The sequence below is a fragment of the Mustelus asterias genome, chromosome 26, assembly GCF_964213995.1.
Source record: "Mustelus asterias chromosome 26, sMusAst1.hap1.1, whole genome shotgun sequence".
Lineage (NCBI taxonomy): Eukaryota > Metazoa > Chordata > Chondrichthyes > Carcharhiniformes > Triakidae > Mustelus > Mustelus asterias.
This window is the reverse complement of record NC_135826.1, coordinates 17,291,913-17,436,091: the sequence shown is the minus strand read 5'-3', so window position 1 is coordinate 17,436,091 and position 144,179 is coordinate 17,291,913. Positions and strand designations below refer to the sequence as shown.

General features: G+C 47.5%; 2 protein-coding genes and 1 pseudogene across 2 annotated transcripts in view; 1 reads left to right on the top strand and 2 right to left on the bottom strand.

Annotated features, from left to right (window-relative positions):
- The window catches only part of LOC144479730 (interleukin-27 subunit beta-like), a 23,185-nt gene extending 23,167 nt beyond the window's left edge, over positions 1–18 (bottom strand). The window contains 1 exon segment of the mRNA XM_078198761.1: positions 1–18. This exon segment is cut by the window's left edge and continues 70 nt beyond it. Coding sequence (XP_078054887.1) covers positions 1–18 — 18 coding nt within the window.
- A 24,096-nt stretch (positions 19–24,114) lies between these two features.
- On the bottom strand, positions 24,115–142,258 carry ankrd24 (ankyrin repeat domain 24). The gene is made up of 20 exons (XM_078198010.1): positions 142,210–142,258; positions 108,690–108,820; positions 103,079–103,167; positions 101,513–101,577; positions 95,472–95,529; positions 89,311–89,381; positions 84,043–84,149; positions 80,601–80,788; positions 75,345–75,478; positions 69,351–69,425; positions 64,091–64,198; positions 59,320–59,367; positions 54,035–54,133; positions 50,110–50,176; positions 43,148–43,269; positions 38,824–40,332; positions 36,217–36,381; positions 33,753–33,803; positions 25,353–25,418; positions 24,115–24,192 (listed from the first exon to the last, which is right to left on the bottom strand). The coding sequence occupies exons 1-20, from the start codon at positions 142,243–142,245 to the stop codon at positions 24,115–24,117; spliced, it is 3,267 nt and encodes a 1,088-aa protein (XP_078054136.1). The 5' UTR covers positions 142,246–142,258.
- LOC144479729 (dynamin-like GTPase OPA1, mitochondrial pseudogene) lies at positions 104,971–106,664 on the top strand (annotated as a pseudogene).
- Positions 142,259–144,179: the final 1,921 nt, after the last annotated feature.

The following is a 144,179-nucleotide window of genomic DNA, read 5'->3' as shown; positions in this document are numbered from 1 at the left end:
ACTCAGTTTCAGGTTCATCTTGGATACCAGTGAACTGAAAATTAGACTAAAGCAAGTCAGAAATAGATTAAGGCAAAAGGATGCATAGGAACATATTGAAACAGACATATCTAATTAACGTGTCGAGATGATATCAGAAATAAAGCAGCATGCTAGACATCGGAACTCCAGCATTCTTATCTATGTGGCACAATGTGTCAGTGCACGAGTGTGGGGTGAGTGGGGGGGGGGGGGCGCTGTGTGTTAGTGCACGAGTGTGGGGTGAGTGGGGGGGGGCGCAGTGTGTCAGTGCACGAGTGCGGAGGGATTGAATGGCACAGTGTGTAAATCACTAGTGCGGAGGGATTGTGTGTAAGGATCCTACAGAAAATGAGTTGAATGATCTCAGTTAAGATCTACCACATATCCAAATCATAACACCGTAATGATGCAGAGAATCCATTACTCAACCAAATCATCCTGTAACAATTAAATAGGATTGTGATGAAGTATAGCCTGAGGGCGGCACGATGGCACAGTTGTTAGCACTGCTCCCTCACAGCACCAGGGACCTGGGTTCGATTCCTGGCTTGGGTCACTGTCTGTGCGGAGTCTGCACATTCTCCCCGTGTCTGCATGGGTTTCCTCCGGGTGCTCTGGTTTCCTCCCACAGTCCGAAAGACGTGCTGGTTAGGTGTATTGACCATGCTAAATTCTTCCCTCAGTGTACACGAACACGCTACGGAGTGTGGCGACTCGTGGATTTTCACAATAACTTCATTACAGTGTTAATATAAAGCCTATTTGTGACTCTTATAAATAAAGTTTAAACCTAGAACAGACCATCCACACTGTGCTGGTGTTTACTCTCCACAGGAATCTGGATAACACCTGAGAATCTGTTACAGATTCAATTCATGGCATTACACTATGGGATTTCATTATAAATTCAAAGTTTAATTCCAACTCACCTATACATTCTAAAATGAGCATATCATTCACATTATCTAGAAGGAGAAATAAATCTTCTTGACTATAAAACGGAATTGTAACTAGCTGTTTTTGAAGACTAACTGATGAGGCTACATAGTATTATTCATGCCTTAGCATGTATTGAATCTCTTCAAATCTTGCCCAAGTTCAACACTTTTTATCACTCTTTAAAACTACATAACAAGTCCATTGCAGTAAAGACAATTATCAGAATCATAAAACTTACCCCTTTGAAAGAGGATACAGGGATGAGAAAGCTTTGCCCCGATACCCTCTATAAACCGTAGATTACAGTATTCAGAGACTGATGAAGCCAATTGTCCTCAGTAAACGCTCATAAATTGCTGAAAATGGACAACAGATTAACGTTGCTTATTTAAGTTGAGGCTCACCACGCTCACGCGATTTGTCTCTGTGTGGAAGTTACTAGAAGCTCGCATGAGATTAATCTCTAGTTTTCCATAAACAGATGCCAATCACTTCCTTGTGAAATGAAGTCCTGTTTATGTTTTGTATACTGAGGAAATATTGCCAACAACAAGCCCATTTTAGTATGTTTTGATTTGATTTGATTTGATTTATTATTGTCGCATGTATTAACACACAGTGAAAAATATTGTTTCTTGCACGCTATACAGACAAAACATACATGTGGCATGTTAAAGAAGACTTTATACCTCGAGGTGAGCTTCTGACCAGCCAGAATGATCTTGCTGAATGTCACACAGACATCAAAGGGGGAATTTTCCCATCCGGCCCGCCACAGAATTGTCACGGGCAGGGACAGACTATGCAAAGGTCTGTTGACTTTGGATGGGATTTCCTGGCTTTGGGGCAAGCATGGCTGGAAAATCCCGCCTCAAATATCTATCAACTGGATAAACATCCAGTGAAGACCACATTACGTCAAGGCCAAAGCACCATGAAGACTGGTTGACCCCAATCATACCTACCATCATTACAATGGGAATTGATTATACAGCTGTTAGGCACTCAAGCAAGTTCATCTGAAGGCTGGAACTTAGCAATCTATTGGTATCAATTCATTCATTTAAACGGAACAATTTTGAAAAGAACAGAGAGAACTGGGGGTTTATGCGCACGAATAATTTCAAGTGAGAGGACAAGTTGATAAGGCTACATTAAAAATGTGGGCTCTTTGACTTTTCAAATAGAGGAAGAGAATATAAAAGCAAGGTTAGCACTGCTGCCTCACAGCTCCAGGGACCCAAGTTCGATTCCCGGCTTGGGTCGCTGTCTGTGTGGAGTTTGCACGTTCTCCCCATGTCTGTGTGGATTTCCTCCGGGTTCTCCAGTTTCCTCCCACAGTCTGAAAGTTGTGCTGGTTAGGTGCATTGGCCGTGCTAAATTCTCCCTCAGTGTACCCGAACAGGCGCCGGAGTGTGGCGACTAGGGGATTTTCACAGTAACTTCATTGCAGTGTTAATGTAAGCCTACTTGTGACACTGAAGGAGGGAAATAAAATGAGTGGAGCCTTGGAGACTGTGTCGAACTTCAAGAAAAGTTTTTATTCCACATGCATGAGGGAGAGATGGACTCGGGCCTGGAATCTCAGGTTGCTGCGAGTCCTCTCTGACCCTGGTAGATTTGTACAGGTTATTATACTTTTTTGAGTCACAAAGGTTTACATGAGCATATTAATTCCTCGAGTTGGATACAAGATGGTTCTTCTAATCTCATTATGCAGACTGCATTGTTCAGTACATCTTCATTAATCAGTTCTCTGGACAGTTCCGTTTACCCGATTATAATGTCAAAGCGTTGTATTTGCCCAACCGATTTACAATGATGTGTTAATCATTCCCCCCCTCTGCTAGGTGATCATGTTTCACAGAAGACTATGCCCTCCCTAGATTATATGGAGCCTGGCTGTCTTAATGCCGGTTCTCCCATTGTCGTGATAATTCGAGCGATCTCCTGCACATCAGAAGTTGATAGTGTGCGTTAATCATTATCTGTTGGCAGAGCAGGCCTCTAGCTGTCTGCATTAACCCTTTCCTTCCCTCTGGTGAGGCCTGGCTCTCTGGGCTTGCTCTATGTACCCCTGCATGTATTACACTGAAATTAAATAAGATATGAACGGATATGTAAATTAAAATAAAAAAGACACGATCCCTGATATTCCCTACAACAGACACTAATAAATAAAGTTTAAGAAAATCATGATAAAGTTGGGGGAAGATGGTGGCATCATGGGAATATCATGGAACTAGTAATCCAGAGGCCCAGGCAAACGTTGTAAGGACATGGGGTCAAATCCCAACGAGGGAATGAAAAACCGAGGCATGATGACCACGACAAACCCATCAGGTTCACGAATGCCCTGTAGGGAAGGAAATCTGCCATGACTCAAGACCCACAACAGTGTGGTTGACTCGTAACTGTAATGGCCTCAAAGCGACTCACTTCAAGAGTGACGGACAAAGAATGTGGTCTTGTCCCAGGAAACAATATATCTTTTTTAAAACCTTAAATCACTGATGAGGTGATTATATGCAGGTCTGAGCAGTTAACATGAGGGAGAATGTCAAGACCGACAAGGGTGCAAAGATTTGCCAGAATGATACGGGGACTTTGGTTACATGGAAAGACTTGAGAAGCTTGGATTGTTCTCCTTGGAGTTTAATTGTAAATTTGATAGATCTATGTAACACCTTGAGGTTTAGACAGGTCGAAACTTTCCTATTGCGAAGGATTATTAACCAGCAAGTACAGCTAGTAGACATGCTGGTTAGATGCATTGACCTGAACAGGCGCCGGACTGTGGCGACTAGGGGAATTTCACAGTACCTTCATTGCAGTGTTAATGTAAGCCTTACTTGTAACTAATAACTAAACATTAAAAACTTTAGGCAAAAACTCCAGGGGGGAATGAATACAAATTGCCTGGAATACAACACCTGTAGCAAGGGTGGATGCAGATTCAACAATAATCTGTTTTCCTCTCCCTTCAGGTAATCCTAATTCCACTTTACTTGCCAATTCAGTAAACTGGCTAATGGTTACTTTCTGTAAACCAGTTAGAGTTACATCTTCCATTTTTAGGAAAGATTTAGCAATTCCCAAAGCCATTTTGGATTCGAACCTATACAACCTGTCTAGCCACTGGAACAGGTTATGTACAACCTGTCTACCTGGTACACAGCATAGAACCATATCGCCACAACAATGCAGAAGGAGACCATTCGGGCCATCAAGTCTGTACCGACACTCCGAAAGAGCATTGAAAGGGTTAATAAATTTTTTAAAGTTTATTTATTAGTGCCACAAGTAGGCTTACATTAACACTGCAATGAAGTTACTGTGAAAATCCTCTAATTGCCATACTCCGGCGCCTGTTCGGGTACACTGAGGGAGAATTTAGCATGGCACTCGCACCTAACCTGCACGTCCTTCGGGCTGTGAGAGGAAACTGGAGCACCCGGAGGAAACCCATGCAGACATGGGGAGAACGTGCAGACTCCGCACAGACAGTGACCCAAGCCAGGAATCGAACCCAGGTCCCTGATGCTGTGAGGGAGCAGTGCTAACCACTGTGCCATCATGCCACCCTAATAATCATATCAGTTTAAAAATCACATAAAATCACACAGGGAAAACCATGAGAAAACCCTGGGCCTTTAAGCAGAGTAAGAAGTCTCACAACACCAGGTTAAAGTCCAACAGGTTTATTTGGTAGCAAATACCATAAGCTTTCGGAGCTTGCTGCTCCTTCGTCAGATGGAGTGGTCTCTGTTCTCCAACAGTGCACAGACTCAGAAATCAAGTTACAGAATACTAATTAGAATGCAAATCTCTACAGCCAGCCGGGCCCAGATAAGAGTCAAGAAGGAATGATATTCCTCTACCTCACCTAAAAACATTGTAAATTAATCGACAAAATGCAAAAACAGGGGTGGATTCCGACAGACATCCACTGTGCAGTAAAAAGTGCTGGAAGGATCAAATATGCGATAACAGTTGAGCCAGACACTGTGGCTTATCCAGTGCTGTGTTCACTGTGGAAACCCACGCAGACACGGGGAGAATGTGCAGACAGTGAGCCGAGGCTGGAATCGAACCTGGGTCCCTGACGCTGTGGGTGGGATTTTACAGCCTCGCTCAAGCAAGACCAGAAATTCCTGCCTGAGGTCAACGGACATTTCTGTTGCCGGCCCCTCACCCGTTCCGATTCCGTGGAAGGCAAGGCGGTAGAGTTCCGGCATGTGAGGCAGCAGTGCTAATCATTCTGCCGCTGTGCCGCCCGCCCCTTGCTGGATACCCAGAGGCTCAGTAAAAGCTGAAATCATTCATTTTTTGGAAATGAACAGGAACGGATAAAAATGTGAACCACAAGCTAATATTCATTGTGAAAGATGCTGTAAGATTTCCATTGTTTATCCAAGTGTTAAAATGTGCAGTTTCCATTCAATTACTGTCGTTCGATGTGGAAAGTCAAATTGCATTAGATTCAACAATACCTGTCTTGTTATTAAATCTATAATCTTTGAACAAGATTTGGGAGTCTGAAACAAAAACAGAAAATGCTGGAAAATCTCAGCGAATGTTTCAAGTCTACAAAGGGTCACCCAGACTTGAAACATTGGCTCAATTCTCTCTCCACAGATACTGTCAGACCTGCTGAGATTTTCCAGCATTTTCTGTTTATAGAGTCATAGAGGTTTACAGCTCGGAAACAGCCCTTCAACCCAACTTGTCCATACCGCCCAGTTCTTACCACTAAGCTAGTCCCAATTCCGCGCATCCCTGGCGCACGGTAGCACGGTGGTTAGCACTGCTGCTTCACAGCTCCAGGGACCTGGGTTCGATTCCCGGCTTGGGGGTCACTGTCTGTGTGGAGTTTGCACATTCTCCTCGTGTCTGCGTGGGTTTCCTCCGGGTGCTCCGGTTTCCTCCCACAGTCCAAAGATGTGCGGGTTAGGTTGATTGGCCATGCTAAAATTGCCCTTAGTGTCCTGGGATGTGTAGGTTAGAGGGATTAGTGGGTAAAATATGTAGGGATATGGGGGTAGGGCCTGGGTGGGATTGTGGTCGGTGCAGACTCGATGGGCCGAATGGCCTCTTTCTGTGCTGTAGGGTTTCTAAGATTCTAAGATTTGGTCCATATCCCTCTATGCCCATCTTACCCATGTAAATGTCGAAATGCTTTTTTAAAAAAAAAATTGTACCCCCCTCTACTACTACCTCTGGCAGCTTGTTCCAGACACTCACCACCCTCTGTGTGAAAACATTGCTCCTCTGGACCCTTTTGTATCTCTCCCCCTCTCACCTTAAACCTATGCCCTCTAGTTTTAGACTCCCCTACCTTTGGGAAAAGATATTGACTATCTAGCTGATCTATGCCCCTCATTATTTTATAGACCCCTATAAGATCACCCCTCAGCCTCCTACACTCCAGAGAAAAATGTCCCAGTCTATCCAACCTCTCCCTATAAATCAAACCATCAAGTCCCGGTAGCATCCTAGTAAATCTCTTCTGCACTCTTTCTAGTTTAATAATATCCTTTCTATTATAGGGTGACCAGAACTATACACAATATTCCAAGTGTGGCCTTATCAATGTCTTGTACAACTTCAACAAGACGTCTCAACTCCTGTATCCAATGTTCTGACCGATGAAACCAAGCATTCTGAATGCCTTCTTCACCACTCTGTCCACCTGTGACTCCACTTTCAAAGAGCTATGATCCTGTACCCCTAGATTGCTTTGTTCTATTACTCTCCCCAACCTCCTACCATTAATTGAGTTGATCCTGCCCCAATTCAATCTACCAAAATGCATCAACTCATATTTATCTAAATTAAACTCCATCTGCAACTCATTGGCCCACTGGCCCAATTGATCAAGATCACATTGCAATCCTAGATAACTTTCTTCTTTGTTCACTATGCCACCAATCTTGCTGTCATCTCCAAACTTACTAACCATGCCCCATAAATTCTCATCCAAATCATTAATATAAATGACAAATAACAGTGGACCCAGCACCAATCCCTGAGGCACACCGCTGGTCACAGGCCTCCAGTCTGAAAACCAACCCTCCACAACCACCCTCTGGCTTCTGTCGAGAAGCTAATTTTGTATCCAATTGGCTACCTCAACTTGGATCCCATGAGATTTAACTTTATGCAACAACCTACCATGCGGTACCTTGTCAAAGGCCTTGCTAAAGTCCATGAAGGCAACATCAACTGCACTGCGCTCATCTACCTTCTTGGTTACCCCTTCAAAAAACTCAATCAAATTTATGAGACATGATTTTCCACTCAGAAAGCCATGCTGACTGTCCTTAATCAGTCCCTGCCTCTCTAAATAATAATAATAGAAAAATAATAGGTCTGAGGATTGGGAGCAGTTTAGAACTCAGCAAAGAAAGACCAAGGGATTGAAGAAGAAGGAGAAAATATAGTATAAAAGTAAGCTTGCAGGGAACATAAAGACTGACATCATAGGCCCTATTTTACCATTTTGATTCTAAGTGCTGGGCGGACTTGAATCTGGGAGTGTTTCAGATCCGACTTTTAGATCCGTTCTCCGGCGCCCCCATCCGCACTCTGCCTGAAACAATACCAGTGAGTCTGAATCGCGCTGCACAAGCCTGTGGACGGGGCTTAATGTGCGCAAAACCCTGCAGCTCCGATCGGTGCCTCCAACTGCTCATGCTCAGAAAAAAATGATAGCATGCTGCTCCCCTGCCACATCCCTCCCAGGCAGGATAATGCCTCCTCCTGGTTCCCACAGACATTGCCCCACCCCACAAAACATTACTGACTGCCTCATCCTGCTCCTGCCACCCAGACTGATCGCGGGGTCCTCCCCCTTCCCCCTTCTCCCCCACTAATCTCAGGCAGAGTGGCAGCGGACCCACATCAATCTCAGGCAGAGAGATCCACCCTCCCCCCTCCACCCTGCAGATATCAGGCAAGTTGATCCCCTTCACCCCCACTCTGGACCCTCCTGCACAAAGTCCCCATCTCCTCCGGACACTGATGGCTGTGTGACACCTCCCTCTCTCTCCCCATCCACCACCCGCCCCCCCTCCCCATCAGCACACCTGCAAGTGTTCACTTGCCTTCCCCTCAATGCTAACAAGCAAACTGCATGGAACTTGCTGGAATGCTCTGACAAACTGCCTGCAGCTGATCTGCCCTAACGAGGGGCAGCTCCATTAAAAACTCAAGAATGGACAGGCAGGCAGGCATTCCTACACAAAATGTGCGCACGACCAGCCCCCGATTTACTGCGGACGACCCTGGGGAGGCTGCTGGATGCAGCAGAGGTGAGGCGGGACACCCTCTTCCCCCCAGGAGCATGCAGACCAAGGGGGGCTGATGGAAATGCGGCCTGGGAGGAAGTCGCTGCCTCGGTCAGTGCCAGGGCACTGGCCCCCCCGAACCGGGAAGGGGTGGCGGAAAAATTTCAAAGATTTCATCCGTGCAGCAAGGGTGAGTGCTGAACCCCATTTTGCATCTTCCCCCAGATCCCCCCATCTCCAGCACCCTGCATGTTTCCAGCTCCTGACCCTTGAGCAGCTCCTTCCTTTCCCTCCAATGAACCCCATTGTGCTTGCCCTCTAAAGGCCACCACCTGATGCTCTGCAGGCGTCATGTCACCATTTCTTTCATGGCTCCTTCAGTCTCCACAGGAGAAGGGCGACCATAACACTCGTTAGAGAGTGAAGACAGAGGGTGGTGACCCAGACCTCCGGGTCATCATCCACTTTGAGGAGCGGGTGCTGGAGCTGTCAGGGGAAGGGGAGATGCGGGCTGTCAGTGACAGCATGGTTGGGCTGCCGTCCAGACGTGAGCACCTGTCATTCCTTCAATCACTTTGAGGCAACTTCTCGGGGGCACGGGTTTTGGGTGTGAGGAGCAAGGTTTAAAGGAGATGTACGAGGCATGTTTATTTGCACAGAGAGTGTAGTGGGTGCCTGGAACTTGCTGCCGGGGAAGGTCGCGGAGGCAATATGATAGTGACCTTTAAGGGGCGTCTTTACAGCTGTGTGAATGGGATGGGAATAGAGGCAGATGGCCTCGGAAGGGTGGGGGACTAAAATCAGATGGGCAGCCTGGTCGCTACAGGCTTGGAGGGCCGAAGGACCTGTTCCTGTGATGTAATTTTTTTGGTGCTTTGTTCTTTGTTCAATGGTGAAATTTGAGTCACGTGTTTGGCATCCTGGATTCCTCTCCCTCCCCGCATTTAACATTGTGTCCTGTGTTGCAGGGACAGATCCGGACGACCCAGGGCCTTCTGGACTACAGGCTGCAGCTACAGCTCCCGCCACTCCTGGGCCAGACAGTTTGGGCGAGTCCTCGGAGGATGTGGGTGAAGGGATTTTCGAGGATGGCACCGTTTTGGCATCAGCATCCACCTCACAAGTCACCATCCCAGATACTGACACGTCGGTGGGTCCAGTTAGTGGTGAGGCTTCTGGGTCACTCTCTGGTGAGCACGACACATCTGATAATGTACATCGGGTGGAGGAGGGAACGCTTGAGGCCTCTGGCCTGCCGGAGGTGAGGTCTCAGCTGGTCCCAGGCTACATGCTGGACGTCTGAGAGCATTTCTCCCTCAGCTGCTGGAGATGCAGCAACAGAGCCAGGGAATGCAGGAGGGGCTGACGGCCACACTGGGCCAACAGCGAGGCTGTTGGGAGGAGTCCCAAAGCTTTCAGGTGGACCAGCTATTGCCTATCTTGCATGTTCCCAGGTCAACACTGCAAGGGTGGCGTCTGCAGTGGAAAGCCTGGGACAGGGGATCCTCGCCATGAGTGGCAGGCTCCAAGCGATGGCTGAGTCACAGCAGGCCACAGCAGAGTCCCAGAGGGCCACGGCCGAGTCACAGTGGGCCAAAGCTGAGGGACTGAACAGGCTTCTCGAGATTCTGTGGCCCATGGCTGAGAGGCTCGAGAGCTTGCAGGAGACCCAGCAAGACAGCGCTGAGACACAGCGGCTATGGCATCAGCCCTGGAGAACGTGGCCCAGTCTCAGAGGGCCATGGCTGAGGGCTTGCAGAGCACGGCCCAGTCTCAGAGGGCACTTGCTGCGGCCATTGAGAAGTGGCCCCCGACTCAAGTGGCCATCGCAGAGGGCTCGACCACCATGGGTAAGAGCTTCTGGAGCTCACTGCAGAAGCACAGCCATCCCACAGAGTGACCCAGGGGCCCACAGCAACCTCCATGTCCTCCTCCTCCTCCAATATTTCACCTCTCTGCAGAGCCACAGGCACAGCACACGACCACCATGCGGGAACAGATCACTGGGCTGTATTGGAGGGCCCCACCAGAGCGGTCCAGGCAGCGGAATCGCATCTTGAGGAGCCCAATGAACCTCTCCACCATCGCGCGGGTGGCTACATGGGCCTCATTATAGCGGGTCTCTGCCTCAGACACAGGCCTCCGCACAGGTGTCATCAGCCATGTCTGAAGCGGGTAACCCATATCTCCCACGAGCCACTCCTGCAGCCTCGGCTCCTCCTCAAATGCCTCCGGGATGTCCGAGCTCCTGACATTGAAGCTGTCGTGCACGCTGTCTGGACGTCTTGCGCAGACATGCATAATGTTCATGTTATGGTCGCACACGACTTGAAAATTCAGGGATTGGAACCTCTTTCTGTTGATGAATCTCCGCGGATTCTGTAGGGGGGCTTGAGGGCGACGTGTGTGCAGTCGATGGTCCCCTGTAAGTTAGGCAATGGCTGCGAGTCCTGCAGCCTGGGCACCCTGATGGGCCTGGTCCAGATTAAATTTGATGTACTGCCCAGCCCGGGCATACAGGACTTCTGTGACCTGCTTGACACAGGTGTGCATAGTTGACTGGGAAATGCCACATACATCTCCGCTAGGCGTCTGGAAGGAGCCAGTCGCATTAACGTTCAGGGCGGCCGTCAATTTAACAACCACCAAGAGTGGGTGCCTCCCCCGCCTCTAGTTGCCAGGTCCTGCAGCAGGTTGGACAGTTGTTGCACTGCCTCCTTTCGGAGGTGTCCAACATCTGTTCAAATGACACCCGTGCACGGAACTGCTGGGGTCTCTGCTCCCTCCAATGCCCCCCTCTGGGTGAATGGCGGCCACCTCCTGCCTCTGGTAGCCGTCTCCCTCTGGTCCTGGAAGTGGAAGGGCCCGGGCCTCCTGTGCACGCAATTCTTCCTCCAGCTCCTCCTCCTCAGCTGCAGCAGCAACCAATAGGACAGCTAGATCTATTGGTTGCATCGCAAAAGTCATCTCGTCACTCTGAAGGAGGGGATGGTTGGAGATGAAGAGGAGCACATGTCAAGGTTATGGAACGCTGCTTGCCTCTAGCCCATCAACAGTCACTGTCTATATCCCCCAATTCCCCCAGCCACATGCTCCCCACAATCACAGCACCCCAAATCCCCCAGCCACATCCTCCCCACAATCACAGCTCCCCCCAATTCCCCCAGCCACATCCTCCCCACAATCACAGACCCCCAATTCCCCCAGCCACATGCTCCCCACAATCACAGCGCCCCAATTCCCTCAGCCACATGCTCCCCACAATCACAGGTCCTTGCAAAGTTGAGAGGCTGCAGCAGTGCAATTTGCAAGGGCTTTGCGCATATCCTTCAGCTGGAAGTGAGCTGAGTGCACTAGGACCCAGCAGCACCGCTGAGACCCCAGGTCAGTTCTGAGACCCAGGTCCGTGCTGCAAGTCGGACATCGGAGACCCTGCTGAGCAACCACCCCCCACCCCCCCACACACTCACAGAGCCGCCACCGACTGAGAAAGAAAGTGGCACCAACAACAGGACACGCGTGAGCAGCAGAGAGCCATCGGACGCTATGCACTTACCCCTCACTAATCCACACCAATGGAGCGCCCGAGTCGGACATTTATTGAGCATGTCTGTTTCGCGCCGATTCTGGATCTGCAAACGCGGTGGTAAAGGGGGAACGTGCCGGTAAAGTTGGGCGAGCAGCCCATTGAGTCAATTTAAATGCTTGCAAATGCACTTAAATGGCCGTCGCACCCATTTCGGGTGCGGTCCCAATCGCGTCCATTTTCAGACCTTGGTAAAGGGAGAACCGGCACGGAGATGGGCACAGATCGCACTATTCGCCTCACGCCCAACTTTACCAAGTTTTCACGCCCAAAAACATGATGGTAAAATCGGGCCCTAAGAGTTTCTATAGTTACGTGAAGAGAAAGAGGTTGGTGAAGACAAATGTAGGTCCCCTACAGACAGAAAAGGGGGAATGTATAATAGGGGACAAAAAAATGGCCAAGCAACTGAATACATACTTTGATTCTGTCTTCACAAAAGAGGACACAAATCAGATGTCAGAAACGTTGGAGAATGCAAAATTTAGTGAGAGGGAAGAACTGAGGGAGATCAATGTTAGTCGAGAAATGGTGCTGGGAAAATTGATGAGATTGAAGGCGGATAAATCTCCAGGGCCTGATAATCTACATCCCAGAGTACTGAAGGAAGTGGCTCTAGAAATAGTGAATGCATTGGTGGTCATCTTCCAGGATTCTATAGACTCTGGAACAGTCCCTGCAGATTGGAGGATAGCTAATGTCACTCCAATATTCAGAAAGGGAGGTAGAGAGAAAACAGGGAATTATAGACCAGTCAGCTTAACATCAGTAGTGGGGAAAATTCTCGAATCCATTATCAAGGACTTTATAGCGGAGCATTTAGAAAGCAGTGGCAGGATCAGACAGAGTCAACATGGATTTATGAAGGGTAAATCATGCTTGACAAATCTGTTGGAATTCTTTGAAGATGTAACTAGCAGGGTTGACAAGGGGGAACCAGTCGATGTGGTATATTTGGACTTTCAGAAAGCGTTTGACGAAGTCCCACATAAGAGATTATCATGCAAGATTAAAGGGTATGGGATTGGGGGAAGTGTATTGAGATGGATAGAAAACTGATTGGCAGAGAGAAAACAAAGAGTAGGAATTAATGGGTGCTTTTCAAATTGGCAGGCAGTAACTAGTGGGGTGCCACAGGGATCGGTGCTGGGACCCCGGCTATTCACAATATATATTAATGATTTGGATGAGGGAACAAAATGTAACATCTCAAAGTTTGCAGATGAAACCAAGTTGGGTGGGAGGGTGAACCGTGACGAGGATGCAGAGATCCTTCAGTATGATCTGGACAGGTTGGGTGAGTGGGCAAATCAATGGCAGATGCAGTATAATTTGGATAAATGTGAGGTTATTCACTTTGGAAGCAAAAACAAAAAGGTAGATTACTACCTGAATGGCTGTAAATTGGGAGAGGAGAGTGTGCAGTGGGACCTGGGTGTCCTTGTGCACCAGTCATTGAAGGTAAGCATGCAGCAGGCGGTAAAGAAGGCAAATGGTATGTTGGCCTTCATTGTGAGAGGTTTCGAGTACAGGAGCAGGGATGTGTTGTTGCAATTATACAGGGCCTTGGTGAGGCCACACCTAGAGTATTGTGTGCAGTTTTGGTCCCCTTTTCTGAGGAAGAATGTTCTTGCTCTTGAGGGAGTGCAGCAAAGGTTTACCAGGCTGATTCTGAAGATGGTGGTTCTGATGTATGAGGAGAGATTGACGAGGTTAGGATTGTTTTCACTGGAGTTCAGACGAATGAGGAGGGATCTCAGAGAGACTTATAAAATTCTAACTAGACAGGGGAGATGCAGGGAGGATGTCCCCGATGGTGGGGGAGTCCAGAACTAGGGGTCACAGTCTGAGGATTCAGGGTAGACCATTTAGGACAGAGATGAGGAGACATTTCTTCACCCAAAGAGTGGTGAGCCTGTGGAATTCATTACCACAGGAAGTAGTTGATGCCAAAGCATTGAATGTATTCAAGAGGCGGCCGGATATAGCACTTGAATCAAAGGTTTTGAGGAAAAAGCAGGATTAGGCTATTGAGTTGGATGATCAGCCATGATCATAATGTATGGCGGAGCAGGCTCGAAGCGCCAAATGGCCTCCTCCTGCTCCTATCTCCTATGTTTCTATGTTAATCCCTGTAGATCCTGTCTCTGAGGACCTTTTAACAACTTACCCACCACAGAAGTGAGGCTCACTGGCCTGTAGTTCCCAGGCGTTTCCCTGCAGCCCTTCTTTAAAAAAGTGCAACATTTGTTACCCTCCAATCTTCCGGCACCTCACCCGTGACTATCGATGATCCAAATATCTCTGCTCGGGGACCTGCAATTTCCTCCCTCGCCTCCCACAATGTCCTGGGATATACTTCATCAGGTCCCGGGGATTTATCTACCTTGATGCGCTTTAAGACTTCCAGCACCTCCTTCTCTGTAATATGTACACTCAAAGAACAAAGAACAAAGAACAGTACAGCACAGGAAACAGGCCCTTCGGCCCTCCAAGCCTGTGCCGCTCCTTGGTCCAACTAGACCAATCGTTTGTATCCCTCCATTCCCAGGCTGCTCATATGACTATCCAGGTAAGTCTTAAACGATGTCAGCGTGCCTGCCTCCACCACCCTACTTGGCAGCGCATTCCAGGCCCCCACCACCCTCTGTGTAAAAAACGTCCCTCTGATGTCTGAGTTATACTTCGCCCCTCTCAGCTTGAGCCCGTGACCCCTCGTGATCGTCACCTCCGACCTGGGAAAAAGCTTCCCACTGTTCACCCTATCTATACCCTTCATAATCTTGTATACCTCTATTAGATCTCCCCTCATTCTCCGTCTTTCCAAGGAGAACAACCCCAGTCTACCCAATCTCTCCTCATAGCTAAGACCCTCCATACCAGGCAACATCCTGGTAAACCTTCTCTGCACTCTCTCCAATGCCTCCACGTCCTTCTGGTAGTGCGGCGACCAGAACTGGACGCAGTACTCCAAATGCGGCCTAACCAGCATTCTATACAGCTGCATCATCAGACTCCAGCTTTTATACTCTATACCCCGTCCTATAAAGGCAAGCATACCATATGCCTTCTTCACCACCTTCTCCACCTGTGTTGCCACCTTCAAGGATTTGTGGACTTGCACACCTAGGTCCCTCTGTGTTTCTATACTCCTGATGACTCTGCCATTTATTGTATAACTCCTCCCTACATTATTCCTTCCAAAATGCATCACTTCGCATTTATCCGGATTAAATTCCATCTGCCACCTCTCCGCCCAATTTTCCAGCCTATCTATATCCTGCTGTATTGCCCGACAATGCTCTTCGCTATCCGCAATTCCAGCCATCTTCGTGTCATCAGCAAACTTGCTGATTACACCAGTTACACCTTCTTCCAAATCATTTATATATATCACAAATAGCAGAGGTCCTAGTACAGAGCCCTGCGGAACACCACTGGTCACAGACCTCCAGCCGGAAAAAGACCCTTCGACCACTACCCTCTGTCTCCTATGGCCAAGCCAGTTCTCCACCCATCGAGCCACTTCTCCTTGTATCCCATGAGCCTTAACCTTCTTAACCAACCTGCCATGTGGGACTTTGTCAAATGCCTTACTGAAATCCATATAGACGACATCCACGGCCCTTCCTTCATCAACCGTTTTTGTCACTTCCTCAAAAAACTCCACCAAATTTGTAAGGCACGACCTCCCTCTTACAAAACCATGCTGTCTGTCACTAATGAGATTGTTCCGTTCTAAATGCGCATACATCCTGTCTCTAAGAATCCTCTCCAACAACTTCCCTACCACGGATGTCAAGCTCACCGGCCTATAATTTCCTGGGTTATCCCTGCTACCCTTCTTAAACAACGGGACCACATTCGCTATCCTCCAATCCTCAGGGACCTCACCCGTGTCCAAAGAAGCGACAAAGATTTCCGTCAGAGGCCCAGCAATTTCACCTCTCGTCTCCCTGAGCAGTCGAGGATAGATGCCATCAGGCCCTGGGGCTTTGTCAGTTTTAATGTTCCCTAAAAAACCTAACTCAAGACATCACTATTTATTTCCCCAAGTTCCCTAACACCCATGCTTTTCTCAACAGTAAATACCGATAAGAAATATTCATTTAGGATCTCACCCATCTCTTGTCGATCCACACATAGATGACCGTGTTGATCCTTAAGAGGCCCTCCTCTCTCCCTAGTTACTCTTTTGCCCTTTATGTATTTGTAGAAACTCTTTGGATTCTCCTCTGCCTTATCTGCCGAAGCAATCTTATGTCCCCTTTTGCCGTCCTGATTTCTCTCTTAACTCTACTCCTACACCCCCTACACCCTTCAAGGGATCCACTTGATCCCAGCTGCCTCTGCATGTCATGTGCCTCCTTCTTCTTCTTGACCAGGGCCTCAATATCCTGAGTCACCCAGGGTTCCCTACTTCTACCAGCCTTGCCCTTCACTCTAAAAGGAATGTGCTTACCCTGAACCCTGGTTAACACACTTTTGAAAGCCTCCCACTTACCAGATGTCCCTTTGCCTTCCCACAGACTCCCCCAATTAACTTTTGGAAGTTCCTGCCTGATGCCATCAAAATTGACCTTGCCCCAATTTAGAATTTTAACTTTTGGGACAGACCTATCATTCTCCATAGCTATCTTAAAACTAATAGAATTATGGTCACTGGTCCCAAAGTGATCCCTCACTAACACTTCTGTCACCTGCCCTTCCTTATTTCCCAAGAGTAGGTCAAGTTTTGCCCCCTCTCTAGTCAGGCCATCCACATACTGAATGAGAAATTCCTCCTGAATACACTCAACAAATTTCTCTCCATCCAACCCTCTAATACTATGGCTGTCCCAGTCAATGTTGGGAAAGTTAAAATCCCCTACTATTACCACCCTATTTTTCTTAGAGCTATCTATAATCTCCTTACATATTTGCTCCTCAATTTCCTGCTGACTATTTGTGACCTGGAGTACAATCCTATCAAAGTGATTTCCCCCTTCTTATTTTTCAGTTCTACCCATATAGACTCAGTGGCCGAACTCTCGGATATATCCCCTCTCAGTACTGCCGTGATGTTTTCCCTAATCAAAAAAAAAACAACTCCCCCTCCTCTCTTACCTCCTGTTCTATCTTTCCTGTAGCATCTGTACCCTGGAACATTGAGCTGCCAGTCCTGTCCCTCTCTTCGTCATGCTTCAGTAATTGCTATAATATCCCAGTCCCACGTACCCATCCATGCCCTGAGTTCATCTGCCTTGCCCATCAGACCCCTTGCATTGAAATAAATGCATGGGGTTCCTCCCACACTGTGAAAGACGTGCTGGTTAGGTGCATTGACCCGAACAGGCACCGGAGTGTGGCGACTAGGGGAATTTCACAGTAACTTCATTGCAATGTCAATGTAAGCCTTACTTGTGACAAATAAATAAATAAAATGCAGTTTAATCTAGACTTTCGTTGCTCTCTGCCCTGCTTTCTCAGACCATCTATCCTGTCATGTTTTGTACACTCTCCCTGTGTTTTATTTCTCTTAGCCTTACTGGACCCATTCACTGAGTTCTCCACAGTCTCTGTACTCTGTACTGTGGCCCTTTTTGATTTTTGACCTTCTGCCTTCCACTTTTCCCCTTACTGCCTTTTGTTTCTGTCCCCACTTTACTTCCCTCTGACTTCCTGCATTGGTTCCCATCCCCCTGCCACATCAGTTTAAACTCTCCAACAGCACTAGCAAACATTCCTCCTCGGATATTGGTTCCAGTCCTGCCCAGGTGCAGACTGTCCGAATTATACTGGTCCCACCTCCCCCAGAACCAGTTCCAATATCCCAGGAATTTGAATCCCTCCTCTTGCACCATCTCGCAAGCCACGTATTCATCTTAGCTATCCTGGCATTCCTATTCTGACTAGCACGTGGCACTGGTGGCAATCCTGACATTACTATCATAGAGGTCCTACTTTTTACTTTAACTCCTATCTCCCTAAATACGGCTTGTCGGACCTCATCCCATTTTTTACCGATATCATTGGCTGTTCACCCTCCCCCTCCAGAATGCCCCACAGCTGCTCCGAGACATCCTTGACCCTTGCACCAGGGAGGCAACATACCACCCTGGAGTGTCGTTTGTGTCAACAGAATTGAGTCCCCTATCACTATAGCTCTGCCACTCTTTTTCCTGCCCTCCTGGGCAGCAGAGCCAGCCATGGTGCCATGAACCTGGCTGCCGCCACCTTCCCCTGGTGAGCCACCTCCCCCAAAAGTATCCAAAATGGTATGTCTGATTTGGAGGGAGATGATCGCAGGGGACCCTGCACTGCCTTCCTACTCTTCCTCTGTCCGGTGGCCACCCATTCCCCATCTTCTTCAGTAATGTTTATCTGCGGTGTGACCAACTCACTGAATGTACTATTCACGACTTCCTCAGCATCACGGATGCTCCAAAGGAAATCCATCCACAGCTCCAGAGTGTAAAGCGGTCGAACAGGAGCTGCAGTTGGTCACACTTCCTGCACGTGAAGGAGGGGACATCGGAAGGATCCCTGAATTCCCACATCGCACAGGAGGAGCATGACACGGGTCTGGGATCTCCTGCCATGACTTAACCCTAAAGTTAGCTTACAACAACGACTATAATGCCAAGAGAACAAAAGAGAAAAAAGGAAAGAAAAACTACTTACCAGTCACCAGCCAATCACTTACTCACCTGCTGGCTGTGACAAAGAACAAAGAAAATCACAGCACAGGAACAGGCCCTTCGGCCCTCCAAGCCTGCATCGACCATGCTGCCCGACTGAACTAAAACCCCCTACCCTTTTGGGGACCACATCCCTTGATTACCATCCTATTCATTTATTTGTCAAGACGCCCCTTAAAAGCCACTACCGTATCCGCTTCCACTACCTCCCCCGGCAACGAGTTCCCAGGCACCCTCCACCCACTGTGTAAAAAAAATCTGCCTCATACATCTCCTTTAAACCTTGCCTCTCGCACCTTAAACCTGTGCATGAATCATATCTATCTGAAACAGTGATTGTTTCCTTAGAGAAACTGTGCGGTTTGTCAGGAGAAAGGAATGTTCACAAACTAATCAACGGAACCTTCCAGAATTTTGATGTCACAGTTCGATTTCTTTCCACCTCTCACTTGCTCTTGAGTCTCCCTCGCATGTCTGCCTCTCCTGAAGATGAGCACCTTGTCCCCCTCAGCAGCGAATTCCCACTCAGCTTCAATTCCCGATACCCTCACTCTGGCTGAAATCTCACTCTGGCTCACTGGTCCTGCTTCCAGCATCCATGGTATTTTGCTTTGATCTTAAGATTTGGGAGTTTCTGGATTTGACATCAGTGCAAACAACACAAGCTAGAAACACTCCCTGTACAGTCAAACATCACCAAACCAGCCTTGAAACAGAAGATAGGTCGAGATGAAGTTTTCCTTTGCATTTGGCTTTACCAAAATCAAAAATCTGAATCTCACAATGCAGCATGAATCAGATTTATCTGAAACAGTGATTGTTTCCTTATAGAAACTGTGTGGTTTGTCAGGAGAAAGGAATGTTCACAAACTAATCAACAGAACCTTCCAGCATTTTGCTTTTGTTGACATAACTAATTCCTGTTTTTCAGGATGTAATTGGGAAATAGAATTCCCAGATTCCATAATCATTCCAGGAACCAGTAAAGCCCTTCAAACTGAACAAAATTACATCCTTGTTTTTTTGCATTAACCATTTATGTTTAAAAAAAACATTTTTAGTCCAGACTGTTCATGTCAAAGGTGGTTTCACACCTTGTTTAGACTGGACTAGTAAAGATTTGCAATAACGCAGCCCAGAAGGAAGAATCAGATCAGACCAGTTTTCTTATTTCCCTGTTTTATTGTTTTTGCCTTCATGTTTTGTGCTGTGGGTGTTTGGAGTTTTGACAGCACTGGCCCCAGTGAACTAATCACCTATCTTGAACTGGCAATAAGAGTCAACCACACAAACATGGACTGGAGTCACGTGTATGCCAGGCTGGGTAGGGATGACAAATCCCCTTCCCAGAAGGCCATTTAATGAACTGGTTGGGTTTTTTTAAGGCAGTGATTTTTATTCTGGGGCCAACCTCAAAAGTGCCAAATGTGGTGGCCGAAATCTTCCGGTCTTCAGACCACATGAGGGCAGACGTCGGAAATGTGCGTCAGGACCCTGTGGAAGTCCTGGCATCTCGACCGATGTAGAAATTACCTATGAAGTTGCAACATCCGATGGACAATTCCCCTGCATCCCAGGACCCTCTGTGAATTTCTCCGACCCCAAGTTAGTTAAAGACTTTGGTTCGATTCACGGTCATTACCTAGGTAGTTACTAGGAAATGGTAGACAGGTTAAAACCTTTTCTAACTCCTGGATAACTAAAGAGCTGACTCCCCCCTCCCCACCAATCACACACACTGACCCTCAACTACTCCCCGACAACCCGACTACCACCCTCCTAGCCCCCCCCCCCTCTAGCCAGACCTGACTACCATCCCTACCACCTAACTACCCCGACTGCTCGAATGCCCCGACCACACAGCTACACCCGACTACCCCCAAACCTGAATTTCCCCCAGCCACCCATCTACCCACAGACCCAACACCACCTCAACCTGCCATCTCATTCACCCTACCCCGAACCATTCCCTCATTTATCCACTCACCCAGTCACTAACATTCAAACCGGACATTTAAACATGCCATACGCCCGTCCACGCCATCGCTACTCTACTATGACAGAGCTTGCTGAGGGACGCTGCGCTCCACATTTATAGAATACCTACGGCGTAGAACGAGGCCATTCGCCCATCGTGTCTGTGCCAACTCTCCGACATAGCATCCCTCCCAGGCCCTCTCCCCAAAACTCCACAAATACCTCAGGGTATTTGCCCTGTTAATCCTCCAAACCTACATATCTTGGCACACTAAGGCGCAATTTAGCATGGCCAATCCACCTGACCTGCACATCTTTAGACTGTGGGAGGAAACAGGAGCACCCGGAGGAAACCCACGCTGACACGGGGAGAACGTGCAAATGCCACACAGGCAGTGACCCAAGGTGGGAATGGAACCCAGGCACTAACCACTGTGCCACTGTGCCATGCCTTCTGGGAAAGCCGGGCTCGGAAGGTCTCAGAAGAAATGCGGACCAGCATCGAGTTGGGGGGATCTTCGAACAGAGCAGCCATCCGATGATGACTGCTGCTCCCTGGGAGATCTGGGCCATTATATTCAACTCTACAACTTGCGATGGTGAGATTTGTACTGGCAGCTTTAATAGTCCAGCACCATTAGCACTCAGTTATCAGACCCCCATCCCAATTTGATGCACTGACATGAACATGGTAACAAGATGGTGCAATGCATCACTATGACTGTCGTGTGTTTGACAGGAGGTTTATATAAGACTGAGGCTTGAATTTTTCAGCTGTCGGGAGCACATACTCAGTGGTCCTGGAACCAAGCGTGAAACATGTTCCCAGCTGTGGTGGGCCCCAGTTAATACTGATTGGCCAATTAACAGACAGACAGCATGAAACATGCTGTGTGAAAGCACAGCCGCAGAGGTCAGGAAGAGGGCGGCTGTCAAGAAAAGGGAAGGTGCGGCCTGGCGATTGTGAACTCCCTCACAACGTGTTCCCTCACAACGTGTTCCCTCACAACGTGCTTCCTCACAATGTGCTTCCTCACAACGTGCTTCCTCATGGACAGCCAGTGTGGAGCTGCCTCAGGGAGCTGTTGGCCTGTGGGAGATAAATTGCAATGGAAACAATGGCAAAGAGTGTTTAGGCAGCACATTCAAACACAAACCTCAGTCTCCAGACACTTTATTCAATTTCATTTCAGACTGCACAGTTCATCCCACTACGGCCGAAGCTAAAAGATGAAGTCCACTTGGCCAATTAGCCTACCCGGCATCTGTAAAAGCAGATGGGCCATGCAGAAATTGATTTAATTGGCCCCTGAATGGGTTAAATTGTCGTCTTGATTGCCAGAAGTTATGCAGATGAGCCAGATGAGAGTCTGCCGACCAAAATATTATGCAAGTGCGCGATGATGGTGGGACGTGTAACCAACATCTTTTCACACAATTTCATGTCTTCTGGCCAAGGCGCACGCCTGGCCGAGCAACGTAAAACTCAATTTAAGTTGATCGGTAATCAGCTCTTTCCAGACAGACTTGGGGTGACTCCAAGAAACACTCTGGATGAGAGCCATAGAATCATGGGATACAAGGAGAGGTGGCTAGATGGGTAGAGAACTGGCTTGGCCACAGGAGACAGAGGGTAGCAGTCGAAGGGTCTTTTTCCGGCTGGAGGTCTGTGACCAGTAGTGTTCCGCAGGGCTCTGTACTGGGACCTCTGCTATTTGTGATATATATATAAATGATTTCGAAGAAGGTGTAACTGGTGTTATCAGCAAGTTTGCGGATAGCGATGAACATTGTCGGACAATACAGCAGGATATAGATAGGCTGGAAAATTGGACGGAGAAATGGCAGATGGAATTTAATCCAGATAAATGCGAAGTGATGCATTTTGGAAGAACTAATGTAGGGGGGAGTTATACAATAAATGGCAGAGCCATCAAGAGTATAGAAACACAGAGGGACCTAGGTGTGCAAGTCCACAAATCCTTGAAGGTGGCAGCACAGGTGGAGAAGGTGGTGAAGAAGGCATATGGTATGCTTGCCTTTATAGGACGGGGTATAGAGTATAAAAGCTGGAGTCTGATGTTGCATCTGTATAGAATGCTGGTTAGGCCACATTTGGAGTACTGCGTCCAGTTCTGGTTGCCGCACTACCAGAAGGACGTGGAGGCTTTAGAGAGGGTTCAGAGAAGGTTTACCAGGATGTTGCCTGGTATGGAGGGTCTTAGCTATGAGGAGAGATTGGGTAAACTGGGGTTGTTCTCCCTGGAAAGATGGAGAATGAGGGGAGATCTAATAGAGGTGTACAAGATTATGAAGGGGATAGATAGGGTGAACGGTGGGAAGCTTTTTCCCGGATCAGAAGTGACGTTCACAAGGGGTCACGGGCTCAAGGTGAGAGGGGCGAGGTATAACTCAGATATCAGAGGGATGTTTTTTACACAGAGAGTGGTGGGGGCCTGGAATGCGCTGCCAAGTAGGGTGGTGGAGGCAGACACGCTGGCATCGTTTAAGACTTACCTGGATAGTCACATGAGCATTCTGGGAATGGAGGGATACAAACGAATGGTCTAGTTGGACCAATGAGCGGCACAGGCTTGGAGGGCCGAAGAGCCTGTTTCCTGTGCTGTACTGTTCTTTGTTTTAGAATTCCTACAGCGCAGAAGGAAACCATTCGGCCCATCGAACCTGCACCGACCACAATCCCACCCAGGCCCTATCCCCATAACCCCATGTATTTACCCTGCTAATCCTCCTGACACTAAGGGGCAATTTTAGCATGGCCAATTAACCTAACCAGCACATTTTTGGAGTGTGGGAGGAAACCGGAGCATCCGGAGGAAACCCACGCAGACACGGGGAGAACGTGCAAACTCCACACAGACAGTGACCCAAGACTGGAATTGAACCTGGGTCTCTGGTGCTTTGAGGCAACTGTGCTAACTGCCTCTAAACACTAACTCTGTTTCTCTCACCACAGAAGCTGCAAGGGCAGCTAAATCTTACCAGAATTTCCTGTTTTTATTCGAGGAGAGGCTGTGGGTTCAGGGGTTTGCGCTTTGCTCGGTCTCTTTCTCTTCATTTCCTGGCGCTGCTCTCTTAGCTTTTGCTGCTTTCACTCTGGACCTGACTCGAGGGACTGATCAACAGAGACGTTCAGGAGCACTGACATGTTACAGTCACCCTCAAACAACTGAAAAGGCGTCTTATTCCCCAGCACCCCCCAGAATGGTCAGGGAGGTGGTGAAAAAGCAAACCTTCTTGGTTGCAGAAGTTTCAAAGTCTCCACAAAAGATCAACACAATTTGGGTGTGTTTTGTTTAAGCATTTATTTCCACTGTATTAGTTCAGAGTGTACACCAGTCCACACTAGTTCACAACAATCCACACCAGTCCACACCAGGACACGCAGTGTAGACCTGTAGCAATAATTGCCTCAGCCATCACACCTCAACCTTCACAATTTATCTATCTGATACAATTAGCATTAATTCCACAGAGTCCTATTTCTCTGCGTTTCTTCATGAGTCTTGAAAAAGTAAAGAAAAGAATGCACTAAGTATTTTAAAACTGGATGTGAGAACTAACACCTCATCATTGAAATACTATTGCCATCTTAAAAGTGTCACATGGCCTGCTTGTGATGTTTGTGCATTTTTAAGATCTGAAGCAAAACATTCTGGACCTCTTCATCCATTTGGCCCTGCAACAACAAAACAAGATGGTCACCTTCCCAGTGATGAGAGCAAGCTCTGGTTTTCTTTGTGTTCAAAGTTTTGAGTTGAATTATAGATTGCAGATCAGCAAAGTAATTAGTCGGGGATTGTCTCCTTCTTAACTACAGGATTTCCTCTTATCCACACATTCTCAACTTTAAAACTAAAGGACCGCACGCACAAAGCAAAATGATTGCCTCACTCCCAGTAATTTCAGAGCATTGACAAGCCCATAGCTACAAACCATGGTTAACATTCTAACCACCGATTTAGAAGGTTGTAGCTTCAAATCTCAGTTTAGAGACTTGAGCCCATAATCTCGGCTCAGTTAGGATTATATTCACTGGAGTTTGGAAGAGTGAGAGGGGATCTCATAGAAACTTATAAAATTCTAACAGGGTTAGACAGGGTAGATTCAGAAAAAATGTTCCCGATGGTGGGGAAGTCCAGAACTAGGGGTCATGAATTGAGGATAAGGGATAAACCTTTCAGAACTGAGGTGAAGAGATTTTCTTCACCCAGAGGGTGGTGAATGTGTGGAATTCACCACCACAAAAAGTAGTTGAGGCCAAAACGTTGTCTGATTTCAAGAAAAAATTAGATGTAGCTCTTGGGGCTAAAGGGATCAAGGGATAGGGGGAGGATCAGGATATTGAATTCAATGATCAGCCATGATCAAAATGAATAACAGAACGGGCTCAAAGGGCTGAATAGCCTACTCCTACTTCTAATTTCTATGACACTTCAGTGTGGGAGTGCTACAGTGTTGGATGTGATGTGAAACCAAAGTCCCCATCAACCCAAGCTCCAGGTCCAATTGATGTATGGCGAGTGGAGATCACAATTCACATAGCGGGGGAGGTCCAAGTTGGAACTATGGATAGTGATGGTAGAGGTTCCAACATCCTGTCCATCACATGGCTGATCGGGAGCCTCTCCCACTCTTACTGCCTGCTGTTGGTGTAGTGTTGGGAGGATTTTACAGGTTGAGAACCAACTTGTTGGGCTGTATTTTGAGCGCACCTTCTTTGGCCATCGGATCCTGGGGTGGGACTCGAACCCAATGCTTCTGAACCGGAGGTAGGGACGCTAACTCACTGCGCCACAAGGCCTCCCCTCTATGTGACCTCACCATTGAGCTTCTTACCTGAACGGCATAAAGGAGATGTGATCGGTAAATGGTCACGATGGCTCTGTGCTCGCTCTCCGCTTGCTGTCAAAAAAAAACAGATCTAGTTTTACTGGAGCATTTCCATATGGTGACATTTACTGACAAATGAGCTGAGAATCTCGCCACGTTGCCCATTTTAAGTAAGGTACACCCAGCACTGGCCAGTTAGAGTTGCACACAGGCTTCCTGCGTTTACTTATCTGCATCCTCATTGGTGCAGCTGATGGGAGTAAAATGGGCAAAAGTAGCAGAGCTAACTGAGTGGCACAGTGATTAGCACTGCAGCCTCACAGCGCCAAGGACCCGGGGCAGCACGGTGGCACAGTGGTTAGCACTGCTGCCTCACAGCGCCAGGGACCCGGGGTGGCATGATGGCACAGTGGTTAGCACTGCAGCCTCACAGCGCCAGGGACCCAGGGCAGCACGGTGACACAGTGGTTAGCACTGCTGCCTCACAGCGCCAGGGACCCGGGGCAGCTCAGTGGCACAGTGGTTAGCACTGCTGCCTCACAGCGCCAGGGACCCGGGGCAGCACAGTGGCACAGTGGTTAGCACTGCTGCCTCACAGCGCCAGGGACCCGGGGCAGCACGGTGACACAGTGGTTAGCACTGCTGCCTCACAGCGCCAGGGACCCAGGGCAGCACGGTGGCACAGTTGTTAGCACTGCAGCCTCACAGCGCCAGGGACCCGGGGCAGCACGGTGACACAGTGGTTAGCACTGCTGCCTCACAGCGCCAGGGACCCGGGGCAGCACGGTGGCACAGTTGTTAGCACTGCAGCCTCACAGCGCCAGGGACCCGGGGCAGCACGGTGACACAGTGGTTAGCACTGCTGCCTCACAGCGCCAGGGACCCGGGGCAGCACGGTGGTACAGTGGTTAGCACCACTGCCTCACAGCGCCAGGGACCTGGGGCGGCACTGTGGTACAGTGGTTAGCATTGCTGCCTCTCAGCGCCAGGGACCCGGGGCAGCACAGTGGCACAGTGGTTAGCACTGCTGCCTCACAGCGCCAGGGACCTGGGGCGGCACTGTGGTACAGTGGTTAGCATTGCTGCCTCTCAGCGCCAGGGACCCGGGGCAGCACAGTGGCACAGTGGTTAGCACTGCTGCCTCACAGCGCCAGGGACCCGGGGCAGCACAGTGGCACAGTGGTTAGCACTGCTGCCTCACAGCGCCAGGGACCCGGGTTCGATTCCCGGCTTGGGTCACTGTGTGTGTGGAGTCTGCACGTTCTCCCCGTGTCTGCGTGGGTTTCCTCTAGGTGCTCCGGTTTCCTCCCACACTCCAAAAATGTGCGGATTAGATTGATTGGCTGTGCTAAATTGCTCCTTAGTGTCGGGGGATTAGCAGGGTAAATGTGTGGGATTACGGGGATAGGGCCTGGGTAGGGTTGTTGTCGGTGCAAGCTTGATGGGCCGAATGGCCTCCTTCTCCACTGTAGGGATTCTATAATTCTATGAACTGGGAGTTGAGGTGTCCAGGATTATGAGGGGCATAGACAGAGTAAGAAGTTTAACAACACCAGGTTAAAGTCCAACAGGTTTATTTGGTAGCAAAAGCCACACAAGCTTTCGAGGCTCTGAGCCCCTTCTTCAATGAATGAACACCGCTCGACAATCACCAGGCAAGACTGTTCGCTTCCTGTTGGGGAGCACTTCAGCGGTCACGGGCATTCGGCCTCTGATATTCGGGTAAGCGTTCTCCAAGGCGGCCTTCGTGACACACGACAGCGCAGAGTCGCTGAGCAGAAACTGATAGCCAAGTTCCGCACACACAAGGACGGCCTCAACCGGGATATTGGGTTTATGTCACACTATTTGTAACTCCCACAGTTGCGTGGACCTGCAGAGTTTCACTGGCTGTCTTGTCTGGAGACAATACACATCTTTTTAGCCTGTCTTGATGCTCTCTCCACTCCCATTGTTTTGTTTCTTAAAGACTGGATTAGTTGTAAGTATTCGCATTCCAACCATTATTCATGTAAATTGAGTCTGTGTCTTTATAAGTTCTGTTTGTGAACAGAATTCCCACTCACCTGAAGAAGGGGCTCAGAGCCTCGAAAGCTTGTGTGGCTTTTGCTACCAAATAAACCTGTTGGACTTTAACCTGGTGTTGTTAAACTTCTTACTGTGTTTACCCCAGTCCAACGCCGGCATCTCCACATCATAGACAGAGTAGACAGGGAAGACCTTTTTCCCCTTGAGGAGGGATCAGTCACCACGGGGCCCAGATTTAAGATAATTGGGAAAAGGATTTAGAGGGGTCATGGGGAGAAACCTCTTCCCCAGAGGGTGGTGGGCATCTGGAATTTGCTGCCTAGTTTGGTGGTTGGCGCAGAAACCCTCACCTCCTTTAAAAGGTAGCTGGATCTGTACCTGAAGTGCTGGAACCTGCAAGGCTATGGACCGATTGCTGGAAGGTAGGATCAGAGTGGGTGGCTTTTTTTTCAGTTGGCATCGACACAATGGTCTGAATGGCCTCTTTCTGTGCCATTACTTTTCTATGGAAACTTCTATACAGCCTCAACCTGAAATCTGGGAGACAGATCGGGTTGGGGGATGGATTCAGGTGAAAGAGGATGAGTAGTTTGGCTTTTTAACTTCACTCCTGAATGACCTCACTGTTGGTCTAGACAATACTTTTGCTGCATTGGCCAAGGCACCAGACCAGAGGAGAAGAAAGCAGAATTTTGCTGATTCAGATCCTCTAAACCTTTCTCAGAAAGCAGGAAGCAGTCTTCCAGCTTGGGGGAGGAAGCAATAATCTCTCAAAAATGCACTTGTGTCACCTGAAAGCAGAGGCATTTACACTGAGTGGCGACTGCTTCATCACAGGATAGTTTATTTTATTTTAACTCATTTTACGGGATGTGGGTGTCACTGACTAGGCCAGCATTTATCCCCCATCCCTAGTTTGCCTTCAGATAGTGGTGATGAGCTGCCTTAGACCACAAGACCATAAGACATAGGAGCAGAATTAGACCACTCGGCCCATCGAGTCTGCTCTGCCATTCAATCATGGCTGATATTTTTCTCATCCCCATTCTCCTGCTTTTTCCCCATAACTCCTGATCACCTTATCAATCAAGAACCCACCCATCTCTGTCTTAGACACTCAATGACCTGGCCTCCACAGCCTTCTGCGGCAAAGAGTTTCACAGATTCACTGCCTTCTTGAACCGTTGAAGACCCTGAGGTGTAGGTACACCCGCAGTGCTGTTAGGGAGAGAATTCCAGCATTTTGACCCAGCGACAGTTAAGGAACGGAGATATATTTCCAGAAAAACAGAATTATTTCAATGACCTGAGCAAGGCTGGTGAGGTAACACACTAAACACTCTCACATACTCACCACCCAATTGAAATCATTCCTCCACAAACTATAGGCCCTTTAAATTCCACCCCTCTTGCTTGGAGGAAGAGGCTCTGAAGAAGAGTCATATTGGACTCAAAATGTTAGGTGAAATATTCTGAAATTTACTCTAAGTGCTGGCTCTGCCAAGAAAACCGGTTTGTAGCTCTCCAGTTGCACAGCTGGCTTTTCTCGCCAGACCTTCCGACACTTAGGGCAGCACGGTGGCACAGTGGGTTAGCACTGCTGCCTCCCAGCACCAGGGACCCAGGTTCAATTCCCGGCTTGGGTCACTGTCTGTGTGGAGTTTGCACGTTCTCCCCATGTCTACATGGGTTTCCTCCCACACTCCAAAGATGTGCGGGTTAGGTTGACTGCCCCTTAGTGTCAGGGGGATTAGCAGGGTAAATATGTGGGGTTACGGGTATAGGGCCTGGGTGGGATTGTGGTCAGGGCAGACTCGATGGGCCGAATGGCCTCCTTCTGCACTGTAGGGATTCTAGGATTCTATGACTAACAGTAAAAAAAGATTTCTGGCATCTCTGATGCTATCACTGTGACGGGGCAGGGCCTCGTGGGGCTGGCAGCACTGGCTCCACAGAGATCAGGGCACCGTTTGGGAAGGGCACGCCAATCAGCTGGCCACAAAAACATCTCCCCATTCCTGCAGGCACAAGGGCAACGGAAACAGGAAACCCCCCCACACACAGTGGGCTACCTCCCTCACAATAAGGGGAAACCCCCTCCCCCACACATACCAGGGCAGACACCCCCCATGGTTAAGGGGAACACCACCCCCCCCCCCACTCATGGATAAGGGAAACCCTCCCCATACACCAGGGATTCCCCCTCATGTATAGGGGGACCCCCCCCCCCCAACACACATATGGGGAACACCTCCCCAATGGAGCTCCCCAGAGGCCCCACCCCAGCATGCCAGGGTGGCACGGCCAGAGTGCCAAGGGCCTGGACACATTCCTCTACCCCAGGGCGAGACTTCGCTTTGGGCTCCTGGTGACTTCCCCTCAACTGCTTCACATTTTAAATACTTGCTGTTCACATCAGTGATCAGTGAATAGTCAGTGAGTTGGGAAGTCCTTCGACTATATGTAAATGTATTACAATTATAGGAAGGGCAGGAACTTTGTTCCTTCATTGGCGAGGGGCATGCAAAATTCTCGTGAGGTTTTGCACCTACATTGCTCACAGCAAATATCACCCCCGTTAACTCTTTTCCTTTATCACTGCTGCTGAACTTTCCCAGAACTTTCTATTTTTATTCCTCCACAAAGTATGCCTTCATACTGCTCTCTGGTCAAAGAGAGTTCTAAACCTGGCTTACTTCTCTGACGTAGAGATGCCGGCGTTGGACTGGGGTAAACACAGTAAGGAGTCTAACAACACCAGGTTAAAGTCCAACAGGTTTATTTGGTAGCAAACGCCACTAGCTTTTGGAGCGCTGCTCCTTCGTCAGGTGAGTGGGAAATCTGCTCATAAACAGCAATATAAAGACACATAAAGGGCATATAAAGACACAAACTCAATTTACAGAATAATGAATAATGATTGGAATGCGAGTCTTTACAGCTAATCAAGTCTTAAAGGTACAGACAATGTGAGTGGAGGGAGCATTAAGCACAGGTTAAAGAGATGTGTATTGTCTCCAGACAGGACAGCCAGTGAGATTTTGCAAGTCCAGGCAAGTTGTGGGGTTTACAGATAGTGTGACATGAACCCAAGATCCCGGTTGAGGCCGTCCTCATGTGTGCGGAACCTGGCTATCAGTCTCTGCTCAGCGACTCTGCGCTGTCGTGTGTCGTGAAGGCCACCTTGGAGAACGCTTACCCGAATATCAGAGGCCGAATGCCCGTGATCGCTGAAGTGCTCCCCAAGTGCTCCCCATCCTTTCCTGCAGGAAAGGATGTCCCGAGGCATGGTACACTGGGGAAACCATGCAGATGCTACGACAATGGAAGAATGAACACTGCTCGACAATCACCAGGCAAGACTGTTCTCTTCCTGTTGGGGAGCACTTCAGCGGTCACGGGCATTCGGCCTCTGATATTCGGGTAAGCGTTCTCCAAGGCGGCCTTCACGACACACGACAGGTCCGCACACATGAGGACGGCCTCAACCGGGATCTTGGGTTCATGTCACACTATCTGTACCCCCACAACTTGCCTGGATTTGCAAAATCTCACTGGCTGTCCTGTCTGGAGACAATACACATCTCTTTCACCACATTGTCTGTAGCTTTAAGACTTGATTAGCTGTAAATACTCGCATTCCAATCATTATTCATTATTCTGTAAATTGAGTTTGTGTCTTTATGTGCTCTGTTTGCTGTTTACGAGCAGATCTCCCACTCACCTAACGAAGGAGCAGCGCTCCGAAAGCTAGTGGCATTTGCTACCAAATAAACCTGTTGGACTTCAACCTGGTGTTGTTAGACTTCTTACTGTGTTTACTTCTCTGACTCACCGACAGCGACAGCGCTCCTTCCATCTGAACAGCACCCAGCATCAGTCCCAGCCCACCTCAATATTCCCTCCATAACTCTTCATTCATCTCTCCTATGCCACTTGGCACACACTCCACACACTGGCATTGTGGGCACAACCCAGAAAGGACTGCAAAGCTTTGGAGAGGGTGCAGAGGAGATTTACGAGGATGGTGCCGATATGGGGAACCTCGTTGATTTGACGAGATTGGAGAAACTGGGATTGAATCCACTCTTCACTAAATACTGTGCTGTTAGTTACCGCTGTCAGGGTGATTGCTTTTGATGGATGACTCCAATTCCATGATTATTAGACAGCTGATACAACCCTTCCCATTGGAGATTGTGCTCCATAATTTTACCAAGCTAACCCCTGGATTTAACGTTTATTTCAGTGAGCAAGTGGAGCAAGCAGAGTGTGTTGAAAAGTTAAAGTAAAGTTTATTTATTAGTGTCACAAGCTGGCTTACGTTAACACTGCAATGAAGTTACTGTGAAATTCCCCTAGTCGCCACACTCTGGCACCTGTTTGGGTCAATCCACCTAACCCACACATCTTTTGGACTGTGGGAGGAAACCGGAGCACCCGGAGGAAACCTCACGCAGACACAGGGAGAACGTGCAAACTCCACACAGACAGTGACCCAAGCCGGGAATCGAACCCAGGTCCCTGGCGCTGTGAGGCAGCAGCACTAACCACTGTGTATTTGCAAATTACAAATTTTATTTATTAGTCACAAGTAAGCCTTACATTAACACTGCAATGAGGTTACTGTGAAATTCCCCTAGTCGCCACACTCTGGCACCTGTGCACCTAACCAGCATGTCTTTCAGAATGTGGGAGGAAACCGGAGCACCCGGACGAAACCCACACAGACCTGGGGAGAACGTGCAAACTCCACACAGTGACCGGGAAGGTGGGAATCGAACCCGGGTCCCTGGCGCTGTGAAGCAGCAGTGTTAACCACTGTGCTACCGTGCCACCCGCATTCAAATGCAATTTGGATGGATTTCTTTCAGAAAATAATGGCCGGAATTTTCCGGCTGTTCATGCCGGCAGGATCCTCTGGTTCTGACGGCAGTGCACCCTCTGCAGCGGGTTTCCCAGCGGTGTGGGGAGGGGGGGGGCGAGGAATTCTCATTGATAGTGGTGGGATCAGAGGATCAGCAAACAGAACGCCACCTCCCACCACTGAGAAACATGCTGAGGAGAGGCCAGAGAATCTCGCTCAATGTCCTGGGATAAACGTTATGAATAATTTGAGACATGACATCTTGAGAGGAATAGGCATTCTCTATTCATTCAAGGGATGTGGGTGTCACTAGCAAGCCCAGTGCTTATTGCCCAATCCTAATTGCCCCTTGTGAAGGGTCCTGACCAGGTGCTGGAAGGTGGGCAGCTAGTTTTTTAATTAGTTTTTATATTTGGGCTGATACAATCATGATGGGCTGAATGGTCTCTTTCTGTGCTTTCACTTTTCTATGGCTCTATCCCAAGTCAGCTTCTTGAACCACTGCAGTCCCTGAGGTGTCGGTACACGCACGGTGTTGTTAGGAATGGAGTTCCAGGATTTTGACCCAGTGACAGTGAAGGAGTGGCTGCTACATTTCCAAGTCAGGATGGTGTGAGGCTTGGATGGGAACTGCAGGTGGTCCCATCTGACTTTGAGCATAGGGACTGGTATTCTCCAGTCTCCCCGCGGCGGGGCTAGCTTGCCACTGAAATCTTCATTCGCATTGGCGGAAGATCCCACCAACAAGAGCAGCTGGAAATTTCCGGCTATGGGGAGGGGGCGATTTTGCGCCCGCATTAGCCGAGAGAGTGAACGGCGTTGTGGTTGCAAAATCTGCCAAGAATCGGAAAACGAGATCCCATTTTCCAATTTCCCCGTCCCTCTGAGCAGGAACCTTATTTCAATATATTTTAATAAATTATCATATCATTAAAGGGCTTCCCCGCCATATGTTCCCCCACATTAAGAATTCCCCCCATACCGACATGACATCACATCAGCAAGGTTTAGAACTGCTTTTGCAAAACGTGAGGCAGTGAAGAAGGATGCACCAGGGGGAATGCAAAGGTAGGTATAGCCCCCCGCCCCACCCCCTGGGGAGAGGGACATAGCCAGGCAGTGGCCTGGCACTGCATCCTGGCACCTTTCTTGGCAGTGGCACCCTGGCAGTACCAACCTGAAAGGGGGCAGTTCCAGGGTTGGGCCCGCTGCGGAGATCCATAAGGGTGGTACCCCTTATATGTGGGTGTGTGGGGTTGCCCTGGGAGGGGTGGGGGGGGGGGCAGTTTCCCCAGTGTTTGTGGGGTTCCCCGTATCAGAGGTGGGCGGGGCATATTCTTTTCAGCGCAGGTCTGTGGAGCCAGTGCTACCATCTCTATCAGGCCACGCCCTACCAGCATGATGGCAAAAACCACGCCTCCAAGTTGTTTGCACACACAGAGTGCCAGGGAATCAGGAGGAAAAATTCGGCTGTGCAACTGGAGAGATACACGCCGGTTTCCTCAGCTCACCCTGGACTCCGGCCATGTTTTCTCAAAATCTCCAATCCCGCCTGCCTGGACCTGTGGCAGAATAATCGATAAAGAATGGTCATTCTGACAAGTCAACAGGAGATTCAGAATCAAATGCATTTCTTCACAGAACGGGGAAATTTTGAAGACTGAGATTGATTGGTTTTTGTTGGGGTGACGGTATCAAGGGATTTCGAGCAATTACTATTCAATGGAGTTCAATTGTAGATTATCCATGATCTCATTGGATGGCAGAACTGGGCTGAATGACCTCCTGCTGTTCCTGTGTTTGGGGTTATTATCATTCTGGCACATGGTCATTGGTTGGAAGACCAACTCATTAAATGTTAATGCTTCTCCTTCCAGTAATTCCTGAAGCTATGTTACCCTGCTGTGACAGAATTGTTAGAGCACAGGAGGAGGCCATTCGGCCTATCATATCTGCACAAGCTTCCCAAATGAGAATTCAACTCATGCCAATCTCCCACTTTCTTCCTGTAGCGCTGTACATTCTTCCTTTTCAGATAATATTCTCATTCTCTCTTGAATGCCCGGATGAATCCGCCTCCACCGCACTCTCAGGCAGCACATCCCCTGTCCTAATCGCCCACTGTGTTAACATTTCACCTCACATCTCCAATTCTTTTTCCAATTACCTTCAATCATTGCCCTCTCATTCTTGATCCTTCCATCAATAGTTTCTCCCTACCTTCTCTGTCCACACCCGTCATGATTTTGAATACCTCTGTCAAATCTCCTCTCAGCCTTCGTTTTTCCATGAAAAACAGTCCCAACTTCTCATTTTTATCCATGTTACCAAAGATCTTGGGGGGTGGGGTGGCACGGTGGTGCAGCAGTTAATGCTGCTGCCTCACAGCTCCAGGGACCCAGGTTCAATTCCCAGCTTGGGTCACTGTCTGTGTGGAGTCTGCACGTTCTCCCCGGGTCTGCGTGGGTTTCCTCCGGGTGCTCCAGTTTCCTCCCACAGTCCAAAAATGTGCGGGTTAGGTTGATTGGCCATGCTAAATTGACCCTAGTTTCGGGGAGATTAACAGGGTAAATATGTGGGGTTAGGGTGGATTTGGGGTAGGTGCAGGCTTGATGGGCCGAACGGCCTCCTTCTCTACTGTAGGGATTTTATGATTCTATGATCTTCATCCCAGGAACTGTACTCATGAATCTTTTCTGCACCTCTCTAATGCCTTCACGTCTTTCCTAAAGTGTGGTGTCCAGAACTGGACACAGTTTTCCAGCTGAGGCTATTATGTGCTTATTTTGTACTCCATACCTGTATTAATAAAGCCCAGGATACTGTAAGCTTTATTAACCTGTCCTGCCATCTTTAATGACTGAGACAAAAAGACCATAAGATATGGGAACAGAAGTAGGCCATTCGGCCCATTGGATCAGCTACGCCATTCAATTAGACCATGACTGATCCTCAACTTCACTTTCCCACCTTATCCCCATAGCCTTTGATTCTCTTACTGATTAAAACTTTGTCTATCTCAGCCTTGAATTTATTAGTGACCCAGCCTTCAAAACCCCCTGTGGTAAAGAATTCCATAGATTCACCAATGCCTCTACTTTCTCAAGAGGCTAAGGAAATTTGGCATGTCAACTACGATTCTCACCAACTTTTACAGATGCACCATAGAAAGCATTTTTTCTGGTTGTATCACAGCTTGGTATGTCTCCTGCTATGTGCAAGAAGGTTGTGAATGTAGCTCAGTCCATCATGCAAACCAGCCTCCCATCCAGTGACTCTGTCTACACTTCCCACTGCCTTGAAAAAGTAGTCAGCATAATTAAGGACTCCACACACTCCGGACATACTCTCTTCAACCTTCTTCTATTGGGAAAAATATACACAAGTCTGAGGACACGTACCAGTCAACTCAAGAACAGCTTCTTCCCTGCTGCCATCAGACTTTTGAATGGATCTACCTCGCATTAAGTTGATCTTTCTCTACACCCTAGCTATGACTGTAACACTACATTCTGCACTCTCTCTGTTCCTTCTCTATGAACAGTATGCTTTGTCTGTATAGCACACAAGGAACAATACTTTTCACTGTATTCTAATACATGTGACCATAATAAATCAAATCAAAAAAATCTACCCTCTGAGAGAATAAATTCCTCCTCACCTCTGGCTTAAATGGGGGACCCCTTACTCTGAGATTATGCCCTCTGGTCCTAGACTCTCCCACAAGGGGAAACGATCTCTCAGCATCTACCCTGTCAAGCCCCTGAGAATCCTAAATGTCTCAGTAAGGTTGCTTCTCATTCTTCTAAACTCCAATGAGTACGGATCCAACCTACTCAACCTCTCCTCGTAAGAAAATCCCTCCACACCCAGATCAAATTGGTGAACTTTCTCTGTTCTGGCTCCAATGCTAGTATATCTTTCCTTAGAAAAGGGGAACAAAACTGTTCACAGTATTCCAGGTGCCCTTCTTACAGCTAGCTGTTGCTGTAACAATCTGATCTGTCTCTGTGTGGATTCTGTGTGTTGTTGGTTGGAGTGGGAGGCTGGTTTTGGAGGTAGTGCTGCAGCGTTTAACTTCTCCGACAGACTGTTCAAAGCCTCCTTCAGTTTAAATACCTCTTTGGATAACTCGGTTATCTACAAACAAAAAGAATTGCAGAAAAACAATTAGCAGCAAGGAACATTCTGGTTACAAATGAAGATAGTAACATGGAGAACCAGCACTCAATCTGGGACAACCTCGCCACTCCATTCCACTGAGGGATGGTGTCAGAGGACAATTAACATACACCCGTCAGTAACAATCCAGAAGGAAATATTTCCTGATGCACTAATCCATGACTGATAGCGAAACAGAAAGCAATCAAGAGCAATTTGATCAACACCAATAGTTTTGCAATCAAAATGTACAAAAGAAATTCTGTCTAGACTCCTTGGGTGGGAGTTTCCAGCCACATTCACCCCAAAACAGGAAAATCCCACCCGAGGTCAACAGACCTTTGCATGATCCAACCCCCCCCCACCCCCTTCCCACTTACTACGATTCCCATGGCGGGCGGGACGGAAAAATTACCCCCCCCCCCCACCCCCACCCCCCCCCGTCTCAATGTATCATTTATAGCAAGTAAACAAGCGCAGAAATGTGTAGTCAGTTTTAGAGTTTCATGTGGAAATCTATTACGGAAGTTTTAACAATGCACTTAGAAAACCAGAGTATGATTAGAATGAGTCAATGTGGTTTTACAAAGAGGAAATGCTTTTTGGCAAATTTATTAGAGGTTTTTGAGAATGTTAACAAGGAGGGTAGATAAAGGGGAACCAGTAGATGTAGTATACCTGAATTTTCATAAAGGCATTTGATAATGTGCTGCACAAAAGGTTGATAGGCAAATTAAGAGGTCATGAAGTCGGGATAATATATTAGTGTGGACAAAAGATAGATTAATGGAAATGAAGAATTTGGGCATTAACGGAGCTTTTTCAGGTTGGCAGGCAGTGAATAATGGAGTACCACAAGGATCAGTGCTGGGCCCTCAGCTACTTACAATCTATATTAATAACTTAGATGAAGAAACAGAGAGTAATGTATCTAAGTTTGCTGATGATACCAAACTAGGTGGAAAGGTAAACTGTGGGCAGGACATGGGATGGAGAGATACAGACACATTGGGTGAGTGGGCTACAAAATGGCAGGTGGATTACCATATAGGGAAGTGTGAAATTATTCACTTTGATTGCAAGAATAAAAAAGCAGAATATTTTTTCAAAGATGAGAAACTTGTAAGTGTCAACGTTGAAAGAGACTTGGGCTGTGCTCATGCAAGGAATACAGGAAGTTAGCATGCAGATGCAGCAAGCAAATAGGGAGGCAGTGGCATGCTGGCCTTTATTGCAAGAGCAGTACAAGAATAAAGAAGTCTTTCTGCAATTGTACAGGGTTTTGGTCAAAATTCTGGAATACCATATGCAGGTTTGGTCTCCACATTTAAGAAAGGATATACTTGCACTGGAGATGATACAGCAAAGGTTCACCAAATTGATCCCTGGGGTGAGGGAGTTGTCCTGCTAAGATGCTGAGTAAATTGGGCTTATATTCTCTGAAGTTTAGATGAACGAGAAGCAAACTCATTGCAACTTAAAAGACTGATAGGGTGGACACTGAGAGGTTGCTTCTACTGGTTGGGGAATCAAAAACACAGGGGCACAGTCTCAAGATAAGGGGCTGATCATTTAGGATTGAGATGAGGAGAAATTTCTTCCCTCAAAGGGTTCTGTATCTTTGAAATTCTTTACCCTAGAGGGTTGTGGGTGTGCCATTGTTGAATACATTTATGGCTGGGATCGGCAGATTGTCGGTCCCACGGGAAATTATAAGATATGGGGAATTCACGGGAAAATGGAATGCAAGCCCAAGATCAGCCATAATCATATTGAATGACGCAGCATATTCAGTGGTCTGCATGGGTTTCCTCCGGTTGCACTGGCTTCCTTCCACAGTCCAAAGACATGCAGGTTAGGTGGATTGGCCATGCTAAATTACCCCTGGTGTCCAAAGGTGTGCAGGTTAGGTGAATTGCCCATGGTAAATTGCCCCTTGTGTCCAAAGATGTGTAAATTAGGCAGATTAGCCATGGTAAATATCTGAGGTTACGGGGATAGAGCAGAGTCAAGAGCCTGGGCCGTATGTTCTTTCAGAGAGTCAGTGCAGACTCGATGGGCCAAATGGCCTCTTTCTGCGCTGTAGGGATTCTATGGTGCTATGGAGGAAGGGAGAGAGTGACTGAAAAAAAGGGATTTGGGAAAAGGTCAGAAGCTGTCAGAGCAAACTCTGCATAGTGCTGAGATTCACCGGAGATCAAGTCAGTGTACTGGGTCCGTGATTGGATAGATTATACTCGGTGGGTTAGTAATAGACAAGAGGCCTGCATTGTTCCAGGACCCACCATCGCTAAGATATGGCGCTGAAAAGAATGCACAGCATGCACAGCAAAAAGTATTTAAGAGCAATCAGAAAGGTACATGAGTTCATATTGATTCAGCAACACTGAAGAACAGAAAGATTGTGTGATCTGGAAATACCTTCTTATCTTTTTCCTTAACAAGACCAGCGGAGTCCTCAATGTGTTTTTGCAGTTCCATGATCTTGGTGGACTCTGCTTTTAAGTCACTCAGCTGTTTCTGTGCTGCGATCACCTCTTCCTCTGCAGCCTGCTTTTCACTCTTCATAAAGAGTGCCTCCCTCTGTACCCGGAACACCTCAGTGCAGGTCTTCTCATGCTTCTTAGTCAGATCGTTTAATTTAACGACTAAAGAATTCACCTCAGCTTTCAGCGAGCTGGTAATCTTTTCATGCTCTTCGTTTTGAATGAATTGTCCTTTCATTGACTCCATTTCCAACTGTCGCTGGGAAATTTCTTTTTCCTTTGTGGCCAACTGATCCTTCACATTGCTCAGCATCCCTTTTGTATCCTGCAGAGATTTTTCCAGCGATTCCCTCATTTTCGTATGCTCAGCCCAAGGTATGGAACTCACCCTTTGCTGTTCTATCTCATCTTCTAGCCTGGTGATTTTTTGTTGGATAGCATTGTGTGTTGCCTTTAAATCATGGAGCTGCTTGTTGGCTTCCCGGAGGGATTTATTCAGCTTATCCTTCACCTCTTCATGTTCCGCCTTTGGGACGCACGACAATTGTACTGACTTCAGTTCTTCAACTTTCTTTTCATATTCTGCTTGAAGCTCTCTGCATTCTTCCTGCAATTCATTGTGGGATTTGCTCAGCAAATCTAATTGTTCCTTGACTTTGATGGAATCTTCAGTTCCATTTTCAGCTGTCTCTTCAAAGTGGCCTCTCTTCAGATCCTTAAGTTCACCTTCCGCCTTGGTGTATTTTTCTGTTAGCAATAAATTCTCTCTGGAAATTTCTTCCAGGGAGGTATTTAGCGACATTCTCATTCCATTGTACTCTTCCAAAGGAATACTGTGAGCCAGAATCTTCTCCATTTCATTCACCTTTTCCTCTAAGGCTTTCACCTTCTTTTCTTCTTCTACCTCTGTTATACCTGCTCGCAAATACTCCATTTTAACAGCCTGCTGTTCCGGGATTGTTTTTATAGTCTCTGTGTTTCTCATAGTTGCTTTTACTTCCACTGAAAGAATTCCTAGTTGAATCTGTTCTTCTAGTAGTTGAATCTCACTCATTGCCACCTCATATTTGTCTTGGGTATCCTTCAATTTTTTAATGAGTTCTTCGACATCTTTGCTTCCACGTTCTGCCAAGTCTTTCGTCTCATCTCTGGATGAGTCTTCTACCTTTGAGTGGGTCTTGACCTTCAGCTCGTCAAGAACGTCTTGCAGCCTTTGAACTTCTTGCTCATGCTCCACCTTTAACTGTTGATATGCTTCCAGTGAGACTAGCTTTTCAGAGGTTGCTGGGTTAACCTCCTCCATGATTGCAGCTTGGGACTGTTCATACTGTTCCTTCAGCTTCTCAAACTCTGCTTGGAGGGCATCATAGAGAAGAACTGGGACAAAATCCAGGCTCTCTGATGACTCCCCTTCATTTGCTCCTTTCTGCAAATACTCCAACTCCTGATAAAAAGCAACAGTAATAAATACTGATGAGTAACACATTTCGTAATAGACTATACATAGCAGTTATCTTGGCTTAGAGTCATTTAAATGTAAGGGACTGAGAAAAATGGGGATTTGTGGGGAAGACATTTACAAGTGTTCTTTCAGAGAGAAAGAGAAACAGAGAAACCCTACAGTACAGAAAGAGGCCATTCGGCCCATCGAGTCTGCACCGACCACAATCCCACCCAGGCCCTACCCCCATATCCCTACATATTTTACCCACTAATCCCTCTAATCTACGCATCCCAGGACACTAAGGGGCAATTTTAGCATGGCCAATCAACCTAACTCACACATCTTTGGACTGTGGGAGGAAACCGGAGCACCCAGAGGAAACCCACGCAGACACGAGGAGAATGTGGAAACTCCACACAGACAGTGACCCAAGCCGGGAATCGAACCCAGGCCCCTGGAGCTGTGAAGCAGCAGTGCTAACCACTGTGCTACCGTGCCGTGTTCTTTGTCCCTTGTGGGTTTCAGTGTCCTGTTTGCTGAACAGTATGCTGTTTGTTGAGCGATGTGGGCTGGGCCAATCGGATTGCTCTGGGGCGGGAAGAAAAAAAAGGCGCCAGGAAGTGAAGCAGCTGCGGGGTAAGGCAGGGAGTGTGCAGCGAGAGAGATAGCCACGTTTTGAAGAGGAGCTTTTCCCAGGCAGTGAGAATTGTGCTTGGAGTGAGAGACTGCCAGGCATTCTCCTGCCTGTTCTTTTCATTACTGCCGAGGAGGACAGCCTTCAGCGCACTGGACCTGTGTTGCTGCACGGATAGCTCGAGGCACCTCTGCCTCCTACAGCATCATCTTCCACACGTGTGTCTCTTCTGGACTGTGTGAGTGTGTGTCGTGAGTAATTGGTGGGGACGATACAATCCAACTGGAACAGTATCTACAAGTGTGTTACTGAGGACGAGTTTCCCCATGTGTGCACCAACGGATGGGCCCCAACGGTTATAGATCAGAGCTCACTGTTTTGTGTCTGTTAATTATATTTGCTATTAAATTTATTTTTGATATTCCGATTACAGTACTGACATTTATGGGTAAACAGGGAATTAGCCAAATCAACATCAACCGCTAGGAATTCGGGATCCTTTGATTGAATATCTAAATAGTAGCCCCATATAGTGGTCAGCAGGGGGTTACATAAACAATCCAGGTTTGGTTGGCAACAGTAATGAAATGCCTCAAGTGTCATCCGTGACTCGGTCGGCAGCACGTTTGTCTCAGATTCACAAGTTTCTGGGTCCAAGTCCCACCTGGGGACGGGGTGAGATCAAGGCTGACACTCTAGTGCAGTACTGAGGAAGTGCTTCACTGTCAGAGGTGCCATTTTTTAGGAGGGGACATTTATCTGAGCCGACATCTGTCGGCACAGGTGTATATAAAAGATCCCATGATGCATTTTTGAAGAAGAGCAGTTATCCCAGGTGTCTTGACCAATACTTATCCTCTAATCGACATCACAAAAAGCAGATCATCCACTCATTACCACATTGTTGTCTGTGGGAGCTTGTTGTGCACAAATTAGCGCTTTGTAATGTTTCCGACATTACGAAGCACCTACACTTCATAAAGTATTTCTTTGGCTGCAAAATGTTAAGATGTCGAGTGGTTGTGAAAAGCGCATTCTTTTCTATGTACCACAGCTGCAATTATTGCAGGAGAGTTTTGCAGACCCTAAACCCCACCCAATCCCAACAAGCTGATCTGATTCACAGCTTGGATGTTGCTTCCTATTGCCTTTCTATCATTTCTATATTTCAATAGAGGCTAACTCAACAAGCCAGTTGGCAAGTTAGAAGCACTTCCTCAAATTCCCAATGATAATATGTTGCATCTCAATTTTCCCATCAGCATCACTAATCTGTTTAAAATGAATTGGTTCAGTTTTTGTATAATTCCTTCTCGGGATGTGGGCTGCACTGGCATTTAATCGCTCGCAATTCAGTACAAACCAGGCTGCACCGCAGGGTGGGAAGAGACAACCTCTTTGGGGTCGCCAACAAGCCAGACTGGCTAAGATTCAAGGATTTCTTTCACAAAAAGGCATGAGATTTTCTATCCAGCAGCCAGCAAAATGGACACACTGGCCTCCTGTCAGGCAGGAAAGCTAGAGCCGGGGTTGGGGGGGTGGTGCGGGGGCGGGGGGGCGGGGGGGCGGGGGGGGAGGCGGGAACCGAAGTCAGGAACCCTCAGGGACAGTATCCGCGAATCAGGAGGGGCTGACAGATTAGGGTTTGCTGGGGGTAATGGCAGGTAAAAGAGGAAGGCTGTTACCTGAGGAAGGGAGGCAGGGCACTGTGTTTACAGAGTTGGTGGGGAGGGATTGGGGGGGCGAAAGGTTGGCTACCATTGCAACAGCTTGTGGATATCTGCTATTGGAGGGGTGAGTAAGTCCCCAATCAATACAGGAGGGACAGAGAGAGAGTAGCCCCAATTGATTGGGAGCGATCACTTATTTTGGGAGTGTAGAGAGCACTCTTGGCCCACAAGGGGTGCTGGAAAAGGCAATTTACCTATCAGCTCCCACCGCCCTTTTGATGTCGTGTTTCCAAATCCCTGGGAAATCCATGTGGCAAATGTTAAATTTAAACCAGCCACTCAATGGAGAACTCCTCATGACGTGTTTGCAAGTCTGGATAATCACTGATGTGAAATGGGCAGTAAGACTGTACACAGCAGATTGTGGATTCATCTCTTTACCTTCCTTCAACATTCTCCCAGCATTGTCCAATGTACAAATAACAAGGCCCATGTTCCAAGGGTTGGTTACCTGCAATCTCCCTTGCAGCTCCTGGTTTTCACTAGTGAGTGACTCCACTTGACTCTGCAGTGACACAAGCCATTCCTCGCTTGAACTGTTAATACCCTTCTTCGAGAGTAACTTCTCTATCACTGAAACAACACAAGACAATAAAGGCAGCCAATGCATTGAAACAGTTTCAAGGCTCTTTCAATTCCAAAATTCAAATAAAAATGCCAACAAGTGTCAGTGTCAGGGGAACTGTACCCCAGTGAGAGTCAGTGTCAGGGAACTGTACCCCAGTGAGAGTCAGTATCAGGGCGACTAAATCCCAGTGAGAGTCAGCGTCAGGGGAACTGTACCCCAGTGAGAGTCAGTGTCAGAGGAACTGTACCCCAGTGAGAGTCAGCGTCAGGGGAACTGCACCCCAGTGAGAGTCAGCGTCAGGGGAACTGTACCCCAGTGAGAGTCAGCGTCAGGGGAACTGTACCCCAGTGAGAGTCAGCGTCAGGGGAACTGTACCCCAGTGAGAGTCAGCGTCAGGGGAACTGTACCCCAGTGAGAGTCAGCGTCAGGGGAACTGTACCCCAGTGAGAGTCAGCGTCAGGGGAACTGTACCCCAGAGAGAGTCAGCGTCAGGGGAACTGTACCCCAGTGAGAGTCAGTGTCAGGGAACTGTACCCCAGAGAGAGTCAGTATCAGGGCGACTAAATCCCAGTGAGAGTCAGTGTCAGGGGAACTGTACCCCAGTGAGAGTCAGTATCAGGGGAACTGTACCCCAGTGAGAGTCAGTATCAGAGGAACTGTACCCCAGTGAGAGTCAGCGTCAGGGGAACTGTACCCCAGTGAGAGTCAGTATCAGGGGGACTGTATCCCAGTGAGAGTCAGTGTCAGGGGGACTGTACCCCAGTGAGAGTCAGTATCAGAGGAACTGTACCCCAGTGAGAGTCAGTGTCAGGGGGACTGTATCCCAGTGAGAGTCAGTGTCAGGGGGACTGTACCCCAGAGAGAGTCAGTGTCAGGGGAACTGTACCCCAGTGAGTGTCAGTGTCAGCGGGACTGTACCTCAATGAGAGTCAGTGTCAGGGGAACTGTACCCCAGTGAGAGTCAGTGTCAGGGGAACTGTACCCCAGTGAGAGTCAGTGTCAGGGAACTGTACCCCAGTGAGAGTCAGTGTCAGGGGAACTGTACCCCAGTGAGAGTCAGTATCAGGGGGACTGTATCCCAGTGAGAGTCAGTGTCAGGGGGACTGTATCCCAGTGAGAGTCAGTGTCAGGGGGACAGTAACCCAGTGAGAGTCAGCGTCAGAGGGACTGTATCCCAGTGAGAGTCAGTGTCAGGGGAACTGTACCCCAGTGAGAGTCAGTGTCAGGGGAACTGTACCCCAGTGAGAGTCAGTGTCAGGGGAACTGTACCCCAGTGAGAGTCAGTGTCAGGGAGACAGTAACCCAGTGAGAGTCAGCGTCAGAGGAACTGTATCCCAGAGAGAGTCAGCGTCAGGGTTACTGTACCCCAGTGAGAGTCAGTGTCAGGGGGACTGTACCCCAGTGAGAGTCAGTGTCAGGGAGACAGTAACCCAGTGAGAGTCAGTGTCAGGGGGACTGTACCCCAGTGAGAGTCACTGGCATACATTAGGTTGCATCTTTGTGAGTCTGCCCTGTAAGTTCTCTAAAGCCGTGATACCCTTCCAGTTGTGTGCTGCCATACTATAGGCAGTATTCTAATCAAGGTCTTACTAAGGTTTAAAGGATCAGCCTTATCTCTCGTCTTTTACATTCTAATCCTCATGTGATTAAAAAGCTGAATTCCATTATTTGATGTTACAGTCTAAGGTCTCTAAAATCCTGTGAATTTCTTTCCTCAAACTTCACTGCCTTGCTGCAGCTGCGTTCAAATCTAATTACGGTTATTGTTTTTACAAAAATTTACCACCCCATATTTACAATTCCAACTGCTTATTGGATGTCTGTTTACACAAATCCAGTGTGCCCCGTGTTGACAATGACTGGTGTAATGTGATGGAATTGTTATAGTAATTTGGTGTATAACAAGAATGGTTCTTCTCTGAGCTTTCGCCATGTTGTTGCGATCTCTGTCCTGACCTACAGCTTTGCTTCATTTCCATTCAGTATTTAGTCATGTTGAGCTTCTTGAGTGTTGTTGGAGTTGCATCCATCCAGACAAGTGGAGAGTATTCCATCACACTCCTGACTTGTGCCTTGTGAACAAGCTTTGGGCAAGTCAGATGTGACATTTGATTGGTTACATTTACAACCCAAACAGTAACCCTATGGATCACCCTGAAAGATTTAAGCAGATAAGTGGTAACCATACATTACGAGGGCTTGTTTAACTATTTGTGGAATGTAAGCATCGCTGACCAGGCCTGTAGCTTCTGTCCATCCTGGTCCATGAGGACAATCAGCCCTTGCCAGGATTGGATACAAGATAGATGTTATCTATCTTGACTTCCAAAAGGCCTTTGACAAGGTGCCTCACGGGAGACTGCTGAGTAAAATAAGGGCCCATGGTATTCGAGGCAAGGTACTAACATGGATTGACGATTGGCTGTCAGACAGAAGGCAGAGAGTTGGGATAAAAGGTTCTTTCTCAGAATGGCAACCGGTGACAAGTGGTGTCCCGCAGGGTTCAGTGTTGGGGCCACAGCTGTTCTCTTTATATATTAACGATCTAGATGACGGGACTGGGAGCATTCTGGCCAAGTTTGCCGATGATACAAAGATAGGTGGAGGGGCAGGTAGTATTGAGGAGGTGGGGAGGCTGCAGAAAGATTTAGACAGTTTAGGAGAGTGGTCCAAGAAGTGGCTGATGAAATTCAACGTGGGCAAGTGCGAGGTCGTGCACTTTGGAAAAAAGAATAGAGGCATGGACTATTTTCTAAACGGTGACAAAATTCATAATGCTAAAGTGCAAAGGGACTTGGGAGTCCTAGTCCAGGATTCTCTAAAGGTAAACTTGCGGGTTGAGTCCGTAATTAAGAAAGCAAATGTAATGTTGTCATTTCTCTCAAGAGGCTTGGAATACAAAAGCAGGGATGTACTTCTGAGGCTTTATAAAGCACTGGTTAGGCCCCATTTGGAGTACTGTGAGCAATTTTGGGCCCCACACCTCAGGAAGGACATACTGGCACTGGAGCGGGTCCAGCGGAGATTCACACGGATGATCCCAGGAATGGTAGGCCTGACATACGATGAACGTCTGAGGATCGTGGGATTATATTCATTGGAGTTTAGGAGGTTGAGGGGAGATCTGATAGAAACTTACAAGATAATGAACGGCTTAGATAGGATGGACGTAGGGAAGTTGTTTCCATTAACAGGGGAGACTAGGACGCGGGGGCACAGCCTTAGAATAAAAGGGAGTCACTTCAGAACAGAGATGAGGAGAAATTTCTTCAGCCAGAGAGTGGTGGGTCTGTGGAATTCATTGCCACAGAGGGCTGTGGAGGCCGAGACGTTGAGCGTCTTCAAGACAGAAATTGATAAATTCTTGATTTCTCGAGGAATTAAGGGCTATGGGGAGAGAGCGGGTAAATGGAGTTGAAATCAACCATGATTGAATGGTGGAGTGGACTCGATGGGCCGAATGGCCTTACTTCCGCTCCTATGTCTTATGGTCTTATGGTCTTATGATATGGTGTCACAGAGATCAATACTTTCTTTCTTTGTCAACGTTCAGGCTTAGATTGAATTGGTGAATGATGGAAAAGGGATTGATGAGATTTTTAAAATTCTTTCACAGGACATTGCTAAACAGGCCAGCATTTATTGCCCATACCTAATTGCCCTTGAGAAGGTGGTGGTGAGCTGCCTTCCTGAACCGCTGCAGTCCATGTGGTGTAGGTACACCCACAGTGCTGTTAGGGAGGGAATCCCAGGATTTTGACCCAGCGACAGTGAAGAAACAGTGATATATTTCCAAGTCAGGATGGTGTGAAGCTTGGAGGGGAACTTGCAGGTGGTGCTGCTATTCCCAGGTATCTGCTGCCCTTGTCCTTCTAGATGGTAGTGGTCATGGGTTTGGAAGAGCCTTGGTGAGTTCCTGCAGTGCATCTTGGAGATGGTGCACGTGGCTGCCACTGTTCGTCGGTGGTGGAGGGAGTGGATGTTTGTGGATGGGGTGGCAATCAAGTGGGCTGCTTAGTCCTGGATGGTGTCGAGCTTCTTGAGTGTTGTTGTAGCTGCACCCATCCAGGCTTGTGCTTTGTAGATGGTGAATAGGCTCTGATACTCACTGCAGAATTCCCAGCTTCTGACCTGTTCTTGTAGCCACAGTTTTAAATGGCTGGTCCAGTTCAGTTTCTGATCAATGCTAAGTCCCACGATGCTGATAGTGGAGTATTTGGCAATGGTAATGCCATTGATGTCAAGCGGAGATGCTTGGATTCTCCTTTATAGGAGATGGTCATTGCCTGGCACTTGTGTGGCACGAACCTTACTTGCCACTTATCAGCCAAAGCATGATAAGTAGCAAGTAAGGTTTTGCTAGGGCTCCTTGCTATCACACTCTGTCAAATGCTATCTTGACGTCAAAGGCTGTCACTCTCATCTCACTTTCTTAGTTCAGCTTTTTTGTCCATGTTTGAACTAAGGCTGCAATGAGGTGAGGAGCTAAACAACTCTGGCGAAATCCAAACTGAGTGTCAATGGGCAAGTTATTGCTGAGCAGGTGCTGCTTGATAGCACTGTCGCTGACCTTGCGTCACTTTACTGATGATTGAAAGTAGATTGATGGGCCGATAATTGGCCGGGTTGGATTTGTCCTGCATTTAGTGGACAGGACATATCTGGGCAATCTTCCACATTGTCGGGGAGATGCCAGTATTGTAGTTGTACTGGAACAGCTTGGCTAGTATTGCAGCTGGTTCTGAAGCAGATGTCTTTAGTACTATTGCCAGAATATTGTCAGGGCCTATAGCCTTTGCACTATCCAGTGCCTGTAGCCATTTCTTGATATCATGTGAAGTGAATTGAATTGACTGAGGACTGACATCCATGATGCTCAAAACTCCATGAAGAGGCCATGATTTATTGTCCAATTCTGGCTGAAGTTGGCTGCAAAAGCTTTGGTTTTTGTACTAATGTGCTATTTGTGGAGCTTCTTCCTCCAGCGAGTTGTTGATTCTCCACCACCATTCACGGCTGGATGTGGCAGGATTGCAGATCTGATTCGTTGGCTGTGGGATCTCTTAGATCTGTCTATTACATGCCGCTTGTCATGTAAGTAGTCCTATGTTGTAGCTTCACCAGGTTGACAGGTAATTTTTATGTATGCTTGGTGCTGCTCCTGGCATGCCCTTCTGCCCTCTTCATTGAACCAAGACTCATCCCCTGGCTTGGTGGTAATGGTAGTGTGCAGGATCTGCCAGGCCATGAGGTTACAGATTGTGGTTGAGTACAATTCTGCTGCACATCTCATAGATGCCCAGTTTTGAGTTGCTAGATTTGTTCTAAATCTATCCTGTTGTAGTGTTACACAAGATGGGGCTGGAGTCAATGACTGTATATCATTGTGCTGCCACTTCAGGTGAGTCTGTCTAGCCAGTAGGACAGAACATATGGTGATGGTAGTGTCTGTAAAGTATGCTTCAGTGAGTATAAGTATGTCAGGCTATTGTTTGATTATTGTGTGGGACAGCTCTTCTAATTTTGGCACAAGTCCCCAGATCTTAGTAAGGAGAACATTGATGGAGTGATAAGTGTGGGTGTGTTGTTGTTGTTTCCAGTGCCTGGGTTCATGCCGGGTGGGCCATTTAGCTCCATTTCTTTTTGACTCTGTAGCAGTTTGAACAAAGAACAGTACAGCACAGGAACAGGCCCTTCAGCCCACCAAGCCTGCACCGATCACATTGTCCTATCTCGACCAACCACCGGTATCCCTCTATTCTCCACCTGTTCATGTGTCTATCCAGATAAGTCTTAAATGTCGCTAACATATCTGCCTCAACCACCTCACTTGGCAAGTGCATCCCAGACACCCTACACCCTCTGCGTAAAAAACTTCCCCCGCACGTCTCCACTGAATCTTTCCCCCCTTATCTTGAACTTGTGCCCCCTTGTAATTGTCATTTCTGCTCTGGGAAAAAGCTTCCAACTGTTCACCTTATCTATGCCCCTCATAATTTTATAAACTTCTATCGGGTCGTCCCCTCAGCCTCTGTCTCTCCAAGGAGAACAATCCCAGTTTATTTAATCTCTCCTCATAGCTAATACCTCCAAACCAGGCAACATCCTGGTGAACCTTTTCTGTACTCTCTCCAAAGTGTCCACGTCCTTCTGGCGATCAGGATTGGACACAGTATTCCAAATCTGGCTTAACCAGCGTTTTACACAACTGTAACATAATTTGCCAATATTTATACCCAATGCCCCAGCCCATGAAGGCAAGCATGCCACATGCTTTCTTCACCACCTTTTCCACCTGTGCTGACACTTTTAATTTTAATTTTAGTTTGGCAGAACTAAGTGGTTTCTTAGACCATTTGTCTGATTTCAAGAAGAAATTAGATATAGCTGTTGGGGCAAAAGGGATCAAGGGATATGGGAGGAAAGGGGGAATCAGGATATTGAAATTCAATGATCAAAATGAATGGCGGAGCCGGCTCCTGCTTCTAGTTTCTATGTTTCCATTTCAGAGTCATACACATTGCTAGGTCTAGAATCACATATAGGCTGGATGATTCAACTATCACAGTGGGATTTGAACCTATGTACCCAGAGCATTAACCTCTGGATTACTCTTTCAGTGACAATACCACTACGCCATTATCCAGGAGATATGGGAACAACCTGGGAAAACATGGTTAGAACGGTATTGTCAGGCAATGATTTAACAACAACAATGGACTGCTTGGCTCCAATGACCTGTTTCATGTTGGAGCTTCTATGTTTTTCTCTACTTTGTCAAAATTCATCAATTCACTTAATTACATAATCACAAAAATGTGATTGCAGCTCCAAACTCGGTGTACCTGGGAAATTGTCCAGCGTCTCTTCTTCAACCATGAGTTCGCTCTCATTATCCTGATGTTTGCCCTGCTGAGGGTCAAAAGCATTTCAATTAGGAAATGGAATTCTAGACATTCCTCATCAATCCCAGTGTCCCGGCCAATATCAATCCCTCAAATAATATTACTGAAAACAGCCTAACCAGGCCTTTATCTCGCTATGACTTGTTGTGCAATAATTGGATGTCTGGTAACAACGTATGTACTTCAAATGTAATCCATGCAATATTAATTCCCCTGTGAGATCCTGACAATGCTGTGTAATGTCGCTGCATGGTTATAAAGAAAGAGCGGGGATGGTGGACTAATTGGCTAGGTGGTGGTGAGTCACCTTTTTTTTTTACTATTTACTCTATCCTTAAAGTTCCAAAGCCAGTGCTCAGAATGGACCGGGCAAACCCAAATCCATTCCTTGCTTCCTCCAAAAACCAAATTCAAATTCCAATTGACGGTCCCCAAAGGGGAGACAAACAAGATCCAAGTATTTACTATTGAGAAAAGCATGGATGTTAGGGAACTTGGGGAAATAAATAGTGATGTCTTGAGGAGTGCATATATTACAGAGAAGGAGGTGCTGGAAGTCTTAAAGCGCATCAAGGTAGATAAATCCCCGGGACCTGATGAAGTGTATCCCAGATGTTGTGGGAGGCTAGGGAGGAAATTGCGGGTCCCCTAGGCGAGATAATTGAATCATCGATAGTCACGGGTGAGGTGCCTGAAGATTGGAGAGTGGCAAATGTTGTGCCTTTGTTTAAAATGGGCTGGGCTGCAGGGAAAAGCCTGGGAACTACAGGCCAGTGAGCCTCACATCTGTGGTGGGTAAATTGTTGGAAGGTATTTTGAGAGACAGGATCTACAGGCATTTAGAGATGCAAGGACTGATTAGGAATAGTCAGCATGGCTTTGTGAGTGGAAAATCATGTCTCACAAATTTAATTGAGTTTTTTGAAGGGGTAACCAAGAAGGTAGATGAGGGCAGTGCAGTTGATGTTGTCTACATGGACTTTAGCAAGGCCTTTGACAAGGTACCGCATGGTAGGTTGTTGCATAAAGTTAAATCTCACGGGATCCAGGATGAGGTATCTAAATGGATACAAAATTGGCTTCTTGACAGAAGCCAGAGGGTGGTTGTAGAGAGTTGTTTTTCAAACTGGAGGCCTGTGACCAGTGGTGTGCCTCAGGGATCAGTGCTGGGCCCGCTGTTATTTGTCATTTATATTAATGATTTGGATGAGAATATAGGGGGCATGGTTAGTAAGTTTGCAAATGACACCCAAGATTGGTGGCATAGTGGACAGTGAAGAAAGTTATCTCCAATTGCAACGGGATCTTGATCAATTGGGCCAGTGGGCTGACGAATGGCAGATGGAGTTTAATTAGACAAATGCGAGGTGATGCATTTTGGTAGATTGAACCAGGGCAGGACTTACTCAGTTAATGGTAGGGCGTTGGAGAGAGTTACAGAACAAAGAGATCTAGGGACACAGGTTCATAGCTCCTTGAAAGTGGAGTCACAGGTGGGCAGAGTGGTGAAGAAGGCATTCGGCATGTTTGGTTTCATCGGTCAGAACATTGAATACAGGAGTTGGGACATCTTGTTGTAGTTGTACAAGACATTGGTAAGGCCACACTTGGAATACTGTGTACAGTTCTGGTCACCCTATTATGCAAAGGATATTATTAAACTAGAAAGAGTGCAGAAAAGATTTACTGGGATGCTACTGGGACTTGATGGATTGAGTTATAAGGAGAGGCTGAATAGACTGGGACTTTTTTCTCTGGAGCGTAGGAGGCTGAGGGGTGACCTTATAGAGGTCTATAAAATAATGAGGGGCATAGACAAGGTCGATAGTCAATATCTTTTCCCAAAGGTAGGGGAGTCTAAAACTAGAGGGTATGGGTTTAAGGTGAGAGGGGAGAGATACAAAAGTGTCCAGAGGGGCAATTTTTTCACACAGAGGGTGGAGAGTGTCTGGAACAAACTGCCAGAGGTAGTAGTAGAAGCGGGTACAATTTTATCTTTTAAAAAGCATTTAGATAGTTACATGGGTACGATGGGTATAGAGGGATATGGGCCAAATGCGGGCAATTGGGATTAGCTTAGGGGTCTTAAAAAAAAGGCGCATGGACAAGTTGGGCTGTAGGGCCTGTTTCCATGCTGTAAACCGCTATGACTCTAAGTTGACAAGATGAGGCATTGCACCCCATCTTGAGCAGATATGTATGGTGTGTGTCTAAATATTATTGCGTTCCCCCCCTCCCTGAATTGAGCCTCATTGGCAAAGGTGGGTCCACCTCCAACTAGGGTCACAATCCTGGTTCCAAGTTCAAAGGCAAAATGCAGTGATTTCCAGGGGTCACGCACTTGAGCGGCAGGGTGCTTCATTCAGGGCAGTGGAGATGTTCCTGCAGTACGTGCCCAGGGCATGGCAGGTCCTCTTTCACTTCAGCTGAATAACAAGTGACCGAGGCTACATGGCAGGGGATAGCCACGAACATGAATACTTCAGGAAGGGAAACCTACAGCACCCATTCCATCCGGCCTAGATGTGACTCCAGTCCCATTTCAATGAGGTTGATCCTGAAGTAACCTCAAAATGTTGGTAAATGTGAGGTCATCCATTTTGGTAGGAATAACAGCAAAACAAACTATTATTTAGATGGTTAAAAAATTGCAGCATGCTGCTGTGCAGAGGGACCTGGGGGTGCTTGTGCAGGAATCACAAAACGTTGGTTTGCAGGTGCAGCAGGTAATTAAGAAGACAAATGGAATTTTGTCCTTCATTGCTAGAGGGATGGAGTTTAAAAACAGGGAGGTTGTGTTGCAGCTGTATAACATGCTGGTGAGGCCACATCTGTACAGTTTTGGTCCGCTTACTTGAGAAAGGATACACTGGCACTGGAGCGGGTGCAGAGGAGATTCACTAGGTTGATTCCGGAGTTGAGAGAATCATATAATCCAACAGTGCCAGAAGGAGGCCATTCGGCCCATTGAGTCTGCTCCGACCGCAATCCCACTCAAGCCCTATCCCCATAACCCCATGCATTTACCCTTGCTAGTCCCCCTGACACTAAGGGTTAATTTAGCATGGCCAATCCACCTAACCCGCACATTTCTGGACCGTGGGAGGAAACCGGAGCACCCTGAAGAAACCCACGCAGACATGGGGAGAACGTGCAGACTTCGCACAGACAGTGATCCAAGCCGGGAATCGAACCTGAGTCCCTGGCACTGTGAGACAGTAGTGCTAGCAACTGTGCCACCGTGCCATGAGAGGGTTGGCTTATGAGGAAAGACTAAGTAGACTGGGACTATACTCATTGGAATTTAGAAGAATGAGGGGGGATCTTATAGAAACATATAAAATTATGAAGGGAATAGATAAGATAGAAGCAGGGAGGTTGTTTCCACTGGCGGGTGAAACCAGAACTAGGGGGCATAACCTCAAAATAAGGGGAAGCAGATTTAGGACTGAGTTGAGGAGGAACTGCTTCACACAAAGGTTTGTGAATCTGTGGAATTCCCTGCCCAGTGAAGCAGTTGAGGCTACCTCATTGAATGTTTTTAAGGCAAAGGGTTTTTGAACTGTAAAGGAATTAAGGGTTATGGTGAGCAGGCAGGTAAGCGGAGCTGAGTCCATGAAAAGATTGAATGGTGGAGCAGGCTCGAGGGGCCAAATGGCCTAGTCCTGCTCCTAGTTCTTATGTTCTTATACCAATGATGTTGATTCTGAAGTAACCTAACAAGACATTCAGTTGTATCAATCTCCCAGGGCAACTTGGCAGGAGCAGTTAATGTTGCCCATGCTAGTGAGATCACATCCCAAGAGTGAAGAAAAGAAAGGTTTGCTATGTTAATCAATGATAACTATTTAAATAGATGGTTTACCTCATACAAAATCAGTCTGCCCTTTAGGGTCTCAGCCTGCTGGATAGCGTCTCGATGCTCTTTCTCTTTCTCAGTTAATTTATTTGTGAGCTCCTGTATCTGTGAACATTACCAAACTTATTAATAAAGTTTCTGATTGTGTTGTAATATATATAAAAGGTTATACAGAGTTTCCTCTTCAGTAATCAAAGGCCTGTACAGAGGGAAAATCAATCCTTATATTGTTTAGTGAAACAGATTATTGACTATGGATTTCCATTGAATGCTGCTCCTGCCCTAACAGTGTGGCCTTCTGACAGTAATAAACCAAGTTAAAAGTCAACAGCTCTCCAAATTCATCCATCCCGCCCACGACGAGGCCTATTGATGTCAGAACAGGAAAATTAATCATTCCTTCTACACAGTCCATGAATGGATGGAGTCAGCTGTGACTACAGTTGAATTTTCCCTCATATAATGCTACACATTACAGTGAAATCTGTAGGTAAGTTCATGAAGGATCCCAGCCCTGCTGTAGACACTAAGTAAGAAGTCTCACAACACCAGGTTAAAGTCCAACAGGTTTATTTGGTAGCAAATACCATAAGCTTTCGAAGCGCTGCTCCTTCGTCAGATGGAGTGGAAATGTGCTCTCAAACAGTGCACAGAGAGACATGTAGACACTAAGGGCAGGGTTTTATGGCGTCACTTGGGTGAGATTGTAAAATTCCGCCTGAGGCCAATGGAGATTTCCGTTCTGGGAACCTCGTCCGCCCCAATTCCGGGGCAGGTGAGGTAGTAGAGTTTCAGCTTAATAGTCTCACAGACGAGCCAAAAACTTTCACAGATACCCACAACCAGGGGAAAACAAGCTTCCTGCATCTAACCTGGCAAGCCCTGTAGGAATTTTGTATGTTGGAATGAGATCACCTGGGTTGATGCATTGTAACAATGTGTAAGTACTTTGATTCTGGGTCCTGCCAGTATGGCAACATGATCTGAATGGAAAGCGCGATTTTGTGACTCAAACGTGGATTGCTAATAATTCGAAATCGTGTACCAAGATCCTTGTCGACATTCAGAAGTAAAATCTATTCCTGTTTGCATTTCGCAGTTGGAATAAAGCAGCTTTTGTGCACAAGCAATGGAAGAGAGCACACCCTGAGTGAGAGACAGCCAGAGTGAGTGTGGGTATCGGGAATTTGGAGCACAGTGGCAATTGAACTACAGAGAGAAAAGAGATGCTTTTTGCTTTTTTTTGCTTTCTAACTTTAAAATCTTCAGGCAGTGATCTTGCCTTGCTGTAGCGGTAGAGGCTACAAGGGAGAAAACTGATTGGTAAGTAGTGGGTAAGGGTGGGTAACTATTTACTAATTTTATTGTTTATAGTTTTTAAGGTCATTTTGTGTTTTATAGTTTTTAAGGGCTGTATTCTGTAGCAGTGAGGCCCTAGAATAATTGATATTATTTGATATTCAGCATCTTTCAATGGTTTAATTTAAAGGGGCAAGTCATGGCAGGAGAGCTCAAAGCTGTGGTGTGCTCCTTATGCTCCAGGTGGGAAGCGGGAACATTTCCAGTGCCTGGGGCCAGCATGTGTGCAGAAAGTGTCTTCAGCTGCAGCTCCTGGAAGCCTGAGGTTTGGAGCTGGAGCGGCAGCTGGAAACACTGTGGAGCATCTACAAAGAGAGTATCATGGATGGCACATATAGAGAGGTGGTCACACTGCAGGCTCAGACTCCACAACAGAGAGGGAATGGGTGACCAGCAGGCAGAGTAAGAGGACTAGGCAGGCAGTGCAGGAATCTCCTGTGGCTAATCCCCTACAAAATAGATATACCACTTTGGATACTATTGAGGGGAATGGCCTCTCAAAAAGCAGCCAAGTTTGTTGCACCACGGTTGGCTCTGCTACACAGGGAAAGAGTTCAAAAGTGTTGGAATGTAATAGTTATTTACACCACATTCTGGAGAGGGAGGGCGAACAACCAATGGCCGTGGCACACATTGGTACAAACGACATAGGCTAAAAAAAGGATAAGGTAAAAACAGAATATAGGGAGTTAGGAAGAAAGTTGAAAAGTAAGACCTCAAAGGTAGTGGTCTCAGTGTTTGGGGAGTGATTAAACTAAAATGGAAACTTATGCAAGGAGTCAGAGGAGGGGGAATCAAGGACAAGAACAAAAGACAATCAAGGGGAATAAGAAAAGTGATGGGCAGAGAAATCAAGGGCTAGAATTAAACAGGGCCATAGTGAGAAAAATAATGGGATTGGGACAAGTATTGCAGAAAAGGCAAGTCTTAAGGCTTTGTGCCTTAAAGCATGGAGCATTCACAATAAAGGCGATGAATTAATCGTGCAAACAAATGTAAATGGGGTATAATCTCGCCGGGATTACTGAGACAATGGCTGCAGGGTGACCAGGGGTGGGAAATAAACATCCAGAGGTCTCCAGAATCTAGGAAGGACAGACAATAAAGGAGAAGGTGGTGGAGTTGCATTACTGGTTAAAGAGGAAATTAACATAATAGTAAGAAAAGTCATTAGCTCCAAAGATGTGGAGTCTGTATGGGTAGATCTGAGGAACACTGAGCGGAGTTAGTGGGGGTTGTATATAGACACTAAAGTGTAGTGGGAATGATGTGGTGGTGTTGGGAATGATATTAAACAGGAAATCAGAGACACATGCGATAAAGGAACATCTGTAATTGTGGGTGACTTTAATCTGCACATAGATTGGGCAAATCAAATTAGTCACAATACTGTAGGAAGAGGAATTCCTGGAGTGTATACGGGATGGTTTTCTGGACCAATACATTTAGGAATCAACTAGAGAGCAGGCCACCCGAGACTGGGTATTTTGTAATGAGAAAGGAATAATTGGTAATCTAGTTGTCTGAGGCGCCTCGGGAATGAGTGATCAAAATATTATAGAATTCTTCATCAAGACAGAGAGTGACGTGGTCGATTCTAAGACTTGGGTCCTTAATCTTAATAAGGAAAACTACGATGGCATGAAGTGCAAATTGGCTTTGATAGATTGGGGAATGTTACTTAAAGTGATGATGGTGGATAGGCAATGGTAAATATTCAAAGAGCATATTGGTGAACTGCAACAATTGTTTATTCCTGTCTGGTGCAAAAGTAAAACAGGAAAGCTGGATGAACCATCGCTTACAAGAGAAATGAGAGATAGCATTTGATCAAAAGGAGAGACATATACAAATTGGCCAGAAACAGCAGACCCCTTTACTGGGAGCAGTTTAGAATTCAGCAAAGAGGACCAAGGGATTGATTAAGAAGGGGAAAACAGAGTACGAGAGTAAGCTCGCCAGGAACATACAAACTGACTGTGAAGGTTTCTCTCGGCATCTGAGGACAGAAAGGTTGGTGAAGACAGATGTAGATCCCTTACAGTCAGAAACAGGGGAATTTATAAAGGAGAACAAAGAAATGGCTGACCAACTAAATACACATCTTGGCTCTGTCTTCACAAAGGAAGACACAAATAAAATACCAGAAATGTTGGAGAACACAGGATTTAGCGAGAGGGGGAAACTGAAGGAGATCAGTATTAGTAGAGAAGTGGTTTGGGGGAAATTGATTGGATTGAAGGCAGATAAATCCCCAGAGCCTGATAATCTACATCCCAGAGTACTTAAGGAAGTGGCCCTAGAAATTGTGGCTGCATTGATGGTCATCTTCCAAGATTCTTTAGACTCTGGAACAGGTCCTACAGATTGGAGGGTAGCTAATACAATCCTACTATTTAAAAAGGGAGATCAACAGGGAATTATACACCAGTCAGTATGATGTTGCTAGTGGGGAAAATTCTAGAGTCCATTATAGAAGATTGCGTAGCAAAGTACTTGGAAATCCATCAGAGTCAGCATGGGTTTTGAAGGATAAATCATGTTTGACTAATTTGCATGAGTTCTTTGAAGATGCAACAAGGTGGATAATGGGGATCCAGTAGATGTGGTATATCTGGACTTCCATTTGATAAAGTGCCACAAAATGATAGTCCGCAAGTTAAAATCACATGGGATTAGGTGTAATTTATTAGCTTGGATAGGGGATTAGCTAACCAACAGAAAACAGAGAGTTGGAATAAATGGGTCTTTTTCTGGTTGGCAAGATGTAACTAGTGGAGTGTCACAGGGTTCGGTCCTCAGGCCCCAAATATTTACAATGACTTGGATGCAGCGATAGCAAGTACCATAGCCAAAACTTGCAGATGATACTAAAATAGATGAGATAGTAAATTGCAATAATGAAACAAGAATTTTCAAATGGATATGGATAGGTTAAGTGAATGGGGCAAAATTTGGTAGATGGAGTTTAACGTGGAGAAGTGTGAGGTTATCCATTTTGTTAGGAAAAAATACAAAGGCAAATTACTAACCAAACGGAGAGAAATCTTGGAATGCTTCAGTGCAGAGGGATCTGGGTGTCCTTGTGTATGAATCGCAGAAACTAGTATGCAGGTACAGCAGGTAACAAGGAAAGCAAATGGAATCTTGGCATTTATGGCTAAAGGAATAGAATATAAAAGTAGTGAAGTGTTGCTGCTACTGTACGAAGCATTAGCGAGGCGGTACTTGGAATATTGTGTATAGTTTTGGTCCCCTTACCTGAGAAGGGATGTAGTTGCATTAGAGTCGGTTCAGAGGATCTTCACTAGATTGATTCCAAAGATGAGGGGTAATCTTAAGGAGAGAGATTGGGCAGTTTAGGCCTATACTCTCAGGAATTAAGAAGAATGAGATCTCTAATTGAGGTGTACAAGATGAAAGAGGGATGGACAAAGTAGACGTGGAGAGGATGTTTCCTCTTGTGGGGCAATCTAGAACAAGACGTCATAGTTTTAGGATAAGAGGTGGCAGATTTAAAGCAGAGATTAGGGAAATTACTTCTCCTAAGGGTTGTGAGTCTGTGGAATTCTCTATCCCAGAGTGTGGTGGATGCCGGGACATTGAGTAGATTTAAGGAAGAGGTGGACATATTTTTAATTAGTAATGGGTTTGAAGAGTTGTGGGGAATGGGCAGGAAAGTGGAAGTGAGGCCGAAATGAGATCAGCCATGATAGTATTGAATGGCGGAGCAAGCTTGAAGGGCCAAATGGCCTACTCCTACTTTCTATGTTTCCATGTTTTAGTGCAATTAATTTTGAATTATCTCACATTTGAATTAATACTTCCAGTTAAAATCAGTGGAATATAATAACTAATATTATCCAAACTCATTGTCTGAAAGAACTGCGAGACAGTTTGACTGTTACAAATGATGTTAAAAATGGAAGTACCTGATTTTCCAGTTTCTGGATTCCACAATCTTTTGCAATCAGCACTTTCTGAAATCAAAAAGGAATTCCAAAGATGTAATTGCACCTTTTCCAAGTCAAACATACACCACAGCCAACGTGTAAAACCAGTCATGCAGTTAACTACCAATCCCTGAACCCAGTACTCCTGAGAAACCAACCAATTAGGAGCGAGGGGTGTGGGAAATGCTCACTTAGAATAAGTGTTGTTAGTTCGCAAGTCAAAGTCGATGGACATTCAGTAATGCTAAGGAGACTGGGTAAATCCTACTTCCATTTAAGCGTGAGTCCCATATAAGTGACATCTTAAGTCAGTGCTGATGACAAAGTTAAGTCGATGATTCAGGTTAGCACCTGCAGGATCTGTGTTGAGAGACATTAAATCTGGGCTGAATAGAGATAACCTGGTCAGATTGGTACAGAATGGTAGTTTGAGTACAGATGCAGAGTTTTTTAAAAATTTAGTTTATGGAATGTCGCTGGCAAGGCCAGCATTTTATTGCCCATCCCTATTGTCCTTCAGAGCTGCCTCCTGGAACCATGGCAATCTGAGGTGTAGGTACATCCACAGTGCTGTTAGGGAGGGGATTCCAGTATTTTGATCCAGCAACAGTGAAGGAATGGCAATATATTTCCAAGACAGGGTGGTGAGTGACTTGGAAGGGAACCTCCAGTTGGAGGTGTTCCCAGGTATCAGCTGCCCTTGTCCTTCTGATGGCAGTGGTCGTAGGTTTGGAAGGTGTTGCCAAGAAACTTTGGTGAGTTCCCGCAGTGCATCTTGTAGATGGTACACATGACTGCCACTGTTCATTGAGGGTGGAAGGATTGAATGTTTGTGGAAGGGGCAGCAATCAAGACGGCTGCTTTGTCCTGGATGGTGTCGGGCATCTTGAGTGTTGGAGCTGTACCCATTCAGGCAAGTGGACAGTCTTCCATCACAGTCCTGACTTATGCTTTGTAGATGATGGACAGGCTTTGGAGAGTCAGGAGGTGAGTTACTTGCTGCAGGGTTCCTAGCCTTTGACCTGCTCTGGTAGCCACAGTATTTATATGGCTAGTCCAGTTCAGTTTCTGGTCAATGGTAACCCCTCGGATGTTGATAGAGTTACGAACATAAGAAAGAGTAGCAGGAATCGGCCATTCGGCCCCTCAAGCCTCTTCTGTCATGCAATTAATCTAATTGTGGCCTCAACTCCACATTCCATTTAACCCCCATAATCTTTGACTCAATTGTTAGTCAAAAATCTATTTACCTCCGCCTTTAAAATATTCAATGACCCTGTCTCCACTGCCATCTGGGAAGAGAGTTCCAAGGATTCATTACCCTCAGAGAAAACTTCCTTCCCATCTCCTTCTTGAATGGGAGACCCCTTATTTTTAAACTGTCTCCCTCGATGAAAGGTCCTCGGTCTGAAGCGTTAACACTGTTGTTCTCTCCATAAATGGTGTCTGCTCTGCTGAGGATTTCCAGAACTTTCTATTTGAGGTTTCTGGCATCTGAGGCATTTTGATTTGGTACAGGGTGTGTGTTTTCTAATTTGTTAATAATTCCTATTTACAGATAAGAAATGTTTATAATGTTCTGAAATACTGACCTGGTTTAATCTGTCATGGCTTTGATTGGATTGATATGATCTGAAAGGGGTGCAGGGAAAGAGAGACCTTTACTTGGGGAGGTTGGAGAGGGGAGAAGGAGGAGAAACACAAATCTTTGGAAGTGTGTGACAAATTAATCAGGCTATTTTAAAAAAAGGATGGATTCCTGCCTTTATTAATTGAGGTTTAGAATAGAAAGAAAAGGTGGACACAGCTGGAGCATTGTGTTCAGTTCTGGGTAGGCTGAAAAGGATCATAGAATCCTACAGTGCAGAAGGGAGGTCATTCGGCCCATCGAGTCTGCACTGATCACAATTCTACCCAGGTCCTATCCCCCTAATCCCATGCATTTACCCTAGCTAGTCCCCCTGACACTAGCATGGCCAATCCACCTACGCGCACATCTTTGGAGTGTGGGAAGAAACCAGAGCACCCGGAGGAAACTCACGCAGACACGGGGAGAACGTACAAACTCCATAGAAGGAGGTCAAACCTTGGGGAGGTCTTAGAGGAAGTTCTGTACCAGAGGTGAGGGATTGATTATCTGGAGAGAATACAGTCACCTGATTGTTTTCAAAAGGTTCAGGGGAGATTTAATGGAGGTATTTGAAATTAAGAATGGTTTCAACAGAGCAGATTATAGGAAACTACTTTTATTGGTAAAGGTAAAGTCGCCATCATCCCAAATAACCATCGGCTGCTCTCCCCTGTGACGGGGGAGAGCCGACTGGTGGTGATTTAACCTAAGCATCACTATACCTCAGGCAAGGGGCAAGGATGAGAAGGCAGGGCCTTCATGAATAACCTCAGCCGATACAGGAATTGAACCCACGCTGTTGGCATCATTTTGCATCACTAACCAGCTGTCCAGCCAACTGAGCTAAACTTACGGAGGTTATTAGAGGACACAATTTTAAGGTAATTGTTAAAGGAACCAAAGGAGAGATGGGGATTTACTTATTACGTAACATGATAACACGATCTACCAGAAAGGGAAGCAGCTTCAGTTGTAATTCCCAAGCTGGTGAAAACCCAGAAAGGAGTCATTTACAGGGATACAGGGAAAGAGTGAGGGAGTGCGCCTTAAATCGATAGCTCTTTCAAGGATCTGACACAAACACAATGGGTCATATGGCCTCCTTCTGTGCTGTACAAAAAATTTAAATCCATTCACTTACACAGAGTTAAAATCAGGCCCTAAGAATCCAGCCACACATTTCCACAGCGGTGATTAATTAGATTCCTGCATAGTCCAAAAAATATATACTCAACGCTTCTTTTTCCTGGCTGAGCACGGTTAGATTTAGCACTAGTCAGAGTACACAAAGCAAAAGCTATTAGTCATTCTTCTCCCAAAGTCATAATAGTGGAACAACTGCCCTACTCCTTAAGGTGAAGCATAATAAACAAGCTGTAATGGCAGCTCTGGATTAAAATGAACCAATACTTCAGACTTCTGCAAAGCATCTTTGACATCCTTGTATGTTTTCTCACATTCTGTTTCCCAGGACTGTTTCACACACAATAAATTCTGCAATGGCTTCAATAATGTAGCTAAGTTAGAAACACATTTGCCATAATGATTTACTAATCCCAGAAAAGATCTCAATTGCATCAAATTCATCAGACTTGGTGCTTCTAAAATAGTGTCCCTCTTCTTAGGTGCTTTATGTAGACCTTTCGCATGATCAATGGCTCTGGAGGGTAATGCTCTTCAAGGATCTTTGTCAAGTCATTGTAAGTTTTGATTCCTGGCTTTGCTGGATGAACCAAGCTTTGGAACAAATTGAAGGTTTTACTTCCTATTGTACTGAGAAAAATTGGTACAAGCAACTCATCTGCAATTTTATTTGCTTGTACAAAGTACTGAAAACACTCTGCTTTGAAACTCCATGATTCACTTCCTTCGTTGAAAAGGCCACGGATCCGAGTTGACCCACCATTTCTCTTGCAGGCACTAGAGACTTGAAACTGTTCAGTATATTTTATTTTATTATCTTCCCAGTGCTTCCCTTTATACCATTTATACGGGAGACTTAATGTATTATTTTTTTGAAACGACACAAGCCATACAGCAAAGCACCCCTTTTTCTCAAATACAGCCTGGAATCTCACCCTTCTCTGATTGGAAAGAAAACACTCTTTCAAAACCACACAGAGCGTTTTTTCATACTTGGTCTTCCTGCACTGGCACTTCAATCTACAGTCCTGTTGTTGCTTCTCCCCAGCCTTCGAATATTCTAAATATGAGGACCCACAAAATCTTTTTAAAAATATTCTTGATGAAACAAAATCCCGACTCGTTGCCAATTTTTGTTTTCTAATGTCCTAACTGTGCTGGGGTTGTGGGTTTTAAGCAAAAGGAAATGGTGTGGTTTGCACATGGAGATTCATACTAACAATAACAGATTTATTCCAGGGCTTCCAGCCAGTACAGAACCCAAACTGAAACTGAAACTAAAAACAGGAGGCTGTGAAACATTCCAAAGACATCACCATCAAATCATGTGATCAGGTCTTAAAGCAACCATGCAACTATTTAAATATATAACAATTCCTGATTTGATTCAGCTGTGGTTGGTATTATGTGATAAATATGAAGTTGGAGCTAATCAGTTGTGTGATGGGGGCAAATTGTGTATTAGATCCAAGACTTTTATGTCAATCATCATTAATTATATTAAACATGGAGTATGATGAAACCTGGACAAGAAACTCACTAGGGTTCATAGAATATAGAATTCCCACAGTACAGAAGGAGGTAATTCGGCCCATCGAGCCTGCACCAACAACAGCACCAACAACAATCCCACCCTATCCCCGTAACCCCACATATTTAGCCTGCTAATCCCCCCGAAACTAGGATCAATTTAGCATGGCCAATCAACCTAACCCACACAACTTTGGATGGTGAGAGGAAACCGGAGCATCCAGAGGAAACCCATGCAGACATGGGGAGAATGTGCAAACTCCGCACAGTCACCTAAGCGGGAATGGAACCCGGGTCCCTGGCCTTGCTTGAAGTGATTCATTATTTTCTTATGAGACTTCCTAATGCTTTCTAATAGGGAGCAGAGCTTCTGGACAGCAGGCCCAAGGCCCAAGCTGGATTAATGGCAATATCATTGCTTGAGTAAGAGATGGTGAAAAGCCTTACCTCCCGCTGGCACTTGTCTACCAACTGCTCCAGGTTGCTAATGGTCTGCAGCAAGTGTTGCCGTTCCTGTTGAAGCATGTCTATCTCCTCACTTAGTCTCTGATCATTCTGTGAAATGCGAATAATATGTTCAGGTGAATGCGGACTGGGTTTATTTCCACCCCACACTCCCCGCCCCCATTCCAGCTCACCCATGCACGAGTCATCTCCCTTATTGTCATGCTGATGAAGAGGATTGCTGAGGTCATCTACTCCTGCCACTGGACCAATGGGCATTCTCTAAATGGAGTCTAAGGGAAGAGACTAGTGAGACTCCGCGGGGGGGAAAATGAGGGTGAGGCACAGGGTCTGTCACACAGGAGGGGCACCATCAGCCTCCCAACAGTGGGATCAACATTGGGAACAAAACTGGATCAAAGGTGTATTGTGGTTCTGGACAGCCAGCAGTATTTTTGAATAGTTTAGCATATCGTACATATTCATTAAAACACATGGTCACCGAATTAAATTGTACCTTTGCGATTAAGCAGGCAGCAAATCAGAATCACGTGCCTTCAGATTTTTGACAGGTTAAAGGTGACATACAGCAGGTGAGGTAGTCTACCTGAGGGTTTGCAGTGATTTCTTGTTGGTGGAGTTTTGTCAGAGCAGGGGAGAGGAGGTTGAGCTGTCACAATGAGATTGGGTGGTAGCTGTCCAGCAAGGGCGGGACATGGGTATCTGAGGGAGTTGGGGGGGGGGGGTCCGAAGTTCCAGTTCAAAATCTTCTTCCCAAACAGGCAAAATGATGCTGCTGGCTTGGACCGAGTGGATCAAATCAAATATGGCACCCGGATCTTCAATCCCATGGGGTGAAGGTAGGGTCAGCCCCCCTCACACAATTGGCCAGCCCCCTCCACTGTGTGGAGCTAACTTGTTGGCTGCTGTGTGATTGCATTTAGCCAACCATTTCGCTTCTGAGAGGAAGGTCCACTCACTTCCAGTCCTGCCATCGGGACACTCACTGGAACTAGATTTCACCCTGTGTATCAATCGGCTATTCCTCCATGTGAAGCATCACGCTAAGTCCCTCCATGGCTACATTCGTGGCTCAGGATCCCCGGAATGGGAGCTCGTGGTATCCTTCCATCATTGGAGGGCACTGCCGGGCTGGGATGCAAATCGGACCTCCAGAGCTACATGTTAATGGAAAGTTTCATAGAATCCCCGCAGTGCAGGAGGAGACCATTCAGCCCATTGAATCTGCACTGACTCTGTGATAGGGCCTGCGGAAGATGCTCTATCCCCACAACCCCACATATTTACCCACTAATCTACACACTTTTGCACACTAAGGGGCAATTTAGCATGGCCAATCCACCTAACCTACACATCTTTGGAGTGTGGGAGGAAACCGGAGCATCCGCAGGAAGCCCACGTAGACACGGGGAGAACGTGCAAACTCCACACAGACAGTGACCCGAGGCTGGAATTGATTCTGGGTCCCTGGCGCTATGAGGCAGCAGTGCTAACCACTGTGCCACTGTGCTGTCCTAAGTTTGATAAGTTTCCTTTAAGATTTTCATACAGGAGGTTCTGTGGCACAGGGGTAACATTCCTACCACTGGACCAGAAGCTCCGGGTTCGAGTCCAGGGTCAGGACTTGTGAACCACGGAAGGGGAACTCAACACTGTTCAATGGGTTGATACTCAGCTGGGAAATCCTTATACCATTTCCCCCACTATTCCCCAAAAGGTAAAACACAGAGTGGGTGTGGAGATGTGCTGAAAACACTGTGTTTTGTTACAGTAACCCTTTAAGAGGCTTTCACCTTATTCAATTTGGTAACTGTCAATCTGCTAATGTTGCCCTGAGTTTACACTGGTTTACTCTTAGAATCATAGGATCATACAGTGCAGAAGGAGGCCATTTGACCCATCGGGTCTGCACTGACCACAATCCCACCCAAGCCCTATCCCCGTAACCCCAGGCATCCACTCAGTCCAAGCCCTGCATTTACCCTAGCTTTTCCCCCTGACACTAAGGGGCAATTTAGCATGGCCTGTCCACCTAACCCGCATATTTTTGGACTGTGGGAGGAAACCGGAGCACCCGGAGGAAACCCACGCAGACACGGGAGAACAGGATGAAAAATGTTAAACTGTGTGAAATTGAGGTGTATTATAGACTAATTTAAATATAGGATGCAGTCTCCACACAGACAGTAACCCAAGCCGGGAATTGAACCCAGGTCCCCGGCGCTGTGAGGCAGCAGTGCTAACCGCTGTGTCACCGTGCCGCCCTCAAAAGAAGCACTGCTGAGTCCCACGTTATCTTCACTTAAAAATGTTATTTTGTTTTTGGCTTAGCTTTTTTAACAATTGTCCGTTAAGAAATTAGAATTTCTCTTAAGTATGATCTCTGGGTGTCCAAAACCTCTTTACCACCAACAAGGTATTTTGTGAATTGTGATAGCAACAAAGGTCCCACAAATAACAATAGGGCGAGTGACCAGATAATGTGAGTGTGATGGTATTGGTTGAGGAATAAATATTGGCCGGGAGACCTCCTCTACTTTTCTTCAAATTGTAACATGGTCATCCTGTTTACCCGTGGCCTGAACATCTCACCTGAACGAAAGCATCTCTGGACCTAACACTCCCTTCACTCCCTCAGTCAGGCACTGAGCATCAGTCTACATTAGATAACACATCCTGGAGTAGGGTTTGACCTTACAGTGTCAGAGGAGAAGGACTATCACTGAGCGAAATGGGTTGGTGGGGGATTTGCCATCGAGCATTCAGGTGGTTCAATGTGACACAGTGTTGATAGACAGATAGATGGGTTTAACTGGAAAATGAGGAACTGGTTTGATTTGCTGATGAAGAATGGGTTTGATTGATTAATGTGGAATTGCTAAGATTGGTTAAGTAGCCTTTATTATTCCATATAGAATGGTAGATGGTCTGTGAGTGAATGGGATGAACTCACCTTTGGTGTGAGTGTTTCTGTTGAAGAGTAAGATGGACTTGTTGATTCACCAGAGGAGAGTAACTCAATGGAGTGGGAAGGGCTCTGGAAGCAGCAGCACAGAGAATGAATGTTCCAGTGTTATCGTAACAAATGACAACCATGACACAGAAATTAATAGATCACTTTTTAAAGTAAAGTTTTAAAGTTTATTTATTAATCACAAGTAAGGCTTACATTAACACTGCAATGAAGTTACTGTGAAAATCCCCTAGTCGCCACATTCCAGTGCCTGTTCGGGTACACTGAGGGAGAATTTAGCACGGCCAATGCACCCTAACCAGCACGTCTTTCGGACTATGGGAGGAAACCAGAGCACCCTGAGGAAACCCACGCAGACACGGGGAGAACATGCAAACTCCACGCAGGCAGTGACCCAAGCCAGGAATCGAACCCAATTCCCTGGCGCTGTGAGGCAGCAGTGCTAACCACTGTATCACCCCTACCACCCCTTTTGTTCTCTTCTTCCATTCTGGTCCCCCACATCCCTAGCTCACTACTCCTCATTCCCATTCCAGGTGTCACTGAGGAGCAAGACCCTTTCCTGATCATTTTTTCACTCCTAAATTGAATCAAAATTGCATTTCACCACAAAAATCCAGGGCAGGATTCTCGGAACTTGATCACCCTGCTACTGCTACCGGCAAGATGGAGTGTTTGGCGCTCAGCCAAAATTCCATTCACAGCAGTGGAATTGAAGAATCCCAGGCATGGGCAATGTCGGGGAATTCTGAAAGAGCCTGCTCTGCTATTCAGTTTGATCATAGCCAATCATCTACCTCAATGCCACTTTCCCACTATCTCCTTTTCCCTGGATATTATTAGTATCCAGAAATCTCACCATCTCCATCTTGAACATGTTCAATGATTGAGCTACCACAGCCCTCTGGGATAGACAATTACAAAGATTCACCACCCTGAGGGAAGAAATTTCTCCTCATCTCAGTCTTAAATGACTCACACTTTATCCTGAGATTAAATTTAAAGTTTATTTATCGGTGTAACAAGTAGGCTTACATTAACACTGTAATGAAGTTACTGTGAAAATCCCCGAGTCGCCACACTCTGGCGCCTGTTCGGGTACACCGAGGGAGAATTTAGCATGGCCAATGCACCTAACCAACGCATCTTTTGGAGTGTGGGAGGAAACCGGAGCACCCGGAGGAAACCCACGCAGGTGAATGTGCAGACTCCGCACAGACAGTGACCCAAGTCAGGAATCGAACCTGGGTCCCTGGCGCTCTGAGCCAGCAGTGCTAACCACTGTGCCGCCATGCTGTCCCTTGGTTTTAGACTCATCAGCCAGGGGAAACATTTCATCTACATCCACCCTTTCTCGCCCTGTAGGAACTTTGTACATTTCATTGACATCACCTTTCATTCTTCGAAACTCTAAGGAATACAGACCAAGCTTCCTTAATCACTCCTCATAAAACAATCCTGCCATCCATCACAGAGCTTAATCTGGTGAACCTCCATTGCAAGTATCCTTCCTCAGATCAGGGGACCAAAAACTGTACACAATGAGGTGAGATCTCATCAAGGCTCCATATAACTGCAGTAAGACACTTCTGAACTCAAATCCCCTCACAGTGAAGGCCAACATACATTTACCTTCCGATCTGCTTGCTGCATCTGCACGCTAACCTGACACAGAACAGGCACACCCAGGTCCCTTTCGATACCTGCACTTCCAAACCTCTCACCATTTGAGAAATATTCTGTCTTTCTGTTTTGTCTGTCAAAGTGAAGAATTTCATACTTATTCGTATTATATTCCATCTGCCATGTTCTACCACGTTCATTTAGCCAAGTCTTTTCGAAGTCTCCTTGCACCCTCCTCAAAACTAATGTTCCCATCCAGTTTGGTGTCATCAGCAAATTTGGAAATATTACATTTTGTCCCCACATCAAAATCATTGATATAGATTGTAAGCAGCTGTGGACCCAGCACTGCCATCCTGCGAATGACCCATTTATTCCTACTCTCTGCTTTCTGTTTGTTAACCAATTCTCAATCCATATTAGTGTATTTCCCCCAATCCCAACTGCTCTAATTTTATTTACTAACCACCTGTGTGGAACTTTATCAAACACATTAACAGGTAACATTTTTCAGAAATAGGACTGAACTTTGACCTTTTCAATTGACAGCAAAGCTGGCCTTTCAACTGATGAATCTGAAAGTTGCTGTTTGCACCTCAAACACCACACTGACTATTTGGACAATTAGAGTAAAGTTTCTGTTACCTGGGTAGAAGGGGTGCTGGGTGGCAAGGGAGCTTGCCTCTTGCGGGGGCTTGTAGATTTCTCTTTTGCCAAAACCTGTAGAATTGGAGAATAAGTTAATGAAAGAAGTCTGCAAATGTGATAAGAATCTAAACAGAAACAGGAGGGAGGAATTTAGGTGCAGACAAACTGGAAGGATGGAATCTGAGACATACAGCTAGTTTTCTGAGGAAGGGCAGGGGGAAAGCAGAGAGATGTAAAGGATAAGAGTGGTCTTTACTGATGAAAACTCCGAGGGAAACCACCGTGTGTCAAAGGAAGCACAGAGAGAGAGGGGAGACGATTGCAGGAATGCAGAGGAAGAGAATGTGAAAGGTGTGGAGTGGAATTTTCCTAAAAAGTGGCAAAATGGCAGGTTCTGACTGAAAGCCAGCGTGTTTCTCCCCAGAAACACAGCCAGGTCTTCACTCCAGATCTTCCAACACTTTGTCAAAAAATAGTATGGGGAATGTTTTGTGCTATCATTCTGGGGGAGAGGGGCGGGGGGGGCGGGGCAAGGCCTGATAAAGCTGGCCAGGCCGACTCCCCAGAGATTGGGATGCCCTTGTTAAAGAGAACCCCGATCTCAAGGCAATGTTAAAGGTTGGCACTTTCAGGGTGCCAGGCAGCAGTACCAGCACATTGCCCTGCCATGTCCCGCACCACCTGGGAGCTATACTTACCTCCGCACCCACCCCATGATCATCATGACTGGTTTACATTTTTGAAATCTAATAGTGGTTCCCGTTGGCGTGATGTCACGCCGGCAGGGGGAACCACCTAACGCTCCTGGAAGCAACGGCATTAAGCCGTTTAGTAATATTATAATGCATTTAAATTAATGGTAATCAGAATCACATTGTGTCGCCAGCGGGGGGTGGGGGGAGCAAAGGAGATCTGGAACTGAGATGACGCTGCCACAAATCCTGTTATGGCCCTTTCGCAAGAGTTTACGGCCAGAATGGGATTTGCGCTGCGGAGAACAGGTGCTGAAGATCATGGCCATGTTCTCTAAGGCCTACATTACGTTTTAAAGAGTGAAACTCAGTGTGGTGGATCAACCAAGTGGATTAATCCAAATTACATAAATTCAGTCACTAAAGATAGATCAACTGGCTGGTCTTATTAATGTCCAAAACCGGCATCTCCACATCCTTATTAATGTCAACAGAAAGTACAAACAAGTTATACATTTATATACTTACCAGTAACAAATCCATTGGAGCCTGTGCACTATTAACCAATCCAGGAGAATTCTCAGCACGGAATACCACAGAATGTGGACCCAGTTTGTAGCCCTAAGTGGATAATGTCAGATGACTTGCTCTAAACCGATCAATTTGGACATGATTGTCATGTGATCCTTGTGTCATGTGCTACTAAACTAATATGTGACAATGTCACATCACGTCCACTCTATTTTTAAGAGAACAGAGATGCCATTTATCTAGATGGTGATACAATATCTCAGTGTTACAAGCCTCACATCTTAACAGCTGAATCTAGATATGCTGCCTATAAACTAGATACAATTTTTGTACCAACTCTTTGCTTCTTAAATTGGATTAACGTGTCACCTAACATTCACCTGCAAAATCCTACTCACCGAAGTTAAACTACCAAGCCTTCATCATAAACACATTCTCATGGTAGGATGATATTAATACTGAATCCTTCCCTCCAGTTATTTTCCCAATATATTACACAGCAGCCAACACTTAGCAAGAATGCTCAGGTCTCTACCAAAGGTACTATCCCTGAGAGAATGGCACCACATCCCAAAGATTACTTGATATTATGTAGAATTGTATCATAGATGTTTCTACTTCTCGTTCAGTATAAGTGAGGGACAGAGATCTGCCAGAATTTTACCAGCACACCCACCCCGAAGCTCGCAGAATGGAATTCTTCATTGACCTTATGAGGATCTTATGAGCCTCACCCAAGTAGGCTCGTAAAATCCCGGCTGATGTTTTAGTGCGAGTGAGAGAGATAACAACTGGGATAAAAGAAGGAACAAAAGACCTCTGGGAAAGAAGAGGGATAGAGAGAGAGAGAGAAAGGGAGAGGAAATCCCTGAAAGTCAACAGTGGAACCTGGAAGGAAGGGGCAAGGAGAAGAGTGAGATGCAGATATGGTGGCAGGAAAGGGTGGGAGGGAGTGAAGGAGGAAGGGAGGGAGACAAACACATACACATGTTTCTTGTCTGAAAAACAGTCAGCCCTTAATTGAAAACGAGTGGGTTGGTGTGGTCTCAGATGCCCCATTGATGCCCAAAACATGCCTCATGCAATTTTTAGGTGGCTGTAAATGAACAGTCAGCTCATCTGTCTGTTTCTGGCTACCTAAATATCCAAATTGGAGTCCTATGTTAGCTGTAACTGGGCCTTGTTTTCAGTTTCCAGGTACAGTTGGGGTTGGCGTAATGCACTCACTTTCCCCAAGAATACCAAGTTGTGCGAGCCATCCCAGAAAACGTTCAGGAATTTAATTTGTTAAATTTTGGTAGTATCAGGAGGAGTGCTCCTTCTGTCTTCCACAAATACTGCAGGCTGGCAATGGATCTATGAATGGAACCTTCTGCAATCGCCCATCACGTTTCGCGGCACAGTGGTTAGCACTGCTGCCTCACGGCGCCAGGGACTCGGGTTCAATTCCAGCCTCAGATGACTGTGTGTGGCGTTTGCATGTTCTCCACATGTCTGCGTGGGTTTCCTCCGGGTGCTCTGGTTTCCTTCCACAATCCAAAGATGTGCAGGTTGGGTGGATTGGCCATGCTAAATTGCTCTTAGTGTCCCAATCTGTGTAGGTTAGGGGGATTAGTGGAGTAAATACGTGGGGTTATGGAGATAGGATCTGGGTAAGATAAAAAGATGGGTTGATGCAGACTTGATGGCCAAATGGCCTCCTTCTGCACTGTAGGGATCCTATAATTCTATTCTATGAAAATCCAACCTTACTGGACATGGGAACCAATGGTTTCCAGCTTCCACATGGCTGGAGGCTGGAATGCAGTGTGAATGAACCATTAAAGTTATTTTCTATTAGGCCTAAACATAAAACCGCTTGGGGCCTCCTGAGACAGGGTTCTGATAATTCACTGGATGTTCTCCCCACATCATCCCTGGGTCTGTTGTGGATTAATTGATAGAAATTGATTGCTAAATAGTCAACAACTCCATTCTATCAGCTGACTCCCAAGATGGCCAAAGGAGAACTCGACAGGGAAGACGGTGGTTTAGTGGTAATGTCATTGGATAGTAGCCGAGAGGACCAGGTTCATGTTCTGGGGACACAGGTTCAAATCCCACCACGACAGCTGGTGGAATTTAAATTCAAGTAATAATCTGGAACTGAAATTCCAAGATAAAAAGATGGGTTGATGCAGACCTGATGGCCTAATGGTCTCCTTCTGCACTGTAAGGATCCTATAATTCTATTCTATGAAAATCCAACCTTACTGGACATGGGATGTCCCGTAAAAAACCCATTTGGTTCACCAACCAGACCTTGAGGAAATCTGCAGTCCCTATCTGGTGAGGCCTACATGTGACTCCAGACCCAGAGCAATGTTGTTGACTCCTAACTATCCTCTCCAATGATGTGAGAAGCCACATGGTTTAAGGACAATCAGGGATGGGTAACAAATGCTGGTCTTGTCCATCCCATGAAAGAATAAATTTTAAAGATGTACCTTGGTGTTTTTTAAAATCATTTCCCAGACTGCAACAGAAAAGGATGCTGAATATATTCTTGCTCCCTATAAGGAAGTCACCAAATGATGGTGTTTGGTGTGCACTTGGGAGACAGAAAGACTGGAATAAAAGAAAGGGCTGAGGATCATAAGGAAAGGGGATTAGGAGAGAGGAGGTTCATGAAGGACAACACAAAAACCCAGAGGAAAGGGGAAATGAGGTAAAGAGTGAGATTCCCATGGTAACGGTCTACCTCTTTCATTCAGTTTACACCAGACTAAGAAAAATCCCGACAATCTGACCCCGGGGAATCTTCAGAAACATGATGTGAGCGGCATGGTGGCACAGTGGTTAGCACTGCTGTCTCACAGTGCCAGGGACCTGGATTTGATTCCAGCCTCGGGTCACTGTCTGTGGGGGGTTTGCACATTCTCCTCATGTCTGCGTGGGTGCGCCGGTTTCTTCCCACAGTCCAAAGATGTGTGGGTTAGGTTGATTGGCCATGCTAAATTGCCCCTGAGTGTCGGGGGATTAGTAGAGTAAATACAAGGGGTTACAAGGATAGGGCCTGGGTGGGATCGTTATTGGTGCAGGCTCAATAGGCCGAATAGCCTCCTTCAGCACTGTAGGAATTCTATGATTCTATGTTGCCTATTTTGTGTGCACTAATAATGGGACTGCAGTAACATAGCATTGACAGTAAAGATGTGGGGGCGATTCTCCTATCCTGCTGCGCTGATTTTTTAGCGCAGTGGGCCGGGAGATCTAAGCGGGGCCGGATTAGCGTGATCCCTGCTGGGTGTTCGGCCCCGAGCGGGTCTCCCAGTGCCGATTTCCGGTACCGTCAGCTCCGTGCCGGGAATAGGCGCAGAGATGCATTACACAGGCAGGACGTCGTTTTAATCTATTTTGAATGCAATTTGTGGGCCCGGGACTGAAGTCTCTGGGCCCGCTTGCCTCTACCCCCCACCAGGAGTATTTCACTCCAACAACGTTTACAATAGCTCCCCACTTGCGGAGAGCTGGTGGTCTGACCCCGCTGGAGTGAAGGGGGGGCAATCGGGGATCCCCAGAAGGTCGGGTGCAGAGGGTGCCCTTGGGCATTGGCACCTTGGCAGTGCTAGCCTGGGCCCCCCTGGCACTACCCAAGGGGCAATGTGCCAATGCCCAGGGGCACTTTGGCACTGCCCACCAGGTACAGGGCAGTGCCAAGGGGGCAGAATCTATTGAGGCAGAGCCTAGGGGGCAGGGCCTGTTGGGGGCAAGGCCAGATGGGGCCACGCTGCCACTCTGCAGTCGGGATCGGTGGGGGAGGAAGGCCAGCAATTGGGGCTGGCCATCGGGGTGGGGGGCAGGGTGGTCAACCTGCTTTGGGGGGGGGGGGGGGGGGGGGGGAGGGTGGTGCTGTCAGGGCTGCAGGGACGGGGGCCTGCCAGTTGGGGCAATCAGGGGGAAAAGGGGGTTTTTGGAGATCGGGGCGAACGAGGAGTGGGGTGGCGGGGCGTGGGGCTTCAGGACTGGGCCCGGACATTCTTGGGGGACTAGTGATTGGGCTGTGAGGGCCCAGAGGGCTAGCGTTGCAGGGGTTGCGAGGCTGGCCTGCCATCGGGCGGCAGACAGACAGGGGCCACTGCTCATGTGCCGATCTCGGCACTGACAGACTGGCGCATGCGCAGTGGCCCTCTCAGCACGGTGCTGCCAGCCTCTCCAGCAGGAGTAGGCCCCGTCGCCAGATTTATTACGTGAGGCACACCAGCACACTCAGCAGTGCACAGAGTGTGGAAGATTCTTCCCTGAGCTCCCACTGAAAAAAGTAGCGGGATGTATTCCAGTTTTAATGCAAATTCGACACTTGGAATTGTTTGGCAGAATCCCAGCCGTGTGATTTATCCAGAGCTTAGACTTGAGACCAAATAGCAAGCGTCAGGTTGGAAAATGAATAATCAGACATGTTTCAAGTGAAGAGAGGAGCACGACAATATTATTCAAATTGTACACAGAACAAATATCCAGAGAGTCAGAGGCAATTCCAGCAGTAAAAATTGAGGCAAAAATATAGGAAACTTGCGGGATGCACCAGTTGCAGAATTAGAAGAAATGCAACAGAATATTGGAGATCAAGTTTAGAATGTGGATTTAGTGTCAACGCCGAAAAGGTAAAAACAATGGTAATTAGAAGGAATATATTAGAAAAAACAAGAGTGAAGACTGAAGTGGATTGTGTCACACTGAAACAAGTAGATTAGTTTGTTGACTCCGGATAAATGGGCTGGAATTTTACCGGCAGCCAGCCCTGATTCCGGGGGTGGGCAACGCTCGGGGAACAGCAGTCTCCGTTGGTCTCGGGCTGGATCGTACAAACCTCAGGCGGACATGCCGGTAAAATTCCGCCCATGAGAACTGAAGATGATCGATCTGATGCAGAAATTTGAAGGATGGAGATAGTCAGAGGTAATTTTGTGAAGACAAAAGATGTGTTAACAAGAAAACTGAAACTTGAAATGAGTAAAAACTCATCAGATGCTCCAACTCTATCCACTTTCCTGTCTGCTTTAGAAACCTGATCTGTGAAAGAAAATAGAGGCTTTTGAAATGTGGATATTCAGATGTATGTTAAAGATTCCAGACGAGGACCACGAGATAAATGAGGAGGGGCTTAAAATAGCAAGAACGAAAAGAACTCTGAAAATGTGACATCCTGAAAAGGAAATGTCAATATTTTGGCCAGTTGGTCAGAGTCAAAGACCTACAGAGATCTCTTCTAGAGGGCAGCAGGAAGAGGGGTTGATCTAGGCATGATTGGATGACGGACATCACAGAGCAATTACAGACAAGCTACAGCCGATGTGTGAAGATGATGTGAGACAGACGGGTGTGACGTACAATGGCAGCAGACCTCCCAGCTACAAGCAGGATAGGAGGAGAGATGAGAGGGAGGAAGAAGCACAGGAACAGGAGGAGGCCATTCAGCCCTCGAGACTTTCACCATTCAACGTGATCATGGCTGATCTTTATGTTACTCCATCTTGCTGCCTTGTTTCTCTTCCCCGTAATTCCGAAATCTAGACAAATTCTATCAATCTCAGTTTTGACATTTTCCATTGTGAGCCCACCAATTATTACCGATCACCTATACTTGACTGCGGGCAATATGGAGTAAAGCATTCCGCTAATGGGATTCCGGAATTAAAGTTGCACCTCCCTGTTTTGATTCTGGAGAAAGATGGAGAATGTAATGGGAGCGCATCCAGAGTGGGTCTGATCAGGTTGTGGATCAGTGACAGTCTGAAGCCCAGTTCCTTTACCTGATGATGCCTCCTTCTCAATTCTGGCTCTGCTGTGGAATAAACGAAACACAGGAATAAGCTCCATAAAACACCGCATGCATCACAGTGTCTAACAATCAAAATCAGTTGGGGTTGTATGGTGGCACAGTGCACCTGTATTCCTGGGCACAATGCCACAGGTTGGAGGGCATCAGTTATGCCGAGGTGCCATGCGAGCACATGCTTTCATCCTCACTATCGTGCAGACGCACTATGCTGTCCTTGGAAGTAAGACTGACCAGGAGGGAAAATCAGGAAGACTCTTTTCATTCCTTTATAATGCAGCAGTGTCTACCTTCCTGCTAGCTCTGGCCAATACTTTTAGACATAGATATGGGGACATGTGGAGACCTGCGTGCTTCTTGCCCTCACGGAACTGAGCTAAGTCTTCATAGCACTATTCAAAGCTGGGGCCACATCCACAAAGAACTTTAACATATGTATGGAAAGGAAGCTTCAGCAATGGAGCAGAGATACACGCCGGAATTCTACCGCCCCGCCCGCTACGGAATTGGAGCGGGTGAGGAGCAGACAATGGAAATGTCCATCGACCTCAGGTGGGAGTTTCCAGTCTCATTCAAGCGAGGCCATAAAGTCCTGCCCATAGGGATAGGGCGGGATTTTCCACACAACCCCCCGTGTGTTGGTTCGCAGTGGTGGACGCAGCCCAGCATTGGCCAACTGCAGGATCTTCTGGTCCCACTGTTGTCAACAAGGTTTCCTTTCGAAGGCACCCCTCGTGCTGGGAAATCCTTGGCCGGGGCACACCGTCAGCTGGACTGGAAGATCCCGCTCACATGAACGGCCCGAAAATTCCGTAAAAGTCTTGTGATGACAACTCATGCCATTGGGTGGCAGTGTGGCACAGTGGTTAGCACTGCTGCCTCACAGTGCCAGGAACCCGGGTTCAATTCTGGCCTTGCACGACTGTCTATGTGGAGTTTGTATGTTCTCCCCGTGTCTCTGTGGGTTTCCTCCCACACTCCAAAAATGTGCAGGTTAAGTGGATTGGCCACGTTAAATTGCCCCTTAGTGTTAGGAGGATTAGCAGGGTAAATACATGGGTGAAAGGGATAGGGCCCGAGTGGGATTGTTGTCAGTGCAGGCTGGATGGGTCGAATGGCCTCTTTCTACACTGTAGGGATTCTATGATTCAGGTGCATTGGCCATGCTAAATTCTCCCTCAGTGTACCCGAACAGGCGCTGGAGTGTGACAACTAGAGGATTTTCACAGTAACTTCATTGCAATGTTCATATAAGCCTACTTGTGACACTAATAAATAATTTTTAACTTTAAAACAAGATCATCTGTAGTGCAAAGCAGGATCCCATCATAGAGTTACAAACACACTTAAAAGAGGACACTTTCTAAGCTTTAATCATTTCAAATTGAAGAAGGGAAAAGCCTAAACCCAAATATTCAGACTCAGGTTTCAGGTCACGTCCCTCCTGTTAAATTTGTTTGTGGCAGGAACATGTTGACTCCTGTGCTAAAAAGACTTTGGCTAAATCATCTGTAGAATGTGACTGACCCCTGTCTCAATCACATCTGCTGCTGAAACTCTGGTCATGTACTCATTATGTCTACACACGATATTTCCAATGCACTGCTCGTTGTTTGCTCATATTCTACTCTCCCTCAACTTCAAGTCATCCAAAACCCTGTTGCCTGTGTCCTAACTCACGGAAAGATCCATTTCCCTAATTCCCCTGTGCTCGCTGATCTACACTGGCTCCTGATTAAGCAATGTCTTGATTTTAAAACCCTCATCATTGTTTTGAAGTCCCTCTGTGACTTTGCCTCTCCCTATCGCAGTGATCTCCTCCAGCCCCACAATCACCCAAATACCTGCCTTCCTCTCATTCTGGCCTAATAACTATTCCCACTTTTAATTGCTCCACTATTGGTGGCCATGCCTTCAATTAATCATAGAATCCCCACAGTGCAGAAGGAGGCCATTCAGCCCATCAAGTCTGCGCCGACCACAATCCCACCAACCAACCATATGCCACCGTGCCACCCCCAAAAAGACATTGGGAGAACGTGCAAACTCCGCACAGACACAGTCACCAAGGCAGGAATTGAACCTAGGTCCCTTGCGCTGTGAGGCAGCAGTGCTAACCACTGTGTCACCGAGCCACTCTATATTGCCTCGATCCCAAGCTCTGGAATTCCTTCCCTACAGCTCTCCATCTCTCTACACTCCTTTTCCAACTTTAAAACACTCCTTAAAACCTCCCTGTTTGACCCAGCTTTTGTTCATCTGACTTAATTTCCTAACGTACGAATTACGGGCAGAAATAGGCCACTCGGCCCCTCGAACCTGTTCTACCATTCAGTAAGATCATGGCTGATCTGATTGCAACTTCAACGCAACATTCCTGCCTATCCATAGCATTTGAATATTACAAGTCAGCCCATGACGGAATCATCTGGGCTTACCTGCCTCTGTGGTCTTGCTGGGGAAGGTTCTCTCCAGTAGGACCGGAGGTCATTGAGGCACCCCCCCATCCCCGGGAGGTCGAGGGCAGAGGGGAGTGTCCCTTGGGCCGTGCCCACCACGCAGTGCCAAGGGGATGGGGTTTGAGGGTGCAGGGCATGAGAGAGCAGGGCCATATTGGGGCTTGCTATCCAGGGGGATCCGTTGCGCACTCTGGCAAATGCAACCGGTGGGAAAAGGGGGGGTGGTTTCACCCGCAATCTATCTGGCGTGGGGAGAGAGTTGGCGATCAGTCTGGGTGGGGGGGGTGATCGGTGCAGGTGGCGATCTGCCGTGGAGCTCACGGTAGCGGGCAGGGGCGGTGATGGGCCACGGAGGCCCGCTATAGCTGGGGGAGGCAGTGACAAGTTTTTGTGCTCATATAGCATAGAAATCTGCACCTACGCAATTGAGCCCTCTACTGCTATCAGCCGGCTTTTGGCGATTTAGGCCCTGCCCACTCCCCCTTGCTGGCGGAATCCAAGTTTGGCTTGACTTTTTTGAATAAGTCAGGTAAAATTCGATTATTAAGGTCGCCCAAACAAATGGCGTGAATTTCTCCCGTTTCATGCTCGTTCAGGAATTCAATTTGTTTTGGTAAGATCGCCCCTCTGTTTCCAGTGCCCTTTGAGGATGAGTGTTCCAAAGATTCGCAACACTCTTGAGAGAAAAAATTTCTCATCTCTGTATTAAATGGATGACCCTTTAACCTTAAACAGTGACCCCCTAGTTCTAGATTCTGCCACAGAAGGAAACATTCTCTCCACATCCATCCTGTCAAGACCCCTCAGGATCTTGTATGTTTCAATTGAGTTGCCTCTTCCTCTTCTAAACTCCTTACGTGGCCCTGTGTCATCTTTTGTTTTATAATGCTCCAGTGAAGTATCTTGGGACTTTTCCATACATTAAAGGCATTGTTGTAAATGGGGGCTGGGTGGTGTTTTGTTTGTTGTCTGCAGAGCCATTTCACAGAGCTGTGACCTGTTGGCATTGCCAGCGATAGAGGCGGTGATACATGCAGCTACCACAAGGTCAGTGGGGGGAAAGTGACTGATAAATGCTTTTTTTCTGTCCTGTTCCTTCTCACGCAGGATCTGCACACTCGGACCAGCAGCACAGGAACTTTTCCCAAAGAACTGATCCATCAGCTCCTCAGGTTAGCAGGGTTCCCCATGAAAATTCCCAGATGGCAAACAGGCAGAAAAATCACTCCTCGCTGGAGCAGTGCTGAGCAGTGGGGCCTAGAACAAGCCCTTCTCACTTTCATAGAATCCCTATAATACAGAAAGAGGTCATTTGGCCCATCAAGTCTGTACTGACCACAATCTCACCCAGGCCCTATTCCCGTAACCCCACACATTTACCCTGCTAATCCCCTGACACCAGGGTTAATTTAGCATAGACTAACCCATAGATCTTTGGACTGTGGGAAGAAACCGGAGCACCCAGAGGAAACACACACAGACACGGGGAGAACGTGCAAATTCCACACAGTCACCTGAGGCTGGAATTGAACCCAGGTCCCTGGCGCTGTGAGGCAGCAGTGCTAACCACTGTGCCCCCGTGCCACCCATATGATCCTAGATATGAGGTAATGGACTATTTAGGTCAGAGTAATGTAGTTTTGAGAAGAGAGTGGAGGGAGAGGAGGAAAAGAAAAGGATCTTATGTTTGGCTGGTGGATAATGTAGTGCAAGTAAAGGATGTGGGACCATAAAGGACATGACCTACCGCTGCTCCAGAAGCTTCTGTGAGGAGCCAGATGAAGCAGCTGCAGAATGTCTGTATTTCCAGTCACCATGCTGTAGTGTCTGGCATCATGACCCAAAGCATCCACAAGGCCGACATTAGCTCCACTCCGGACAAGAACATCCACCGTCTCCACACTGTCGTTTTCACAGGCCAACATCAAAGCTGTTCTGAGTTTAGGAAAGAAAGCAGAAGGAGGCCACTGTTAGCAGTGGGAGGACCGGAGAGCTTCCTGCATGGTTAGCCGAGACTGGGCTACTGGCAAGTTCAAGATGTTCCGAGTCAAATACTTCAGTGGCCCTACTTAGCAGGAAATGTTCATCCGCCAGGGGGCTGAGTGTGTGGGTAGCCAACAGGACCCTCGTAAGTCAAGATATGGTTCATGTGGGTTGATAAAGAGCCAATCTATGACAAACTCTTTCACCCTGTCCAGAACATTATAGTCTGAGCATGTGACCTGTACTTGAAGGGAGATAAATTCAGAACTAACCACTGGGTAGAATATGTCTGTGACTGAATAGTCATTTTTAAAAATTCATTTGTGGGGCATGAGTGTTGCTGGCTGGGTCAGCATTTATTGCCCATCCCAAGTTGCCCAAGGGCAGTTGAGAGTCAACCACATTGCTGTGGATCTGGAGTCACATGTGGGCCAAACCAGGTAAGGACGGCAGATTTCCTTCCCTAAAGGGTATTCGTGAACCAGATTGGGTTTTTCCGACAATTGACAATGTTTTTCATGGTCATCAGTAGACTCTTAATTCCAGATGTTTTTTATTGAATTCAAATTCCACCATTTGGCGTGGGGGATTCGAATCTGGGTCCCCAGAATGTTAGCTGAGTTTCTGGATTAATTGTCTCGCGATAATACCATTAGGCCTCGCCTGCCCCATTGTATGGGACAGGCTCCCTGAGGAGATGGTGCAAGCAGATGGTGTTGATTCATTCAAATGAAGGCAAGATAAACTTCTTCAGCAATATTTTAGGATACACTCCATGGGAAGTTGAGACTGGCAATAGTCAGCCAACACTCACTGTCAGGATTCTGGCCTGGGGTTTTGACGGGGTCAGAACCTGATTCTGGAACTCCATTCCCGGGGGCCGGTGTAGAATAGTGGTGCGTGAGGCGAGCAGCACACACTGCTCCTGGCCTGGCCAAGCCTGGGTAGCCATCTCCTCACACCACCCCATCCGCTCAGAGATTTGGTAAAGTGGTTAGGGTCTCTGTGACTCATGCTTTATGGCCCTTCAGAGGCTCATGAACCTTTTGAAAGGTAAGTTTAAATGGTGTTATCCATGCCTCCATGTGGGACATGAAAGGACCATGCAGGCATGCAGATGGCATTTGGGACATGGAGGGGGCAGGGGAAGTCGGGGGGGTGGGGGGCGGGGTGGGTGAAAGTGTGAGGGTTGAAGGCTAGACGGCCTCAGAGCCCAGAGGATCAAGGCGGGTGTCTAACCAGCCCGCCCTGTTACTCACCCGCCCCCATGGCCACCTTTAATTTGCTTCCAGGATCGGTGGGCCTGACATATTCCAGTCGCCACCTCCCCGGAGTGAAGATCGCATGTAACCGGGCCCAGGGTGGGTCTGCCAATTGATAAAATTTCGAGCTACCCGCCTTGGGAGCGAAAATCTCACCCTCTAACTTTAAGCTGCTCCAGAGGCTGTCAGTTTATCTAAAAACTGCATTCGACACCACTCACTGAGGAGTAGGGAAGAAAAGTGGAGAAGCAAAATACGGTTGTCTAAAATGTAAATGCTGTTGTACTGGTTTCAGAGATGCAACTCTTGTCATAACGTTCAATCAAGCATAGCTGCCAGTCCAAGTGTCAACATAGCTCAGCTGGTGGAGCCCTGGCCCACTCACAGATGGAATCCCAATTCCAATTCTCTTTTCACACTTGGTGGTACACAAAGGCAGACTTTCGTCTGTTTCCATAGCTAGTAATTCCCAGAACCAGTTGCTCGTCTGTTGCTAAGGGCTTATAGCTTGCGGGAGGCCACTCCACATCAAGCATGGCTGACCAGGAGTCTCTCCCGCTCTTGCCTCCAACCATTGGTGTGTTTGGAAGGATTTTGCAGGTTGACACTCAAGCTGTTTGGCTGCATTATGAACGCACTTTCTTTGACCATCAAGTCCTGGAGTGGGACTTGAACCCGAAGCTTCTGGCTCAGATGCAGGGATGCTACCCACTGTGCCACAAGAGCTCCCTACTCACTATAAACCATGGGTTTATAGACTTGAGCACATACTCTAGGCTGACACTTCAGTGCCAAACTGAGGGAACACGGCATTGTTGGATCTGTCATCTTTCAAGATGGATTAGTAGACTAAAGGTTCTTTCAGCCTATTCACTTGGTGTTCTGTGGCACTACTTGTCAGCCCTGTCTCAGTTAGGAGAACTCTTACCTCTCGATCAGAAGCTTATGTGTTCAAGTTCCACTCCAGGGCTAGAACACCAAAATCAAGGCTGAGGCTTCAATGCACTCTGACTTTTCAGAGGTGCTATTTCTTGGACGAGACATTAGGCTGAGACCCCGACTGTTCTCTGAGGTGGACATAAACGCTCCCATAGCACAATTCGTAAAAGAGTAGGGGAGTCTGTCCCGGCCCCTCAATCAGCATTGTAATAACAGATCATCTGGCCATTATCACATTGCTATTGGTGGGAGCTTGCTGTGTGCAAAATGACTGCCACTTTATACTGGTGATTACAGATAAAAACAGGCATTTTATTGGCTGTAAAGTGTTTTGGAATGTCCGCTGATCATGAATGGAATTACACGAGTTCAAATCTCTCTCCTTTTCATTAAAGAGGAACAGGAAGAAATACAAGCCATCATTCCCTGTTTGGCCATCATCTCCAAAATGAATAATCGATTCCCTTGCTCTTTGAGAGATCTTGCTGTGCATCAACTTAAAGATTTTCCTCCTCATATTCATATCCTTCCATATGGCCTCGCTCTTCCCTATCTTAATAATCTCCTCGAGTCTGACAAGAGTTTTGTGTTCCTCCAACTTTGGCCCCTCTTTTCCTTCATTCCATCACTGGCAGCCATCTTTTCAGCTGCCTCGTCTCTAATCTCTGGAATTCCCCACCGAAACCTCCCGACAGCTCTCTCTGCCTTAAGATGTTTCTTAAGATCTGCCTCCATAACCGAGTTTTATTGTCTGTATTGTCTCCTTGTGTGACTCAGAGTCAAAGTCTGTTTCATTTACTCTTTTGTGAAGCATCTTGGGGAGTTTTATTGTGTTAAAGACAATTTATAAATATAAATATAAATGAAGTGTATTACAATGGTTGATCACTGGTCGATGTGTTTTAGGTTACCCTAAAAATGTGATAAAAGGAGCTTTTGATTAAAGTCACACTTTACCTGACTTCCTGTTGACTAATATTATCTCAGCTGAGAGACACAGCTCACCTTCCCTGTTTATCCCTGCTGTTGACATCACCTCCCCTTACAATCAGGCACCTGCACATCTCATAGTTGCTCATCTGTGCAGCCAGAATCAGTGGAGTGCAGCCATCCTAGACAAGAGAGAGAGAGAGAGAGAAGATCCCATAACTACCAGGTTCCAAATCAAATGCCAGCACACCATAGATGCTGCTCACTTTGTTGGACCCACTGCCTCCCATTTAGAGCTGATCATAGAATCCCTATAGTGCAGAAGGGGGCCATTCAGCCCACCAAGTCTACACCAACAACCATCCAACCCAGACCCTATCCCCTTAACCCCACGTATTTACCCTGCTAGTCCCCCTGACACTAACAGGCAAGTTAGCATGGCCAATCGACCTAACCCGCAGATCTTCGGACCGTGGGAAGAAACCGGAGCACCCAGAGGAAACCCACGCAGACACGGAGAGAACATGCAAACACCACAAAGACAGTGACTCCAGGCTGAAATTGAAGCTGGGTCCCTGGCGCTGTGAGGCAGCAGTGCAAACCACTGTGCCGCCCAGGTGACTGAATCTTTGACATCCTCTTACTCTCAGGCCAACCAGATCCCAGTGGGCTGAGACCTTGCTGAGGCAACATTGCCTGCAAACAGGAGGATTTAGAGGGTAGGAATTCTAAACGGTACATATTTCTGCATTTCTTGCTCATCTTTTGTGAGTTTTGTCTATTCGAACTGTAAGAGGTATGTTGTAAAAAATTGGGAGAATCCTGCAGCCATCCAAAGAGTCAGTTATAGAGGAGTTGGGGAGTTATTAAAGTGGTACCATTATTTAGGGGCAGCATGGTGGCACAGTGGTTAGTACTGCTGCCTCACAGCGCCAGGGACCCAGGTTCAATTCCAGCCTTGGGTGACTGTCTGTGGATAAAGTAAGAGGTCTCACAACACCAGGTTAAAGTCCAACAGGTTTATTTGGAATCACAAGCTTTCGGAGCGCTGCTCCATCACTCACTTGATGAAAGCTCCGAAAGCTCGTGATCCCAAATAAACCCGTTGAACTTTAACTGGGTGTTATGAAACTTCTTACTGTGCCCACCCCTGTCTAATGCCGGCATCTCCACATCGTGTCTGTGTGGAGTTTGTACGTTCTCCCCATGTCTGCAAGGGTTTCATCCGGGTGCTCTGGTTTCCTCCCACAGTCCAAAGACGTGCAGGTTAGGTGGATTGACCATGCTAAATTACCCCTTAGTGCCCCAAGATGTGAAGGCTAGGGGGATTAGTGGGGTAAATGCATGCGGTTACTGGGATAAGGTGGCAGGTGGGCCTGGGTAAGATGCCCTATCGGAGACTCGATAGGCCAAATGGACTCCTTCTGCACTGTGGAGATTCTATAGGGAGCAAACAACCTGGCTTCTTGCTTGATAGTTCCTGCCAGATGCTCAACTTTTGGGCAGCCAAATAGGTGGATAAATAAAGCCAAAGGTCCATGCAATGCATTCGCACCCTGAATTTGGGAGAAATGCTCAGTAATGAGCCAAGACTCTGTGGGCCTGATTTTACCATTTTCATTCTAAGTGCTGAATCTGGGCGTAATTCAGATCCGACTTGGAAATCTGCTTTCAGGTGACCCCCATACGCACTCAACCTGAAAAAAAATTGCAGGTCCCATTCACGCTGTGGGCGGGGCTTAGCGCGCCCAAATCGATCGGAGCTCTGAACTGCGCATGCGCAGTTAGAAAAAAATTTGAAAAAGCGCGCCCGTGTCAGATCGCTCCCGGGCCACATAAAGCAGAGAAAGCAGCGCTGGAGTGAAAAGCGGGAGCAATGGTCCCCACAGACATCACTGTCCCCCTTATCCACCCCCCCCACTACCCACAGACATCACTGCCCCCTTTATCCACCCACCCCTCCCACCCCCAGCTACCCAGATCGATCGCGACTCCCTGCTCCCTTCCCTCCCCCCACCAATCGCCCGCAGAGTGGCAGCGGACCCCCCTGCCCCCCTCACCCTCCCCACCAGAGATCCATCTGCCCCCCCCCCCCCACCAGTGAGCGATCGGGCCTCTCCCCCCCACCAGAGATACATGTTAGCTGCCTCTCTCCTCCCCCTTCCTCCCCCCACCCTCTCCCCCAGAGAATGGTCTGGTCTCACTACCCCACCCCCCCCCCCCACCCCGAGAATGATCTGGCCCCCCCACCACCAGACAACAATCATCCCTCCCCACTCCCCACCGCCCCTCCACCCCACCTCCAGAGACAACGATCTGGCCTCACTCCCCTCCCCCCCCACCCAACCAGAGAATGATCAGGCCTGCCTCCCTCCTCCCCACCATCACTGATCTGAGTCAGGGAGCCGTTGGAAGCTCTGAACTCGCTCTTCAGCAGCTGGGCACCCGATTCAGACTTTTATTCAGCAGGTCCATTTCGGCGCGATTCCGGATTGGCGAACGCGGTGGTAAAGGGGGAAGTGCTGATAAAGTTGGGCAGGCAGTTCATTAATTCAATTGAAACACATGCAAATACATTTAAATCGCCGTTGCGGCTGTTTCAGGCGCGAATCGGATCGTGGCCATTCCCGGGTTTCAGTAAAGTGGCCAACTGCGCGGATGCGGGCACGGATCGCGTTAATGGCCTCACACCCACTTTACCACGTTTTTGCGCCCGGACGCAATGGTAAAATCGGGCCCTGTGTTCCAGCTCCCAGCATTCCCTTCAGTTTAAACAAAGAGAACGACAACAGAGTCGTCATCATCAGGGTCGGGGACTTGCGTACCTGTACCTTCACTATCCACTGGCAGGGAGATACAGTAAGAAGTTTAACAACACCAGGTTAAAGTCCAACAGGTTTATTTGGTAGCAAATAACCTGTTGGACTTTAACCTGGTGTTGTTAAACTTCTTACTGTGTTTACCCCAGTCCAACGCCGGCATCTCCACATCACGACTACCAGGGAGATACACCCAGCAATGCCAGCCAGTGAAATAATACTCAGGAACCGAGTATTGAATGCCAATGATGTTATACCTTTAGGAAGTATTTTTTAACACCCCCCCCCCCCACCCCCCCCCCCCCTCCCACCTCCCCCCCCTCCCCCCCCACCTCACTGATTTCACCACCAACCGGACAAAACACATTCCACTGAGAATTCCAGCTTTTCCTGACCAGGATACACCCTCAATCCCTGCCAGAAACTTCCCCGCTGACCTCACGTACTTGTGAGGATTGGCACTGGAGATTCCGGGTACACTGAATCACCACACATACACTGGGACATGGGGACACCAGACACAGAGACATCAGGTCACCAGTTCAACAGGACACTGAATCATCAGGTTACCGCGTGAACAGGGCAGCTGGTTATTGGGTCACCGAGTTATCAGGTTACCTGGTAATAGGGTAACTGGATTAGTGGTTAACCAGGTCATTTGGTCACTAGGACACTAGCTTCAAACATTATTCGAGCCAAGCACACATAAATTTTGGTATGGTCTTCAGACACACACCCAACGTTGATTAAAATAACCAGAAATAACCCTTGCAAGATCAGTCACCAATGATAACCTGCGACCTCTACCATCTAGAAGGACAAGGACAGCAGACACAAGTGAACACCGTCATCTGCAAGTTCCCCTCCAAGTTATTCACCATTTTGACTTGGAAATATATTGCCATTCTTTCACTGTCACTGGGTCAAAATATTGGAACTCCCTCCCTAACAGCACTGTGGGTGTATCTACACCACACGGACTGCAGCAATTCAAGAAGGCGGCTCACCACCACCTTCTCAAGGGCAATTAGGGATGGGCAATAAATGCTGGCCTAGCCAGCAATACCCACATCCCAGGAATGAATATAAAAATAACATCAAGGCATCATTGTTTACACATCTGATAAATAACTCTCCAATCCAAGATAAAATGTGCCGTAACGTCCGATGCAGTGGTAATTGAGTGGGATGGCCACTCCTCTCGTGATTACCCGGTAATCCAGGTGATCCTATCTGGCCCAAGCTTCTAACTCAGGCCAGATGAGATCTCCGGAGCCTACAGGCAAAGGCCAATCAGTGGCAGGTAAATAAGCCACACCCCTTCTTTATGACAATCGCTCCTGTAAACCAGGAATGTGTAACAGGTCCAGCCAAATTTAATGGTCGCTGGGAAAAGGTAGGATAAGGTAAGTGAGCAAGACTTGGGAGGGAGGTGGGGAGTGGGGGAGGTCAGGTTGGGCCTGAGTAAGGGGTATGTTGATAGTCATGTCTGGGTTAGGGAGGGACAGAGGTCAGTAGTTGGACCTGGGGGTGAAGTGGGGAGGATCTGGGGGGCGTGGGGGTGGGGGGGGAAGAAGTCTGGGGTCAGAGTGGTTGGGGGAGTTTGAACCCCCCCTTCAGGGGGTTGGGCAACCGGGGGTTGGGCAAGTCAGGGGTTGGTCCTGGTTGGGGGGAGGTTGGATGTCAGTGGGGGCTGGATGAGTCCTGTAGGGGTTTGGGGAGGGTTAGGACTCAGAATCATTGAATCCCCACAGTGCAGAAGGAGGCCATTCAGCCCATCGAGTCTGCACCAACTCGTTGACAGAGTGCCTTACCCAGGCTCTCTCCCCTGCCCTATCCCCATAACCCCACATATTCACCATAGTTAATGCATCGAACCTACACACCTTGGACACTAAGGGGCAATTTAGCATGGTCAGTCCACCTAACCTGGATTGTGGGAGGAAACCAGAGCACCCGATGAGTTCCGTGAAGTTTGGCTGGAGGTGGGGTCAGTACAATAATTATCAAGAAGCTAGAAGTGGTTTTAATTCTTCTAACATTTCTTGGGTAACAGTTGCGGAACCATCTGAAGTTTGCAATTTAACTCGCATTTCCAGATGGTTCCCAGTGTCGGGTAATTGTCCAAAGGAAGCTTGATTATCAAAGGCAATTGTTGTACAATCCTTACTTGGGGTCTCCCACGTTGGGTTCTCCAGTGTATCTTTGGGGTACCTCCCCAGCCTGGTGCACTGCCCTGGAGATTGGAAGTTACGGCAATAATTCCCCCGACGAGGGAACTTTAAATTCCCACCTTTCAAATTTGAAAGATGTTTTTCGTACATCCGCACCCGGAGACTTCATCTCTGCATTATTTTGATGCATTGTTAATCCAACACCAATGAATAAAAGAAGTTAACCCTCCGCTTCACACACCCAGGAGGAAAAATCAGTTCAGACCAGTATTCTTATTTCCCCATTTTGCTGTTTTTTTCCTTCTGGCTTCGAATGAAATCACAGAGAGCGGGTAAGAAACGTCACTTACATCGTCATGGACATTCAAAGGAGACTTGAAGTTGCACAGAGTCTGAACACAGGAAAAGCTCCCACTCATAGCTGCAACGAGAGAGAGCAAAATGAAGAGGATTTTGTAAACACACAGGGTATGGCCACAGCTCATAGTTTCAGCCGAACTGAACCGGCCACCCGTTAACATCGTGTGTAGTTGGCAAAAAGAACTGCCTTTTACTTCAACTGTTTGAATGCATAGGGGCGACACGGTAGCACAGTGGTTAGCACTGCTGCTTCACAGCTCCAGGGACATGGGTTCGATTCCCGGCTTGGGTCACTGTCTGTGTGGAGTTTGCACATTCTCCTCGTGTCTGCGTGGGTTCCCTCCGGGTGCTCCGGTTTCCTCCCACAGTCCAAAGATGTGCGGGTTAGCTTGATTGGCCATGCTAAAATTGCCCCTTAGTGTCCTGAGATGCATCGGTTAGAGGGATTAGTGGGCAAATATGTAGGGATATGGGGGTAGGGCCTGGGTGGGATTGTGGTCGGTGCAGACTCGATGGGCCGAATGGCCTCTTTCTGTACTGTAGGGTTTCTATGATTTCTATGTTTCTATGATTCATGGGAATTTAATCTCACCTGATCCTGCTACAGGAGGATTGGTTCTGATCCCAGTACAAATGGACTGGTCATAATGCATATCCAGGAGGATTCAAATCAGCGAAGGAGTTTGGAGCAAGAGATCATGGAGAGCCTTCCAGGCATTGTCCTCGAATAATGCACGGTGAAACCAACCAGGGACGAGGTCATTTTGACCTCTTCAGTGTAAATGTAAAGTCACCATAGTCCCAGGTGACCATAGGCTGCTCTCCCCTTTGAAGGAGAGGGCTGACTGGTGGTGATTTAACCTGAGGGTCACCATACCTCAGGTGAGGGGTAAGGTTGAGGAGGCAGGCTTTTATGAATAACCTTAGCCGGTATGGGAATTCAACCCGTGCTGTTGGCATCACTCTGCATCACGAACCAACTGTCTAGCCAACCGACCCTGACAGGGTTAATCAGTAATTCACTGATTAAGCCTGGAGCCATACCAGGGACCTGGTTCAATTCCCGGCTTGTCTGAGTGGAGTTTGCACGTTCTCCCCGTGTCTGCATGGGTTTCCTCTGGGTGCTCCGGTTTCTTCCCGCAGTCTAAAGATGTGCAGATTAGGGTGCACTGGCCATGCTAAATTGCCCCTTAGTGTCCCAGGTGCATAGGTTGGAGGGATTAGCAGGGTTAATACATGGGATCACGGGGATAGGGCCGGGGTGGGATTGTTCTCGGTACAGACTCAATGAGCCGAATGGCCTCCTTCTGCACCGGAAGGAATCTATGATTCTAATCTCACAGGTCAGGATGCTCTGTGGAGGAGGGTTCTTAATACGATAGAATTTGCCACGGGGTGGAATTTTCATCGAGTCAATTTGACTTTGGAGCCCTTTATAATTGGTGAGTGGCCCCAAGTGATGGATTCCATTCCTGAACTGCCTGATTTTCAGGGATGCCTTTAAAGGATTCTGGATACTCCTGTCAATAGATCACAGCCAGCGTTCATGATCTAGCCAGCTCCATTGCAGCAATAGGTGTCTCCTACTCACTCACAGTCGGGCCAGGCTTTTAAAAAGTCGTGGTCCACAGCCCCTCAGAGGAGTGTGCATGAGAGAACCTTTTAAACTGAGGTAATAAATGGTCCTCCTCATGCCCCTGTGCCAAGTCTCACTCTCCCATCCACTCTCCATGGCCCCTCATGACACCTACGCCAAGGTTTGCCTTTCCACCCAACTTCCATGACCTCTCTAGCCCCCATGCCAACCTTTGCCCTTACTCCTACATCCCCTTATGCCAACAGAACCCATAATGGGGATTAAGGAAATGGCAGAGAAATTAAACAAATATTTAGTGTGTCTGTCTTCACAGAAGACGTGCCAGAAATAACATACCAAAACAAAGGCCTAATGAGAGTGGGAAGCTTAAAATAATTAATATTACCACAAATGAAGTAATGGAGAAATTAATAGGACCAAAAGCCAACAAATCTCCTGAACCTATTGGCCTTCATCCTAGTATACTAAAAGGATTGGCTGCAGAGATACATTGGCTGTGATTTTCTAAAATTCCCAAATGCAAGTGGATTGGAAATTCCTGTCCTGGTCTCTTCACAGACGCTACAGTTAAGAGAGAACGTCTCTACTTTCTCAGGTGGCTAAGGAAATTCAGCATGTCAGTTACAACTCTCACCAATTTTTACAGATGCACCACAGAAAGCATCCTTTCCGGATGTACCACAGCTCGGTATGGCTCCTGCTCTGACCATGACCGCAAGAAACTACAAATGGCTGTGAATGTACCCAATCCATCACGCAAACCAGCCTCCTATCCAGTGACTCCGTCTACACTTCCTGCTGCTTGGAAAAGCAGCCAGCATAATCAAGGACCCCACGCACTCCGGACATTCTCTCTTCCACCTTCTTCCATCAGAAAAAAGATACAAAAGTCTGAGAACACATGCCAATCGACTCAGACTTTTGAATGGACCTACGTTGTATTAAGCTGATCTTTCTCTACACCCTAGCTATGACTGTAACACCACATTCTGCACTCTCTCCTTTCCTTCTCCCCTTTGTACTTTATGAACAGTATACTTTGTGTGTATAGCGTGCAAGAAACAATACTTTTCACTGTATCCCAATACATGTGACAATAATAAATCAAATCAAATGTCACGCCACTACTCAGGAAAGGAGAGAGTGTTAGCCTGACTTTAGCCACTGGGAAAATGCTGGAATCTATTGTTAAGGAAGCTGTAACAGGGCACTAAGAAAGTCATTTCCTAATTGGTCAGAATCAACATTGTTTTATGATAGGGAAATCATGTTTGGCAAATAAAGAACAAAGAAAATTACAGCACAGGAAGAGACCCTTCGACACTCCAAGCCTGCACCGACCATGCTGCCCGACTGAACTAAAACCCCCTACCCTTCCGGGGACCATATCCCTCCATTCCCATCCTATTCATGTATTTGATAAGACACCCCTTAAAGGTCACTACCGTATCCGCTTCCACTACCTTCCCCGGCAACGAGTTCCAGGCACCCACTACTCTGTGTAAAAAATCTGCCTCATACATCTCCTTTAAACCTTGCCCCTCGCACCTTAAACCTATGCCGTAAATCTACTAGAGATTTTTGAGAATCTAACTAGCAGGGTAGATGAGGGGAACCAGTGAGTGTTGTACATTCTAGTTTTAGTTCGATAAGATGCCACATAAAAAGTCGCTACATAAAATTAAGACACATGGTATTGGGGGCAACATATTCACATAGATCAGCTGCTCATTCATTGACCAATTTTGATATTCTGGCATTGCATCTACCAGTTTGATTGTTCACATTCAGTGGCATCAAGTACACACCATTCCAGGTGACTCCTGTCATGGAGACTCTACAAATAAAGTTGTGTAGTGCAGCTGTGGGAATGAACTTTGCACTTAAAAAGTCTTGCTGCAATTATGTAGGGCTGCATGCCATTGCTTTATGTAACTAAATCTACAACTGGAGTAATGAGTACTCGAGGAAAGTTACCTCAGGGGAGATGGTAGTCTAGTGGTATTATTACTGGACTCATAATCCAAAGGCCCAGAAGCTAGTCTCAGAAATGATGACCATGGCAACCACCATTGATTGTTGTAAAAACCCATCTAGTTCACTAATGTCCCTGAGGAAAGGATTTGATTTGATTTGATTTGATTTCTTGGACAGTAATGTTCCTTAGGGAAGGAAATCTGCCATCCTTACCTGGTCTGGCCTACATGTATTTCCAGAGACACAGCAATGTGGTGAACTCCTAAGTGCCCTCAAGGGCAAGTAAGGATGGGAAACAAATGTGTACTTTGGCAGCAATGCCCACATCCCATGAGAGAACAAAAAAAGCAAAGGTTCATTAAGCTGATGTGTGGGAGGAGAGGGTTGTCAATGAAGAGAAATCCTGTTGAATGGACTGATAATCTCTGGTGTTTAGAACAATGAGATGTGATCTTATTACAACTTGTAAGACTCTGAAGGGAACAAAAGCAGAACATTGCGAATGCTGGAAGTCTGAAATAAAAACCGAAAAGGCTGGAAATGCGCATCCTGGCAGGATTTGTGGAGGGAGAGAGTTAACGTTCCAGGTCAATGTCTTTTGTCAGAACTTGGATTGAGAGTGAGGTTTGGCAGGGTAGAAGCTGAGAGGCTGCTTCCCCTGGCTGGAGTGTCAGGGATACAGTCTCAGGATAAGGATGGAATTTAGGACAAAAAGGAGGAGAAATTTCTTCACTCAGAGGGTTGTGAATCGATAGAATTCTTTACCTCAGGGGGCTGTTTTTGATTTGATTTATTATTGTCACATGTGTTAGCATACAGTGAAAAGTATTGTTTCTTGTGCGCTACACAGACAAAGCATACCATTCATAGAGAAGGAAAGGAGAGAGTGCGGAATGTAGTGTTACAGTCATAGCTAGGGTGGATGTCGTTGAGGAAATTCAAGGCTGAGACTGATGGACTTTTGGACACTAAGATAAGCTAGAGATATGGGGAACGAGTCTGAATGGAGTTGAGCTTGAAGATCAGCCATGATTTTACTGGTGGAGCAGGCGCGATGTCTCACACAGTCTAATCCTGCTCCTTTTTCTAATTTCTTATTCATTGTTCCTGATCAGGGGACGGGGAGATGGATCCTGATCAACTTATGTTGGAGTACACGAGTGATTTATTTAATTGTGCAGTCCTTGTAAATTCTTGTGCACAGCCACGGACGAGCAGTAAGGGAGTTGAGTTGCGCACAGCCTGAGGAAGGACTTCAGGGTCACTGTGAACCCATGCAGTTTACATGGAACATTAGTTATGGTCCTGGTTCAGGAGTGACCCTGATCCTCATCCTTGTATTGGAGGCTTGATCCTGATCTTATCAAGGAGTATTGATTCTGATCCCAATCCTAATCCTGATAGAGGTGACTTTATCCTGATCCTGGTACACGGGCACTGGTTCTGATCTTGGTACACGGGCACTGGTTCTGACCCTGATCCCGGCACAGGTGGATCAGTCCTAATCTTGGTTGAGTCAATGCTTGTCCCTCCCGACCCATCCACATTGCCCCGAAGAACAAGCAACCCTTCCAGGACTTACCTTCGAACCCTGACGATGAGAACGCAACCCAGCATGCATCATCCTCAAAGTTTTCATGAGGCCAGTGGCACTCAGAGACCCAGGATTAGGATCACAATCAATTCTCCTATACCACAATCAGAATCAGACCCGCAAACATGCTCAGGAACATTTTAAATATGAACGCATGAATTAGAAGTAAGTGTCCTGTAAAGGTTGGGATTGTAAAAATATTACTAGCGAGCTCTCTCTCGTACTCTAAATTTTCCCTACTTATTAATCTTTTTGCCGTTCATTGCTGTTCTTTATATTCTTTCCAGTCTTCTGACCTGCCAGCCCTCTGCGCAATTATAAACTTTTCTTTGAGTTTAATGCTGTATTTAACTTTTTCAGGTAACCGCAGGTGATGGGCCCTCCCCCTGGAATTTTTCTTTCTCACTGGAATGTCTATTCTGTTTATTCTGAAATATCCCTTTAAATGTCTGCCAATGAACCTCTGTTGATCCATCCCTTACCACATTTGCCAGTTCACTTTAGTTAGCTCTGGTTTCATGACCTCGTAATTGCCTTTATTTAAGTTTAAAATGCTAGTCTTGGATGCACTCCTCTCTCCCTCAAACTGAATATAAACTTCAATCATATTATGATCTCTGCTACGCAACCTCAGGATGCCTTCAATGTGAGGTTATTAATTCATCCTGCCTCCTTGCAAAACATCAGCTCCATTTCCATCTACATGGTCTCCAGTTAAGGCAGTTAGCAGGGTATAATCTGTCCCCTTTGCCATGCTGATATCTGACCATTACCATGATAGAAGGGACGTCCCCGGGTGATGATGACTCTCTGTCCTATTTGTGGTGCTACTCCAAATTGAGAATGTCAGGTGTGTGACCCCCTCTTGTATACTGTCCCGGGGACCCTACAGTTACTATCCTTAAACCTGTCACTCTGCAAGCTCGCTGTCAACACACTCAGGCAGACTGAAGGAAGATATGGCAGTTTTGAGAGGTACTAACCTGCATGGTGTAATGCGATCCTTCCGTAATTATCCATAGCATTCACTGGGCATTTTTCCTAAAGAGAGAAAGCCTCACATTTATATAGCACCTTTCACAATGTCAGGATGTCACTTTACAGCCAATGAAATAGATTGGAGGTGTAACTCCCATTGTGATGAAGCAAATAGTTGTGCACGCAGTAAGTTCCAACAAACAGCATTGTGATAATAATCCGATATAGTCAGTTGGTTTAGAGATAAATATTGGCCAACTTTAGGGAGAATTCCACTCCCCTCCTTTGGAATAGCTGCTCTTATCCACCAATTCCACCCCCTCTATCTTCTCTCATCTCCACTGTAGGATAAATATCCACCCCACCACCCCACCCAAAGATATCCAGATCTGCCCACTACTCACACACTGCCCTTGCTTCCCCCATTCCCCGCACAACGACCCCACCCATATGGGGACTCATACAGCATAGAAGGAGGCTATTCAGCCCACCCTGCCTGGGCAGGCTCTTTGGTAGAGCTATCCAATTGGTGCCAACCCCTCTGCTCTTTCCCTTTGCCCTTCAAAATGTTCCTTTTGAAGAATTTATTCCATCGTTTTGGAAAGTGACTATTGAATCTGCCTCCAGGTTATAATAGCTGTGACTGTATGCCCCTTTATTTAACATCCAGCTCCATCTTGGAGTTCTACTCCGGGTTATACCCAATGGGCGGCATGGGGGCACAGTGGTTAGCACTGCTGCCTCACAACGCCAGGGACCCAGGTTCAATTCCAGCCTCGAGTGACTGTCTGTGTGGAGTTTGCACGTTCTCCCCGTATCTGCGTGTGCTTCCTCCGGATGCTACAGCTTCCTCACACACTCCAATAATGTGCAGATTAGATGAATTGGCCATGTTAAATTGCCCCTTAGTATCAGGGGGATTAGTAGGGTAAATACATAGTTACAGGGATAGGGCCTGGAAGGGATTGTTGTCAGTGCAGGTTCGCTAGGCCAAATGACCTCCTCCTGCATTGTAGGGATTCTATTCTATTCTAATGCCTCATGTACACCGATATGATCCTTGAAGACAATTCTGTGGCATTGTCATGTTAATAAAATGTGGCTGCTAATCCATTTAACAGGCCCTTAAAGTCTCTGTGACCTGTATAGAGGTTAGGCACCGTGAGTATGGGTCCCAGTGGTCTGTCAACCTGATATATGACTTGGAGGTAACACACTAATACTGTTATTTTCTGGATATCAGCTGAGCCAACTCCGAGAGCTCTGTGCGAACAGGTAAGAGAATCAGTCCGACACTCTCTTCAGGCTGGAGAGCGCCCACATCTGGGGGCCGATTCTCCCAAAAATGCTGAATTGGTGAGAAAACTGGTCTTGATCATGACTGTTTTGTCAGTGCAACTTCAGACCTGAGTCTCCCCACTCTGTGCACTGCAGAGGTCCCGGTCGTGAATATCATTAAAAACCCTGGATGTGGGGGCCTATTCGCGCGGAGTCTGACAGTTCTGGAACTCTGCGCATGCGCAGTGACTCCGATCTGTCAGACTCCCCGTTTGCTGACCAGCTCGATCACTGGCCAGTCCAGGACCCCCGCAGTGCTGCCCCTCCAGCACCCCCCCCCCCCTCCACAGCCCGATCGCAGCCCCCATGACAATTCCCGGGCCAGCCCCGACTCCCCCCCCTGCCCTAGAGCACCCCGATGCCCAGCCCCCTGCAGTGGCAATCCCCCCACCCCCTCACCCCGACAGACCCCCCCTCCCCTGCTGAACTCCCTGGGGGCAGACCCCGCCGACGGGAGGTAGAATCCCCCTGACGGGAGGCAGTCCCCCAAGTTCCCCCCCACCCCCAGCCCGCATCTCCCGACCGGACCCGCCAGAAAATTTGCGGGTCGCAATGGGAGAATCGCCCCCCCTGGAATGCTGCACTCCAAATCAGACACAGGTAGGAACTCAGCAACAAAACATGGTTCCCTCACTGAGGTACTGTGATGAATGCGGTTAAAGTTTATTTATTAGTCACAAATAGGCTTACATTAACACTGCAATGAAGTTACTGTGAAAATCCCCTAGTCGCCACACTCCGGCGCCTGTTCGGGTACACGGAGGGAGAATTTAGCATGGCCAATACACTTAATCAGCACGTCTTTCGGACTCTGGAAGGAAACCGGAGCACCCGGAGGAAACCCACAGACACAGGGAGAATGTGCAGACTCCGCACAGACTGTGACCCAAGCTGGAATTGAACCTGGGTCCCTGACACTGTGAGGAAGCAGTGCTAACCACTGTGCCACCATGGTTGCCCTCCTATATGTTGGCCAAGTGCTCATGATGCAGAAGACTTTGTTGCTGGAAGACTTATGAAAATGGAAAAAAATTAGAGCCAAGCTCCAGTCTGTCCAGAGCTCTGATGAAGTGTCATCCAGACTCAAAACATTGGCTCTATTCTCTCTACAGGTGCTGTCAGAACTGCTGAGATTTTCCAGCATTTTCTGTTTCTGTCTCAGTTTCCAGCATCTGCAGTATTTTGCCTTTATCTGGCCTGTCCTTGCTTGGAGCCACTCATGTAGAAATCTCGACAACAATATCAGTCTTGGGGAAACGTCACATTAAGTGGTGAAGTGCAACTAACCCAGCACAAACCTAAACTTGACTTTTCATTCCTTTTGGGACACTGGAAGAGGAATCATAGACCCCAAATCAATGGAAATAAAACTTGGAAGACTCCTCTAGTTGATCATCACATCACCCTCTGAGATTCACCACAGATCAATCCATACAAACCCCAAATGATGGAAGATATGATCTCAATCAGAGATACCTGCACAAGGTGAAGACTACAACAAAAACAACTTGTATTTATATAGCACCTTTAACAGTAAGATGTCCCAAATTGCCCCACAGGAGGATTAACAGACAACAGTTGGACGGATCACAGAAGGGGATGATAGAAGAGGTGACCAATAGCTTGGGTCAAAGAGTTTAGTTTTAAAGAATGGTTTAAAGAAGAATGGAAAGGCAGAGAGGTTTAGAGAGAGAATCTGGAGTTCTGTGCTCAATTTTGGTCTCCTTATTAAAGGAAGAATATCCATGCATTGAAAGAAATTTAAAGAAGGTTCACTTGGCTGACTTCTGGGATGATAGATTTGTCTTATGAGGAAAGGCTGAGCAGGTTGGGCCTGTACTCGTTGTTACCTGTTTCAATAAGATCATCCCCCGTCCCCTCAATTCTTTGAAACTCATCTGAAGTCCCACCTGACAGGATGGACGCTGAGGAGATGTTTCCCCTCCTGGGGCAATGTAGAACTAGGGAGCACAGTTTAAAAATAAGGAGTCCCATTGAAAGAAACGGTAAGAAGGATTTTTTTTCCTCTCAGAAGATCATTTATCTTTGGAATTCTCTTCCGCAGAGAGCGATAGAGGTTGGGTTATTGAATTTATTCAGAGCGGAGGTAGATAGATTTTTGATTGACAGGAAGTCAAGGGTTATGGGGGGGGGGGGGGGGGCTGCAGAGAGGAAAGTGGAATTAAGGCCACAATCAGAACAGCCATGATCTTATTGACTGAAAGAGCAGACCCGTGGGGGTGGGGGTGAGGGCGCAAATGGCCTACACCTGCTTCTATTTCTCATGATCTTCTAATTCCAGAGTTTCAGGTGCAAACCACTGAAGACAGCCCTCAAAGTTGGATCAAAGGAAACTGGTGATGCACAAGTGACCAGGATTTGAGAAGCACACAGATCTTAGAGGGTTGGTGGGGCAGGAGGAGGTTTACAAAGATGGAGGGAGGTGGGGAGGCCATGAAGGGATTTGAAAACAAGCATGAGGGTTTTGAAATTGAGCTGTTGCCAGGTCAGGAGCCACTGTAGGATAGCGGGCACAAGGAGCCTGGCGCGAGAGGGCGTATACAGCGAGCGGGGTTTTAGATGTACTGAAACAAATAGAATCAGAGCAGAATCCATCCAATAGATTTATAAAACGACACTGCATCAAATTCCAGTATCAGCAGTATTTTACTTATTCAATAGAGGCAGACTTTAGCAACAACTGTGACACAAGGGTAAAGGTCATTATCACCAACTGCAAAAAATCTAATAAGAAAAGAACTGGAAACCTGCACCACCCTCAGGGAGCCCCTGGTGTTAATATTGTGGTAAGAAGTCTCACAACACCAGGTTAAAGTCCAACAAGTTTATTTGGCAGCACTAGCTTTCGGAGTCTCAGGCTCCTTCTTCAGGTGAGTGGGAGTTATGTTCACAAACAGGGCATATAAAGACACAAATTCAATTTACAAGATAATGGTTGGAATACGAGTCTTTACAGGTAATCGATTCTTAAAGGTACAGACAATGTGAGTGGAGAGAGGGTTAAGCACAGGTTAAAGAGATGTGTATTGTCTCCAGCCAGGACAGTTAGTGAGATTTTGCAAGCCCAGGCAAGTCATGGGGGTTACAGAGTGTGACATGACCCCAAGATCCTGGTTGAAGCCGTCCTCATAAGAACATAAGAAATAGGAGCAGGAGTAGGCCATTTAGCCCCTCGAGCCTGCCCCACCATTCAACAAGATCATGGCTGATCTGAAGCAAATCAGTTCCACTTACCCGCCTGCTCCCCATATCCCTTAATTCCCTTATCGATCAGAAATCTATCTACCCGTGATTTAAACATATTCAACGAGGTAGCCTCCACCACTTCAATGGGCAGAGAATTCCAGAGATTCATGCGTGCGGAACTTGGCTATCAGTTTCTGCTCAGCGACTCTGCGTTGTCATGAAGGCCGCCTTGGAGAATGCTTACCCAAAGATCAGAGGCTGAATGCCCGTGACTGCTGAAGTATTCCCCAACTCGAAGGGAATACTCCTGCCTGGTGATTGTTGAGCGATGTTCACTCATCCATTGTCGTAGCGTCTGCATGGTCTCCCCAATGTACCATGTCTTGGGACATCCTTTCCTGCAGCGTATCGCATCAACAACATTGGCCGAGTCGCAAGAGTATGTACTGTGTACCTGGTGGATGGTGTTCTCACGTGAGATGATGGCATGTCTTGCAGAGGTTGCTGTGGCAAGGTTGTGTGGTGTTGTGGTCACTGTTCTCCTGAAGGCTGGGTAGTTTGCTGCGGACAATGGTCTGTTTGAGGTTGTTTGAAGACAAGAAGTGGGGGTGTGGGGATGACCTTGGCAAAATGTTCGTCTTCATCGATGATATGTTGAAGGCTCCGGAGAAGATGTCGTAGCTTCTCCGCTCCAGGGAAGTACTGGATGGCGAAGGGTACTCTGTCCGCCGTGTCCCATGTTTGTCTTCTGAGGAGATCGGTGCGGTTTTTTGCTGTGGCGCGTCGGATCACCAGGCAGGAGTGTTCCCTTCCAGTCGGGGAACACTTCAGCAGTCACGGGTGTTCAGCCTCTGATCTTCGGGTAAGCATTCTCCAAGGCGGCCTTCATGACACACGACAATGCAGAATCGCTGAGCAGAGACTGATAGCCAAGTTCTGCACACATGAGGACGGCCTCAACCGGGATCTTGGGTTCATGTCACATTATCTGTAACTCCCACGACTTGCCTGGGCTTGCAAAATCTCGCTAACTGTCCTGGCTGGAGACAATACACATCTCTTTAACCTGTGCTTAACGCTCTCTCCATTCACCTTGTCTGTACCTTTACGACTTGATTACCTGTAAAGACTCGCATTCCAGCCATTATTTTGTAAATTGAGCTTGTGTCTTTATATGCCCTGTTTATGAACACAACTCCTCACTCACCTAATAAAGGGACAGTGCTCCAGCTTGCAAATAAACCTGTTGGACTTTAGCCTGGTGTTGTGAGACTTCTTACTGTGTTTACCCCAGTCCAACGCCGGCATCTCCACATCGTTAATATTGTGGCCCGGTCTATGGTGTGACGATGCCTTATATCCTTTCCAGCTTGTGATCCAAACTCATTCTGGAACTGAAGTTTGGTTGTGATTTGCAATCAGTGTATCTCAGCATACTAATAGATTGCAGTTTTGCTCTCATGTTTAAATATGATCAAGGATTATCTCAGAGAGCTCTTACCTGAAGGAGTCTCTTCACACACTGATGGTTTCCATATTTCGCCGCCAAATGTAATGCATTCAACCCTAGATTGGAACCAGATAAATACATCAGATAAATGAACTGAGATGGGGTAGGTGTAGTATAATGACATACAGGGTTAATATGGGACTGAGTACAGCTCTTAGCTTGAACCATTTACTGTATATATTTTTATTCATTTACAGGATGCGGGTGTCACTGGATGGCCAGCATTTATTATTCATCCCTAGTTACCCTTCAGAAGGTGGTAATGAGCTGCCTTCTTAAACCACTGCAGTCCCTGGGGTGTAAATACACCCACCGTGCTGTTAGAGAGGGAATTCCAGGATTTTGATCCAGTGACAGTAAAGGAACAGCGATATATTTCCAAGTCAGGGTGGTGAGTGGCTTGGAGGGGAACTTCCAGGTAGTGGCGTTCCCAGGTGTCTACTGCTCTTTTCCTTCAAGCTGGTAGTGATTGTGGGTTTGGAAGGTGCTGCCTAAGAAATCTTGGTGAGTTCCTGCCGTGCATCTTGTAGATGGTACACACAACTGCCACTGTTCGTTGGTGGTGAAGGGAGTGAATATTTGTGGAAGGGGCAGCAATTAAGCGGCTGCTTTGTCCTGGATGGTGTTGAGCTCCTTGAGTGTTATTAGAGCTGCACCCATCCAGGCAAGTGGGGAGTATTCCATCACACTCCTGACTTGTGCCTTCTCGACGGTGGACAGACTTTGGGGAGTCAGGAGGTGAGTTACTCACCGCAGGATTCCTAGCTTCTGACCTGCTTTCGTAGCCACAGTATATATGTCACTAGTCCAGTTCATACTGGATGTTGGAGCCATACAGAGTGTTGTTAGGCCACAGCTGGAGTACTGTGTGCAGTTCTGATTGCCTCACTATAGGAAGGATGTGATTGCACTAGAGGGGGTACAGAGGAGATGTACCAGGATGTTGCCTGAGAGGCAGCATTTGAGCTATAAGAAGAAACTGGATAGGCTTGGATTGTTTTCTCTAGAGCAGAGAAGGCTGAGGGGGGACATGATTGAGGGGTATAAGATTATGAGGGGTGAATAAGAAGCAGCTGTTGCCCTTGGTTGAGGGGTCAATCACAAGGGGGCGGAGTTTTAGGGTGAGGGGCAGGAGATTCGGAGGGGATTTAAGAAAACAATTTTTCACTCAGAGGGTGGTGGGAATCTGGAATGCAGTGCCTGGGAAGGTAGCGGAGGCCAGAACCTTACAACATTTAAAACGTATTTGGATGAGCGCTTGAAACATAACATTCAAGGATGTGGGACAGTGCTGGAAAAAGGGATTAGCCCGACTTTAGTGGTAGATATTCTCGGTGCAGACTCGATGGGCCGAAAGCCCTTTTTTGCACTGTTTGAATCTATGACATCGTCCAGCAGAACTTGGGTGCAATATCTGCGGAGACTCGAGGGGAACACCTAAGTGTTCTGGTGACGATGAGGAAACCCCACTCCTTTCGCCCTCAGAGGTTGAACCCCTAAACCTTACAGCTCCACCTCAGTGGAAAAGAGTCCTCGCTTTGAGTGTGAAGTGCTTACCTGAGCCGTCAAGTGCAGTGACATCCACTCCGTGTGCCAAGATGACATCCAGGCAGTCCACATGACCTCTCATCACTGCCAGATGGTACCTAAGGTAGAGATGTTCAGAGCTGCTGAATTAATGGCAGAGACATAATGCATTAAAACAAGCAAGTTACACTAACACATTATAAAATACTGGCTGGGCCTCCAGCTGGAATCGTGTTCAATTCTTTGCTCCACACTATGAAAGATGTCAAGACCTTGATGAGGTTGTGGTGACTCAGGTACTCATTTGTCAAATATCCCCTGAATCTGTTCTCCTTTCAGGAGAACAACCCCGGGGTTCCTAAATTTGTGCAAACAATAATGCCAGGTATAACAGTGGCAATAAGTAGATTGTTAGTCCCTCTCCTGTCTGTCACTGGAAGGGGTGGGTCATGGCTACCTTTAACCCGACTGTGTCCATACTGTATTCCAATGTCACCAATTTTATTTGTTCATTTGTTTATTTTGGTTTAAATGTATGCTTAGCCCTGTTTCAGGGCTATGCAAAGACTTCATTTTAAGACACTTCATTTTTAAGATATGCAACGAACTTCGCTAAGCTCAACAATTGTAGTTGGCTTGACAACATGTAGAATCAGAAAGCATGACGGGTTAGCTAGAAATTGACTGCATTCCTGCAGGGTACACAATACAGGCAAACAACAGCAATAACAGCAGCTGCAAGGATTGTTTTTCTAAGACGGAGACAGCATGTGAAGGACACTGCCAATAACAAGATAAGGGTTGACATAGGGCCCGGTTTTACCAAAACTTTGCGCCTGTTTTCGGGTGCGAAATCGCGGTAAAGTTGGGCATCGGGCCTATACCGCGATCTGCACCCGATTCCGAGCAGACCACGGCTTTACCGACACCCGATTTGGGCGTGGATCTGGCCCGCGCCCGAATCAGGCAGCCCGACAATTTAAATGCATTAGCATGTATTTAAATCGACTTAATGAACCGTGCGCCCAACCCTACCGCCAAAATCCCACTTTACCGTCTTCTGGCCCGTTCCGGATCCGCGCTTTTAGCAACCTGCAGAATAAAAGTCCGAAGCGGATTTCTATTCTGCAGGGGAACCTCCGAAGCCCTCTCTGCCCTTGTGAAGTCACCATCCTCCTCGACCATCCTTCGCGGACCCTCCCGCTAACCCCCCCGGCAGACCCCCCCCACCCGGATCAGACCCCCCTGGGAAGCAGGCCCCCCCGGCAGACCCCACCCACCCCCCCACCCCGGGATCGGACACCCCTCCTGGGCAGACCACCCCCCTCCCCGGGATCGGACACCTCGGCAGAGCACACCCCCAACCTACCTCGATCGCTGGTCTCCCTCCACCATCCTTCCGTTAGCAAGATAAGCTGTATGTTCCTCAGTGATGCTTAGCAGCCGTTCCAGTTCGGTTTTGGTTTCATTTCGAACATGCTGTTCTGGAGACCGTGATTTCCAGTAGAACCACCTTTCTTGCCAATCTGGCCCCACCATATCATGAATTACAGATTCAGTATCTCGAAGACGGGTTTGCAAGGTTTCTTCTGGGAAATGGATAGCTGCATCCCACTGCTCTTTGTCAGATATGGAACGATCTTCTAAAGCATTGTGCTGGATGACTCGCAGACTGTCTTCAGCCTGCTCATCCCATCTGTGACGTTTTATACTTTCATCTTTAACAGCATGTTTTAGTTTGTCAAAGATATCATCATGGTCCTTCCCTTTGTGCTCTGACAGAAATCCAGCAAATTCACCCTCCAAGGTTCCCCAAGCAACCTCTACTGCTTTGTGAGGCAACTGTTTGTCAGTCCACTGCTTGAGCTTGGTGTTCACTGTGGTATTGAATGTGCCAAGGTCTTGGATACAAAGGATAATGAATGGTACTGATCGATCTTCCTGGTGCTATCAGTACCGTAACATCAGGAATAGCTGCCAACACCAAGGATATAATTTTTAGCATAAGCAAGGCTTACATGCAGAACCCTAATGCCATTATCCTTTGTATCCAAGATGGTTCAGTAGATGCTGAACGCAGTATTGTAACTGACTTGGTGAGCCAGATGGACCCACAAGGCAGAAGGACCATCTTTGTGTTGACCAAAGTGGATCTAGCTGAGAAAAACCGAGCCAGTCGAAGTCGGATTCAACAGATTGTGGAAGGCAAGTTGTTTCCAATGAAGGCTTTGGGTTACTTTGCAGTTGTTGCCAGTAGAGGCAACACCAATGAAGGTATTGATTCCATAAAAGATTATGAAGGAGAGTTCTTTCAGAATTTAAAATTGTTGAAGACAGGGTTGCTGAAAGCACATCAAGTGACAACTAAGAACTTGAGCCGAGCAGTTTCAGACTGTTTCTGGAAGATGGTGCGTGAGTCTGTGGAACAACAGGCTGATGCATTTAAAGCTACTCGCTTCAACCTTGAAACTGAATGGAAAAACAACGACCCTCGGCTGAGGGAACTCGACAGGAATGAACTATACGAGAAGGCGAAGAATGGAATTCTGGATGAAGTGATCAGCTTACTCCAAAACACTGGGAAGAGATTCTACAAAGGAAACTGTGGGAAAGAGTCTCTACACATATGATAGAGAATATTGACCTTCCTGCTGCCCAGTCTGTGAATTCAGGCACATTCAATACCACAGTGAACACCAAGCTCAAGCGGTGGACTGACAAACAGTTGCCTCACAAAGCAGTAGAGGTTGCTTGGAGAATCTTGGAGGATGAATTTGCTGGATTTCTGTCAGAGCACAAAGGGAAGGACCATGATGATATCTTTGACAAACTAAAACATGCTTTTAAAGATGAAAGTATAAAACGTCACAGATGGGATGAGCAGGCTGAAGACAGTCTGCGAGTCATCCAGCACAATGCTTTAGAAGATCGTTCCATATCTGACAAACAGCAGTGGGATGCAGCTATCCATTTCCTGGAAGAAACCTTGCAAACCCGTCTTCGAGATACTGATTCTGTAATTCGTGATATGGTGGGGCCAGATTGGCAAGAAAGGTGGTTCTACTGGAAATCACGGTCTCCAGAACAGCATGTTCGAAATGAAACCAAAACCGAACTGGAACGGCTGCTAAAAATCAATGAGAAACATACAGCTTATCTTGCTAACGATGAAGTTACAACAGTTCGTAAAAACCTGGAGGCCAAAAATGTAGATGTGGACATCATTCTGATTAAAGATACTTGGCACCAAGTTTACCGAAAACACTTCCTAATGGAATCGCTGAACCATTGTACTCTTTGCAGGAGAGGTTTCCACTATTACCAGAGGCATTTTGTAGATTCTGAGCTTGAATGCAATAACGTTATCCTGTTCTGGCGCATTCAGTGAATGCTAGCTATTACAGCAAACACACTCTGACAACAGCTAACAAATACTGAAGTGAGACGCCTCGAAAAGAATGTTAAAGAAGTGTTGGAGGGTTTTGCTGATGACAATGCTAAAAAAATTCAACTGTTGACAGGAAGGCAAGTTCAACTAACAGAGGACCTCAAAAGGGTTCGTGAGATTCAAGAGAAGTTAGAAGTATTCATTGAAGCTCTTCATCAAGAAAAATAACACAGTCTCTCGTCACACACTGCCATACATCCCCCCATCCTTACACCCGCACCCCCCCAGAGGATGGTCCATCACACCCCCACTCTTCCTCCCACCGCCCCCCCAGAGGATGATCCGTCACGCCCACCCACCCCCCCACCCCCCTCCCCCCAGATGATCTGGGTCAGAGAGTCATTCTCTCTGCTTTTTTCTCCCCGCCCGGGCGCGCTGCTTCAGATTTTTTTTCGAACTGCGCATGCGCAGTTCAGGGCTCCGATCGGTCCGGCAGCGCTAAGCCCCGCCCACTGCGCGGTTCGGACTGGAGCCAGCAAAACGCGTATGGGCGCGCTGGAAACAGGGTTCCAGGCGCGGATCTATTTGACGCCCAGATTCGGCACTTAGACTCAAAATGGTAAAATCAGGCCCATATAGTATGGATTTTAGTGTGTTTTGTTTTCAGGTTGTTTTTGAGATCTATCCAGTGTGTTCAAGTTGAGTACAGGGGCTGGCAGTAAAAGCCAGTCTCCAAGTTCGCTTTTATTTTCACTTCTGTCATGTTAATCCTTTTACGTTCTGCTCAATAAAAGAAAACCATTTTAAAAACTCGTATCAGTACTGTCCCTCGTCTATTCAAAAGACTGAATGGACCCAATAAATGCCTTTGTAAAAAAGCAGCGAACAGAATTCCATGCAAGTGTGTTAGTGCGCATGGTGTTAATGTTGCTGACAGTGGGACTTGATTCTGGATTGTGACATGGTGGGAAACGGGTGATTGTGAATGGACAACTCAGTTTCCCCCTCTCCCTTTGGCTTCACTGGGGAAGGATTGTCGAATGAGCTGTGGAATCAGTATCGTCCATTTACACCATCACAGAGTCAGGATTGAACCCATTGAACGCTGGCATAGAGAGTCAAAGTTTAAAGTTTATTTATTAGTATCACAAGTAGGCTTACATTAACACTGCAATGAAGTTACTGTGAAAATCCCCGAGTCGCCACACTCTGGCGCCTGTTCGGGTACACTGAGGGAGAATTTAGCATGGCCAATGCACCTAACCAGCACGTCTTTCAGACTGTGGGAGGAAACCGAAGCACCCGGAGGAAACCCACGCAGAGACGGGGAGAACATGCAGATTCCGTACAGATTGTGACCCAAGCTGGGAATCGAACCCGGGTCCCTGGTGCTGTGGGGCAGCAGCGCTAAGAGGAAATCCCACCCAGAGCTCCATAGAAGTTACTGCAGTCTGCCAGCCACCATCTTCTGACTGAGATTCAGGAACAACACCCCCCCCCCCCCCTGTCTCAGGGGGTCTCTGCCCCAGCACCAAATTCCAACCCGTCCACCCGCCACTAACTGGCCTTGGCCTCACCCCAGGCCCATCACCACCTCATAAAGAACAGGCGTCCATTACGTTCCTTCCAAGGCGGGTGGAGGTCTGTGTTAACCGCAGCTTCCTCTTGCATCTCGACCCATTCTGCTGGAGTCACAGCCGGAGACTAGACAAACCCCAGTGGAATTTCAGGGCCCTGGAAATCTGACTGCCTGTTCTGACCGAAGTGGTACTGGTATGGAGCACCGGACGGTGGATGAAAGCACAGATGGTTCCGGATGTTTCCAGTCGCCGTCAGCAGGTGGGAACTGGGGAAGAGCTTAAAAGTGGCAGTTGTACCTACCAACCCCAGGAGCATCCTCAGGCTAACCTGTGAACAGTGGGGAGGTGATGAATGAAGAGTGACGGTAATGGCAATCCCAGCACAGCCACTACAATCGCAAGCCACTCCATTCCTGTTTTGTTTTTCCTCTCATAAACAGCTCATTAATAAAACTGGGGAAAAGTGAAATTTATCAAACACAAAAACCTGATTGAGGAAGTCAGAAATCACAGAGAAAACCAAAAGTTCATCTTCCACCTTCCATCTTCTCTTTAACCTGTCGATGGCCGCATAAAGTACTCAATAATCAAAAACAGGAAGGGAATGTGGGAATCTGGTCTGATTCCAGCATCCACAGTATTTTGCTTTGATCTAAGAGAATGTGGGACTCACGCTGATCGTCCCTCGGTGTCGAGCTTCGTCGTGAGAAGCGTTCTCTTGTTGAGAAGCGAAGCCACTTTCTCAGGATCGCTGTTGTCCACGGCCTGTAAGAGCTTCTCATCATGTTTACTCCAGTCCTGGCTCTGAGGGTCATTAAAGAAAGACATTAATCATCCCCCATTCACAAATGCAGAACGTCCCAAAGAACTTCACAGATACTGACGGGCTTAGTGAAATGTGCAGTTGGGTCAGATTGGGGATCATGATGTGGAGATGCCGGCGTTGGACTGGGGTAAACACAGTGAGAGTTTTAACAACACCAGGTTAAAGTCCAACAGGTTTATTTGGTAGCAAAATGCCATTAGCTTTCGGAGCGCTGCTCCTTCGTCAGATGGAGTGGAGTGGATGACAGGGCTGCCCATCAGGCCCCCCGCCCTCCCCCTCCTACTACCCCCTCTCCTCAAAGCCCATTGAGTTCGTTAAGAGCCTTGTTAAATGTACGCAATGGGGGTCGACTCAGATGTTCCAGTCAGCCTATTGTTTCCCAATGTGACTTGGGGCAATTTAACTGCCTGAAGACAAGCGAGGTAGACTGGAGCGGGGGGGTGGGGGATTTGGCGGGGGGCGAGGGGGTGGGTCAGTACTCCCAGCAGGCCTTAAAAGCCCTCCCTACCTGTCTGGGAGGGGGTACAGATAAAGGTCACCTTGTGAAGCGATTCCACCCAAAGTGAAGGTCTCGCTGCTTATTGGACTATGAATTAAATTTTAAAAATTTGGTGAGGGGGCATCTCTGTGTGGAAACACAGTCCCTGTTCCCACCTCTGACTTGCTATTTGGCTTTTTTAACTCCACTTGCTGCTGATGCTTAGACAAAGCTCCTGTCTCTGTGTCAATCTTGGGGGTGCCCCAATTAAAGGGGGAGGGGGGGGGGGGTTCAGGATCCGGACACAGCCTCCTCTTGCTTCCACCAGCAAGGTGGAAGTTCAGCCCGTGATCAGTGTTGCAATGTACAAAACACAACAGCCAAAATGCACAAAAGTCCGTCCTACAAACAGCAATGTGATAACGATCAGATGACCTAGCCTTTTGTGATGTTGACTAAAGGATGAATATTGGCCAGGACACCAATGAGAACCTCTCCCCCTTCTCAAAATAGTACCATCTTTTGGATTTGGGTGGGAAGGTCCTCAATTCGATATATCAGCTGAAAGACAGCAGCTCCAACAGTGCAGCACTCCCTCAGCACTGTAATGGGGTGTCAGCCTTGGTTTTTGTGCTCAAATCTCTGTGATGAAACCATCAGGGTCAGAGTGTGACAAGCGAATCATGCTGGCCATCTTGTTTATTCCTCCTTTTACAGACTTTCACAGAACTGAAAAAAGAAACATATCTCCAAAACTTTTCATCACGCACTCATCAGGACAAACACAATAATGCCAAATTTCAAGCAATCACAACAATTTATACTGCAGGGAAAAGGGTGCTGATTGGTTGGGTAGGCAATTCTGATTGGCTGAGGTGTTGCTATGGAGAAAGCAAAGGGGAACGATAGGCTCCTCAAGCTCCTCGCTTATTCCAAAAATGCACAAATTCTCTTTGTGTACAGACAACAGTTCCCGGAGTATGAATGTATGTCATAGAACATAGAACAGTATAGCACAGAACAGGCCCTTCGGCCCATGTTGTTGTGCCAAGCTTTGTCTGAAACCCAGATCAAGCTATTTCCTCCCTATCATCCCGAAGTACTCCCTGTGCCTATCCAATAGCTTCTTAAATGTTCCTAAAGTTTCTGACTCCACTATCACTGCAGGCAGTCAATTCCACACCCCAACCACTCTCTGAGTAAAAAACCTACCTCGGACATCCTTCCTATATCTCCCACCATGAACCCTATAGTTATGCCCCCTAGTTACCACTCCATTCATCCGAGGAAATAGTCTTTGAACGTTCACTCTATCTATCCCCCTCATCATCTTATAAACCTCTATCAAGTCTCCTCTCAACCTCCTCCGCTCCAAAGAGAAAAGCCCAAGTTCCCTCAACCTTTCCTCATAAGACCTACCCTCCAAACCAGGCAGCATCCTGGTAAATCTCCTTTGCACTCTTTCCAGTGTCTCCACATCCTTCTTATAGTGAGGTGACCAGAACTGCACACAATATTCCAAATGTGGTCTCACCAAGGTCCTGTACAGTTGCAGCATAACCCCACGGCTCTTAAACTCAAACCCCCTGTTAATGAACGCCAACACACTATAGGCCTTCTTCACGGCTCTATCCACTTGAGTGGCAACCTTCAGAGATCTATGGATATGAATCCCAAGATCTCTCTGTTCCTCCACATTCTTCAGAACCCTACCTTTGACCCTGTAATCCACATTTAAATTTGTCCTACCAAAATGAATCACCTCGCATTTGTCAGGGTTAAACTCCATTTGCCATTTTTCATTTTTCATGTCACCTCCAGCAAGTGTAAATGAGCCTCGTGACCAGCTCAACTGATTATCCCAAATTGGTTTTTAGAGCAACTATTAAGTTAAAGTTTATTTTTAGTGTTACATTAATGGCTTACATTAACACTGCAATGACGTTCCTGTGAAAGTCCCCAAGTCACCACACTCCTGCACCTGTTCGGGTACACTGAGGGAGAATTTAGCCTGGCCAATGCACCTAACCAGCACGTCTTTCAGACTGTGGGAGGAAACTGGAGCACCCGGAGGAAACCCAAGCAGACACGGGAGAACGTGCAAACTCCGCACAGTCACCCAAGCTGGGAATTGAACCCGGGTCCCTGGCACTGTAAGGCAGCAATGCTAACCACTGTGTCACCCTGCAGCCAAACACACTTATTATTGTTCAACAAGCGCTGCCCAGTGACAGAATCACATCTAACAGTGGGAGTTTTGTTTTGGGTTTTGCCAGCACAGGCTGGTTGAGTACAATTTACTCCAAACATATTTCTGTCTAAGTCACAGTTTCTATAAATCCGATGTCAGAACTTCCAGCCTGTGGCAAGGGCAGGGCAATGGGGTGATACTGAATCAATCAATAGTTTGAGAATCCCTCGCTCACTCTCTATTCTAAAGTACTGAAAGCCTGAATCCCAATTCCTAGCTGCCTAATCCTGGTTTATACAGAGTCAGGTTGGGAGAGGGGTTTGATTAATCATCTCCCAGGAGGTGGGTCACCATTTTAAATGTTAAAATGAGACCCTGGGCCGCACATTTTTTGAAACTAAACCATTGACCTTTCAGATTTCCCAGGTAACAAGAAACCCACCATTCAACCAGAAGGGAGGGACTGTAGGGTCAGGAAGTACCTGCTGGATCCAGCAAACCTCCCATTCGAGGCTTCTGACAATCCTCCCCATCCCAGGCCTCCGATTCCACTCCTCTAGACTTCCAACCAAGCAATGCTTGGCCTCTGACTTCCTCCGCAAGGCCTTCAAACCTCTGCCTTGCACCCCAACACCCCACAATTGGACCCACTCTGCCACTGGGTCACCCACCACCACCCCCCACATGGGAACAAGCCTCCCCTCATGATCACCCGTGACTCCTATCCCTACCATTGAGTCTGGCCCTCCTGCTCTTCCGCACAATCTCCCCTCCAAGACTTCCGATCTCCCCCTCGCCACGTTCTTACCTCTGACTTCCATCAGCAAACCTCTGACCTCTCTACCATTTACCAATCTCTCTCTGACCCTAATTTTTCAAGCACTCCTGACAGCCACCTAAAACAGGCTTCGGACCCTGACACGTGTAAACAAGAGGCCCAAAGCAATGCTTTCACACAATTCCCTGAAATTGCTGTCCATTACCAACTCCTTTTCATTATGAACTTCCAAGCCCGCTACACATCATTCGCACTTCCCCTACACCCACCCCACCCCACCCCAACCACCCCTCCTCATAGGCCGTCTGCTTCTTCCTTGAACAGAGGCCCAACCAGTGAACACTTCCTGGGAGGCTTGTCCTAAATTTAGAGTTGCCAACTCTGATTGGACGGACTACTGGAGGCGTCATCACAGGGCCTCCTATCTCTAACTACTCCCGCCCCACATTGTCACCATTGGATGCCCGATATGTCCTTCGCCATGGCGCAATCTTCCTAAACCAATTGTAATGCGAGCTGAGTCTTTGATTGGATCATTCTTGACTCTCACTCTTTTCTCCCAGTATCTGAGATTTTTCTAACAAGTAAACAAAAGTAATCAAAGAACATTTCATTGGAAAGAAGCTTTGTTTTAACGAAGCTATGATTTTTCCCCTGGGAAAGTCAACAGAGTCCTGGAGATTTGTCTTTAATTGCTGCAGACACAAACCCAATCTTAGATGAAATGTGACCCTATCCAGAATGAGCTTGAGGCCTTGTGTCAGCTCTGGAGGGCACTGCCATACCTCCAACTGAAGAGGGCTCATCAGGCCCCTGGCTTGATTAAATCCTGGGGTTGGCAGAAAGGACAATGGGAAGGGAGCTGATCGCAATGGGCAGCTGGTCTCAGGACAGCGAGAGGAGCGACGAAAACCTAGGGAAACTCTTATTCCTCATCAAACATTAAAATATAACTTTCCTTACTTCAAGAGCAGCATGGTGGCACAGTGGTTAGCACTGCTGTCTCACAGCGCCAGGGGCCCGGGTTCGACACCGGCCTCAGCCCACTGTCTGTGTACAGTCTGCACGTTCTCCCCGTGTCTGCGTGGGATTCCTCCAGGTGCTCCGGTTTCCTCACATACTCCAAAGATGTGCGGGTTAGGTGGATTGGCAATGCTAAAATTGACCCTTAGTATCCCATGACGTGGTTAAGGGGATTAGGGGGGGTAAATACGTGGGATTACGTGGATAGGGCCTGCTCTGAATGAGAGTCGGTGCAGACACAATGGGCCAAATGGCCTCGTCCTGCACTGTAGGGATTCCATGAACGGTCACAGACTAATCCAGAGTGGAGAGGCCTAATTTAGTCACGAGGTCCGAAAGCAGCCTTTGGGCCTCTCTTTAACACATGTCAGGGCCCAAGGCCTATTTTAGGTGGCTGCTGGGTGCCTGAAAAATCAAAAATCAGACATATTTCAGGAGACTTGGGAGTAAATGATGACTCCATGTAATTAGTGCTTTTTAGCCCTGTTTTACCCTCTATTATCCGTTGCAGTGCGAAAGTTGTATTTATTTGTACATTTCCCCTGATATTGTCAGCATAGGGAGAGCGGTGTTTACACCAACGTAGAACATAGAACAGTACAGCACAGTACAGGCCCTTCGGCCCTCGATGTTGTGCCGAGCTTTGTCCGAAACCAAGATCAAACTATCCCACTCCCTATCATTCTACTGTGCTCCATGTCCCTATCCAATAACCACTTGAAAGTTCCTAAAGTGTCCGACTCCACTATCACAGCAGGCAGTCCATTCCACACCCCAACCACTCTCTAAGTAAAGAACCTACCTCGGACATCCTTCCGAAACAAATCAGGTAATGAAATGTCAAGAAAAGTTGAAGAGCTGAGGAAACTGCAGGATGAGAGAAGCTTTGTTGTAGGTTGTGGCACTGAGGCAGCAGGATTATTTAGTTTAATTTATTAAAATTAATTTACAGAATGTGGCTAGGCCAGCATTACTGCCCATTCCTACTTGCCCTTGAGAAGGTGGTGGTGATTTGCCTTCTTGAACTGCTGTAGTCCATGTTGTGTCGGTACACCCACAGTGCTTTTAAGGGAGGAAATTCCACGATTTTGACCCAGCGACAGTGAAGGAACGGCGATATATTTCCAATCAGGATGATAAGTGACTTGGAGGGAAACCTCCAGGTGGTTGTATTCCCAGGCATCTGCCGCCCATGTCCTTCCGGATGGTAGCGGTCATGAGGTTGGGAAGTGTTGCCTAAGGAACCTTGGTGAGTTCCTGCAGCGCATCCGCTGTTGGCGAAATTGAATGATTGTGGAAGGGATACCAATCAAGAGCTTTATCTCGGATGGCATTGAACTTCTTGGGTGTTGTTGGAGTTGCACTTGTTCAAGCAAGTAGAGAGAGGGGGACAATGAACGATCCTGAGGCTGCAGACTTAGCACATGTTTAACAAAATCCTATCTCTGTTATTTTAATCTGAACTCAGTATCACTCTCACCAGAGTCAGAAGGTTGAGGTTTCTATCTCTCCAGAGACATGAGCACAAAAAACTGGCAGCCCATTGTGGTGCTGCTATGTTGACGGCCTTTCAATTCAAACTCCATTCGCCTTCCTGGGCAGAGGTTAATAACCCCATGGACACTGCAGTAAATCCTCAATTAAAGTCACGGTCTTGTTCCTGAAAACCGTGACTTTAAATGAATTGTGGATTCCGAAAAGGAATCGATGCTAAAGCTGGAGTTACAGCTTCCTTTGGAAATCTCCCACCCGGAAAAAAAAACGTACGAGTTAAAATAAAGTACCGTAAATGTACAGCGCTGTGAATCACTCGCTGAAATAACTTACAAAATAAAATAAATCTCATATATATATCAAATACATATTGTAGTTAGAACATATTTCTCAGCAAAAGAACACATTATGAGTTGAAATAAAGTACATTCCTAAATGCCTTAATTCACAAATGAAATAGTAATTAAAATCAAATAAATTCTGAAATATTAAAGCAATACAATATTCTGAGAGTGTTAAAGAAATGACACCAACTACCTGGTTTTGGACTGACCGCACTCCATCTAGTGGCAGGGGTTGGTCAGTGTTGGCAGCAGCAGAAGTCCCAGGACTTCAGTGGGAACTGAGAGTGGGAACTGGAGTGAGGGGAAGAGGAACAAACTGAAGAGTTCCCCAGTAGTGGCTGTAATAAATTTTCAGAGGCAAAGGTTCCTTCACCAAAATCCCTTTATTTACAATTCCAACAGCAGTACACAGAGTGCTAGCAGTCAGCAGTCTACCTTCGGGAGTGCCAGAGGAACTGACACTCCCAGTTAAATACAAGGAAAAGACTCCCTGATTGGCCCATCAATTGACTCCTTAATCAGGAAGTTCATATTCCAATAGACCAACCTCAACGGCCTGATTGAAGTAATTACAGTGGCAACGGACACCAGGGACATTAAAGGTGAGAATGCATGATGGAAACAGGAGCCAAGGTTGGGGAGGGATCTGAACTGAGGGCAGCAGTAGAAACAGAAGTGGAAGTGAGGGAGGGAGCAAAGGTAGGAGGTGCACTGACCCCAACAGCGCTGGGGAACATGGCGTGTGCAGATTGGGATGTACAGGCCACAGAACAGGAAGTCTAAACAATGTTATAGTAAAGAAATCGCAACGTTAAACAGATATGTAGCCACCATTTTATGATGACGTTAAAACGAAACAACATTGACTGAGTCAACACGAAGCAGGGATTGTATCTGGAAGAACAGTTTAAGCTGGTCCCCTGGCTAATACTGATCCCGCAAACAACATCACAACAAAAACAGTCATTCACACAGTGCTGTTGATGGGAGTTTGCCCTGGAATTCAGTGCTGCACTTTCCTATATTCCAACAGTGACTAACTTTAAGAGTACTTCATTCTTTTAAAAAAAACTTTGGGACACGTAAAAGGTGCTATAGAAATGCAAGTTTCTCTTTCATTCCTTTTGACAGAGATTTGATCCACATGGATTCGGTGTTTAACAATAACAGCGTTTCTACCGACAGGCCTCCTTTAATACCACAGAGCACCGTGCGCAAATAACACTCCAGAGTTGGTAACTCACAGATTCCATCAGTGATTAGAACAAAAGAATGGGTGCGATTTTCCAGGATCGTCTGGTCCTGCCGATGGCGCACTCCGCACTGTGGGTTTCCTGGCAGTGTGTGGTGGAATCAATGAGAAATCCCATTGACAGCAGTGGGACCAGAAGGTCCTGCCAACGGCTAACAGCACTTCTCCTCCAATTGCCGAGAAAAACGCCACGGGAAGGCCAGGGAATCCCGGCGAAGATCTTTCTTAAAGGGGCCATTCTTTCGTACTTCAGTATTTTTTTACGTACAGGAATGTACAAATCACGGGAAGCCAGTTAGCTCAGTTGGCTAGACGGCTAGTGTGTGGATTAGATTCATGCCAACGGCACAAGGTTCAATCCCAACTCCAGCTGAAGTAGATTTGCCTCCTTGGCCTACCTATGGTGAGGAAAAATCACTGCCCTTCGCTGAGATTCAACGCATAATCGCCAAGGACCTGTCTCTGGACAGAGGCCTCAAGGAGAAGGTGTAAAGTCATACTACCACAAAGGTCATTGTGTCAATAACAGCTCTAATAGTTTTGCTGTGAAATGCAGGTTAAACTCTGGAGATTCCTACTAAACCCACAGCTATAGAATAAACACACCTTCGGCTACTGCAAGTGGGAATTTTAAAGGTGGGAATTTGGATTAATGCAACGCAGCATCCACTGCTCTCGATACAACCACGGCTGAAAGCAGCAGACTGAATGTGAGCAGGTTGAAAATCTACGAGAGAGAGAAAGCAAACATACTGACAGAGAGGCAGCACAGAGACAGATCCGTTTCATAACCGATCGCAGGTGTCTGATTGCCATACAGCTCCGATGGATAATGTCCCCTTCCTCAGAGAACGTCCCGCTTCGGCAGCTGCCCCTCTTGCCCAGCCAGGGTCAGTCCTGCTTCGCTCCGCCAAGCCTCTCCTTCAGCACCATCTTCCCGGCGCTGCAATCACACTGCAGTTTACTGCAGCCTCTGTACCCCACCCTTCCCAATCTGTCCCCGTCCTTTTCAGACTGGGAGAGCAGAACTAGCCCTGCTATACAGCACAACACTGCCGCACAGCCAGGTAAGCTCTGCTCCCAGCAACAACACAGAATTCTCAGAGTCATCAATCAACCACTACATTTAAATAGAACAGCAGGGGATGTATACAGAGCTGCAGTTAGAAGACAGTAAGCATGTGTGTGTGCGTGTGTGTCAGCTTGCATGCTGGCAGGATAGTTGCTAATGTAATGCGTCTCTCTGAATTAATACCCCTCACACATCAGCTTTTTCAGATTGTTAAACTATTTTGTTCTGTTATTGTTTGAATCTGTAGTCTTTACAACTTAAATACTAATTTCGGGAGTCGCACTGAATCGCTGCTACGGTTTTGAACAGTTTGAATATTTCAGCTGTCTGTTGATGGAGACCCTTTTCTCCAGAGGAGGTGAAGTTGATGATCACAGTTTGATATCTCATGACTGCTCTCAATCTGTCTTTGTAATTGGTGGGAGGGAGGGAGGGGGATGTAAAGGGCCAATGTCAGAAACAAATAAGGTTGCAATTCTCTTTCCCCCCCATAGCACTGGGCAGCACAATGGCACAGTGGTCAGCACTGCTGCCTCACAGCACCAGGGACCCGGGTTCGATTCCCAGTTTAGGTCACTGTCTGTGTGGAGTCTGCACGTTCTCCCCGTGTCTGCGTGGGTTTCCTCCAGATGCTCCGGTTTCCTCTCACAATCCGAAAGACATGCTGATTAAGCGCACCGGCCATGCTAAATTCGCCCTCACTGTACCCGAACAGGCATTGGAGTGTGGTGACTAGGGAATTTTCACAGGAACTTCATTGCAGTGTTAATGTAAGCCGACTTGTGACACCGATAAATAAACTTTAAATAAAACCTCTGCTGACAATTGGGGTTTAAAAGTGGGCTCTGTAGGTGAAAGTATGACACATTGGAATCAAATTCTCCTGTCTGTTAATCTAACAAATGCTTGAGGCTGAATATTTTCACTAATCCGGCCTAGCAGCAAAGTGAGGCAGCGAAGCCTAACGTCGCCTCGGTAACAGTAACCAACTTGAAGAACTGTGTGAAAAATGCAAAGCTGCTTACTTCTCCCAGTCTTAGTGATAATCTTTACTCTGCAAACCTAGAGATGAGCAACTTCTAGCCCAAGATGAATGTTAGAAGGATGAATTATAGAATAACAATGAAGGAAGCCATTCAGCCAATCAGTCCTGTGCTGGTTCATTCAAAGGACGTCAGTTAGCTCTATCCCCCTGCTTTCCCCCTGTAGCATTATAAACTGATCACTTAAAATATATATCCCATTCCCCTTTTGGAAGTTACTATCGAATCTGCTTCCCTTCACATTTCAGCTCACTCCCTGTCTGATGAAGATTCTCCTCATCCTCTGCTTCTTTTTCTCGCTTTACTTTCTGCACTTGATACCCACATTCTTCAGCTCATTTTTCCTCCCTCCGCCCCAACTTTCCTCACTGATGAATAGATCCTCGACATCTCGAGATTCTCTGCCCTCTCCCTCCCCCCTCCCCACAGTGTTCCCCTCCCGCCGCTAGCCAGCAGCGGGATCTTCTGGTCCCACTGCTGTCAATGGGGTTTCCCATTGAACCCACCTCTTGCCGCCAGGAAAACAGCCGAAAGATCTCATCCGAGGACCTCTTACAGTGTCAACGTCAATGGAGTGCTGCTCTCATTGCTGTTGGATGATGAAGGAGGTAACTCAGGTGGAGAACAGAGAGAGAGAGAGAGAGACCACATTGACATGGCTGCCTGACTGGCAACCTCCAGCTCCGATGCCACTTGGAGAGAGGAACCCCCAGAGCACAGAGCTGACCCTGCAATCCCCAGCCAGCATGACAGTGCCACAGGCAATGCTAGAACACAGTAGCAGCCATCCATTGATGCAGCACACCACCCAGCCCCATGCAAAGGTGAGCTTAATACCAAGTCACACCCTCACAACAAGAATCTTCCATCCCAGCATGCTCGATGAAGGAAGGAGAGAATAAAATGTTATTGAGATGAGCCCAGAGTTTATCTGTCCCATAAAGAGTGGGATAAACCAACTACCATCTATCACTACAATTGGGGAATCAACAAAGGGTGATTCAATGTCCAAGAACAGAAAACAAAGATGAAAAGAAACACCGATGTCAGAACAACCTCTGATTCAATAAAGTTTATCTGCAGCAGCAAAGACTACCACTCCTCTGACAATCGTGACAACAAAGATATGGAAGGGCTATAGGGCCTCCAGACTGCCTGAACATAAGAACTAGGAGCAGGAGTAGGCCATCTGGCCACTCGAGCCTGCTCCGCCATTCAATAAGAACATGGCTGATCTTTTCATGGACTCAGCTCCACTTACCCGCCTGCTCACCATAACCCTTAATTCCTTTACTGTTCAAAAATTGATCTATCCTTGCCTTAAAAACTTTCAATGAGGTAGCCTCAACTGCTTCACTGGGCAGGGAATTCCACAGATTCACAACCCTTTGTGTGAAGAAGTTCCCCCTAAACTCAGTCCTAAATCTGCTTCCCCTTATTTTGAGGCTATGCCCCCTCGTTCTAGTTTCACCTGCCAGTGGAAACAATTTCCCTGCTTCTAATATCTATTCCCTTCATAATCTTATATGTTTCTATAAGATCTCCTCTCATTCTTCTGAATTCCAATGAGTATAGCCCCAGTCTACTCAGTCTCTCCTCATAAGCCAACCCTCTCAACTCTGGAATCAACCTAGTGAACCTCCTCTGCACCCCCTCCAGTGCCAGTATATCCTTTCTCAAGTAAGGAGACCAAAACTCTACACAGTACTCCAGGTGTGGCCTCACCAGCACCTTATACAGCTGCAACATAATCTCGCTGTTTTTAAACTCCATCCCTCCAGCAATGAAGGACAAAATTCAATTTGCCTTCTTAATTACCTGCTGCACCTGCAAACCAACTCCTTGAGATTCCTGCACAAGGACTCCCAGGTCCCACTGCACAGCAGAATGCTACAATTTTTACCATTTAAATAATAGTCAATTTTCCTGTAATTCCTACCAAAATGGATGACCTCACATTTACCAACATTATACTTCATCTGCCAGACCCTCGCCCACTCACTTAGACTATCTATATCCCTTTGCAGACTTTCAGCGTCCTCTGCACACTTTGCTCTGCTAGCCATCTTAGTGTCATCTGCGAATTTTGACACACTCCACTTGGTCCCCAACTCCAAATCATCTATGTAAATTGTAAACAATTGCGGTCCCAACACTGATCCCTGAGGCACACCACTAGTCACTGATCGCCAACCAGAAAAACACCCATTTACCCCTACTCTTTGCTTTCTGTTAGTTAACCAATCCTCTATCCATGCTAATACATTACCCGTAACACCGTGCATCTTTATCTCATGCAGCAGTTTTTGGTGCAGCACCTTGTCAAATGCCTTCTGGAAATCCAGATACACCACATCCACAGGTTCCCCATTGTCCACTGTGCATGTAATGTTCTCAAAGAATTCCACCAAATTAGTCAAACATGATCTTCCCTCTGAACTCAGAGACTTGAGGTGGGAGATGGGGAAGTAGTAATGAGGTAATGTGTGGGGTTAACTAGGATAACTTGGAGCGAGGTGTAGTATAAGGGTCTGGCACAGAAAGGGTTAATGTGGGACTAAGTTCAGTACTGGCCACACAGTGATGTAAGAGAATACATGATTGTAAGTGTACTGTTGGACAGAGCTGTGTGTAGAAGCAAGCATTGAGACAGCTCCTTACTTGGACTTTTACTGCACCAATGAATATAGTTTCTAGTAGTTAATAAATACCTACTGTTGAACTACCTGGACCACAAATATCTTAAAAAGTCATAATGGACACACCCAATACCTTATATATATAAATATATATATAGTATATAAATGTGTATGTGATGTTTAAGACAAAAAGGTGGACAATAACTGATGGGCTAATCAAATGTAGGGAGGGATTGTCCGATCTCGTTCACCCCGCCACCTCTACCAGCGAGAATGGAGAACTTGGCGCTCAGCCAAAAGGCCATTCACTGCAGCGGGACTGGAGAATCCCAGTGAGGGCAAGGTTAGAGAATTTAGGCCGTGGAGCAGATAAAACCCTTGGGCAGGATTTTCCAGCCACGCTTGCCCTGAAACCGGAAATTCCCACCTTAGTGACCTTTCCCTGGTCCCCCCTCCACCCGCTACGATTCCCATGGCGAGCGGGACAGGAAAACTGCCCCCTTGTCTGGTTGGATTATATCCCTGTGTGTTGGAAGAAATTAGGGAAGAGATAGCAGAGACATTATTACATATATAAAAAATAATTAGAAAAGGGAATAGTACCAATGGACTGACTGGCAGACAGTTAATGTGGTTTCCAGATTTAAAAAGGGATATAGAGCAAGTCCACAGCTGGTTAGTTTAATGTCAATGGTAGACAAAATAATGGAATCCTTAATCAAAGATCGAATAGAAAAACAACTAGAGACTGCAAATAAAAGAAGGAGCAATCAGTAGGGATTCCATAAGGGAAGGTTTTACTGAAGCAAGCTTCTTGAATTCTTTGAAGAATTAACAGAAACATTCGACAAGGGTATTGTTATAGAATCATAGAATCCCTACAGTGCAGTAGGGGGCCATTCAGCCCATCAAGCCTGCATCGACTACAGTCCCACCCAGGCCCTATCCCTGTAACCCCACATATTTACCCTGTCAGACCCCCTGACAGTAAGGGGCAATTTAGCATGGCCAATTAACCTAACCTGCACATCTTTGGACTGTGGGAGGAAACCGGAGCACCCGGAGGAAACCCACACAGACACGGAGAGAACGTGCAGACTTCGCACAGTGACCCAAGCCAGGACTTGAACCTAGGTCCCTGGGGCAATGAGGCAGCAGTGCTAACCACTGCGCCACCGTGCCGCCCCATATGGACATCATGGGCTGGATTTTCAGTCGAGTTTCAGGAACTCAAAGTTGGCAGCAGTTCCACTGCACGGTGTGTTCCAGACCTGGCATGGAGTGGGCGCGCCATCCGATGAAGGACAGTGGACAGGCTCCCAAAGATGAAGGGCCAATGGGAGACCTCCCCAGCACTGTCATATCAGCAGTTTCACCAACCAAGATGGGAGCTACAGATGCAACCTATATAGAGAGAGAAAGAGAAGGTGCTTCAACATGAAGGTCCTCCCGGAAACAAAGGTCAACATTTTTCATATATAGGAAACCACGGCTGCCTGGCTGTGATGGTGGAGGGACAGCCCATCCACAGGATGGTCAATGGCCGCAGCTGTGGTCTGGTGCCCATGACGGGGTTCCTTTATGGGATGAAGCATGACCCCACCCCTCTTTTTTGATGTGAGCCCACCAAAGTTGCCTGGCCATGATCCAGGCCGGTAACGCTTGCCCGCATTGCTGACTGGAAACCCCTTTGGACACTAAGGGGCAATTTCGCATGGCCAGTGCACCTAACCCGCACATCTTTGGATTGTGGGAGGAAACTGGAGCACCCGCAGGAAACCCACGCAGACACGGGGAGAATGTGCAAACTCCACACAGTCACCCAAAACCGGAATTGAACCCAAGTCCCTGACACTATGAGGCAGCAATGCTAACCACTGTGCCACAGTGCCACAACATGTTACAGCTCAGTTCATTCTAGGAATCTGCGTTGCCATGGCGACATGCTTGTTATAGTCTGGAGCTGTGGACAGTGATGGTAGAGGTTCCAATTTTTCTTTCCATCGGATGGCTGACCAGGAATTTGTCCCACCTCCGTCTCCTCCCGCTTGTCACTGGCATGTGTTGAAAGAATAGACAGGTTGACACCATTCGGCCATGTTGTAAACATGTTTTCCTTGGCCATCACGTCTTGGGGTAGCTCTCAAGCCCAGAACCTCTGACTGAGAAGCAGAGATGCTACCCAGCACAACAAGAGCTTCTTGGGTAGGGAATTCTTGGAGGTAAATTAGGCCATTAAAAAAAAAGCTCTGGGTTCTTTCACAAAAGGATATAGAAATGTATTAGACTACACTTGGAATACTGTGAACAGTTCTGGTCTTTGTTGTACGTTGGTTGGACTGGCTGAGCGCTGATATGTCCAAACAATAACTGGTTTATTGGATATAGTGAACTATTTATACAGATAAACATAGCTAGGTGTTACTCTGCTGTGATGTGGAGATGCCAGCGTTGGACTGAGGTGGGCACAGTAAGAAGTCTCACAACACCAAGTTAAAGGAAGCCATTTGGAGTGCTGCTCCTTCAGATGAAGGAGCGACACTCCAAAAGCTCTTGATACCAAATAAATCTGTTGGACTTTAACGTGGTGTTGTGAGACTTCTTACTGTTACTCTGCTGAACCTAGGAGCATTCTCCCCGAGACTTGCATTCATGTGTCTCTCACGCCATCATCATGGGTGGAGCGATTTACACAGTTCAACACATTAATGCTTCCAATCCTAATATGACAGTCTTCATATGGTAAAAGGAATATAGAGGAGCTGTAAAATGTAAGATGTAAAAACATTTACTGGAATAATATCAGAACTGAGAGATTATACCTCATCAGGAAGGAAATAATTTCTCCAGAAAAGGCTCAAAGGGCCAAATGGCCTACTCCTGCTTCTAATTTTTATATAAAAGAAAAGATTAAGGGCTAATAAGTGTTTCAAGATTATAAAATAATTTGATACAGTAGACATGGAGAAGATGTTTCCACTGACTCTGTCAGAGAGTCGGTGCAAACCCGATGGGCTGAATGGCCTCTTCTGTACTGTAGGGATCCAATGATTTGCCACTAATTAATCTGGTAGGGAATTGAGAAGAATTTCCTTTTGCCAGAGAGCAATGATAATATAGAAGCAGCTACCACAGGGAGATGTTGAGGTGAATAATATTGATGATTTTAAGGAGGGGCTGGATAAGCACATGCGAGAGAAAAGAACAGGAAGGTATGCTGATGTGGTCAGATGGAGTGGATATGGTGCTTCAACACTGGCAAGGACCTGATGGGCTGAATGGCCTGTTTCTGTGCTATAAGTTGTAACACTTTGTAATATTGGACAGTATCAGTCTCCTCCATAGAGATTACTTTGAAAATAATATCTGGGCGACCAATTCCACAAACAACAATTCCAACCACAGTCAATGCATTGATTCTGTCAATGGCTGATCAGTCAGCCTATAATATTTTCCATGACTTCCCTGCATTCCTGCCTCTGGATTAATGCGACTTGCTTTGCTTTCCCAGAAAAAGCAGTTCAGACCAGTATTCTTATTTCCTGTTTTTTTCCCCTTTTGGATTGCATGTACTAACACCAGGTTGTAGTTTCCTGTTCTGGTCAGGGCTGAGTGGGAATATTATCCACATTACAGCATCGTTTAGGGGTCCAGGCATGTGGGAAAGGGTCAGTGAAAGAACCTTCATTCTGATAAGTGTTGCATTGAACCTGACTGCACTATCAGACCTTGGTTAAACAGGGTCACCTTGAACTCTAAGACTGGGTTCGCAATTTATACAGTGTTTTTGGAATGGATTACTCCTGCCCATGCTCTCATGAACTTTAAGATTTTTGTTTTGTGTTTGTATGTGTGTGCGTGCGTGTACATGTGTGTGTGCGTGTGTGCATGAGTGTGTGCATGCGTGTGTGTGAGTGTGTGATCATGAGTGCGAGTGTGTGCGTGTTTGTGTGTGTTCTCACCTAGCCATCACAGTTGAATTCTCAAGCAAGTATATTTCAGGATCTGTGAAGCTATGTGTTGATTTTCATGTTGCCAGCCACACATCAGCAAGTATAAGGTAAATGCAGCCTTTGGCTGTCTTTATAATCCTGTACTGGCACTGCAGGGTCTAAAGTCAGTACGAAAGACTTGCATTTATACCGCTTACAAGAACTGATTTCTCAGCCCAATCTCTATTACCAAGAAATGTGTACCTCCATAACAATGACCCGTCTCCACTCACCCACACCTCTTCTACCTCCAGACTTGCTTATTCCAATGCCCTCCTTGTTTTCCTCCCATTTTGCATCCTCCATAAATTCGGATTAATCCAAATTAATTTCAGATTAATCAGCTGCCTGTATCCTAACTCATACCAAATCCTGTTCACAGCGTGTTCACACTGACCTCCATCCCTTCCTGCTCCAGCCCCTCCTCAATTTCAAAATTCTCATTGTTGCCCGACAACCCACTCTCCAGTTTTGGTCACCCTAATATTCATCGCTCCCCTATAGCTGGCTGAGCCTTCAGCTGTGTAGACTCTATAATCTCTGGAACTCCCTTCCTAAACACCTCTGCCACTCCACCTCTCAAAATTTAAAACACTCTCTTAAAGCTACACCTTTGATCAAGTTGTATTAAGATCTCCTTGGTGACTCTATGCCAAATCGTTATTGATTTTTGATTTGATTTATTGTCACATGTATTAGCATACAGTGAAAAGTATTGTTTCTTGCACACTATACAGACAACGCATACCGTTCTCTCAGTGGGAGAGCATCTTGGGGATAGCGATCATAACTCTATCTCCTTTATGCTTGCATTGGAAAAAGAGGATCAGGCAAGCTAGGAAAGCGTTTATATGGAGTAAAGGGAAATATCAAGACATAAGGCAGCAAATTAGAGGAGTAAATTGGAAGGAGGTATTCTCGGGGAAATCTACTGAAGAGAGATGACAGTTTTTCAAGGAATGTCTGTCTAGGGTTCTTCAGGACAATGTTCTGAGCAGACAGGGAGGAGTTGGTAGGTTAAAGGAACCGTGGTGCACGAAAGCTGTGCGGGACCTAGTCGAGAAGGAAAGGAAAGCGTACAAAAGGTTCAGAGAGCTTGGCGAAGATAGGGATCTAGATGAGTGTACGGCTTGTAGGAAGGGACTAAAGAAGGAAATTAGGAGAGCCAGAAGGGGTCACGAGAAGGCCTTGGCAAGTAGAATTAAGGAAAACCCTAAGGCGTTCTATAAATATGTGAAGAGTAAAAGAATGAGACGTGAAGGAATAGGGCCTATAAAAGGTGAAGGCGGGAAAATCAGTACGGAACCAGTAGAAATGGCAGAGGTGCTTAATGAGTATTTTGCCTCGGTTTTCACAGGGGAGAAGGACATGGGTGGATGTACTGTGGGCTTGCGGTGGACTGAAAAGATTGAGTATGTGGACTTTAACAAAGAGGTTGTGCTGGAATCTTTGAATCGCATCAAGATAGATAAGTCACCGGGTCCGGATGGGATGTACCCCAGGTTACTGTGAGAGATGAGGGAAGAGATTGCAGAGCCTCTGGCGATGATCTTTGCGTCGTCGATGGAGACGGGAGAGGTGCCGGAGGATTGGAGGATTGCGGATGTGGTTCCTATTTTCAAGAAGGGGAATAGGGATAGCCCAGGAAATTACCGACCGGTGAGTCTAACCTCAGTGGTTGGTAAGCTGATGGAGAAGATCCTGAGGGACAAGATTTATGAGCATTTAGAGAGGTTTAGCATGCTCAAGAATACTCAGCATGGCTTTGTCAAAGGCAGATTGTGCCTTACGAGCCTGGTGGAGTTCTTCGAAAATGTGACTAAACACATTGACGAAGGGAAAGTGGTAGATGTGGTTTATATGGATTTTAGCAAGGCGTTCGATAAGGTCCCCCATGCAAGGCTTCTAGAAAAAGTGAGAAGGCATGGGATCCAAGGGGCTGCTGCCCTGTGGATCCAGAACTGGCTTGCCCAAAGGAGGCAGGGAGTGTGTATAGATGGGTCTTTTTCTAAATGGAGGTCGGTCACCAGTGGTGTGCCCCAGGGATCTGTTCTGGGACCCTTGCTGTTTGTCATTTTCATAAATGACCTGGATGAGGAAGTGGAGGGATGGGTTGGTATGTTTGCTGACGACACGAAGGTTGGTGGCGTTGTGGATAGTCTGGAGGGATGTCAGAAGATACAGAGGGACATAGATAGGATGCAAGACTGGGCAGAGAAGTGGCAGATGGACTTCAACCCAGATAAATGCGTAGTGGTCCATTTTGGCAGGTCAAATGGGATGAAGGAGTACAATATAAAGGGAAAGACTCTTAGTACTGTAGAGGATCAGAAGGACCTTGGGGTCCGGGTCCATAGGACTCTAAAATCGGCCCCGCAGGTGGAGGAGGTGGTTAAGAAGGCATATGGTGTGCTGGCCTTTATCAATCGAGGGATTGAGTTTAGGAGTCCGGGGATAATGATGCAGCTATATAAGACCCTCGTCAGACCCCACTTGGAGTACTGTGCTCAGTTCTGGTCGCCTCATTACAGGAAGGATGTGGAAAAGATTGAAAGGGTGCAGAGGCGATTTACAAGGATGTTGCCTGGATTGAGTGGCATGCCTTGTGAGGATAGGCTGAGGGAGTTCGGTCTTTTCTCCTTGGAGAGACGTAGGATGAGAGGAGACCTAATAGAGGTATATAAGATGTTGAGAGGCATAGATCGGGTGGACTCTCAGAGGCTTTTTCCCAGGGTGGAAATGGCTGCTACAAGAGGACACAGGTTTAAGGTGCTGGGGTGTAGATACAGGGGAAATGTTAGGGGGAAGTTTTTCACACAGAGGGTGGTGGGCGAGTGGAATTGGCTGCCGTCAGTGGTGGTGGAGACGAACTCAATAGGGTCTTTCAAGAGACTCCTGGATGAGTACATGGGACTTAATAGGATGGAAGGTTATAGGTAGGCCTAAAAGGTAGGGATATGTTCGGCACAACTTGTGGGGCCGAAGGGCCTGTTTTGTGCTGTAGTTTTCTATGTTTCTATGTTTCATAGAAAAGGAAACGAGAGAATGCAGAATGTAGTGTTACAGTCACAGCTAGGGTGTAGAGAAAGATCAACTTAATGCACGGTAGGTCCATTCAAAAGTCTCACCAGCCCAGGCCAGCTCTGAAGAAGGGTCGCCTAGACTCGAAGGACGGAATTCCCAGGCCGCACTGGTCTAAAAGCCGGAAATTCCCGCTCGACCGTCAATGGCGTTTCACATTCTCCGCTAAAATTCCAATGGCGGGCGGGATGGGAGAATTCCGGCCAAAATGTTGGCTCTATTCTCTCTCCACAGATGCTGTCAGACCTGCTGAGATTTTCCAGCATTTTTCTGTTTTTGCTTCAGATTCCAGCATCCGCAGTATTTCGCTTTTATCCATTCAAAAGTCTGATGGCAGCAGGGAAGAAGCTGTTCTTGAGTCAGTTGGTAATGACCTCAGACTTTTGTATCTTCTTCCCGACAGAAGAAGGTGGAAGAGAGTATGTCCGGCATGCGTGGGGTCCTTGATTATGCTGGCTGCTTTGCCAAGGCAGCAGGAAGTGTAGACAGAGTCAATGGATGGGAGGTTGATTTGAGTGATGGACTGGGCTTCGTTCAAGACCCTCTGTCGCTTCTTGAGATCTTAGACAGAGCAGGAGCCATGCCAAGCCGATAACGCTCTTGTAAAGCATCTCGGGATGTTTTACTGTGTAAAAGATGCAATATAAATGCAAGTTGTTGCAGACTTTGTGAGCAGCTCAGTGGCACAGTGCTGCCTCACAGCACCAGGGATCCGGGTTCGATTCCTGGCTTGGGTCACTGTCTGTGCGGGGTCCGCATGTTCTCCCCGTGTCTGAATGAGTTTCCTCTGGGTACTCCGGTTTCCTCCTACAGTCCAAAAGACATTCTGGTTAGGCGCACTGGCCATGCTAAATTCTCCCTCAGTGTATTCGAACAGAAGCCAGAGTGTGGTGACTGGGGAATTTTCACAGTAACTTCATTGCACTGTTAATGTAAACCTACTTGTGACACTAATAAATAAATAATAAACTTCAATAAATACCCATCAGTCCATGAAGAGTATTAGAATGTTCGGAGGATGTGATAAGGTGTCTTTAATGTAAGTTTTTTACTAACTACCCACTCAACAACCTAACCTCCTTTCTTTTTTGCTAGTAGTTGTGTATTTTTACAACGAATAAACACAGTTCGCCTTCCTTTTTATCCCTAAAGTTGTTGTTACACAGTGCCTTTGACAACTTCAGCACAGCCCAGAATATTCAGCGCGTAGAATTCTACTATGTCAAAGTATGGTCACTGTGGTGGACTACAGTTGCCCCTTTGTCCTGTCTGGACTACCGTTGTTGTGTCTGTCATGCCTGGACACATCCCCTGCCGGCTCCTCCCCTTGTCACCTAGTATAAAGGTGGCTGTCCTCCCCCTTGTTCAGTTCGGGTCGGTTATCTGTTGGGATGTGCTCCTAGTTCTGTAATGAATAAAAGCCTACAGTTGTATTGGCACACAAGTAGTCTTTTGCCTAATTGATAGCGCTTCAGTCACCATTATAAAGCAGGAATGGAGCTGCCTATTTGCATCCAACAATCTCCCACAGGCAGCATTGAAATAATAATCAGATCATTTTCACCGCCGTATGCCGAGAGACAAGTAATGGCCAGAAAATACTCCTATGCACATCTTCAAATAGTGCCACAGGGACTTTTACTTTTTTTTAAAAATGTTTACTCCATCCTACAAGTTACAAAGTCAATGTTCAGAGTGGACCGGGCAAAGCCAAATCCATTCCTTACTTGCTCCAAAAAAAACAAATTCAAAATCCAATCGAATCCAATTCATGGTCCCCACAAGAGAGACAGACAAGGTCCAAACTGACAAGAGAAGGCACTGCAGCCCATCTTGGGCTTGATCTTAGCCAACTGAAACTTTTACATCCACCTGACAGAACAGGCAAAGCCTCATGTTCACATTTCATCTGAATGGCAGCATCTCCAACTCCCTTATCAACGCACTGCTACGTCAGCCTGAGTATTCCATAGAGGTCCCTGGAGTGGGATTTGGATCCATTAACTTCTGATTCAGAGAGCAGGCCATTATCACTGAGCCGCGGCTGACACCCATGTTAGACAAATAGTGCCGATCGCTGGGCATCCATCTTGTTCCCACTAGGGTTGTCGCCAGCTCCCACCATGCACATCTCACTCAGCCTGTGACACTAAGATGCTAGCAGAGCGACGCTCGATTCTTCCTGCTGCTTGCATTATTAATCCAGTCGCTTTCTCTTCAGAATCGGACACAGCTGCCAGATCTTCACGCAGATTATATTTTCTACTTTCATAAAGTGAGGACACCTCAAAGTGAAATAACCTGCTGACTGATGCTGTGCTGACAGTATCCTGAACATTCAACAATGAGGACAGAGGGAAATTAATTGTTAATTGCGATCACTGGGCTATTCACAGAATTCTTCCATGGTCATCACAGTCCTATTAACAGTAAGGAACAAGTGACATGGCTATCTCTCCTTGAGCCTAGCTGATGAATGATTTGCATTGTGAGCGCTGAGTGGAGTTTAAGTGATGTTATCTGACACAGGGGAAGTGGTAGCAAATTTCCTCACTGCCGGGCTTTCAAACTCTACATGTGTCAATTAGGTTCATTGAATGGAACCTACACCACTATAGAATGGAGACTGAGAATAACAGCAGGGGGATGGTTGTCATCATGAGCAGGAATTGCTTACAGCAAGAATGGGGAAAGGAGCAAGGGTCTAGAATCCCTGTCACCATAGCTTACTATGTGAGATAGTGCAAGCTATATCCAAGCCAGAAGGATCCAAGTTTAGGTTTATGTTGACTTAGGTGGCGGTACCAGAGTGATATTGTCATAGAATCCCGACAGTGCAGAAGGAGGCCATTTGGGCCATCAAGTGTGCATCGATAACAATCACACCCAGGCCCTAGCCCCGTAACCCCACATATTCACCCTGCCAATCCCCATGACACTAAAGGACAATTTATCATGGCCAATCCACCTAACTTCCACATCTTTGGACTGTGATAGGAAACTGGAGCACCCGGAGGAAACCCACGCAGACACGGGGAGAACGTGCAGACTCCACACAGACAGTGACCCGAGCTGGGAAATGATCCCGGGTCCCTGGTGCTGTGAGGCACTGTGCCGCTCTGGACTAGTAATCCAGAGACTCAGGGTCATGCTCTGGGGACCCGGGTTCAAATCCCACCACGGCAGATGGTGAAATCCAAATTCAATAAAAATCTGGAATTCAAAATCTACTGATGACCATGAAATTATCGTCGATTGTAAAAGCCCTACTGGTTCACTAATGTCCTTTCGGGAAGGAAATCTGCTGTCCTTACCCGGTCACCCCTACATGTGACTCCAGACCCACAGTAATGTGGTTGACTCTTAAATGCGCTCTGCAATAATCAGTTCAAGGTCAATTAGGGATGGACAATAAATGCTGACCCAGCCAGCGATGCCCACATCCCATGAATGAATAAAAGAAAGTTAATCTCAATGAGGGTGGGCACAGTGCAAACAGAATCTGCCTCATTCACCCTGCCCACCACAGGAATCGGAGCGGGCGAGGGGCGGACAATGGAAGGTCCGTTGACCTCAGGTGGGATTTTCCGGTCTCGGGTCGAGCAAGGTTGTTAAATCCCTCCCATTGTCTCCAGGCCTGAGCTTTCCTGCTCTTCATTGCCCCCTGCTGGAATGAATGTGTGGCCTTTGTGGTTCCAGTGGTTTCCCTTTGGCTTTAATGCTCTCCTGTAATTAAAGCTGACTGTTTGGTGCTCAGCATGCTGGGTAACACATGAACAGCTGCATTTCGGGGGAGATAAACTTACTGATCGCCCCAGTTACACCTTCTTCCAGATCGTTTATATAAATCACAAACAGCAGAGGTCCCAATACAGAGCCCTGCGGAACACCACAAGTCACAGGCCTCCAGCCGGAAAAAGACCCTTCCACTACCACCCTCTGTCTTCTGTGACCAAGCCAGTTCTCCACCCATCTAGCCACCTCCCCCTTTATCCCATGAGATCCAACCTTTTGCACCACCCTACCATGAGGGACTTTGTCAAACGCTTTACTAAAGTCCATATTGACGACATCCACGGCCCTTCCCTCGTCAACCATTCTAGTCACTTCTTCAAAAAGCTCCACCAGGTTAGTGAGACATGACCTCCCTCTCACAAAACCATGCTGACTATCGTTAATGAGTTTATTCCTTTCTAAATGCGCATACATCCTATCTCTAAGAATCCTCTCCAACAACTTCCCTACCATGGGACATCAAGCTCATCTATAATTTCCCGGGTTATCCTTCCTACCCTTCTTAAATAACGGGACCACATTAGCTATCCTCCAATCCTCTGGAACCTCACCTGTGTCCAGTGACGAGACAAAGATTTGCGTCAGAGGCCCAGCGATTTCATCTCTCGTCTCCCTGAGCAGCCTTGGATAGATTCCATCAGGCCCTGGGGATTTGTCAGTCTTTATATTCCCTAAAAAACCTAACACTTCCTCCCTTGTAATGGAGATTTTCTCTAACAGGTCAACACTCCCCTCCGAGACACTCCCAGTCAACACATCCCTCTCCTTTGTGAATACCGACGCAAAGTATTCATTTAGGATCTCCCCTACTTCTTTGGGCTCTAAGCATAATTCCCCACTTTTGTCCCAGAGAGGTCCGATTTTTTCCCTGACAACCCTTTTGTTCCTAACGTATGAATAAAATGCCTTGGGATTCTCCTTAATCCTGTCTGCCAAGGACATTTCGTGACCTCTTTTTGCCCTTCTAATTCCTTGTTTGAGTTCTTTCCTACTTTCTTTGTATTCCTCCAGAGCTCCTTCCGTTTTTAGCTGCCTGGACCTAACGTACGCCTCTCTTTTCTTTTTGACCAATCCCTCAATTTCCCTGGTTATCCACGGTTCTCGAATCCTACCCTTCCTATCCTTCTTTTTTACAGGCACATGCCTATCCTGCAGCCCTAACAACTGTTCCTTAAAAGACTCCCAAATGCCAGATGTGGATTTACCCTCAAACAGCCTCTCCCAATCAACAGCTGCCAATTTCTGCCTGATCCCACTAAAGTTAGCCTTCCCCCAATCCAACACCTTACCCTTGGTACACCACTCATCCTTTTCCATCACTATCCTAAAGCTAACAGAATTGTGGTCACTATTTGCCACATGTTCCCCTACCGAAACTTTGAAGACCTGACCGGGCTCATTCCCCAGTACTAGGTCCAGTATAGCCCCCTCTCTAGTCGGGCTATCTACATATTGTTCCAAAGAACCTTCCTGTACGCATTTTACAAATTCCTCCCCATTCAGACTCCCAGCCCTACGCGATTTCCAGTCTATACCAGGGAAATTGAAGTCTCCCACTACAACAACCCTATTTTTCCTGCACCTATCCATTATCTCCTGACATATCTGTTCTTCCACTTCCCTTGGGCTGTTGGGGGGCCTGTAGTATACCCCCAACATAGTGACTGCGCCCTTCCGGTTTCTGAGCTCCACCCACAGTGACTCATTACACGACCCCTCTGAATTGTCCTCCCTCTGCACCGCAGATGATGTTGACTTGATTACATCAGATTGTCGGCACTATTACATCAGACAGAAGGCGGTAGGATTCCTCTATTCTGTTTCTCAATGTGAGACGTGGATCAAAGAGAGTGAGGGGCTCACCAGATTGCGACCCCGAGTCCTCTCTAAAACCAGTTCCCACCGAGGTGTGTGTCTCTGTGCTGGTGAAGGGTGTGGGTGAAAACTGTGACACGCTTTAAATCTCTGCATTGGAGAAATCATGTGCTGGTGTCAGAGAGTGAGTGTGTGTGTGTGTGTGTGTGGGAGAGCGAGTGTGTGTGTGTGGGGGGGGGGGAGAGTGAGTGTGTGTGTGTGTGGGGGGGGGAGAGTGAGTGTGTGTGTGTGGGGGGGGGGGAGAGTGAGTGTGTGTGTGTGTGTATGTGTGTGTGGGGGGGGGAGAGTGAGTGTGTGTGTGGGGGAGAGAGAGTGTGTGTGTGGGAGAACGAGTGTGTGTGTGTGTGGGAGAACGAGTGTGTGTGTGTGGGAGAGCGAGTGTGTGTGTGTGGGAGAGTGAGTGTGTGTGTGGGAGAGAGAGTGTGTGTGTGGGAGAGCGAGTGTGTGTGTGTGAGAGTGAGTGTGTGTGTGTGTGAGAGTGAGTGTGTGTGTGTGTGAGAGTGAGAGTGTGTGTGTGGGAGAGCGAGTGTGTGTGTGAGAGTGAGTGTGTGTGTGTGTGAGAGTGTGTGTGTGTGTGTGTGTGTGGGAGAGCGAGTGTGTGTGTGTCTGTGGGAGATCGAGTGTGTGTGTGTGGGAGAGCGAGTGTGTGTGTGTGGGGGAGAGCGAGTGTGTGTGTGGGGGAGAGCGAGTGTGTGTGTGTGGGAGGGCGAGTGTGTGTGTGTGTGGGAGAGTGAGTGTGTGTGTGTGTGTGTGTGTGTGTGTGTGTGTGAGAACGAGTGTGTGGGAGAGCGAGTGTGTGTGTGTGGGAGAGCGAGTGTGTGTGTGTGTGAGAACGAGTGTGTGGGAGAGCGATTGTGTGTGTGTGTGTGTGTGTGAGGGAGAGCGAGTGTGTGTGTGGGGGAGAGCGAGTGTGTGTGGGAAAACGAGTGTGTGTGTGGGGGAGAGCGAGAGTGTGTGTGTGTGAGAGTGAGTGTGTGTGTGTGGGAGAGCGAGTGTGTGTGTGTGGGAGAGCGAGTGTGTGTGTGTGGGAGAGCGAGTGTGTGTGTGTGGGAGAGCGAGTGTGTGTGTGTGGGAGGGCGAGTGTGTGTGTGTGTGAGAGCGAGTGTGTGTGTGTGTGGGAGAGCGAGTGTGTGTGTGTGTGTGGGAGAGCGAGTGTGTGTGTGTGTGGGGGAGAGCGAGTGTGTGTGTGTGTGGGGGAGAGCGAGTGTGTGTGTGTGTGTGAGAGCGAGTGTGTGTGTGGGGGAGAGCGAGTGTGTGTGTGTGGGAGAGCGAGTATGTGTGTGGGAGAGCGAGTGTGTGTGTGTGAGAGAGAGTGTGTGTGTGTGTGTGTGAGAGCGAGTGTGTGTGTGTGGGAGAGCGAGTGTGTGTGTGTGTGGGAGAGCGAGTGTGTGTGTGAGAGCGAGTGTGTGTGTGTGGGAGAGCGAGTGTGTGTGTGTGTGTGAGAGCGAGTGTGTGTGTGTGGGAGGGCGAGTGTGTGTGTGTGTGTGTGGGAGAGCGAGTGTGTGTGTGTGTGTGGGAGAGCGAGTGTGTGGGGGAGAGCGAGTGTGTGTGTGTGTGGGAGAGCGAGTATGTGTGTGTGTGTGTGGGGGAGAGCGAGTGTGTATGTGTGGGGGAGAGCGAGTGTGTGTGTGTGTGAGAGCGAGTGTGTGTGTGTGGGAGGGCGTGTGTGTGTGTGTGTGTGGGAGAGCGAGTGTGTGTGTGTGTGTGGGAGAGCGAGTGTGTGTGTGTGGGAGAGCGAGTGTGTGTGTGTGGGGGAGAGCGAGTGTGTGTGTGTGGGGGAGAGCGAGTGTGTGTGTGGGGGAGAGCGAGTGTGTGTGTGTGTGTGAGAGCGAGTGTGTGTGTGTGGGAGGGCGAGTGTGTGTGTGTGTGTGTGTGGGAGGGCGAGTGTGTGTGTGTGTGTGTGTGTGGGAGAGCGAGTGTGTGTGTGTGTGTGTGGGAGAGCGAGTGTGTGTGTGTGTGGGGGAGAGCGAGTGTGTGTGTGTGTGTGGGAGAGCGAGTGTGTGTGTGTGGGGGAGAGCGAGTGTGTGTGTGTGTGAGAGCGAGTGTGTGTGTGTGTGTGTGTGTGTGTGGGGGAGAGCGACTGTGTGTGTGTGAGAGCGAGTGTGTGTGTGTGGGAGAGCGAGTGTGTGTGTGTGTGGGGGAGAGCGAGTGTGTGTGTGTGTGTGGGGGAGAGCGAGTGTGTGTGTGTGTGTGGGGGAGAGCGAGTGTGTGTGTGTGTGTGTGAGAGCGAGTGTGTGTGTGTGGGAGGGCAAGTGTGTGTGTGTGTGTGGGAGAGCGAGTGTGTGTGTGTGTGTGGGAGAGCGAGTGTGTGTGTGTGTGTGGGAGAGCGAGTGTGTGTGTGTGGGAGAGCGAGTGTGTGTGTGTGTGGGGGAGAGCGAGTGTGTGTGTGTGGGAGGGCGAGTGTGTGTGGGAGAGCGAGTGTGTGTGTGTGTGTGGGAGAGCGAGTGTGTGTGTGTGGGAGAGCGAGTGTGTGTGTGTGTGGGGGAGAGCGAGTGTGTGTGTGTGTGGGGGAGAGCGAGTGTGTGTGTGTGGGGGAGAGCGAGTGTGTGTGTGTGTGTGAGAGCGAGTGTGTGTGTGTGTGAGAGCGAGTGTGTGTGTGTGGGGGAGAGCGACTGTGTGTGTGTGAGAGCGAGTGTGTGTGTGTGGGAGAGCGAGTGTGTGTGTGTGTGGGGGAGAGCGAGTGTGTGTGTGTGTGTGGGGGAGAGCGAGTGTGTGTGTGTGGGGGAGAGCGAGTGTGTGTGTGTGTGAGAGCGAGTGTGTGTGTGTGGGAGGGCAAGTGTGTGTGTGTGTGTGTGTGGGAGAGCGAGTGTGTGTGTGTGTGTGGGAGAGCGAGTGTGTGTGTGTGGGAGAGCGAGTGTGTGTGTGTGGGGGAGAGCGAGTGTGTGTGTGTGTGTGAGAGCGAGTGTGTGTGTGTGGGAGGGCGAGTGTGTGTGTGTGTGGGAGAGCGAGTGTGTGTGTGTGTGTGTGGGAGAGCGAGTGTGTGTGTGTGGGAGAGTGAGTGTGTGTGTGTGTGGGGGAGAGCGAGTGTGTGTGTGTGTGGGAGAGCGATTGTGTGTGTGTGGGAGAGCGAGTGTGTGTGTGTGGGAGAGCGAGTGTGTGTGTGTGTGTGTGTGTGTGTGTGTGTGTGTGTGTGTGGGAGGGTGAGTGTGTGTGATGGGGAGAGCAAGTGTGTGTGTGGGGCAGAGTGAGTGTGTGTGTGGGGGAGAGCGAGTGTGTGTGTGTGTGGGAGAGCGAGTGTGTGTGTGTGTCGGAGAGCGAGTGTGTGTGTGGGTGTGAGTGCGGGAGGGTGAGTGTGTGTGATGGGGAGAGCAAGTGTGTGTGTGGGGGAGAGCGAGTGTGTGTGTGTGTGGGAGAGCGAGTGTGTGTGTGTGTGTGTGTGTGAGAGCGAGTGTGTGTGTGTGGGAGAACGAGTGTGTGTGTGTGGGAGAGCGAGTGTGTGTGTGTGTGAGAGCGAGTGTGTGTGTGTGAGAGGGCGAGTGTGTGTGTGTGTGTGTGTGTGGGAGAGCGAGTGTGTGTGTGTGGGAGGGCGAGTGTCTGTGTGTGTGGGGGAGAGCGAGTGTGTGTGTGTGTGGGAGAGCGATTGTGTGTGTGTGGGAGAGCGAGTGTGTGTGTGTGTGTGTGTGTGTGTGTGTGTGTGGGAGGGTGAGTGTGTGTGATGGGGAGAGCGAGTGTGTGTGTGTGTGTGTGCGTGTGAGAGCGAGAGTGTGTGTGTGGGAGGGCGAGTGTGTGTGTGTGTGTGTGGGAGAGCGAGTGTGTGTGTGTGTGGGAGAGCGAGTGTGTGTGTGTGTGTGTGTGTGGGAGAGCGAGTGTGTGTGTGTGTGTGGGAGAGCGAGTGTGTGTGTGTGGGAGAGCGAGTGTGTGTGTGTGTGGGGGAGAGCGAGTGTGTGTGTGTGGGGGAGAGCGAGTGTGTGTGTGTGTGTGTGAGAGCGAGTGTGTGTGTGTGGGAGGGCGAGTGTGTGTGTGTGTGTGTGGGAGGGCGTGTGTGTGTGTGTGGGAGAGCGAGTGTGTGTGTGTGTGTGGGAGAGCGAGTGTGTGTGTGGGGGAGAGCGAGTGTGTGTGTGTGTGGGGGAGAGCGAGTGTGTGTGTGTGGGGGAGAGCGAGTGTGTGTGTGTGTGTGAGAGCGAGTGTGTGTGTGTGGGAGGGCGAGTGTGTGTGTGTGTGTGTGTGGGGGAGAGCGAGTGTGTGTGTGTGAGAGCGAGTGTGTGTGTGTGGGAGAGCGAGTGTGTGTGTGTGTGGGGGAGAGCGAGTGTGTGTGTGTGTGTGGGGGAGAGCGAGTGTGTGTGTGTGGGGGAGAGCGAGTGTGTGTGTGTGTGTGAGAGCGAGTGTGTGTGTGTGGGAGGGCGAGTGTGTGTGTGTGTGGGAGAGCGAGTGTGTGTGTGTGTGTGGGAGAGCGAGTGTGTGTGTGTGGGAGAGCGAGTGTGTGTGTGTGTGGGGGAGAGCGAGTGTGTGTGTGTGTGGGAGAGCGATTGTGTGTGTGTGGGAGAGCGAGTGTGTGTGTGTGGGAGAGCGAGTGTGTGTGTGTGTGGGAGAGCGAGTGTGTGTGTGTGTGTGGGAGGGTGAGTGTGTGTGATGGGGAGAGCAAGTGTGTGTGTGGGGGAGAGTGAGTGTGTGTGTGGGGGAGAGCGAGTGTGTGTGTGTGTGGGAGAGCGAGTGTGTGTGTGTGTCGGAGAGCGAGTGTGTGTGTGGGTGTGAGTGCGGGAGGGTGAGTGTGTGTGATGGGGAGAGCAAGTGTGTGTGTGGGGGAGAGCGAGTGTGTGTGTGTGTGGGAGAGCGAGTGTGAGTGTGTGTGTGTGGGAGAACGAGTGTGTGTGTGTGGGAGACTGAGTGTGTGTGTGTGTGAGAGCGAGTGTGTGTGTGTGAGAGGGCGAGTGTGTGTGTGTGTGTGTGTGTGTGGGAGAGCGAGTGTGTGTGTGTGGGAGGGCGAGTGTCTGTGTGTGTGGGGGAGAGCGAGTGTGTGTGTGTGTGGGAGAGCGATTGTGTGTGTGTGGGAGAGCGAGTGTGTGTGTGTGTGTGTGTGTGTGTGGGAGGGTGAGTGTGTGTGATGGGGAGAGCGAGTGTGTGTGTGTGTGTGTGCGTGTGAGAGCGAGAGTGTGTGTGTGGGAGGGCGAGTGTGTGTGTGTGTGTGTGGGAGAGCGAGTGTGTGTGTGTGTGGGAGAGCGAGTGTGTGTGTGTGTGTGTGTGTGTGTGGGAGAGCGAGTGTGTGTGTGTGTGTGGGAGAGCGAGTGTGTGTGTGTGGGAGAGCGAGTGTGTGTGTGTGTGTGGGAGGGCGAGTGTGTGTGTGTGTGTGTGGGAGGGCGTGTGTGTGTGTGTGGGAGAGCGAGTGTGTGTGTGTGGGAGAGCGAGTGTGTGTGTGTGTGTGGGGGAGAGCGAGTGTGTGTGTGTGTGGGGGAGAGCGAGTGTGTGTGTGTGGGGGAGAGCGAGTGTGTGTGTGTGTGTGTGAGAGCGAGTGTGTGTGTGTGGGAGGGCGAGTGTGTGTGTGTGTGTGTGTGGGGGAGAGCGAGTGTGTGTGTGTGTGTGTGTGTGAGAGCGAGTGTGTGTGTGTGGGAGAGCGAGTGTGTGTGTGTGTGGGGGAGAGCGAGTGTGTGTGTGTGTGGGGGAGAGCGAGTGTGTGTGTGTGGGGGAGAGCGAGTGTGTGTGTGTGTGTGTGTGAGAGCGAGTGTGTGTGTGTGGGAGGGCGAGTGTGTGTGTGTGTGGGAGAGCGAGTGTGTGTGTGTGTGTGTGTGTGGGAGAGCGAGTGTGTGCGTGTGGGAGAGCGAGTGTGTGTGTGTGTGGGGGAGAGCGAGTGTGTGTGTGTGTGTGTGTGTGAGAGCGAGTGTGTGTGTGTGGGAGGGCGAGTGTGTGTGTGTGTGTGTGGGAGAGCGAGTGTGTGTGTGTGTGTGTGTGGGAGAGCGAGTGTGTGTGTGTGGGAGAGCGAGTGTGTGTGTGTGGGAGAGCGAGTGTGTGTGTGTGTGTGTGTGGGAGAGCGAGTGTGTGTGTGTGGGAGAGCGAGTGTGTGTGTGTGTGTGGGGGAGAGCGAGTGTGTGCGTGGGAGAGCGATTGTGTGTGTGGGGGAGAGCGAGTGTGTGTGTGTGGGAGAGCGAGTGTGTGTGTGTGTGTGTGTGTGGGAGGGTGAGTGTGTGTGATGGGGAGAGCAAGTGTGTGTGTGGGGGAGAGTGAGTGTGTGTGTGGGGGAGAGCGAGTGTGTGTGTGTGTGGGAGAGCGAGTGTGTGTGTGTGTGGGAGAGCGAGTGTGTGTGTGGGTGTGTGTGTGGGAGGGTGAGTGTGTGTGATGGGGAGAGCAAGTGTGTGTGTGGGGGAGAGCGAGTGTGTGTGTGTGTGTGTGTGGGAGAGCGAGTGTGTGTGTGTGTGTGAGAGCGAGTGTGTGTGTGTGGGAGAGCGAGTGTGTGTGTGTGGGAGAGCGAGTGTGTGTGTGTGGGAGGGCGAGTGTGTGTGTGTGTGTGTGTGGGAGAGCGAGTGTGTGTGTGTGTGGGAGGGCGAGTGTGTGTGTGTGTGGGGGAGAGCGAGTGTGTGTGTGTGTGTGGGAGAGCGATTGTGTGTGTGTGGGAGAGCGAGTGTGTGTGTGTGTATGTGTGGGAGGGTGAGTGTGTGTGATGGGGAGAGCAAGTGTGTGTTTGGGGGAGAGCGAGTGTGTGTGTGGGGGAGAGCGAGTGTGTGTGTGGGGGAGAGCGAGTGTGTGTGTGTGTGGGAGAGCGAGTGTGTGTGTGTGGGAGGGTGAGTGTGTGTGATGGGGAGAGCATGTGTGTGTGTGGGGGAGAGCGAGTGTGTGTGTGTGGGAGAGCGAGTGTGTGTGTGTGTGGGAGAGCGAGTGTGTGTGGGAGAGCGAGTGTGTGTGTGTGTGGGAGAGAGAGTATTCGCATTCCAACCATTATTCTGTAAATTGAGTTTGTGTCTTTATATGCCCTGTTTGTGAACAGAACTCCCACTCACCTGATGAAGGAGCAGCGCTCTGAAAGCTTGTGCTACCAAATAAACCTGTTGGACTTTAACCTGGTGTTGTGGGACTTCTTCCTGTGCCTCCCTCTGAGTGTAACAGGAGGAAGTAGAGAAGCTGAATGTTATTGCACTTTCTGTAATGTTCTTTCTGACATTTTATGAATGAAGTATATTTTTGCAAAAAGAAATGTTGGGTGTGGTACTGAGGGAGTGCTGCACGGTTGGAAACGCCATTTTTCAGACGAAACACAGGGATGAATGTTGGGCAGGGGGTGGGGGGATTGCGGATGGCTCAACTCCCACCACCCCTCCCCCCGAGGTGTAGACTCACCTCGGGACAGGCTGAATGGAGCAGTTGTACAATCTCTGACCTCCGAGGTTTGTATCATTTGGGTATCAGCTGAATCACCGTGAAAAATGTCACTGAGGCAACAACAGCACAAGAACTCTGAGAACATATTGAAGAATGATGCTTGTCTTTGGAAGGCTTGGGGAGTATCAGTCCTTTATTGTGAGAGAAGGAGAGAGAGTGATAATGAAAATTAGACTGCAGAGAAACACTGATTGCCTGTGCTCAGTGCTAGCTTCCGTGTCCAGGGTTCTTGGGTGCAGCACCATTTGGATTAAGTGAATAAAACAACCCCACAAATGAGTCATTGAGAATGAGAATGCCACCAGTGAGCTTGATATACAGCAACTCAAGATAAAATATAAATGCATTTACACATGTGCATCCTGGCATTCCCCTGGTTTGGGAAATTGCCTTATAGCACAGAGAGCACCCCCCCCCAACACCCCCGGGTCAATCCCAATCAGTACAAAGCTGGAGTTTCACTGGCGCTTCAACAATTGTCCTGGGATCCCAGGGAGGGGAGATGGGGAGCGGTGGGAATCAGCAAGATTCCTGCTCCCAACCTCTGCCACTTGAAGGAAAGTTTGCCTGGGTGCAGGGTAAGGACAGGAGCAGGCTCTGCCGTGATGCTCTCACAGTTGAATGGCCCTCTAACTGAGCTCACACATGGACAAAAAGAGAGAAGCCCTTTAGCATCCAAGGAAATGCACAGCAACATGGGACAGTGTCTTGGGATATGGCAAGAGAAACCTGGAGAAAGAATGAAAGAAATTGGAAGACTATAGGTTTCACGGACATACAATTCTCATCAAAACTGATAGGGTGGAGGAGGAGAGAGAGAAAGTTAAAAATAACCACATTTAAAATTCATTACTCAAAGGGGGCAAGAAAGTGGCAGTAGATAATGAGCATGTCCCATCAGGGAAGCTTGCTTTAGCTTTACAAAGTAATTTAAATAGTGTTAGCTTTAATCCTCCTGCGAATTGCAGCTTCATTTTCGACAGATGGTGAGCTGACTGTACTTACCTCACTTTTCTTGAATTTCACTTTTAAACTCTTCATTTTCTGTGTGTTGTGGCACTCTCCTGCCTGTCTTCAGGATGCTGTGAGCTAGCGGGTAAGGGAAGAAATAAATAGCATCAAAACTGGTTAAATCACTCGGTTAAATCACTCAAAGGCCAGAACCTACAGACTTTGCAATTCAATAAATCAGCTGATCCCAATTGCACTTGGATTTAAATGGATACTCTGTAATTTACAAAGGGGATCGATTGCTCTATAATACACAAGGGTTCAATAACCTGCAATGTACACAAGTGGTGGATTTCTCCCATCTTGGGACTAAGTGCGATGGCGGGTGGCTCTGGAAAGACTTTTCCGCTGACCAGTGTAGTGGGATCTTGCGCCAGGTTCTGCAATCAGAACTTCATTAACATTTTGTGTGCTTGCGCGCGCTAACCATTTTCGCCAAATCATCAAATACTTTGTGCTCTCCATGTTGCGGCTGGGACTCCAGCGTCACACTCTCTGCTCTGTCGCCACTGAAGGCCCGACTGGGTTTCCCACGCACGTACTCTCTTCCACCTTCTTCCGTTGGGGAAAAGATACAAAAGTCTGAGGTCACGTACCAACCGACTCAAGAACAGCTTCTTCCCTGCTGCTGTCAGATTTTGAATGGACCAACCTCACATTAAGTTGATCTTTCTCTACATCCTAGCTATGACTGTAACACTACATTCTGCACTCTCTCCTTTCCTTCTCCATGAACGGTATTCTTTGTCTGTATAACGCGCAAGAAACAATACTTTTCACTGTATACTAATACAAGTGACAATAAATCAAATCAAAAATCAAATCCTTCTCCTTAGCCACACTGTTTGCTGTGACAATGTGAGTCATGAGGCACCTTGTCCAGTTTCAGCAGTATGAGCACATCCTGATAGGAAGAGGGCCAGTGGATGGGATCATGAGCTGGGCAGTGTTGATCATTTATCAACCTTCCGAGTCTTGGCAGCAAGCTACATGAGTGCAGAGTATTCATACCAGGTAGTGATGGCAAGGCAATGCCACTTGCATGACTGTGTCTTGAGAATTCACTCCATGCTCTCCATGGGTCAGTGGACTGCACTTTGATTCGGCAGCAATAATGACAATTTCCCCACAGGGAAAGCCTGTGGCCACCTGTTCCAAGGTCAGCTAACAGTTGGACAACATTTACCTGACAACGCAATATTGTCTCCTGGCACAAAGGTTCGTCCACTGACCATCTACCTCTCAAATGGGCCTTTTTGAAGGCCCGATTTTTATCTGCACCCAAGACGCCCAACCTACCCCAAGTCTGCCTCCGACCACTTACTACATCTGGAGTCCCCTGCCCCAACTCCCAATCAAGGTAGATGGTCAGTGGACGAACCTTTGTGCCAGGAGGAGACAATATTGCGTTGTCAGGTAAATGTTGTCCATCCCTGTTAGCTGACCCCGGACCAAAAATCAGAGGTTCAAGCAGCCATCTTTAAAAGTTGTGTTTGTGAAGCAGCCCAAAGAAAAAAAACAATAGAACAAGGAAATATGAATTCTAGTCCAAACTGTTTTTCCCCTTCGGGAGCTGGGCACCTGATTAGGGAGCAAAAGGCTCTGCCTCTCTACTCACTCTTTCTAAGCTCACATGAGTAGTCAAAGGTGATAAAGGTAAACACAAATAAAATAATGAAATAAGTAAAGTTAAAGTTTATTTATTGGTCACAAGTAAGGCTTACATTAACACTCCAATGAAGTTACTGTGAAATTCTCCTAGTTTGTTACCAGTTAGAAAACGATGCAGAACTGAACGCTGTCCTTAAATGCCAGTTTTCAAACATGACACTTAGGGTCTTGTGCTTTCAGCTTGAGTTGCAGATACCTATTTCTGGCCATATGTATTATTGAGGATGACATCTCCTCAAGAAGCACCAAAGTAAGGCAAGGTTATAAATCATCTTCTTCTTCACATCTCTGCC

Coding starts and splice junctions, on each gene's coding strand:
- ankrd24 (XM_078198010.1), bottom strand. CDS start 142,245: ATGAAGAGTTTAAAAGTGAAATTCAAGAAAAGTGAG. Junction 84,150..89,310: donor CTTTGAATGTCCATGACGAT/GTAAGTGACGTT, acceptor TCTCTTGTCTAG/GATGGCTGCACTCCACTGAT. Junction 80,789..84,042: donor AGCAGGGATAAACAGGGAAG/GTGAGCTGTGTC, acceptor TCCTAAACTCAG/AACAGCTTTGATGTTGGCCT.